Genomic DNA, 138,319 nt, shown 5'->3' with positions numbered 1-138,319 from the left:
AGCCCCAAACTGGTGCATTTGACGTACTCAAGGAGACTTTTCTAGAAGGATGTTGGCGGGGGTGGTGGTAGAAGGGTACAATGAGTAGAGCAATGATGGATGAATGATGGGGGCAATTGGGCAGGTCCCTGCCTGTGCTCATGGCTGCTGTGGCAATGCCAGAGGCCATTCATGTCACTGGGCAAGGGTCACAGGGCAGGAGTGACACTTTTATTCCTCCCCAAAGACCTATGTCCTCCTGTACCAATGGGGTGGGTGGGTTGGTGGGGCATATAGGGATACAGGGACTCCAAGAAGAAGAAGAAGAAGAAGAAGAAGAAGAAGAAGAAGAAGAAGAAGAAGAAGAAGAAGAAGAAGAAGAAGAAGAAGAAGAAGAAGAAGAAGAAGGAGGAGGAGGAGGAGGAGGAGGAGGAGGAGGAGGAGGAGGAGGAGGAGGAGGAGGAGGAGGAGGAGGAGGAGGAGAAGGAGGAGAAGGAGAAGGAGAAGGAGAAGGAGAAGGAGAAGGAGAAGGAGAAGGAGAAGAAGAAGGAGAAGGAGAAGAAGAAGAAGAAGAAGAAGAAGAAGAAGAAGAAGAAGAAGAAGAAGAAGAAGAAGAAGAAGAAGAAGAAGAAGAAGAAGAAGAAGAAGAAGAAGAAGAAGAAGAAGAAGAAGAAGAAGCAGCAGCAGCTGTGGAACTAGCAACATAACTGGAACCACCCATGGGGGCACAAATCCCACCTTGGAGGTGCCAGGTAAATAAGGATACTATGAGATAGATGGGGCAGGATACAGGCTGACTCCTTTCTGCTGCTGGGTGGGTCGGGGTCTATGGGGGCAGTTGGGTGTCCTCCAGGGCCACTGTGGTGTTGGAGACACAGGAAGGGCAGCTCCCACAGTGCCTCAGGCTGGGAAATGGGGGCCTGCAAGCTGTCTGGCCAGGCAAAGTGCTGAGCCTTGAACTGCAACCCAGGTGACACCACATCTCTGAACGGGAGTGGGAGGGACCAACAAGGCATCTTGCACCCCTTCTCCACAAGTGGGACCCCAACTCTGACCCCTCCTTCTCTGTGTGCAAGACCCCTCCCCTATCCCTTCTATAGCCAGGTCCTCATTTCTGCCTCTACTGCAGCCTTTGAAGACACCTTGACTCCTAGGTCCTGGACCCCTTATACAAACAGGATCCAAGCATGCTTTCATGGGATGGAATAGCTTGGGGTGACTCCAAGACTCCATACAAGAGACCCCACCCCTAGATCTCTGAAATCGGTAAGAATTTGGGGTGCAGGGGTGACAAGATGAGAAGCAGGAGCTGGGGGGTGGTCGGGGTCCAGCCTGAAGCACTCACAGGGCAGCACAGATCCAGTCCGTCCCCCTGACCCACCTCTAAACCCAGGGACCCCCTTGGGCTGCACAGACCCCACACAGCCCCCCCAAGCCTGCAAAGCACCCCCATAGCCCCCCATAGTCCCTACAGCCCCTAGCATAGGTTCCAAACCTGGAACCTGGAGACACTGGCCAGCCCTCCTGGCTTCAGTGAGCTCTCAGCGCTCTCTGGTGGACACTCGAGGGATGGCCACCACTGTCCAGAGACCAAGGCTGAGCTGAGTCCCTAGTCTAATGGGACAAACGAGGTGCCCACTAAAAAGGTGGCAGGAAGTGAGGGTCGGGGAATCCCCAAAGGATCTGACCTCTGATGGCCCCATCCTGACCTCCAGGGTGGACCCTAAAACCTTGGTCACCTTTTTTCCACCAGATTTTTCTGAGCACTCAATGGTGGGTCAGCAAGGGCACTGGGATGCCAAGAGGTCACCCCAACAGAGATGCACACGCAGGGAGGGGCCGGGTGCATGGGGGAGGGAAGAGGTCAGAGCAGGCAACAAAACCAGGTCAGAGTGCCTGGGCAGGGCATCCCACGTTCACAGCCAGGAGTGGAATCTCTGAGCTCAGAATCAGGAGAAAACTCAGATCACCTCCTGGGTGTGACCCCAAAACCAACAACAATAAAAAAAAATTCTGGATCTGGCCCCTGCTCCCTCCCCATCCCCTTCATTCCTGAGGACACCCTCCCTGTCTGAGGCTCTCTGCAGGGAGGGACTAGCCCACAGCCCACCTTGGGGGCTCCCTGGTGGGGGTGGAGCTACATTAGTACCTCTGATGAGCTGCACCTCATTTGTTTGTGGAGGGGGATTTGAGGGAGTGTTTTTATTTGGAGACCACTTCTGGCAGTGTTCGGGGGGATTACTCTTAGCTGGATGCTTAGGGACCACTCCTAGCAGTGCTCAGAGGTATGGGGTAGGGAGGATTGAACTCACTACATGCAAGGGAAGTGCCCTCCCCACTCTATTGTCTCTCTAGCTCCTGGTGGGGGTCTTGTGTGGGATCTTGTTGTTTTGGGTTTGAGCCCACCCATATACCTAACAGTGCTTGAGGTTATTTCTGACTCTGCACTGAGGAATCACTCCTAACATGGCTCTTGGGATTAATATGGGAGGCTGGGGGTTGAAGCTGATGGGCTACATGCAAGGTAAATGGCCTACCTGCTGCATGTCTCACTGCCTTGCCTCTCAGTGTCTGAAGTACTTTGTGATTGTGGGGGGCTACTCTATGCCCAACTGTGAAGTTCAGGGACCCTTAGCTGAGGTCAGGGTTTATGGGATGGCAGTTCTGGTCCTGTCTTGACCCAGAATAAAAAGTAGAGTTATTTCCTCTATTAGGGACTTTGGTGAGAAGTGGAGTCTAGGCTTGGTGACTCCAGTGCAGCAGTTGGGGGGGTGGGGGGGAGACAAAGCCCTGTCTAGTACCAGCCTATGGGGGCTCTCTCCCATCTCTTATCTCTCCTAGGAGATCGCAGGTCATGGGGAGTGGAAACAGAACAACCTCCTGCCCCCCCAGCAGAAGAGCAACAGCAAAAGAAGCCTGTGGGCTCCCCACCCCTCCTCTGCTTCTGCAACTGTGCCACATGGGCCCTGGGGTGTCCCTAGGCCCAAATGCAAACAGCAGGTTGCTGTGAGCCAAATTTTGTTTGCAGTCTTCAGCACCTGCAAACAAGTCCTTCGTGGAGTTCGGGAAAAATTCCACGGGGAGAAGGTGGGCACGCGGAATGGCGAATGACGGAAATATATTGTAGAAATGAATGAAACCACGCAGATTGCATGGGGACTCGCGTTTACAAGGAACGAAACGGAGACAAATTTATTTTTTGAGCTGGCTGACTTTTAAAGGTTAGAGGCTAGGAAAGGCAGGTGCAAATTCTTGGCATCAAAGAGACTGGGGAAAGAAAGAAGAGACCCTGGCTTAAATTAGCATTTAAAAGAGCTGATACTGAAGGTGAAAAGACAGTTGTTTAGGATTCACTTTGTTTTGGGTAAAAACAGAAAAAACCAGGTAATTATCAGGGAAGTTGGGAGAGTAAGGAATGTTTCAGAGTTTTGGGGGAAAAGTGAAAATTACTTTGTTTTGAGCTAAGTTTATGGAAAAACCTAATCTTGGCGCCAAGGTAGCAAAAATTACAGGGAGCTGTTAAGTGGGAGATTTTTGGCGGGATTAGTACTGTCCTAGAAAGAATTTACTAAGGCCTGATTTCTAATAATGGTTAAAAATAAAGAGAGAGATAGTTACAGCCACATATTTAGAATTATGGCCAAACCATCCACGCAAATGGTCAAGTGATTTTGACTGCTCTAAGCGGGCCTTTTTGGCAAATAATTCCTTTTCAGGAGAACACTACACTTATTGGTGTGTGTCCTTCCTGAGTGAGATGTGGCAGCAGGTGACAGACATGGTACTATGTTTCCAACAGCTTCGCCTGTCCACAGAGAGATGTGCCCAGAAGGCGGCTCTCTGCAGGACACACCTGCTCAGTCCATAAGAACACACATGACCATGTACGTGCACATGAACTCAATGCATGTCATACACATATGTGAATACAGTGGCTACATCTCTGCATGTGCAAACACAGAGACATTTAATTCTGCACATGTACAGACTCAAGAAGGCATCTCTGCTTCCCCCCTCCAGGAGGGCTGGGGGGAACACGATCTGCTTTCCAGAACTGATCCTCCAGCTCTGCCAGGTACTCAGGCAGATACAACCCACCCACCTGCCTCCCACTGATGATGGGGAGCCCAGGCTGGGTCCCTCTTCAGCCCCGCCCACCAATGCCCCCCCTTCTCCTATGCACAAACATTGACTGAGCGTCTGCACATGTCCGACATGTGTCTGTCAAGTGAAGCCTTCGGGTTAGAGCATTTAAACCAATCCATTCTCCTGTCACCCTAAATCAATCTGGTTAAAACAGCAACTCAGAATTTCTGAGCTACAAGCTTCAATGTGGACTGAGGGCCTGTGTGTGTGTGTATGTGTGTATGTGTGTGTGTGTGTGTGTCTTGTTTCTCTTTATAAACAACACACTTGTCCTAATGCCACTATTTTTGCCAGACCCCATACCCAGTCCCCACCTTCACTAGATGTAGGGTAGTCTTATTCCCCAGAACATGAGCCATCTATGTATATCTTTGCCCTGCCAGGAAGTGAGGGGCACTCCATGGAGAAGCCATAAGGGCAGGCTTCGCAGCACCCCTATGCACCCACATGTAATCAGGCGCTATTCGACATGGCAGACCCTCATAGTTCCCAACAGCCTCTCCAGGAAGCATAGTCTGGTGGTCTGCTGTGAGGAAATTCCTAGGGGGCCTTGGGTCCCTGCAGTGCAGCAAAGGCCCCCCTCCAGAGACCCCAGTCCACTCCTCATATATGGAAATGCAAACAACTCCTCCTCCCAGCAGCAAAGGACTGAACAAATTGGGAACTGCAGGGCCAGGATCTCAAGTGTATCGCTATAGGGGTCCCCTGTCTCCCTCTTCCTGTACCAGGGGGAAGGAACTGTCTACATCAGTCTCCTGGGGTTTGGGAGATACGTTCCAGGGCCGAACCAACTCCTTCTCCCTTCCCCTCTGGGCCATGTGGGAAATGTTGGGGGCTGTGAGACAAACGCACCCCCTCCACAATGAACCTGGGCCCCTACCAGGACCCAGAGGCGAGTTCCCACCTTCTCTGTCTCAATTGCAGCTGAGGGGCCAGAGTTTGATCCTTGGCTTCGCTTGCTCCCCCAAGCACTGCTGGGTATGGCCCCAAAACAAAATAAAGAACACAAAATAAAAATCTCAACAGGGGTGGAGTGAGGTACTGTGGCGCCTGCTCCCTGGGGAGGGGTAGTTACTTCCAGATGTAGCCCAAACTCTCCCCTCCCAAAAAAATAAGTCACATTTATTCTCTGGGACAGCTTACCTAAACTATTCAAATATATCTTTAGTCTATGTGCTTTTTATTGAAAGCTAAATGCTGTAGAGTGATATTGAACAGAGGGGAGGGCGTTTGCTTTGCATGTGGCCAATTCAGGTTGGATCCCCGGCATCCCATATGGTCCCTGAACTTGCCACGAGTAATTTCTGAGTGTACAGCCGGGAGTCACAACTAAGAGCCACAGGCTGTGGCCCCAAAACTCAAAAACAAAACAAAACAGAAAAGAAAATAAATGCTGTCATGATAAAACCTAAAACCAAGGTGACCCCTGAAGTCACTGTGTGGAGTCAAGTTCTCTAGGAGACTGGTTGAGGTTTGATTCCCACCGAGCTCCCAGTCAGGAAAGGCAGTTCCCATTCCCCTGTCTGATTAGGACTTGGGGAACAGCTCCAGTTGTAGAGATCTGCAGGAAATAATTCACACAGTGAAGAGATACAAGAATGGGTTCAGGAAATCCAGTGCTCTAGCAAGGAATTCAAACCACCCAAGCTTTCTGCTCCTAGGATAGAGCGCAGCTCAATGGAAGACCGAAAAGAATAAGCCCCAGCCTTCCTCAGATCTCTGCTCAGATCCCTAGGGTGGGAGAAGAATGCCAAGTAAAGAATAATACAATATACTATCACCAGATCACATCCTAGGGTAGAGTACAATTATTGATTAGGGTGGGATCAGTAACCCCACAACTGTGGGTGGTGGGTAAGTGTCATCTGGAACCACACCCTCACATCCTATCCTGAGAAGGAAATTCAGTCTGTTCTCTTGTTCCCTCACCCCCAATCCTCCCCCCAGGTGGTTCTAAGAGACTCAGGTCCACTGGGGAAGTGCCTATGGCACACCTGGAAATCCCCTGATGCCCCCACAGCCTACATGAGGGGCTGGGCACAGAACCAGAGAAAGTCACCTGGAGCACCTCACACAGGGACCTGCTTGGAGAGCTCCATTCCTGGGACCCACAATGAGGGGCCATCCCCAGCCTGTTGGGTCTAGGAGTCCCTAGAAATTAGTCTCTCTTGTCTTGCTGTGAAGAGGGACCCACACATGGGGAAGGTGAGAAGTGGCTCCTGGGATGTACAGTTCCTAGAGATAGTTCTCTACGAGTCACAGAAATGATGAAAATGGGGTCAGGGTGATAGCACAATAGAGGGGGTGTTTGCCTTGCACATAGTCAACCCAAATTTAAGCACTGTCATCCCATAGGGTCCTGAGCCTGCCGTGAGTGATTTCTGAGCATAAAGCCAGGAGTAAGTCCTGAGCACCACTGGGTGAGGCAAAAAAAAAAAAGAGGGGAAAAAAAAAAGAGGGGAGCAGGGACCAGAGAGATAGATGTAGGTAGGGTGTTTGCCTTGCATGCAGAAGGATGGTAGCTAGAATCCCGGCATCCCATATGGTCCCTTGAGCCTGCCAGGAGTGATTTCTTTTCTTTTCTTTTCTTTTTTTTTTATTACCACTCAGACTGCATCCTCTCCCTCTACCCCTTCCAAAGGAAGGGAAGAATGATCATCAATGGCAAAGGCAGTCGCAGAAAAGACACCTAAAGCCGGCTTCACGCTCAGGAGAGGACGCTCTGACTCCTCCTCGTGGCTTCAGGTGCTCTACACGATCAGAGAAACTTCTCTAGTCACATACTATAGAAATGATCCCTGAAAGTATAGTCTTTCCAGGAGTGATTTCTGAGCATACAGCCAGGAATAACCCCTGAGTACTGCCGGTTATGACCCCCCCCTAAAAAGGGGGGAGCAGAGGGACAGCAGGAGGGTACTTACCTGCACACAATCAACCTGGATTAAATCCCAAGAACCATATATGGTCCTCTAAGCCCACCAAGAGTGATGCTTGAGCACAGAGCCAGGAGTAAACCCTGAGCACTGCTGGGTGTAGCAAAAAAGAAATAAAAGAGGGGCCAGAGAGATAGCATGGAGGTAAGGCATTTGCCTTGCATGCAGAAGGTCAGTGGTTCAAATCCCAGCATCCCATATGGTCCCCCGAGCCTGCCAGAAGCGATTTCTGAGTGTAGAGCCCCTGAGTGCTGTCAGGTGTGACCCAAAAACCAAAAGAAAAGAAAAGAAAAGAAAAGAAAAGAAAAGAAAAGAAAAGAAAAGAAAAGAAAAGAAAAGAAAAGAAAAGAAGGGCCTGGAGAGATAGCAGCACAGCGGTGTTTGCCTTGCAAGCAGCCGATCCAGGACCAAAGGTGGTTGGTTTGAATCCCGGTGTCCCACATTGTTCCCTGTGCCTGCCAGGAGCTATTTCTGAGCAGACAGCCAGGAATAACCCCTGAGCACCGCCGGGTGTTGCCCAAAAACCAGAAAAAAAAAGAAAAGAAGGAAGGAAGGAAGGAAGGAAGGAAGGAAGGAAGGAAGGAAGGAAGGAAGGAAGGAAGGAAGGAAGGAAGGAAGGAAGGAAGGAAGGAAGGAAGGAAGGAAGGAAGGAAGGAAGGAAGGAAGAAAGAAAGGGGGCCCGGAGAGATAGCACAGCGGCGTTTGCCTTGCAAGCAGTCAATCCAAGACCAAAGGTGGTTGGTTCGAATCCCCGGTGTCCCATATGGTCCCCCGTGCCTGCCAGGAGCTATTTCTGAGCAGACAGCCAGGAGTAACCCCTGAGCAACGCCGGATGTCGCCCCAAAAAAAAACAAGAAAGAAAGAAAGAAAGAAAGAAAGAAAGAAAGAAAGAAAGAAAGAAAGAAAGAAAGAAAGAAAGAAAGAAAGAAAGAAAGAAAGAAAGAAAGAAAGAAAGAAAGAAAGAAAGAAAGAAAGAAAGAAAGAAAGAAAGAAAGAAAGAAAGAAAGAAAGAAAAGAAAGAAATGACAGTGATAAAACGTCAGTGGAGGGGTCGGGAAGGTGGCGCTAGAGGTAAGGTGTCTACCTTGCAAGCACCAGCCAAGGAAAGACCGCAGTTCAATCCCCCGGCGTCCCATATGGTCCCCCCAAGCCAGGGGCAATTTCTGAGGGCTTAGCCAGGAGTAACCCCTGAGCATCAAATGGGTGTGGCCCAAAAAACAAACAAAAAAAAAAAAAAAAAGAAAAGAAAAGAGTCACTGCATTGCTAACCTAGCTCCAGTGCAGGCCAATGATACCTGACAGCCATGAGCCACAAAATAAGCCACAGCAAGAGCATGAGTAGATGGGCTGGAAGAGAAAAATAATGACCTGACTCTTCCCAGGTTGTCAATCTGGGTCATCCTTCTGGGCCTTTTCAGAAAGGGAGGAAGGATCCCTCCCACCCCCCACCCCCGTTTCAGCATGAGCTACAGCAGCACAGTACCACCCTCCTTCACCCTCTTGTAGAAGTAGCCCAGCTCCAAGACTGACCCTTATCAAACTTTATCAAACTGTCAAGTCCCAAGTATGTTTCAGACTTACAGAATCCCTGGATATCTCAAAATTTCATAATAGTGTCAGGAAACCTTATGGGAAAATTCCATAGAAATATTCCATTCTCAAGAAGGATTACAGGATCACAGAAGCTCAGCTAGCACCAACCAGAGCCCAGTAAATCCTCAGACACTGACTTAATGTCACCATGGAGTGAGAGAACGATTACTACAAACTGACCCATGTTGATTTAAGTTTTGATAAATCTATTTGCCTTTGTATTGGAACAAACACCGTAAAGTAAATTTATTTGTGCCTGCATGGAGGCAGGCTGGGGTGGTGAGTGGGAGATTCAGACACTGGTGGTGGGTTTGGGGTTGGAACATCTCATGCCTGAAACGACTGTTATGAACAACTTAGCAAGTCATGGTGTTATAATAATAATAAAAAAAATTAAGGGGCCGAAGCACTAGCATAGTACTAGGGCGTTTGCCTTGCACACGGCAGACCCAGGACAGACCCAGGTTCGATCCCTGGCATCCATATGGTCCCCCAAACCTGCCAGGAGCAATTTCTTCTTTTTGGGGTCGCACCCAACAGCGCTCAGAGGTTCCTCCTGGCTCTATGTTCAGAAATTGCTCCTGGCAGACTCGGGGGACTATATGAGATGCCCAGATTCGAACCACCATTCTTCTGCATGCAAGGCAAACACCTTACCTCCATGCTAGCTCTCCGGCCCTGCCAGGAGCGATTTCTGAGTGCAATCAGGAGTAACCCCTGAATGCCACCAGGTGTGCCCCTCCAAAAAAAAAAAATTAAGTGGATGGAGCAGCATATTTTTTTAAAGTGGGTGTTTTTAGATACAGCACTGCCACCCTCATCTGCCAGCACTCAGCTTCCAGGAAGCCCCTCACGCCAGCCGAAACCAGGGCCCTCTGACTGCTCAGGCAATGACCAGAGTTTCCAGCAATTTCTCATGAAGGTGGTATATATTTTAGGCATTGTTGGGACCTGAATTCTGAATAAGGAGGGATGCCATTTTGTAAAAGCCACAGGGCAGGCTTCTTCTTAGGTTCTGAGCAGGGAGAAACCCCTTTTTGTAAGGACCACATGATGTGAGCCTATTTCCATAGAGCCCGCCTCAGTCTACCTGGCCATATAGGTAGCCTATCAGGGAAGGACAAGGGAGCAATAGGAATGTACCCCTAGACAAGAGCCAATTATTTTAAAGATCATCAGAAAGCTAGAACCTCCCTATATCTCTATCCTATATAATCCCATTCACGACCTTGGGCAGGGTTCTTTCATCCCTCGTGGGAGAGAACCCTGACCAGTCAGTTAGGAGCTGTTGGCAGGCAGAATAAAGCTTAAACTTTACTCCAGTTTGTGTGGTCTCCTCCTTTGATTTCTCAACCCTAACAGCCATAACATGACTACATACTTGGTAGGCCATGAAACAGACACCAGCACTGGAAACCAGGAGCAGAAATGGGACTTGATTCATGGGGACAGTGGCCCATGTCTAGGCTGAAGAATGGCAGGAACACATCTGCCAGAAGAGAGACCGACCACAGTGAATGTCACAGTGTGCAGCAGTGGGGAGGGTGCCCTCTCTTCTCTCTTAGTGGAAGTCAGTATGCAGCAGTGGGCAGGGTGCTCTCTCCTCCCCTCCCCTCCCCTCCCCTCTCCTCTCCCCTCCCCTCTCTTCTCTATCCCTCTCTCTCCCTCTCTCTCTCCTCTCCTCTCCCCACTACTCTTCTTTCCTCTCCCTTGTCCTCTCTCCTCTTTTCTCTTTCCCTCTCTCCTCTATTTTCCTCTCCCCTCTCCTCTCCTTCCCTCTCTCTCACTCTCTCCTCTCCTCTCTCCTCTCCCCTTACCTCTCCTCTCTCCTCTATTTTCTCTCCCCTCTCCTCTCTCTCCTCTCTCCCCTCCCCCTCCTCTTCTCTCCCCTCCCCCTCCTCTTCTCTTCTCTTCTCCTCTCTCTCTCTCTCTCTCTCTCTCTCTCTCTCTCTCTCTCTCTCTCTCTCTCTCTCTCTCTCTCTCTCTCATTGATCACATTAATCTGATTCCACCTATCACCTGTGGGCTGGGCAGGAAGAACAAGAAGAAATGAAATGCTCCTGGAGGCCAGTGTCCTCAGCGCCCCCTTCTCCCACTCTGCAGCAGTGACCCCCCTAGCGCATGGTAGGCAGTATAGGTGAACCCTTCCCACTTCCTTTTCCCCTAACCTCTTCTTTTTTATGTAAAAGCCCACCTGGTTTACAGGGCCTTCTTCCTGGTGGGGTTCTGGGTATTAAACAAAGGGTCTGGTTTTGGGGTTCAAAGGAAGAGCACAAGGCAGATAGTCAGCACATAGCAGAGAGAGGTTATGATTTAAAAAAAGCAGGCTGACTCCGGTTAATCTTTTCCTCACTGCTTGGTTTATTATTTCTTCGCCTCTATCCTGCTTCATGAGACCCACCCGCCTAAGGGGTTAGAAACACGGTGCCTGGGGCGGTCTCACCAACTCGTGGATATTTTTATTTCTATTTTACAGTGCGGGATTTGGCCGTTGGCTGAGATGAGCACTGTCTGTCCCACGCGGGTGTGGGAGAATCTCTGAAGCTTGAGAAACTAGAATCGTTTCACCACAAAAGGGCAATTGACCCTTTGCTGCTTTGGGGCAAAACAGAGGGCGAGAATGATAAAAACAAATGTCAGAGTTCACAGCGGGAGCCTGGGCTAATGAAGGGTTTCAGGCATGGCTGCGCGCAGCAGTGCTTATATTTCTCCCGGAAAAAATCCTGAAATGAAATGAAGGTGTCTCCCTGGAGGTGACTCGGGGGTTGGGGCGCCAACAACCTGAACTTGGCTATTTTCTGAGCACAGCCACCTCCTCCTCCTCCCTGTTTCCTACATCCAGACCCCCTTGGCCTCCTGTCCAATTTCTGCACACACACACACACACACACACACACACACACACACACACACACACACACACACACCACACACTGAAGGGAACCCCCAAATCACTCCTCTTACAGACTCCTGGGTGCCTCAGCAGCGCCTGGATGCCCTGGAACCCCAACCCTGGCCTGCTGACATTCACAGACCTTTCTCCTCCAAGACTCATGTGCCTTTGTTTCTTTCTGCTCGGCCACACCCCAATGCTGTCGCCGCCCCCAACCCACTGGGCCTCCGGCTCAGTGGCCTTGTGCATTATCTACCCCCAAGGCTGTCCAGGAAAGACAGGACCGGAAACCACACCGCAGGGAAGCCACGCCCACCTGGGGGTCATACCCCCAATAAGCCACGCCCCATAAGCCTCTCCCACATCCACAAATCGCAGGCCACGCCCACACAGAACCCGTGAGGCCACGCCCATGTAGATTACATCAATAAACCAAGAGTCAAGCCCAGGAAGTCACATCCTCAAAACTCTTTGTTCCTGGGCCGGCCTGGATGTACTAGTGGTAAGGCGTCTGCGACAGCAGTTCGATCCCCAGCGTCCCATATGGTTCCCCAAGCCAGGAGAGATTTCTGAGCACATAGACAGAAGTAACCCCTGAGCGTCAACGGCTGTGGCCCCCCAAAAAACTAAAAACAAAACAAAAAAATTATTTGAAAAAAAGAAAAAAATTTGTTCCCACCTGCCCTAGTCACCTACTGCACCCTTTGTTCTTGCTATTTTCTTTTTTTTAATTGGGGGGGGGGGTTGGGTCTCACCCGGCTGCGCTCAGGGTTACTCCTGGCTCTGAGCTTAGAAATCACTTCAGGCAGGCTGGGGGGAACCACATGGAATGCAGGGATTCGAACCATCATCCTTCTGCATGCAAGGTAAACACGCCTTACCTCCATGCTATCTCTCCGGCCCATTTTTTTTTTTTATATTTTAACCATTCTTTTTTTTTGGGGGGGGGGTCACACCCAGCAGCACTCAAGGGTTACTTCTGGCTCTACACTCAGAAATTGCTCCTGGCAGGCACGGGGGACCATATGGGATGCCGGGATTCAAACCACCAGCCTTCTGCATGCAAGGCAAACACCCTACCTCCAAACTATCTCTCTGGCCCCCAATTTTAACCATAGTTTTTTTAAGCTCTTTTTTTTTTTTCCAGGTATCCCATATGGTCCCCTGTGCCTGCCAGGGGCAATTTCTGAGCATGGAGCCAGGAGTAATCCCTGAGCGCTGCTGAGTGTGACCCAAAAACAAAACAAAAAAAAAGAATAAGAATTTAAAATAATACAGTAATAATGGTATGAGAATGGTCATTGTTGTTTGTATAGGCCCAGCAAAATATGGGGAGAAATGGATGGAAAGGAAAGGCCTTGGCCTAAATACAAGGAGACCTTACCCCTGAAGTTTTCTGGCATAATACCGACACTGGAAGCCGGAGAGATTGCATGGAGGTAGGCCGTTTGCCTTTCAGGCAGAAGGACGGTGGTTCGAATTCCAGCATCCCATATGGTGCCTTGAGCCTGCCAGGAGCGATTTCTGAGTGTGGAGCCAGGAGTAAGCCCTGAACACAGCTGGGTGTGACCCAACCCCCCCCCCCAAAAAAAAAAAAAGAAAAATCAGAAAAAGTTCTGTCATAGAAGCAGGCATGGAGGAGGTTGGGAGGGAAACTGGGAACACTGGTGGTGGGAAATGTGCACTGGTGAAGGTATTGGACATTAACTGACTGAAACTCAATCATAATAACTTTGTAATTATACCCCATGGTGATTCAATCAAAGATTTTATTTTATTTAAAGAAAGAAATTGCCTCAAGATAACTAGTGCAGGGGCTGGAGTGATAGCATGGAGGTAAGGCGTTTGCCTTTCATGCAGAGGGTCATTGGTTCGAATCCCAGCATCCCATATGGTCCCCCGAGCCTGCCAGGAGCGATTTCTGAGCATGGAGCCAAGAGTAAACCCTGAGTACTGCCAGGTGTGACCCCAAAACCAAAAAAATAATAATAATAATAAAATAACTAGTGCAAAGACAAAGTTCCCCATGGAGAAAGGTCAGGTTCTGGAGTTGTGAGGCTCCCAGGCCCTGGGGTGATGCTGCCCTGTGGCTCTAACAATTCTCTACTTTCTCTACCTTCTCTCTTTTTTAAAAATTTTTTTTATTTTTTTCTTTTTTGGGCCATACCCTGTTGTTGGGTTCCTGATCCTACCCTAATCAATAATTGTACTCCACCCTAGGGTGTGATCTGGTGATAGTATACTGGATCATCCCTTACTTGTATTCTTCCACTCTAGAGTGGGACCTGATTTTTGTCAATAAAAGCAAGGGTCTGAGAAAGGTGGGGACTCATTCTTCAGTCTTCTTCCACTGGGCTGCGCTCCATCTTAGGAACAGAAAGCTTGGGTGTTTTGAATTCCTTGCTTGAGCACTGGATTTTCTGAACCCATTCTTGTACCTCTTCACTGTGTGAATTATTTCCTGTGGATCTCTACAACTGGAACTGTTCCCCCTGTCCTCATTTTACAGGGGAGTAGGAACTGCCTTTCCTGCCTGGGAGCACTGTGGGAACTAAACCTCAACCAATCTCCTAGAAAACATGACTTTTCAACTTTTCAACTTGAATAGACTGCACCCCAACCCTCATCAACAGTAAGTGAAATGCTTTCTTGGAAATCTCTTGGAAATTTTAAGATGGCTTATGTGGTTAATTGTATGGATTATGCCGCCAGGTTTAATACAGATTGGTTCAGTGTTGTATAAAGTTTTTGCCAACACTCAAAACAAAGATTTAGAAACACACAGCCCTACTCCTTTACCAACCACTAGTGAACAACTGCTTGTACTAACTCCAAGGCGAACCTTGATTCTATGGATATAATTGACGGGCATATTGGTGCTGAATCTGAGAATGAATCACCACAGAGCCCTGTTCAGAGTAATTTTGCCAATACGGGCTCAGCCCCTCTACCTGGAGTAAATGTCTCATTATACGAACCCCTTGAGATGGAAGACATAGATCTGTTTAGAAAGTCATGTAAAGATTTCGGTCCTACATCACCATATTGTGTGGAGATGCTAGAAATTTGTTGTCAAAGATCAGTTTGGATTCTGCATGATTTTAAAAAACTAGTAAAAATGTGTTTAACTTCAACCTCAGCAGGTTCAATGGAACATGTTTTACACGGAAGGAGTTAAAGCCAAGCTCTTTAGCCCAGACGGAACTAAAAAAATGGGTGACAGGGTGACCCTATCTTATGAACTTTTGATAGGTGACAATTAATATTCAAATGTTCAAGTTCAGGGCCGAAGAGATAGCATGGAGATAAGGCGGTTTGCCTTTCATGCAGGAGGTCATCGGTTCGAATCCCGGCGTCCCATATGGTCCCCATGCCTGCCAGGAACAATTTCTGAGCCTGGAGCCAGGAATAATCCCTGAGCACTGCCGGGTGTGACCCAAACACCACAAAACAAATAAACAAATAAAAACAAAAACAAAAAAACAAAAAACAAACAAACAAAAAAAAAAGAACAAACAAATGTTCAAGTTCAAGCTCCTTTACCAAAGGAAGTTTTGGATATAGTTAAGAAAATCGCGTTATCCTCATGGGAAAAGATTGATTCCACAGGAATAAATTCAGGGAGTTTTCTTAAAATTACACAGGGCAGTCTTGAACCATATGTAGAGTTTGTGGGAAGGCTCCAGGATGCACTTAAATTGCAAATGAAAAACGAGGATGTGAGAAAATTTCTTGAAAAGGCTTTGGCTTGTTACAATACTAATACAGCTTGCAGATCAGTATTATTTCCTCTGTTTGATAAAGCTGATCTGAACGATTTTCTCATAGCCTGTCGGAATGTGCAAGATATAAATCAACTCCCATCTCACACAAACCTTGTACAGACTTTTACAGCAATTCAGGGCTTTACAGCTTCTCCCCGGAGGGGACAAAACACATTCAGGAATCCAGGACTTTGCCCAAAATTCGGTAAAGGGCGTCACTGGGCACGAGACTGCTGGTCCAGAAACTACCAGAGGAGAGGTTTGAATACAAACCTCAGGAGGCAAAGTAACTGCTTCCATTGTGGGAAGCCTGGGCATTTCAAAAGAGATTGCCAACTCCTTTTAAATTCAGTTCCTCAGAGACACAAATACACTATGCAGGGAAATTTTTGCGTATGGGACTAGCCTCCTTGAAATCAAAATCTGGGGCAAAACCCCTCCACCATAATTCTCTCCCACCCAGCCCAAGGAAATGATTGAATCCCAGGGCTGGAGAGATAGTATGGAGGCAAAGCATTTGGCTTTCGTGCACAAGGTCATTGGTTCAAATCCCAGCATCCCATATGGTCCCCCGAGCCTGCCAGGAGCGACTTCTGAGCGTGGAGCCAGGAGTAACCCCTGAGCGCTGCCGGGTGTGACCCCCCCCCCAAAAAAAAAATAACTGATCTGAATCCCACAATCACAGGAAGCAGTGGTCTGGACATAATATGTCCAGAAGACATTACTATCTACTCAGGACAATGTCCTTATATGTTGAAAACAGGTATTATGGGCCAACACCCCCAAATACAGTCGATTTGATTTTTGGCAGGAGCAGCCTCCGTATAAAGGGAATTTCAGTTGTTAATGGTGTCATTGATTCAGACTCAATGGAAGAAATAATTGTGATTATTAGTGTACCGGTTACTTAGACTTTTAAGAAAGGTGAAGGAATAGGTCAGCTCATGATGGTTCCATATATGAAGACTAGAAACTAGATAAGAAAAGAATCAGGGGCCGGGCGGTGGCGCTAAAGGTAAGGTGCCTGCCTTGCCTGCGCTAGCCTTGGACGGACCGCGGTTAGATCCCCGGTGTCCCATATGGTCCCCCAAGCCAGGAGCACCTTCTGAGCACATAGCCAGGAGTAACCCCTGAGCGTTACCGAGTGTGGCCCAAAAAAAACAAAAAAAAAAAAAAAAAGAATCAGAGGGCAGGAATGGTGGCACAAGCGGTAGGGCATTTGCCTTGCACAAGCTAACCTAAGACAGACCGTGGTTCCATCCCCTGGCGTCCCATATGGTCCCCTAAGCCAGGAGAGATTTTTTTTGTTTGTTTGTTTTTTTGTATTTGGGTCACACACGGCAGCGCTCAGGGACTACTCCTGGCGATGCACTCAGAAGTGGCTCCTGGCAGGCTCAGGGGAGCACATGGGATGCCAGGATTTGGTATTTGGGTCACACTCGGCAGCACTCAGGGGTTACTCCTGGCTTTATGCTCAAAAATCGCTCCTGGCAGGTTCTGGGGACCATATAGGATGCCGGGATTCGAGCCATCATCCTTCTGCATGCAAGGCAAATGTCCTACTTCTATGCTATCTCTCTGGCCCCCAGGAGAGATTTCTGAGCACATTGTCAGGAGTTGTGGAGAGAGAGGCCAGGAAATAAGATTTCTGCAAGCTGGACTTGAATATAAAAGAAAGTCTCTGTTTAGAGACATGTGTCCCTGCTGTTATAAGCGCAGGAGAAAGTCATCCAGGTCAAACAACCTGTCTAGGCTAAAAGTGTCACAAACATTGCAACCACTATCTTTACATGCTTCCTGATTGAATGATGCCATGGGCATTGTAACCGCTATCTCTACATACCATCCAAATCAATAATGCCATGTACTTTGTGACTGTTGTCTCTGTATACCATCTTGTTGCTGTAATGTTTAAACTGTATTACCCACATTCTGTTTCCCGCCTAAAGTTTACCCTTAAAAGCCTTGTTCCTACCTTCAATAAACAAAGCGGATTGCTCTGACAATGCTTCCCTGTGAGAAATCTGTGGCTCACAGTCTTCCCTCTCTTTCCCGAGTCCGGCCTAGAGGCAATGGGCTGAAAGAGACCCTTACTCACCCTTGTATCGGCTTTGTCGGGGGGCCTGGCGCCAGAACCCTATATCTGGCGCCCAACATGGCTTTCTCAGGACCCTCAAATGCTTCCAGCTGCCACTAACTCATTGTAGATCAAGCTAAATTATATATATATATATTTTTTTTCCCTTTCAGGGCTTGGGTAATCGTTTTTTCAGGGGAGAGATAGAACCCTATGTCTCATGCAGTTCAGAGTGAGTGAGTGAGTGAGTGTGTGTGTGTGTGTGTGTGTGTGTGTGTGTGTGTGTGTGTGTGTGTGTGTAGTCAAATTTATGGCCGTTGCTTTTCTTTTCTTTTTCTTTCTCTTTGCCTATTTGCTTTATTTTTTGCCTCTCCTTTTCTGGCTCTCTGTTCATCAATTTCTCCTGTGCTATTGTGCCTCTAATCCTAGAAACCTCTTTCCTCTCATCCTGTAACATTCCTCTTCACTGAAGCAGTCTGAATATCTCCTCGGGCACAGCTCCTCCAAATCAGAATAGTAAGGACCAGAGCGCTCAAGATGTTTTTTTTGAGTGTGAGTATGACCCCACGACTGTAATTTCAGTCAAGAGTGGCCCTCTAGTAGTATCTCAAGTGGCCACAGCCCCCCCGCCCAAGGGAATCTGTCAACATAGGAGGCAAATCAGTTTCTTTGCTTTTGGATTCTGGGGCAGATAATACCATTATTCGAATTGAGGAAACCTCAAGTGAATGGAACCTCTCTGCAGGACCCAAAGTGCAAGGTGTGGGAAACTTTCCACTAGAAACTTTTTTTCTTTTTTCTTTTTTTTTTTTTTTTTTTTTTTTTTGGTTTTTGGGCCACACCCGGTAACGCTCAGGGGTTACTCCTGGCTATGCGCTCAGAAGTTGCTCCTGGCTTGGGGGACTATATGGGACACTGGGGGATCGAACCGAGGTCTGTCCAAGGCTAGCGCAGGCAAGGCAGGCACCTTACCTTTAGCGCCACCGCCCGGCCCCACTTTTTTTCTTTTTTCAAGCAGGTCAAATTGAGAAGTCACTAGAAACTTTTGAAACAAGGATTTTTATTACATGAGTTAATTCAAATGGAGATTCTGATTTTTTATTAAGCCTCTAGTAGCCAAAAGTTTAAGAAATAACTTGTTAGGTTTGGATATACAGGGCAGGCAAGAGCATATATTTCTAAACAAACAAACAAAAAAAGGATGTGCCACCCCACCCCAATAGTTCATGGGCCCCCAAAATTAAAATGGAAGGAAGACCCAGTCTGGGTGGAACAGTGGCCTCTATCCTCAATTAAATTGGACACTTTAAACCATATAATCAAATAACATCTAACATTTGGCTACATTAGACCATCAACTAGCCCAGAAAGACCTCTGGGAAGTAGCATATCTTGCAAGTTTAATAACAAAATCATAATTCAGGAGGCCCCCCCCCCAAGGGATATTTTTTCCCAAGAAATCATGGATTCTTAGTAACTTGTATTTGGCAATTATTGACATCAAGGATTTTTTTCTATACTCCTAAGGGATGAGGATTGTGAAAAAATTTGCTTTTTATTCGTTTCCTTTGTCAATTTGTGTTTTGTGTTAATTTGTAACTTCGTTTAAATTGTGTGTTAAAATTGTGTTGAGTTTTTGTTATATTTATGATTGAGTATCGTTACATTTTAGGTTGTTTCTTAAGTCAGTTTTGGTCACCTTTAATAGTTTGTGTTCAATAATTAGAAATTTAAGAAATTATTACAGCTGGGGGCCGGGCGGTGGCGCTGGAGGTAAGGTGCCTGCCTTACCTGCGCTAGCCTAGGAGACGGACCGCGGTTCGATCCCCCGGCGTCCCATATGGTCCCCCAAGCCAGGAGCGACTTCTGAGCACATAGCCAGGAGTAACCCCTGAGCGTTACCGGGTGTGGCCCAAAAACCAAAAAAAAAAAAAAAAAAAAAAAAAAAAATTATTACAGCTGTTTTACTGTTTATGTTAATCTGATAGAAGCTAAATCCTTTAATAAAGTGCCCTCGGAGGAGGAAACTGGAAAAGAAGGTTAAGAAAAAGGAAATGAAGGTGTGTGATTTATGCAAGAAAGATAAGGTGTGAATTTATGAATGCTGGAAAAAGGAAGGAAATTCTGTGAAAGAGTAACCAGCTTGGGGGCTGGCAAGGTGGCGCTAGAGGTAAGGTGTCTGCCTTGCAAGTACTAGCCAAGGAAAAGACCACGGTTTGATCCCCCCCATATGATCCCCCCAAGCCAGAGGCAATTTCTGAGCGCTTAGCCTGGAGTAACCCCTGAGCATCAAATGGGTGTGGCCCGAAAAAACAAAAACAAAAACAAAAAGAGTAACCAGTTTGTGCAAATAGGACTGCAGGAAATTTGTAGAGTGAATTTAAAAGGAATGTGCAGAAAAATATGAGGATGTGTTCTAAGAGAAGAAACTATAAGCATAATTGTTGGATGTAATTAGACATGTTTTTGTCTAATTAGCTTTTGTATTTGCTGCCATCCAACTGAAAGATTTTCATTACCTTTTGCTAAGGATATAGATAGATGTATCACAAAGAGCTTCTCTCCTCGAGGTGCAGAATGATAAGGAGCCCCTGTACATTTAGCTGACTCAATTTCCAGTAAGGAGAATGGGTTGTCGGCCTTTGCTCAGTTTTGTAAAAAGCAAGCAGCCAAACCCCCAAGTAATAGCCTGTTGGAGGGACCCAGAATTAGGGGAATGGAAGGATCCAGATTCTCTGTTGTCAGCAGGCCATGGCTTTGGCTGTGTGTTCCCACAGGAAAAACCTAAACCCATCTGAGTCTCAGCCAGAAATACCAAACATGTACCTAGTAAATACTGATAACGATAACTTGACCCAGGTTGATCCAGCCTAAGATTAGTTTTTCTTTTCTTTTGCAGGATGAAAATTTTTTTGTTTTTTGTTTTTGTTTTGCGGCCACACCCGGCAGTGCTCAGGGGTCACTCTTGGCTGTCTGCTCAGAAATAGCTCCTGGCAAGCACGGGGGACCATATGGGACACCGGGATTCTAACCAACCACCTTTGGTCCTGGATTGGCTGCTTGCAAGGCAAACGCCGCTGTGCTATCTCTCCGGGCCCTGCAGGATGAAAATTTGCTGGATTTTTTATTTTTTACCCAGCTGCTGCCTAGCGCCACCCCCTCCCAATCCCCCATAGTACCAACCAGTTAAACAGCGATGGCAAGTTATTCGAGCCGCAGTCGATCTTGATGCCCTTACGGTTGAGTCCTCTGCCTACCCAGCCAGAGCCTGGTTTCCAGACTTGCAACTTGAAGTTGTGACCTTGTGGACCCTTTCTGGTCCAGTATTAAAATACCTTGGATAAGCTCTGGGTATCATGGCCCACGTGATTCATCTTATGGTTGCTCCATGTTAAATGCAAAAAATAATTTTGCGCAATTTATAATTTTATATATGCCCTGGTCATGGCCTTTTTTCTGCAACTAAATGTGGAACCGGAAGGGATTATGATTATGTCACATGAGGGTGTGAATCTACAGGTTCAGGCAGCTGGATAAAGCATAACACTGAAGTTTTTTTTTTAAGTTGAATATTATAGTTTTGGCATTTCTTTTTTTTTTTTTTAATTATGAGAACAAAGATGCAAAGAAAGAGGACAAGGTAAAGTTACAGTGTAAGGACAATCAATCACCCATAACATAATTCTCAGAAGTCCCCTTGCTGATATCTTAACTTTGAACTTTCACCCAAAGAACATTAAGATAAATAAAACAGAATCCATGTACAATTACTTTGTTCCTCAAGTCCCCAGATTGTAACACATTATAATATTTCTTAACAGCACACAAGGCAATCTAAAGCCATCAAACTTACGTAACTCCTTAAACATTAGAGGCATAGTATTTTTTACATTTCCATGTACATGTATATTAGCTTAAGTTAACCTCAAATTTTTTTTTTTTTTTTTTGGTTTTTGGGCCACACCCGGTAACGCTCAGGGGTTACTCCTGGCTATGCGCTCAGAAGTCGCTCCTGGCTTTGGGGGACCATATGGGACGCCGGGGGATCGAACCGCGGTCCGTCTCCTAGGCTAGCGCAGGTAAGGCAGGCACCTTACCTCCAGCGCCACCGCCCGGCCCTAACCTCAAATTTTAAGTTTTTTTTTTTTTTTTTTTTTTTTTTAAGGATTAGAGTCAAAGGAGCACAGTAAAAACGGTGTTAGAGTGGCAATTGTTTGCATAGGCCCACCAAAATATGAGGAGAATGGAAAGGAATAACCTTGGCCTAAATACAAAGTGATCCTACCCCTGAGGTTTCCTGGCATAAGACCAACTCTAGGCTCCAGGCAAGCTAGATCGTCCAATCCAAGACATTGTCTGTAGTGCCAACACACTTTTATTTTTCACACAGTCTCTGTTGAACACAGAAGATTTTATTTTTTTTTTTTTTTTTTGTTTTTTTTTTTTTTTTTTGTTTTTGGGCCACACCCGGTGACGCTCAGGGGTTACTCCTGGCTATGTGCTCAGAAGTCGCTCCTGGCTTGGGGGACCATATGGGACGCCGGGGGATCGAACCGCGGTCCGTCCTAGGCTAGCGCAGGCAAGGCAGGCACCTTACCTCCAGCGCCACCGCCCGGCCCCAGAAGATTTTATTAATATTACCAAAACACCATTAGCTGTGTGCTCACCCAGGGTTACACAATGTAACCCTGTGCTTTTACAATTTACAGAAACTGGAAAGAAAAATGTAGAAAAATTTAAAAGAGGAATGATGTGGGGTTTAAGATTTTATGAATCTGGCCATGATTCTGGATTACTTATTAAAATCCAGCTAAGCATCACTTATTCTACCTTTTTACAATAGGGCCTGAGCTATGGCACCTTGTCCCCACACCACCTCCTACTCTCCCTGTAACATCTCTCAGCCTTTCATCACTTAGTTCAACTGCTCTGACTTCCGGGTCACCAATGTTTAAATCCCAATTTATCATGACCCCTAGTGGGCCACTGCCTATTCACTTCTCTTAGGTTTAACACCTGCTGTGCATGCCCTTTGGCAGCTCATGAATTCCACCTATGCTATGCTTAACTCTACCAGGACTAATTTAACTAAGGCTTGCTGGCTTTGTTTTGATGCGCCCCCCCTCCTTTATTATGAAGCCATTGCCCTTAATCATTTTTTTTTAATATAAATGCAACTGAAACTCAATGGTGCTCCACCCCTGACACCCTGGGTCTGACATTTGGACAGGTCCAGGGTCAAGGCTCCTGCCTATATAGTGGACAAGGGAGACAGTACAATCGTCCCCCTTATTGCCTCAATTTTACCAATTAAACATCTCCTTTTTCTTTTTCTTTCTTTCTTTCTTTCTTTTTTTTTTTTTTTTTTGCCTTTTGGTTTTTGGGTCACATCTGGCAGTGCTCAGGGGTTACTCCTGGCTCTATGCTCAGAAATCGCTCCTGGCAGGCTCAGGGAGACCATATGGGATGCCTGGATTTGAACCACCGTCCTTCTGTATGCAAGGCAAACACCCTACCTCCATGCTATCTCTCCGGCTCCCTTCTTTTTCTGATTGGACAGTTTCAATCACCGGACAAGGGTTATGTAGAATATAGGCCTTACCAAGAGCCTATATCAATCAGCATTTTTTAAGCAATGACCCAGTTGTATGTGTCATTGCCCAGTTATTTCCCACAGTTACCTGCCGTTTTGCTCCAGATATGTACCCCTCTGCCACCATGATTCGCTTTAAGCGGGACTTAAGCACTATGGCCGCTATTATTGTGGCCGCCCTTTCAAGCCTTGCAGGAGTAGCCACCGGAACAGCAACCCTTTGAACCCAGTGCACAGCCACGGCAGCAATGAGACAACAAATTGAAGATTTGGCTGAGATTGGCAACTCTGTCACATACCTGCAGACTTCCCTATGCTCCCTGGCCAAGGTGGTATTGCAAAATCAACGAGGCCTGGACAGACTGTTCCTGAAAGAAGGTGGCCTCTGTGATGCCCTACGTGAAGAGTGCTGCATCTATACTGACCACACTGAACTGGCTGAGAAATCTTATTAATAAATTGCAAGCGGGGGCCCGGAGAGATAGCACAGTGGTGTTTGCCTTGCAATCAGCCGATCCATGAACCAAAGGTGGTTGGTTCGAATCCCGGTGTCCCATATGGTCCCCTGTGCCTGCCAGGAGCTATTTCTGAGCAGACAGCCAGGAGTAGCCCCTGAGCACAGCCGGGTGTGGCCCAAAAACCAAAAACCAAAAAAAAAAAAAAAAAAATTGCAAGCGGGAATTGAACAAAGAAAAAGTGGGAGGCGGGATCGTCTTGGTATCAAAATTGGTTTAATTGGTCCCCCTGGCTTACTACCCTTTTATCTGCATTGGCAGAATTGTTAATTTTTTTTATTATTATCATTACTTTTGGACTTTGCATTTTAAATCATCTGGTGGCCATGATTAAGTGCCGTTTTCATATGGTTGCAATGCTTACTAATGTAGTAATTGAGTTAACAGTACAAACTGGAAAAGAGAGGCTGCAGCGTATGTTATGTTAGCAGAAACCCATGACCTATAGGCTGGTGTGGAAGTCAATGACGGGTAAGATTCTGGGACATCTTTTAGGTGTCGCCAGGACAACCTAAGACAGACACAAACCCCATAGGCCCCAGCCCCTCCTGCATAACTCACTCAGTTCTTAAAAAGTAAAAAGATGGAGATGTGGGGAGAGAGGCCGGGAAATAAGATTTCTGCAAGCTGGCCTTGATTATAAAAGAAAGTCTCAGTTTAGAGACTTGTGTCCCTGCTGTTATGAGTGCAGGAGAAAGTCATCAGGTCAAACAACCTGTCTAGGCTAATAGTGTCACTAGCATTGCAACTGCTATGTTTCCTGATTTAATGATGCCATAAGCATTGCAACTGCTATCTTTACATACTTCCTGATTTAATGGTGCCATGGGCATTGCTATACTATCTTTACATGCTTTCTGATTTAATGATACCATGGGCATTGTATAATCGCTATCTTTGTATACCATTCAAATCAATGCTGCCATGTACCTTGTGATTGTTGTCTCTGCATACCATCTTGTTGCTGTACTGTCTAAACTGTATTATTCACATTCTGTTTTCCGCCTAAAGTTTACCCTTAAAAGCCTTGTCCCTATCTTCAATAAATGAAGCCTATTGCTTTGACAATACTTCCTTGTGAGTGGTCTGTGGCTTACAGTCTTCTCTCTCTTTCCTGACTTGGGCCTCAAGGCCATAGGCTGGAAGAGACCCTTACCCACCCTTACATCAGCCTCATGGGGGTGGGGGGGCCTGGCGCCAGAACTCTACAAGGAGTAACCCCTGAGTGTCACCGGATGTGGCCCAAAAACAAAAAAAGAAAAGCATTGGAGGTTTTGGAAGCACCAATCCAGGTGCCATCTACAACCCACTTGTGGCTATGGTTGCTAAAATGAGGGATGAAAATCCAATGTTGAAACTTCAGTTGCAAGACCAAATTTTTGAAGAGCTTCTAGATTCCGGAGCACAGATTACCGTAATCTCTCAAAACAACTGGCCTGAAAATTGGCCCAGGAAATCCCATATTCTTTGGAGGGAATGGGTGGATTAGCTCCTGTCTGCTGAGTACAAAAGTTAGGTGTGCACAGGCCCAGAAAATGAGAAATCCATAATTAGACCACATGTGGGCCCTTTTTCACCATCTTTGTTTAGTCATGGCCTACAAAAATAGTGCAAAGCAAAATTTCATAACCCACTAGCTCAAGAACCTGAATCATCCTTTGATTCAAAAACTCAAAATTTTTTTTTTTTTTTTTTTTTAAAACTCAAAATTTTTACTAAGGGCCACTGCCATTAAAGATATGGCACTGAGCCAGAGAGATAGCATGGAGGTAGGACATTTGCCTTGCATGCAGAACGATGGTGGTTCAAATCCCAGCATCCCATATGGTCCCCCGAACCTGCCAGGAGCGATTTCTGAGCATAGAGCCAGGAGTAGCCCCTGAGTGCTACTGGGTGTGACCAAAAACAAAAAACAAAAAACAAAAAACAAAAAAAAAAAAAAAAAGAAAGAAAGAAAAAAGAAAAGAAAAAGAAATTGGAAGAGATGAAAAAATAAAGATGCAGCATCGATAAAAATAGATTGGAAGTCTGATGAACCAATATGGGCAGGTCAGTGGCCCCTTAAAGCTGATAAATCAAAGGTGCTGAAGGAATTAGTGGTTGAACAATTGAAATTGGGACATATTGAGACTTTCTTTTCTCAGTGGAATTCACCCATGTTTACTATTCAAAAAAATCTGGGAAATGGAGACTTTGGATGGATCTTTGTTGTTGTTGTTTTTTTTTTTTTTGGTTTTTGGGCCACACCCGTTTGACGCTCAGGGGTTACTCCTGGCTATGTGCTCAGAAATCGCCCCTGGCTTGGGGGGACCATATGGGACGCCGGGGGATCGAACCGCGGTCCTTCCTTGGCTAGCGCTTGCAAGGCAGACACCTTACCTCCAGCGCCACCTACCCGGCCCCGGATCTTTGTTGTTTTAATATAAATGAAAGAGTCCTAGTGTTGGTGTGGGTTGGTGAGGCCTTTCTGGGCTCGACCCAGCTCCTGCAGCCCCGATGGCCTGGCAGGTCTGAAGGTTGCAGGATGAGGGTGGAGAGATTCACAAAGCAGTCAGATGAAGTTCCAGGAGTCAACCAGCTTTATTTCACGGTCCTAACCTAACATATACATTTCCTCACATGGCTTCTATGCTAAGCCTTTTCCTAGCAGCTACTTCTCTACTCCTTCTAGCTCTCTGGGCTTCTGTCTCCCTTTCAGCTGCTTTTTCCAGGCTTTCTTGCTGACTAACTCCCTTTGCTGATGCTACTGCTGCTGCTGCTGCTGAGTTGCTGATACTGAATCTCTGTTGATTCTCACTGTTGATTCACACTTCTCTAACTCTCCTGCCCTCTCTCCTTCCAAGAAGACTCCTCTACCTGCCCATTGCAGGTGTGGGTGGTTCTGATCATTCAGGGGTTATAAACAGAGGATATACTCACAGATCTTAGAGCTGTGAATTTATCCGTGATACCCATGGGCAAACTGCAGACTGGTTTATCTTCACCTATTGTTATTCCAAAGGACTGAACCTTGATGATAATAATAGGTTTAAGGGCCCGGAGAGATAGCACAGTGGTGTTTGCCTTGCAAACAGCAGATCCAGGACCAAAGGTGGTTGGTTCGAATCCCGGTGTCCCATATGGTCCCCCGTGCCTGCCAAGAGCTATTTCTGAGCAGACAGCCAGGAGTAACCCCTGAGCATCGCTGGGTGTGGCCCAAAAACAAACAAAAAAAAAACAAAAACAAAAACAAAATAATAATAGATTTAAAAGACTGCTTTTACCATATCCCCAGATGATAGAAAGTGTTTTGCATTTTCTGTTTCCTCACAGAACAATATGCAACCAAATAGGCGTTTTCATCCCTCAGGGAATGGCTAATTTCCCAACAATGCCAGTTTTTTGTGGATAAGAGTTTGAGTCCTGCTCATGAAAAGGCTATCATCTGTCATTACACTGATGATATATATTTGGTTTTTGGGACCACACCCGGTGGCACTCAGGGTTTACTCCTGGCTATGGGCTCAGAAATTGATCCTGGCTTGGGGGAACCATTGGGCAGTTTTTTCTCCACTCGTTGGATCCAAGGGAATGTAAGGGGTGCTGCTGTCCCTCGGCTGCCCTGTCCACCCTGAGTGGGGATGTACTGATGGAGACATGAGCCTCCTGCACTGTGGGTGCCAGCTTGAGTCCCATAGGAGTGACTGGGACACAGGACATGGGACACAAGTGCTGGAGCACTGCCCTGGGGCCAGGTGCATGGAGTTTGGGTCTGCTCCCCAACACTGCTCTGACCACCCAGATGAATTAACCCTGGTGAATCTCAGCCAATCAACTGGTGGCTTTATCCTGTCTGTTTGTTTGTTTGTTTTGGGGCCACACCTGGCAGTGCTCAAATTACTCCTGACTCTGCTCTCAGAAATCACTCCTGGCAGGTTTAAGGGGGAGTATATGGGATGCTAGGGATCAAATCTAGTTCCATTCTGGGTCTGCTGGGTGTAAGGCAAATGGCCTACCACTGTACTATCACTCTGGCCCCTGGTGGCTTTATCCTGACGCTGCATAGGGGGCAGGTTTTGTGGCACAGACAGTAGACACACAGTTGGCATGAGTGAGATCTGAGGTTAGATCCTTGGCATTGTCAGGCCCATAAACACTATAGGACCCAAAACTGACTCATCTGACCTTGTGTCCAAGAGTCACCTGGAGGGCCCCAACTCTGTCATCATGGACTTGACCAGGGGTGGCGAACAAGTTCGACACAAAAAGCCAAAATTTTAAACTGTGAGTCAGAGAGCCACACCACGCAGTGACCTGCCAAAACAGACAAAACACTCACACAAAAGCATATAATTTTAACAATAATCTATTAAACACATATTGCATTTTGCCATTTTGAGTGAGGGTCAAAATCCTGTTCGCCACTCCTGGACTTGACCCTTCTGTGCTCGGGTCTGGAAGACTGCATCCTTCAGTGGGACAGGCCATGTCCCCATCCCCACTTCCACATGGACGGACCCTTCAAGGTTGTTCAGAGGCCTTATGATGAGGGGGTTGTACTTGAAGAGATGTTCAGGTGTTCAGGATGTCTCCCCTGAGTGATAGAGACAGCTGGACTTCCTGCACAAAGCCAGGAGTGCACTGGCTACTAAGGGGCCCAAGGCCTGAATCACAGTGGGACTCTCCAGACTAATGCATGCAAGTGTGGCCTACAAAGGAGAGGAAAGGAGTGAGCTTCATTGGCTTAAAACAGCAAGGCAAGGTAGAGTCACAGGACAGCGGGATGACGTGTTCCTTGCACACAGTCAGCTTGTATTCCACCCCTGGCTTCCCTATGGTCCCTTGAGCCCACCAGAAGTGATTACTAAGTGCAGAGCTAGGACTAATCCCTGAGCACTGCCAGGGGTGGCCCAAAAACAAAAGAACAATTTTAATTGATAAAATTTAAAAGAAGGGGGGCCGGAGAGAGAGCATGGAGGTAAGGCATTTGCCTTTCATGCAGAAGGTCATCAGTTCAAATCCCGGCACCCATATGGTCCTCCAAGCCTGCCAGGAGTGATTTCTGAGTATAGAGAGCCAGGAGTAACCCCTGAGTGCTGCCGGGTGTGACCCAAAAACCAAATAAATAAATAAATAAATAAAATTTAAAAGGAGGGAAGGAGGGTAGGAAGGAAGGAAAGAGTAGAGAGGGAAGGAGGAAGGAAAGGAGGGGAGGAAGGGAGAAGAAAAAAGAAGGAATGAAGAGGAAAGGAGAGGGAAGGAGGAAGAAAGGGGAGGAAGGAATGAAGGAGGAGGGAGCAGGAAGGGAAATAAGAGAGGAGAGAGGAGGAAAGGAACAAATGAGGAGGGATGGAGGGAGGGACCCTGATCTGTCGATAAAGGCCTCATACATGGTTATCCTGCCCATTTGGGGTCTTTTGCCCTTTGTTTTATTTTTGCTTTGGGGGGGGCACACTAAGCTCTGCTCAGGGCTGACTCTTGGCTCTGCACTCAGGGCTGACTCCTGGCCTTGTTTGGAGGACCAGATTGGATGCAGGGATCAAACCTGGGTCAACTGCAAGGCCAATGCCCTCTCCACTATCCTGCCACTCCATCCCTTTTGGTCCTTTTCATCCACACAGGTTGAGTCTGAAGGGGGTCTCTCTGTCTAAGCCTGTCCCTACAGCCCAGGATTGTTAGGACTTCAGAGCCGGACAGTGTCAGATCTGCTTGCTGCTGCCCAGTCCCTGGACTCGGATCCAGGCCTTTGCTGAGGGCAACATCAGTCTCTCTGCCTCGATTCCCCCCTGCTCTATGCCTTCCAACAAGGACCCACCACTGTCCTTGAAGTCTGATCTCCAGCCCTGCCAGCACTTGGAGAACTCCAACTCCAGCTCCACCCCTCAGGGCAGTGGAGCCATCTAAGCTGAGAGCTGCAGAGCACCTCTGTCTCTTGCTATATTCTTGGTGACAGGCTGTAGGCTGGGATTATGCTGGGGGGCCCTACCATCCCAACTCTCCTCCAGGGGGCATACATGGCCACTAATCACTTCATCTGAAGCTGAGCTAAAGTAAGAACTTGCCATATGCCGTATACTCCAAGACCCGGGTTTACTCCTGGCACTGAGTGGTCCTTCCCAAGCACAGACAGACACTGAGGAATCCCAGAGCACATGAGAAATGGCCCCAAACAAATGAAAAGGGCAGATTGGAGCCCAGTGTGCCACTTACCCCTGCACCTTTTCTGTATAAAAAAAATTGAGGGGTGTTGTGTATGTAAATATTTTAGGGGATTACTATGTTACTCACCCTAAATTGATTGGTGATTGTGCCCTACCCTAGGGTGTGACCTGGCATTCTGCCCCCACCCTAGGGTAGTACCTGATTCTGCTTCCACCATTGGTTGGTATCTGATCCCACCATTGGGTGGTACCTGATTCTGGAGGATAAAAACAAGGGTCTGTGGAAGGCCAGGGTTTTTGGCTGGAACTGAAACTGAGTCTTTGGACTTCAGTCTTGTCCACCGAATAAAGCAAAGATTTCCACGAGCCTGACTGTCTGCGAGCTGTTTACCCGCCGTTTCACCTCAGAACCGAACCGTGGGCTAGACAGGGTGGCAGACGCATGCTCCGAGCTGGAAGAGAAAGGCCTCATCCTCCATCCCACCACCATCAGTCAACCTCTTCAGGGGCTGACTTGCTACAGAGGGGAGTTACATAAATCATGTTCTATTGTTCTTTGCAAGAAATGGGAACCCCACATCAAAACTTATAAAAGTGGGGGCCAGAGAGATAGCATGAAGGTATTTTTTTCTTTTTTTTTGGGGGGGGATAGCATGAAGATAAAGTGTTTGCCTTGCATGCAGAAGGTCGGTGGTTCGAATCCTGGCATCCCATATGGTTGCCTGAACACGGCGGGTGTGACTCAAACCCCCCCCCAAAAAAAAACTTATAAAAGTGGTTGTTATTTTTGCATAGGCAGTAAAAGCTGGGAAAATAATAAAAGAAAAGAAAGAAACCTTTGGGCCCGGAGAGATAGCACAGCGGCGTTTGCCTTGCAAGCAGCCGATCCAGGACCAAAGGTGGTTGGTTCGAATCCCAGTGTCCCATATGGTCCCCCATGCCTGCCAGGAGCTATTTCTGAGCAGACAGCCAGAAGTAACCCCTGAGCACTGCCGGGTGTGGCCCAAAAACCAAAAAAAAAAAAAACGAAAGAAACCTTTAGCATCAAATAAGGTGGTGAGGAAATTTTAAGCCAGTAACTGTTGCAGCTAATTCCTAGTAATCACTGCTAGTGAGGATAGACTCAGCTGTAAAAGCATCATAGGTTAGATTATGTATATACGTCATTCTCAAAACAATCAGCTTTTTCCATATCCTTGTCTTATACATATCGCAATTTTTCATAGACTTCTCTGAACATAACATTAGAGCCTTTCTGCATATATACTTAATTTAAAAAAAATTCCTAAACATTCTTTTTTTGTTTGTTTTTATTTTTGTTTTGTTTTGTTTTGTTTTTGGGTCACACCTGGCAGTGCTCAGGGGTTACTACTGGCTCCTGGCAGACACGGGGGACCATATGGGACACCGGGATTCGAACCAACCACCTTTGGTCCTGGATCGGTTGCTTGCAAGGCAAACGCCGCTGTGCTATCTCTCAGGGCCCTCCTAAACATTCTTACACCAAGAACTGCAATACAAGACTGGAGCATCTAAGTTCCTTTTCCATAGATATCTGTAATCAGAATTATTAGAACATTTCTACAATACATATAATTTAAAAATAAGTTTGCTAAAACAGTTTTATTTATTTATTTTGGTTTTGGGGCCACACCCGGCTTTGCTCAGGGGTTACTCCTGGCTATCTGCTCAGAAATAGCTTCTGGCAGGCACGGGGGAACCATATGGGACACCAGGATTTGAACCAACCACCTTTGGTCCTGGATCGGCTGCTTGCAAGGCAAACACCGCTGCGCTATCTCTCCGGGCCCCAGTTTTATTTTTTTTAGCAGTTTACTTATTGATTGGTTTGTTGGTTGGTTGGTTGATTGGTTGGTTGGTTGAGCCACTCCCAGCAATGCTCAGGGGTTACTCCTGGCTCTGCACTCAAAAATCACACCTGGTAAACTTGGCGGACCAAATGAATTGCCAGGAATCAAACCGGGTCTGTCCCAGGTCAGCCGCATGCAAGGCAAATGCCTTACAGCTGTGCTATTTCTCCAGCCCCTAAAACAATCTTATTATGAGCACTGTAATGAGAGTTTATAGTATCCAAGTTCCTTTTCCATAGACTTCTGTGAACAAAGACATTATTGCATACTTAATTTGAGAATGAGTTGCTAAATTATATACATCACTAAACATAGCAATTGGGAAACATTCACCCCTGCTGCCCTTAGAAACCTCAGCCAGCAGAGAGGGGGATTTCTTCTTCCAGAGGGGACTAGAGACACTCTCTTCCCTGGTTGGGTCCACTCATTAACAGGCCAAGCAGCACAGCAACTCAGGACCTAAGGGTTGGTATCAGGTTCCTGGGTGAGGAGGTTGGACAGAGGAAACTTCCAGAACCTGACCCTAGGCTGAAGCCTCAATAAACAGGCAGCACTTCCTGTTCCCACCAGGCACTATGGACAGGAATTTGAGGAGTCCACAGACCTGTGGATGCACATGTATGCATATATATATGATGTGTGTTCACACATATCCTTGTATCTGCACCCTGTGTGTGTACATCTGAAAGTGGTGTTAGGGTCCAGAGTCAAAGGACAAGGCTCCACAAGTAGAACAAAGCAAAGCAGGACTTTATTCCATCCACCAACAAGCTCCTGTACTGACCAGACAGGGCCACCGTCCTTCTGCATGCAAGGCAAACGCCTTACCTCGATGCTATCTCTTCAGCCCGCAAAAAAAAAATGTCTTTTATTCTTCTTAAAACCCATAGATGAGTGAGACTATTCTGTGTCTATCTCTCTAAGAGAGTTTAGGGGTCCAACATATCCTGAGAAATGAGGACCCTGAGAATGGCTCGCAGGCAATTTTTATGGGGGTACCTAGGACTTTAGGGATTCCCACCTCTGGGTAGTTGATCTTTAAAACTATTGGTCTCTTGGAGCCAGAGCGATTGCACAGCAGTAGGGCATTTGCCTTGCATGTGGCCAATCCTGGAAGGACCCGGGTGCAATTTCCCAGCATCCCCACATGGTCCTCCGAGCCTGCCAGGAACAATTTCTGAGTGTAGAGCCAGGAGGAACTCCTGAGCACCGCTGGGTGTGGCCCAAAAACCAATCAATCAATCAATCAAGCTTATAAAAATAAGTGCTGAGACTGGTTGGTCCCAAGGAGTCACAACTCCAGGGGAGCAGGCCAAAGTGTGAGAGCCTGGGGCAAGGCTATGGTGAGATTCACACCCCTCAACTCTGGGAGTGAGCGTATTCACTCATCATGAAAAAAATAAATGCTTGCTGGGGCCAGAGAGATAGTACAGTGTGGGAAGGGCAGAGTAATAGTATGGTGGAAAGGACATATATATGCCTTGCGCACAGCAGACCTGGGTTTGATCCATGACATCCCATATGGTCCCCGGAGCCCCACCAGTAGTAATCTCTGAGCATTTCTAAGTATGACCCAAACTAAAACAACTGGAGCAATAGCACAGTGGGTAGGGCATTTTTGTTGCACACAACCAACCTGGGTTCGATTCCTGGCATCCCATATGACCCCTGCTAGGTGTGATTCCTGAGCACAGAACCAGGAATAACCCCTGAGCACCATCAGGTGTGGTCCCAAAACTAAACAAACAAAAAAACCAACAACAGAGAAATAGTGTTGTAGTGGTTTCAGTGCTTGCCTTGCACACAGTCAGGGTTCAATCCCCGACATCTCCCATGGTCCAGAGCCCCACCACAGTTATTCCTGAGTGCAAGACCAAAAGCAACCCTCTGAGTTGTATTTGTTCAAATAAAAAAACAACAGATAGTACAGCAAGAAGGGCATTTGCCTTCCCTGTGGTTGACCAGGTGTTCAATCCCCAGCATCCCATAGAGTGCCCTGAGCACTGCCAGGAGTGATCCCTGAGTGCAGAGCCAAGAGTAACCAGTGAGCATTGACCATTGTGGCCAGAGAGAGAGAGAGAGAGAGAGAGAGAGAGAGAGAGAGAGAGAGAGAGAGAGATGCTTGCTAGGCACATTCTTTGAAGCTCAGGATGCTTGTTTTTTGTTTGTTTGTTTGTTTGTTTTTACAAAAAGGCCTCACCCCAGAAGTTTATTGGCATAAGACAGACTCTGGGTTCCAGGCATACCAGTCTATCCAACTCCAGCCATTCTCAAGGTCCCGGTGAAACTTTTTCACACTTTAGCGATAGCTGGTATCAGACTTTTATATTTAAAGATTCTGGATTCTGTGCATTTCTTTTGTCGATGTCAGGCTGATGTGGAGCATCCTCTAGTTTCAGCATATCATTAAATGCAGAGCGATCTGCCCTGCATGCAGACTGTTGCTGAGTCGCCTGGGTGTTGGGAGTACTTTTTGGAGTAAGTCAATGCCAAAGCAGTGGTAGGTCTTCTCTAGTAGAGGCTTGGATCCAGAAAAAAAGAGGGATGGCTTTCCTGACATGTGCACTCTGCTGGGTCCAACTGCGAGCTCCCTCTCCAGTTTGAAAATTGAAAGGGAGGGGTTTCCCTCCTCCACCGGCCCCCCCAGGGCCCAAGTTGCCAGGGCCGGCCATGAAGACCTGCCTGACGTGGGGGGTCCCAGTCTCCTGGACCAAGTGTTCAGTCCAGGAGATCTGTGGCCCACTGTCCGACCAGCGACCCTAACATACCAGAAAAAAAGAGGGACAGCTTTCCTGGCATGTGTGCTCTGCTGGGTCCAACTGCGAGCTCCCTCCAGGATGCTTATTTTAGGGGTTTCCAGACACTCAGTCCTTGGGTTCCAGGTGCAGGGCAGAGGTTTTGATTCCGTCCTCCTCTAGAAGCTTCATTCCTTTCCCCACTGTCCCATCAATAGCCCTGTCCTACCCAACAGTCCCCAGTCTCAAGAAGGGGGGCTCTCACTCTATTTCCAACTGTGGCCCCTTGGAACATCGTGGGGGACTCAGATTAAGAATCACTGGTGGGGCCGGGCGGTGGCGCTGGAGGTAAGGTGCCTGCCTTGCCTGCGCTAGCCTAGGACGGACCTCGGTTCGATCCCCCGGCGTCCCATATGGTCCCCCAAGAAGCCAGGAGCAACTTCTGAGCGCATAGCCAGGAGTAACCCCTGAGTGTCACAGGGTGTGGCCCAAAAAAAAACAAAACAAAACAAAAAAAGAATCACTGGTGCCTCCCAATTCTTACCACAGGCTGTGATCTTTACTCTGACTGTATAGAAAGAGGAGGTACGGGCTGGGCGGTGGCGCTCTAGGTAAGGTGCCTGCCTTACCTGCGCTAGCCTAGGAGACGGACCGCGGTTCGATCCCCCGGCGTCCCATATGGTCCCCCAAGCCAGGAGCGACTTCTGAGCGCAAAGCCAGGAGTAACCCCTGAGCGTCACCGGGTGTGGCCCAAAAACCAAAAAAAAAAAAAAAAAAAAAAAGAAAGAGGAGGTACAGTAAATGCACCCCATATACACCTCAACACAGGCCCTTTGCCTGGTCTGTATTGTGAATTGGGGGACAAAAAAAAAAAAAAGAATCACTGGTATAGGGGCAGAGAGATAGCATGGAGGTAAGGCGTTTGCCATTCACGCAGAAGGACGGTAGTTTGAATCCCGGCATCCCATATGGTCCCCCGTGCCTGCCAGGAGCGATTTCTGAGCATGGAGCCAGGAGTGACCCTTGAGCGCTGCCAGGTGTGACCCAAAAACCAAACCAAACCAAAACAAAACAAAACAAAAAACACCAAAGCATCACTGGTATAGGGGGCTGGAGAGATAGCATGGAGGTAGGGCGTTTGTCTTGCATGCAGAAGAACTTGGTTCGAATCCTGGCATCCCATATGGTTCCCTGAGACTGCCAGGAGGAGCGATTTATGAGCCTAGAACCAGGAGAAACCCAAATCCAAAAAAATAAAAATAAAATAAAATAATCACTGGTAGATATGCGTGGTACTTTCCAGTACAGAACCCCCATCCCAAACACAACCCAGGTGGGCCCAGCTGGCCTCTCACCCCTGCCCCTCTGCAGTGGGCCAGGCACTCCACTGGGGCGCAGTACCTTCCCCTGGGTACTGGACCTCCACTGGACCTGCTGGGAGGTGTCCAGAAGCCATCTCATTGGGGGTCCCACCTCCAGCTGGCGTGAGAGTGGGCTGCGGGAGTGGGCTGGAGCGCGCGCCACGCAAAGCGCAGGGACCCGCGGCGCGGGTGGGCGAGCGGGCGGGGGTCCGGCGGCCGCGCCTCCCCCGGAACTCGGCCGTGCCATTCCCATGATGCCCAGCCTCGGGCACGGCTTCCGGAGCGCGGCGGCTGCCAGCGCCGGGTAGGTAGGTCGGAGGGGGCGGCCCCTCCTGCGCCCCTCCTGCGCCCCGCCCCGGGACCCCGCGCCCCTGGCCGGCCGGCCGGCCCGCGCGCGCGCCTCCCTTGATGGGGACCCTCGGTGCCGGGGTCGGGCGCTCGGGGTGGAGGTGAGCGCGCCGGGCGGTGGCGCAGGGCCGGGGGTCGGCGGCGGCCGCACAGGCCTCGACCCATCGCGGCGATTGCGGGGCGCAAGGCCGGGCTTGGGGGGGCGCGCGGGGTGGTGGGGTGCGGTGGGTCCAGGTGAGGCCCTGCTTGCTTCCTTGGCCTCCTGCCCTGCCCCGCCGCTGGACGCGGTCACCCTCCAGCTTCCAAGGCCGGGTCCAGGAGATGGGGGTGTCCCTGGGAGAATGGGGGTCCCAGCAGACCCCCGCACTGCGCAAGGGAGCGAAGGCCCCACTTGGTCTCCGACTCTTGGGTGATGCTTGCCTTGGGGTATGTCAAGGGGTGAAAGATCAAGGCCAGATCAAGGTGAAAGTGCTCTTCCCTGGAGATGGGGACCCCCCCCCCGTGGTAAAATATTGCCCCCTCCCTGGAATAGGACTAAGAGACTTGTCAAGTAGGGTTCCCAGCTCTGCCTGGAGTGACCCCTGAACACCCCTAAAAAACAAACAAGGGGGCCGGGGAGATAGCATGGAGGTAGGGCATTTGCCTTGTATGCAGAAGGACGGTGGTTCGAATCCCGTCATCCCATATGGTCCCCTGAGCCTGCCAAGTGCGATTTCTGAGTGTAGAGCCAGGAGGAACCTGAGCACTTCTGGGTGTGACCCAAAAACAAACAAACAAAAAATAAAACAAGGGGCCGAAGCTATAGCACTGCAGGTAGGGCGTTTGCCTAGGGTCGATTACCCTAGCAGCCAACCCGGGTTCGATCCCTGGCATCCCATGGGGTATCCCCAAGTCAGTAGTAATATCTGAGCGCAGAGCCAGGAGTAACCCCTGAACAATGCTGGGTGTGGTCCAAAAACATCAACAAAAACAAATCAAAAGACATTCGAAGGTGGGTGTTTAGGGCATCTGGCAAGGCCGAGAGAGAGATAATCCAGGTGCCCACCACAGGGCATGGAGACCAGCTCAGCTCTGAGCTCCCAGGATATGAGTGGCTGCGAAAAACCAGAGACGGTTTTCTCCTGGTTGTTTCGGGCTATTCTCTGCCTCATTCATAGTTGACTCAGAGCTTCCTGACTCAAGAGCTGCTCTTGTTTCTGGATGGGGTCTCAGCCCCAACTCTCTGCCACCCGCTGCCTGTTTATTTTCAGTCTGCCATGTTTATTTCCAGGTTGCTTCTTTTTTTCCCTTGGCTCCACTCTGGAGGCGCCACCTGCGTCCCTCCTGGACCAGGTTAAGTTCAGAGTAGCTGATGCAAATACACGGGACCACGGAGAAATCTCTTCATTTCAGCCACATCCAAGTGTGAGGCTTGCTGGTTTCACAGCATTGCCTTACTTTGAGGCTAAGACTCTTCTTTTTTTGTTGTTGTTTTTGTTTGTTTGGGGGAAAACCCGCACCCTGCAGTGTTCAGGGATCACTCCTGGAGGCTTGGGAAAATGCCTCTCTGTGGCACCAGGGATTGAACCCGAGTCAGCCGCGTGCCCAGCGAGTGTGTTTCCTGCTGTTCTAGAGCTCAGACCCAGGAGCTCAGTGTGTTCAGTTGTTCCAGCCTCTGCTCTGCTGAAATCTCTGCATTCACCTAGACAGCTGGGGGGTGGGGGGGGTCAGAGGGTAGAGATCCTTTAGGCAGGAAGGGGACCCCCATACCCTGCCCACCCTCTCTGGGCAAAGGAGGTGGTGCTGGAGAGTTACTGGAACAACCTTCCACAATGCCCTTTATGTCACTAGTGGGACTATCCTAGCGACGAGCCTGGCTAGATCTCAGGGAAAAGTCTCCCTGAATTTCCACGAGTCCCCAAACCATGCCTTTTCTTTTTTTTTTTTTTTTTTTTTTTTTTTTTTTGTTTTTTGGGCCACACTCAGCGGTGCTCAGGGGTTACTCCTGGCTGTCTACTCAGAAATAGCTCCTGGCAGGCACGGGGGACCATGTGGGACACCGGGATTCGAACCAACCACCTTTGGTCCTGAATCGGCTGCTTGCAAGGCAAACGCCGCTGTGCTATCTCTCCGGGCCCACCATGCCTTTTCTTTCCCTCAAATTCCTCAGCAGCCAGGGGCACAACCCCTGATCAAAGGGACCAATGGGGCTGCAGACCAGCAAGACAGAAGGCCAAACACTGTGGACTCTGGGTGTCCTGCCACCGGACTGCAGAGATGTCCAGGTAAGTTCACTCACTCTGGGTGGGGGTGTCTGGGGCAGTTTGTCAGACCTGCCTGGCCTGAGCATTGCACAGTGCAAGACCGTGGGGTGATGTGCTGTGGGAAGTTAGGCTCCTGGGGTGAAAATGCTGTGTGGAGGGATTTGCCCCTGACTCAGGCTTTCATAGAAACAACTGGGCTTTGGGGCCGGAGAGATAGCATGGAGATAGGGTGTTTGCCTTGCATGCAAAAAGATGGTGGTTCGAATCCCAGTATCCCATATGGTCCCCCAAGCCTGCCAGGAGCGATTTCTGAGCTCAGGAGTAATCCCTGAGCGCTGCTGTGTGTGACCCACCCCCCCCCCAAAAAAAAAAAGAAAAGAAACAACTGGGTTTTGTTTTCGGGGTGGATTCCTGGGGCCCCCTGTTTACTCACAAATGGCCCAGTTTGTCTTGCCTCTTAGCCGCTTGGTGTGAGGGCTGGTCAGAAGTCCAGTGTGGGGCCAGAGCACTAGTACAGCAAGTAGGGCACTTGACTTGCATGTGGCTGAGTCGGGTTCTATTCTCAGAGCCCCATATGGTCCCCTAAGCCTGCCAGGTGTGGTCCAAAATTAAAAAAAATAAAAAAGAAGAAGCCCAGTGGGTTCCCATCTTGGGTCTCTCTGACTGGTTCTGCATTTGGGATAGCCTCTGCCTGCTCCAGGACTGTGTGGAAGAGGCAGATTGGCCTTCCCAGGGTTGTCCCAGGGTCACCTAAAACAGATCGGCCACACTTGGCCAGACTCTGGGAGGATGGAGCAGAGAGGACGTCCCACCAAGGGACCTCTGACCATTTTATTAAGTAAAATAGTTTGGGGGCCAGAGTGATAGCACAGTGGGACAGGTGTTTGTTTTGCACATGGCTGACCCAGGTTCCATCCCCAGCATTCCATATAGTCTCCCAAACATCGCCAGGAGTACCTCCTGAGCACAGAGCCAAGAGTAAGCCCTAAGCACAGCTTGGTATGACACCCCCCCCAATTTTTTTGGTCTTTTTGGGTCACACTCGGCAGCGCTCAGGGGTTACTCCTGGCTCTACGCTCAGAGATCATTCCTGTCAGGCATGGGGGACATTATGGGATGCCAGATTTGAACCACTGTCCTTCTGCATGCCTTACCTCCATGCTATCACTCTGGCCCCTCAAAAAAATTTTTTTTGTTTTTTTTTGGGGCCACACTCGTTTGATGCTCAGGGGTTACTCCTGGCTAAGTGCTCAGAAATTGCCTCTGGCTTGGGGGGACCATATGTGATGCTGGGGGATCGAACTGCGGTCCTTCCTTGGCTAGCGCTTACAAGGCAGACAACTTACCTCTAGTGCCACCTCACTGGCCCCCCAAAAATTTATTTTTGTTTTGTTTTGTTTTGTTTTTGGGTCACACCTGGCAGTGCTCAGGGGTTACTCCTGGCTGTCTGCTCAGAAATAGCTCCTGGCAGGCACGGGGGGACCATATGGAACACCGGGATTTGAACCAACCACCTTTGGTCCTGGATCAGCTGCTTGCAAGGCAAATGCCACTGTGCTATCTCTCCGGGCCCCCAAAAATTTATTTTTAAATAAAGGGATTTAAGCTAAGTGAATCTTAAAATTGTCTGGGTGGGTTGGGCTCTGGGGGAGCACAAGTCCCTGAGTATGATCCCCCTCTACTTGATATGGTCCCTTCAGGACTCTCAAAGGTGGCCCTGGTGGCTGCAACAATAAAAACAGTGAGCCAGAGACATAGCACAACCATAGGGCATTTGCCTTGCATGCAGCCAATCCAGGACAGATTGCAGTTCAAATTCCAGCATCCCATATGGTCCCCCAAGCCTGCCAGGAGTAACCCCTGAGCACTGCCACTGGGTGTGACCCAAAAACAAACAAACAAAAAACAATGGCCAGAGCGATAGTTCAGCGGGTAGGGCATTTGGCTTGCATGTGGCTGATCCAAGACGGACCTGCATTTGATCCCCAGAGTTTCATATGGTCCCTCAAAGCCAGAAGCAATTTCTGAGCGCATAGCCAGGATTAACCCCTGATCATCACCAGGTGTGGCCCAAAAACATACAAAATAAAAACAAAGAGCAAATCTCTTACCCTTATTCCTGCCACCAGCGGTTCATTTCAGGAGCTGTGTGCTCATGACCGGGACAGGAGACCTGGTACTCCTAGTGGGCCCCGGAGCCAGGACGCTCAGCAGCCGAACAGAGCTGGCAATGGGGCAGCTGCGGACCAGACTTTACTGGCACATCAGGGCTCCCTACTGAGGTAAGTGAGCCCTCTGCCCCCTCCACAGCTCCGGGAACACCCAGAATGAGGGACCGGGACACTGGCCTGTTTCCATAAGCACCAGGTGGGTTCAGAGAATTGAACCTGCCTTTAGCTAACAAGAAAATTGGGGCCAGGGCCGAAGTAGTGGCACTAGAGGTAAGGTGTCTGCCTTGCAAGCACTAGCCTAGGACGGACCATGGTTTGATCCCCCAAGCCAGGAGAGATTTCTGAGCCCATAGCCAAGAGTAATCCCTGAGTGTCAACGGGTGCAGCCCAAAAAAAAAAAAAAACAAAGAAAATTGGGGTCCAGGAAACTCATAAGAGCTGCCAGGACTACTGGCCTACAAGCCATGCATCTAGAGAAGTGAGGAGTCCGAGCAATAGTGCAGCAGGGAGGATGTTTGACTTGCAAATGGCTGGTCCAGGTTTGATCTCTGGCATCCCATATGGTTCTCTGAGCACCACCAGGTGTAATTCCTGAGCACAGACCCAGGAGTAAGCCCTGAGCACCACAGGGTGTGGCCCAACAGAACAGACTCTGGGCCTGGTAGAGAGAGCAAGTCTGCATTGTGCTCTCTCTCCCTGCAGGATGTGAAGCAGCAGAACACGCCAGAACTGCTTTGCCGGCTGCCAGTCCCACTCCACCTGCTAGAATGTTCCTCATGAACGCACCTCCTGTGCTTGCTCTCCAGTCGACATGGGAGCCCTTTTGCCCGCCGGGGACCTTTAGGTTCCCAGGGTGCCTGTCGGAGCCTGCGGAGGGTGTGGGGGGCGCCTCGGTGCACATGCTTATCCGTTCGCTGCGCCGAGGCCACCCGGCGGCGGTGGCACTGGCACTGGGCTCGAGCCCTGAGCGTGGCCTGCAGAGACGCCTGCCCAGCACCAACCCCGCTGAGCCCAGGGTGTCCTGCAGTCCTGCCGCTGTGCACCCTGATCCAGTTCAGGAAGAGGAGGAAGAGGATGCAGCCCCTGACCCCCCTGCACCTGACTCCGACAGCGATGACTCAGTGGACCGCGCCATTGAAGAAGCCATCCAGGAGTACCTAAAGGCCAAGGGCAGCAGTACCCAGAACCCCAGTGCCACACACACTGACCGCCGGTGCACCCCACAACCACTGCGTGCTGCTCCAACTCCCTCCAGGCCAGCCCATGGTCCTGGATGGGGCTGCAATCCCCCAGGATCAGCCTCTCCAGGCAGTGCCAGTAGCGAGGATTCCTTTGAGCAGAGCATTCGGGCCGAGATCGAGCAGTTTCTGAGTGAGAAGAAGCAGCTCGAGGTCCCCAAAGGACCCATCAGTGCAGACAAGAAGACAGAGCCTACAGGAGGGCTGGTGGCCCGCCCAGTACTCAGGGCCAGGAAGGAGCCAGAGCTGACCATGGCCACAAAGGAGTTTGTCTTCCGGAAGTCCCCCAGGCTGGCAAGGATTCCCCCCCAACCCAGAAACCTCCGATCCAAGGCCACCCCTGAATTGGAGCCAGGTGGCGCCAAGCCGACCACCACCTGCAGCCCTTCTGAGCCAGCCCAAACCAAAGGCGGGCTCAGGAGGGGTGCTGGGCGAAGAAGCAAGCGGGGCCCAATCTCAGTCCTGGTTCCTGAGGCGCCCGATTCCAGCAGTGATGATGGCATTGAGGAAGCCATTCAACTCTACCAGCTGGAGAAGCAAAGGGAGGCAGGCGGGTCCCCCGCGGGCACAGGCCCCACCACCCGGAGCACCTTCCCTGAAAGCCACAAGAAGGCCGCCACAAGCACAAGGAAGCCACCAGCTGGGAAGGTCATGGATGTGGGCCCTGCAGCCTCAGAGCCTGGCTTGCCCACACAGCTGGCCCAGGAGGGAAGGTGCGGCCCATGCTGTGCAGACCCATCCACAGAGCTGCTGTGTGCTGAGGCTATCCTGGACATCTCCAAAGCCATCCTGCCTGCCGCACCTGACAACAGGGAGCGAATTGTGGCTGCTGGCCCGCCCTCCCCTCAGCCACCTGTGCCTTGCGGCTCGGACAGTGGCGGGGGCAGCTCGGTAGACAGCGATGATAGCATCGAGCAGGAGATCCAGGCCTTCCTGGCCCTGAAGGCGCAGGCAGGCGAGTCGCCAGCCCTGACAGAAAGTGGCTCAGCATCTGGCCAGGCTGAAGACCTCCAGGCCCCACTCCCACAATCTCTGGCCCTTTCGCTAAGCCGCAAGAGGAGACGTGGAGCCGGCAGCCACGTACCAACACTGACCTCCCCCAAGGAGAGTGCCCAGGAGGCTGGTTTACAGCTGGCAAAAATGACTGAAAATCCCGTGAGGGAAAGCACAAGCAGGGGCCACCCCACATTCCCCAGGACAGTGGGGCCCATGGACGAGACTGCAGTCCCAAAGACCACAGCCACTGGCCTGTCACTGGGACCCCGAAGGATGGTCAAGACCAGAGGTGCAGAAGAGAAGGAGAGCTCGGGTGATAAGAGCAGTTCACTGGACAGCGACGAGGACCTGGACACAGCCATCAAGGACTTGCTACGTTCCAAGCGGAAGCGCCAGAAGCGGTGGAGGAACCTCCGGGCTGCACCCCGCATGAAGGCCCAACTTGGCACTGCCCCCAAGCTCTTGCACAGGCTGGGGGGTCTGCGGGGAGCCTGGAAGCACAGAGGCTCTGTACTTTGGAGAAGCTGCTTCCCTAAGTCCAGAAGGGGCCGCGGGACCCTCAGCAGTGTGCCCCTTCGAGGCCAGACCCAGGAGATGCTGCCAGCCCCAAGAGCCCAGGTAGGGGCCTTTTTTGCAGGTTCCCAGGAGCCGAGGTGCCCGGCTCCCAGCCCCAGCTCAGCGTCTGATGACAGTTCTGTGGACAGTGATGACAGCATCGAGCTGGAGATCAGGAAGTTCCTGTCTGAAAAGGCTAAGGAAGCCCTGCCAGAGCCAGGCAGTCACCCCTGTCCTGAGCTGTTGTGCCCAAAGGTGCTGGCACTGCCCACCAAGGTATGCACACGGAGCCAGAGGGGCCGAGGGACTGCCCAGCCAATAGAGGCAGTGAAGAGCACAGGGTGGGCCAGAGCCACTAGCCCTGCCTGCGCCTTTGCTCTGGCTGGGCAGAGCAACCCCCGAATAGATCCTACCTGCCTACCCTCTACACCCACCTGGCACGAGCTGGCACCACCCAGGAGCACAAAGGCCTCACTGAGCAACCGCCGGCACCTCTATGTTCATAGAGACCAGAGCCCCCGAGTGGCTGAGCCTGTGGCTGGCGACAGCACTTTGGGGCCACTCCTGGGTTGTGCCGCAGGTGAGAGTCTGGGCCGAGGTCTGGCTGCAGAGAAGGAGCGGGGACCCCCTGGTGGCCTGGCCCTTCCTTGGGCTGACTTCACCCAACAGAGCCGGCTGCAGAGCACATGGGGTCTGAACCTGGAAGGCAGAGGTGGGGTCTGGAGGGGGACCCTGGGCAGCCAGTGGGAGAAGGGGGTTTTGCCTAGTCCAGTGGCTCTGGACCCCAAGAAAGGCCTGCCCTTTGCCGGCTTCTCCCCTCTGCTCCCCACACAGCTTTTTCACTTTGGGAAGAGTGTTTCCTGGGGAGCCAAGCAAACTGGCCTCTTCAGCAGCCCCCTGAGCATGCCCTTGCAAGGTCCCTCCTTCTCGGCCTTCCAGGGAGCTCAGGCCGCCCATGGGCCCATATTTGGGACCTCATCTCTGCTCCTGAAGAAGGAAGGGGGATGCTGGCCACCCGCAAGGGCTCAGGTTGAGTGTGGCGTGTCCCACAGGAGGCACATCGGGAGCCTGGAGGAGGGCACCGTGGGCCTGCAGTGTCGGCAGAGGCCAGTGCAGAGGGATGAGAAGGAACAGGAGGCCCTGGGCAGTGGCGCTAGTGAGCTCAGTGATAGCTCTGTAGAGGAAGGTGCCAGCCACTTGCTGGCCAGGGGCAAAGAGTTAGAGCTCTGAGGCCAATATACCTTGGCCCAGGCACCTCTCCAGAACATAATCTCTGTTCCCGTACACAGGACCAGAAGCATTTTTATTTAACATGTGTGTTGGTAAATAGGATTTTTTTTTTGGATAGCATTTTTGTAAATTATTTAAAGTGATGTACAAAAGTATTTTTGGGAGATAGTCGTAGGCTTTTGTAGGGCATTTCCTGAAGGACCTTGTCTGCTCTGTGCCAGTCTTAGAGTGGCAGACCCAGTGCCCGCCCACACAGTGTCTGACAGGGCTGCCCCATGGCACACAGAGAACCAGCCTGTAGGGCCTTCTTCCACCTTTACCCCTATCCCAAATGCCTCTTTGGGCAGGGAGGCCGGTGTTTCTTCTCGGAGCAGCTTTCTAATGACACAGCCACAGCCTCCCGGGAAACATTCCAAAGCACAATGGCCACAGCAGCCCCAACAGAGGGCAGCGTACCTCGGGGGCCCCTGTGCTGGGCTACACTGCACTAATATCCCCATAAATCTCGTCTCACAGAGATGCCACACTCGATGGCCCCTACGAGCCAAGTCTTCACATCTGGTTCCTTGGGTGGGTTGGGTGCCGGGTTCTGGGGTCACCTGGACAGACAGGAGTCTCTGGGGAGGCCTGGCCTCCTGGAAGCCCATATGGAAGGGCAGCATGTAAGTCCTGGGGCCTCTGCCCATGTGCCCAGGCACATTAGGCCAGCAGTTTGGCAGAAAAGTTCGCTGAGGCCCCACCACATCACTGTCGGCTTCCCTAAGGGGTCTCCAGTGATGGTGCCTGAGCTAGGCCATCATCAGCACTGAACAGAGGGGTCACTTCCAAGCCAGTGTGTCTCTATACTCTGGACCCCAGACAGCAGCCCCTGAAGCGTGTCTGTAACCCCCATGGACGCCTCGGTATAGGATCCTAGCCCTCCAAAAGCGCGTCCAACCCGCACATACCAGACACCAGCTTGTTTTGTAGACAAGAAGCAGTCTTCAAGGCTAATAAATCATGTTCTGCTCACAACCTTGGGGTGTGATCTGGCCTCTCTGTGGGGAGGAATGGGGGTATTGTCCTGCAAGGTCCCACTTGCTCCCCGCTACCCTTCGCAGTCCCCCTGGCCCGTCACCCTTCACATCACCCTGCAGGCAGCCAGGATGCCCAGTAGGGCCCTCCTTGGGCTGGAGTTAGGGTTGCTTGGGGCTCCCCACTTTCTGTACAAGCTCAGCACCTCACACTCTGTCCGTCAGGGGGAGCCCAAGAATCTGGGGTCCTCTGTGAAGCTGCTGGGAAGTGGCTCATCAGAAGGAAGTATGGAGGGGCTCAGACACTCAGGTCAGGGTGCAGCCTTGGGAGTCAGAAGTCACCTCCAACGGTACTGTGGGGCCCAATATGGCTCTGTGGACTTGTGTCCCCTAGGTCCTGTGCAGCTGGTGCCCAGACACATTCTTGGGGTGGATGTACCCCTAATCTAGCTAGTGACCTTTACCATCTCCTCTCCTCTTCCACGACTCTGGCTTCTCAGGGTCAGCTGTTTCCTCTGATAGAATAGGGGCTACAACAGGGGCCCAGAGACACCACCTAGGGGAGCTACTCCACACCCACACCTGCATGGGTGGCTTCCCAGGAATGGGTGTTGCTGACCACAGGGCCACTTTGAAGGCTTTGTGGACCATGTGGCTCAGGCCCAATGCAGTTCTTATTAGTAGGGGCTCAGGACCACACCTGACTCTGCTCAGGAATTCCCTTCTCACTCCCACAGCATTCAGGGGACTACAAGGTACTAGGGATAGAACCAAGTGGTTTCTAAAGGCCAACAGACAACGTGGGGCCAAAGCAGTACATAGCAGAGAAGGCATTTGCCTGGAGGCCAACCTGGATTCCATCCCCAGAATCCCATAAGATCCCCCAAGCCTGCCAGGAGTAATTTCTGAGCACAGAGCCAGGAGTGACCCAAAAACAAACCAAAAAAAAAAAAAAGTCAACAAATGAGCCATCACCCCATTATCTCCCCAGGAAGCTGGGGTGTTTGTCCATGTTCTCCTGGCTCTGGGATCCCTCCCAATAGGGATTGGGAACTATCTGGAGAGCTGGGGATCGAACCCAGGTCAGGTGTATACAAGGCAAGTACTTTGCCTGCTGTTGTATCTTGCTGGCAGCAGAATTGGGGCTTTTGTCTTATTTGGTTTGGGGGCTACACCCAGCAAAACTTAGCTCATGGCTAATTCCCCACAGTGCTCAGGGGGACCAGTCAGGGTCCAGGACAGGATGGGATGGGAGAGTCTGTGTATGAAGCCCGTGTTCAGCCCTTAAAGCCTCTCTCAGTTCTGCTGGGGCATTTTCCATGCAGTGTTATAAAAAAAACTTTCTGCCTGACCCCTCACTCTCTGCGGCTTGCCAGCTAAAGGGAGATACACAGAGAACAGTATTCCCCAAATGGGAGGTGCCACCTAGCGGGCACTAGAGCCAGAAGGTACAATGGAGGGTAGAGGGTAAAAGTTTGTTCTTTTAAAGGAGGTCTATTTTGGAGGATGGGGACTGAATTTTTTTTTTTTTTCTGAAAATGGGACATTCCCAAACATGTTTGGAATCTCTGACATAAACCAGGCTTTTTAATTTATTTTGTTTTAGGGCCACACTCGTTGGTACTCAGGGGTCATCCCCAGCTCTGTGCTTAGGAATCATTCCTGGCGGTGCTTGGGAGACCCTATGGGATGACAGGAATTGAACCCAGGTCGGCCATGTACAAGGCAATCGCCCTCCCCACTGTACTGTCACTACGGCCCCAATGTCCATCTTTTTATGAACTCTATTGATTTTCTCTGGAAATTACTTTCAAACTGGATACTCAGCTGTTGCCATAAATGTTTCCTTTTGTGACTTACTAATTTTTCTAAGGAAGCAAAGAGAGTCAGGGGTCTAATTCTGCCCCTATGCTCAGCCATGAGGGAAGCCTTTCAGGTAAGAATCTTGGTAAACTGGGTTGGAGCCATAGGACAGTTGGGAGAGCACTTGCCCTGCACATAGTCCACTTTGGTTCAATCCCCAGTATCTCATATGCTACACACGAATCCTGAGTACAGGGCCAGGAGTAAGCCCTGAGAGCATCTCTTTGTATGGTCCCCCCCAAAAAAACTTATTTCATCAAAAACAAGTCATTTTTATAGGTGGCCACCTGCTTGCAGTGTTTGGGGGCCCAGGACCCTCCCAGTTATGCTTGGCCACATTATGCTGGCCAGGGGCTGGAAGAGAAACAGTTCAGCCATAAGGCATTTGCCTTGAATGCAGCTGAATGCAGACCTGGGCTCAATTCCTGGCACCCCATATGGTTCCCCAAGGCCTACCAGAAGTGATCTTTGAGTACAGAATTAGGAGGAAGCCCTGAGCACAGCTGGGATGCCCTTCTCACACACACACACACACACACACACACACACACACACACACACACACACACACACACACACACACAGATGGTGCTGGCCAGACAGACCTTGGGGGGTCACAGCCACACCTAGAGGTAATGAGGGAGCAGATGGATATAGTACTGGGGGTTCAACTTGGAGAGGGGACACAAGCTACAAGGAAGTAAGTTCCACAGCAGAAATCAGTCTGGTTGGGGTCAGAGAGATTGTACAATGAGTAGGGTACTTGCTTTGCCTGTAGTTGACCCAGGTTTGATCCCCAGCATCCCATAGGGTTCCCCATCCCGAGCTTGCCAGGAGTAACTCCTGAGTAATAAAGTAACTCCTGAGTGCCATGTATAACCCCTGAGTAACGCCACGTGGACCCCACAAACAAACAACAAGGATCAAAGAAAAATCTCAGTTGGAGAAAGGTCATCAGTAGAAAGGGTTAGCAAAGCCTTGTTCCAAAAATTTCCCTCATCGGGCTAACAGAAAGGCTCATAAAAACAAAATAGGTGGACATTCCTAGGCCTAGGACAAAATGTTGGGTCCCGCAGACCCATGACCCTGTTCCACTAATGAGTCAGGTATTCAGGGCATGGAACTTTTTAATGGAAATACAAGTCAGGAGCATCTTTTCCACATCAGAGATGGGACGTTAGAGAGACAGACGGGTGTCAGGCCCCAGGAATAGAAGCTAAGTCTACAGCTCAGCTGCAGCAGGATGGCTTGTTGCCATTGTAACTGGGGTGGAAATTGAGCCTGTCATCGAAGGTAACAAAGTTGTCGGGACCTGTCACAAAGCTCTTCTCCATGAAGACGTTCAAAGCATTGTTCCGGAACATTCCACCAATCGTGAGCTGTGAAGAAAATTTTCTCGTACTTGGATAAAACACTTGCTGGAAGAGAAAAAAGATCATCGAATGAAGGGATTGCGAGAACATTTCTTTTTTATATTTTGGGGGACTTGCATGAATGGTGCTCAGGAGTACTCATGGTTTGAGCTCTGAGAGTCATACCCTTCCATGGCAGTGCTCAGGGCACTGTGCAGTGCTGGATGTGTGTGTGTGTGTGTGTGTGTGTGAAACCTGAATCCCCTGTATGCCAAGTTTGAGCTTCAACCTCAAGAGCCAGTGACCAGTGGGCAAGCATTTTGGACAAGAAGGATCTACTAAGTAATATTTCTAGCCCCTGCTCTGAACCTTCCCAAAAATGACTTGCTGAGGAGTCAGGAGTGATAGCACAGTAGGGAGGGTGCTTGCCTTGCATGTGGCCAACCCAGGTTTGATCCCGAGCATCCCATAAGTCCCCTGAGTATGCCAGGAGTGATTTCTGAGCACAGAGCCAGGAGGAACACTTGTGTACTGACAGGTGTATCCCAAAACAAACAAACAAACAAAACCCTCTAAATCTCTCCCAGGCAAACAGTGTTTGCAGAAAGACTCATAGAAGGGTTTTCTGGAAAGTTCTGAGCTTCCCTATCACCCCTCCCCTCATCTAAACCACAGCCTCCCTTCCTTGTAACATTTGGGGGTTGTTGAGATAATTACTAATACTCAAGGACTCTGTGCTCAGTTATCACCCCTGGCAGGACTGGGGGACCCTGTGCAATAATGGGTTGGTTATGTGCAAGGCCAGTGCCCTAACCTCTGTGCTATCTCTCTGGCCCTTCCCAGCAATGTGAAGGTACAAAAGCTTTTCTTCTCCATCCCCATCTGCAAGTGAAGGGGTGGCTATAATACATCTGGGCAACAGGCTCAGGAAAATGGGGGGCAGAGGATTAGAAATGTCTCACCACTTCACCTGTCCCCCACCCCCAGGGCTGGTGAGGGGTAAATCAACCAGACAAACTCTGGGAATCTGGGAGTAAAACGAAAACCTGAGCATTCAGGTTTGAGTGCCAGTCTCCCCACAGACAGGCCTAGTCCCCAATGGGGAAGACAAGGACTCAGGCTTCAGGGAAGATGAGCATCAAATGTTCTAGAAACTTCCTAAGTCAGTATTCCCTTCTCATGAACCCAATTCCCCCCATGCAAAGGTCACAATTATCCAGGTCTTTAAAGGGATCAGTATTTTTGGGGGAAAACCCACATCCTCTCCTCCAAATGAGGGGCACAGATATCAGGGGGCTGATCTCCCCACCCTTCCTAGGGCTTTTAGCAGGAGTCTCCTGGTATATGTAGTATGTGTGTGTGAGTGAATGTATGAGAATATGTGAAGATATAAAAGTGAGTGAGATCATGTGAGTGTATGGGTGAATATATGGGTGTGTGAATTGTGAGGGTGTCTGTCGCTGAGCATGAGTCTATGAGCATGATGTGTGGGAGAAGGAGAGTGCATAAATGTGTGTGCAGGTGTGAGAACGTGTGTGAGGGTGGTGTGTGAATGTGTGAGTTGAAGGGGGGAGTACATAAGTGTGACGATGTATGGTGAGTGGGATGTGTGGGGTGTAATGTGTGTATGAGTGCGTGTAAGTATGTGTGGGAGTGGGATGTGTGCACAGGCATGTGCACAGGCAACCCTGTAGATGGGCCCACTTACCGGCATCTCATGCACCGTGGGGGCCTGGCCTCCATAGGTCTGGTTACTGGTACTGTACAGGGACACGGGCTTCTTGCTCCTGTAGACAAGAAACATGCTCTGTGGCCCCACTGACCCGCCAGTCCTGCAGCATCTGGGCACTGCTATGCTGGAGATGCCTGGTGGCTCACTGGTTCTGCCTGTTCTCCTCAGCCTCTTGGCCTTTCCAATGTCACCAGAGCACTGTGGTCCCCTCCCCAGCTGAGTAGGGTATAGATGGGCAGCCCTGTCCTCACCCCTCCCTGGACAAGGCAGCTGGGTACACAGGAACCTTTCTGGGCCTCTGTCTAAGCCCATAGTCACAGTGCCCTCACCTCCGTGTGTAAAGTGCTAAGGTGTTCCTAGGTGGTTGGCAACTCACAGGCAGGGCCAAGGGCATTTCACTTGGGCATCACAACAAGTTGGACTCTTTTTTTTTTTTTGTTGTTTTGTTTTTGGGCCACACCTGGCGGTGCTCAGGGGTTACTCCTGGCTGTCTGCTCAGAATCGGGATTCGAACCAACCACCTTAGGTCCTGGATTGACTGCTTGCAAGGCAAACGCCGCTGTGCTTTCTCTCCGGGCCCAACAAGTTGGACTCTTGTCTGGTGTTCAAAGTTTGTGCCAGTCTGTGCCAGGGTCAGGCCCCACCACAAGTGTTTAGACCCAAGTCTGAAAGCTGTTCTTAGACATGATTCAGACAAGCAAGTTCAGACAAGTTTAGAAAATGTTTGTGGCACAAATTCTGAAATTTCTTGGAACTGGAGAGATTGTACAGCAGGGGAGGGCACTTGCCTTGCATGCAGTAGACCTGGATTCGATCCTGATCTCAGGGCCAGGAGTAACCCCTGAGCATCGCCAAGTGTAGACCCCATGAAATTAAACTTTATGGTTTGAAGGGGAGCTATCCAAAAAAAGCTAAGGAAAGGCTGGTGGGCTGGGGGACCACCCCCCCAAAGCTATACAACCCATTAGGCCAAGCAGGTCAGTGCTCGCATCTGGCAGTGCTCAGATCAGGATCAGGATTCTGTAGTGCCACTGAGCAACTCTGTTCACAGGGCTGTCCTCTGGTCACCACAATTGGAGAAACCAGAGTGTCATCACGGGCAGCCTCAAGTGTGTGTGAGGCCCAGAACAATCTGAGCTGGTCATACCAATTCAGAAATGCCTGCTGGGGACACTTGCTACTACCTTGGAGAAACACCCCCAGGAGGGCCAGGGACGCTGGTGTCCTGCCCAGCTCTTTGCAGAGCCTCAAGCAGCAGAAATAAGGGGGGGGGGGGGCTGCAGCCCAGAACCAGGGGTGTTCTCCAGGTGGTACTAAACCCACAGCTGGGGCCAGCATGGGTTTCCGTGCAGACCCAGTGGCAGGATCCCTGCATACATGAGCCCGCATGATTTATAGATCACCTGTGAACTCTAGATCTTCTGTGAATTATAGATCAGCTATGAATTATAGATCTTTGCGAATTCTAGATCCGCTGTGAACCAACTCAATAAAACACCTTCAGAGATGATCACAGACTGGGGCCAAGGTATTTGCTCCCCCTGCAAGCTTGGAGCCCCCTTGGTGGGGAGCTCCCCTTCCCTCCTTACCTGTAGCCCCGGAAACAGGAGGGATCATTGAACCTGGCAGGCAGGTTCTGGGCCACGCGGTAGTAGTCGCTTGTTTTTCCCTGGGGGTTGGTGATTTCAGACATGGCTGGTACTTGGGGGTTCAGACTGGCCTCTGGTTCCAATTCCAGGCGGTTTCCCCTAGTGTTTGCTTCCACCAGTTTCACACATTCCTGGGGCCCCTCCTCTGACATTCTGCCAGCATCCAGGGGGAGAAAAAGGGTCCGAGGCAGAGGGTCCACCTGGGTCAGGTTAGTTTTGGGTCCTGTTGCTAAGCAACCTGCCGGAGTGGGGGTGGGGGCCCTTAAAGGCGCAGTGTCCCCAAGGCCCTGCCCTCCCCTCTGCTGAGAGATGGGCTTTGAGGACAAGTCAGAGCAGTGGGCTTCAACTTTATACACCTGCCGACCACAAACGACCAGGGCCAGGGCGGTGATTAGAGGGTCGCATCCCCCCAATCCCAGTGTCGTGGGGGAAACAAAATCATGTTTTTCCAAAACCTCTAACCGACTGTCTCAAGAATCTTCAGTGGACCATTGAGCAGAAGGTGGGAAGCACGAAGAGGAGAATAAGCAGGGTGGAGGGGGTGGTGGTGGTCTGGATATATTCCTTCCTGGGGGGGGGGGTGCAAAGAAAAGGGGGCACTCAGCTTCCCTCCCCCCAAACTCAAAAAGTAGTTTCTGGGGGCCAGAGAGATAGCACAGCGGCCTTTGCCTTGCAAGCAGCAGATCCAGGACCTAAGGTGGTTGGTTCGAATCCCGGTGTCCCATATGGTCCCCCGTGCCTGTCAGGAGCTATTTCTGAGCGGATAGCCAGGAGTAACCCCTGAGCACCTGATGTGGCCCAAAAACCAAAAAAAAAAAAAAAAAAAAAAAAAGGAGTTTCTGAACAAATCAAACGCCATATCCTGGAATTTCCCTCAGCCAACGGATGCTTTCCAGTTCTGCAAGCATTGCTTTAAAGCCTACCAAATCCCTGGGTACCCCTGGCCACACACACATCCCAAAGTAGTCACCCCACCCCAATAAAATTCTGAAGGGAGGGTCGATTTGGATTCCGGGTGTGTGAAATCCTAACGCCAATACCGGCTGGAAAACACACACACACACACACACACACACACACACACACACACACACACACACACACACACACACACACACACACACACACACACTCTGGTTGCAGATGCAGAGGGTGGCAGAGACAGGGATCGAACCTCTGAATCTCTGGGGCCTGGCTGTGGGTTCCCATTGTGGGGGAGACCCACCAGACGTCCACCGCCAGTTCCGGAATGCAACTCGGGGTCTGGGGACTTCAGAGGGGGCATCTGGAGCTCAAGACCCGTTTCCAGATCCTTGGTGGCAGCGATTCCAAAAATAGGGGTGCAGGGAGCAAAAGGGGCCTCAATCCAAGGACCTCGGGTCACTTTCAGGGTGCAGTACCTCCTCCTGGCCTGCAGGTGGCATGCGACGGCGAAAAAGACGGTCGGGCCTAGCGCGGCCCTGCCTTGGACCTTCCGGGTCAACCATGGCGCCGGGCTCGGCCTTGCAGCGGCTGCTTTGCACGGGTGAGGCCCGGCGGGCACGGTGCATTCGGGCGGGTGCATGCGGGGGGTTTCAGGGTGCGTGCAATGACTCCCCCATCTCTCTACAGGTCTCCGACCCGCGGCGCTGCGTCTGCGCCCCCTCCCGAGCCTGGCCCAGGGTCCGAGCCGCGGGACGCATGCTTCCCCGGCGTCCAGCGACCCCCAGAACGATGGTGGTAAGGTGGGGCTGGAGGGGATCCCAGGGGCGACCGAGGCCGGTAGCACAAAGCTTGGCTCCGCAGGTAGGTGGACCAGGAGGACCCCCCACCCCCGAGCACCCCGAGGCGCCCTGGAAGGACTGAGTACTCCCCCTCTCGCTCCAGATTTCAGCCGCCTGGTTCTCAGCGAGCCCCTCAAGCACGCAGATTTCTTCAATGTGAAGGAACTGTTTTCCCTGCGCAGCCTCTTCGATGCCCGTGTGCACCTAGGCCACAAAGCCGGCTGCAGACACAGGTAAAAGGGACTCAACACCCCTGGGCTGGTTAATGAGGGTCTGGGTGATCCAGCCCCAGCCCACCACATGTGGACAGACCCCAAGCTCCTGGAGACAGGGATCACTACTAGGAACCAGGCCTGCCGTGCCTGGAACTGAGCAACTGAACACGACAATCTGCAAGAGCAGATTGAGGAGCATTCTAGCATTCTAGGGACTATCAGAGGGGTAGGGGACCCAGGAAAGGCCTGGGACCCAGGAAAGGCCTGCGCCCCAGGGAAGAGGTGGCATGTGCCTGCCCCAGGTCAGGTTGGATGTGGGAACGCAGCAGGAGTGGACACAGTGCTACCCAGCTACGGTGACCAGCACCTAGATGATGGTAACACCCTGTTCCAGTTTGCAGTTAGGAGCAGAAAGGAAGACCGGAGCAATAACACAGCAGGGAATGTGTATTTGCCTTGCATGCGGTTGATCACAGTTCGATCCCTAGCATCCTATATGGTCCCTAGATCACCACCAGGAATGACCCCTGAGTTCAGAGCCAGTAACCCTTGAGCATCACTGGGTGTGGACTCTCCACAAAATTGGCCAGAAAGGATGGCCTTGAAGGGAGCTCTGAGCACCCCCAGATTCCATGATCTAGAAGAGGTGTTGTGGGGATGAGCTGGGCAGAGGGAATGGGGATGCTTTAGACAAGTTTTTCACAAAAGACTAGCCTGAAGGCAGAGAGATAGTATAATAGGCTTGCACACTGCCAACCTGGATTCCATCCCCAGGATGCCATAGTGCCCTCCTAAACTGTCCAGGACTAATCCTGGAGTATCACTGGTGTGGACCCCTCAGAAAACCTAGAAAAATTAAATTTAAAATGACCAGAGAAGGGGCCGGCAAAGTGGCGCTAGAGGTAAGGTATCTGCCTTGCAAGCGCTAGCCAAGGAAAGGACCGCTGTTCGATGCCCCGGAGTCCCATATGGTCCCCCCAAGCCAGGGGCAATTTCTGAGCGATTAGCCAGGAGTAACCCCTGAGCATCAAATGGGTGTGACCCGAAAAAACAAAAATAAAATGACCAGAGAAGTGCCAGAGAAGAGCAAAAGAGTAAACTGGGGTTATAGCCGGGAACCCCAGAGTATCCCACCCACTTGAATTGTAGGAGCCTCTCTAACCCAAGATCTTTGGGACTCCCACCCCAAAAGAACCCAAAGCCTCAAAGATGGTGGTAGTGGGGCCAGAGCACTAGCACAGTGGGAGATTTGTCTTCCACATGACCAGCCTAGGTTTGAGCCCTGATTTTCTTTAGAGTCCCTCAAACACTGCCAGGAGTAAACCCCGAGCACTGCTGAGTGTGACCCTAAGAAAACAAACAAACCAAAAGATAGTGGCAAGGTTGTAAACAGACTGTCACAGACTTTATACTCAGTGACTTCTGGTTGCCCCAAATCCAAGTAGGGTGCCCCAAGAAGGAATGGGCAGCCCAAAAGGCCAACACCTCTGCTCCTTGCACGCAGGTTTATGGAGCCATACATCTTCGGAAGCCGCCTGGACCAGGACATCATAGACCTGGACCAGACAGTTGAACACCTGCAGCTGGCCTTGAACTTCATAGCACATGTGGCCTACCGCGGCGGCATCATCCTATTTGTGAGCCGCAACCGGCAGTTCTGCCACTTGATCGAGAAGACAGCCCAGGCCTGTGGGGAGTACGCTCACACCCGATACTTCAAGGGGGGCCTGCTGACCAACGCCCCACTCCTCCTAGGCCCTGGGGTGCGCCTGCCAGACCTCCTCATCTTCTTGCACACACTTAACAATGTCTTTGAATCACACGTGGCTGTGCGGGACGCAGCCAAGATGAGCATCCCTACCGTGGGCATTGTGGATACCAACTGCAACCCCTCCCTGCTCACCTACCCTGTGCCTGGGAACGACGACTCACCATCTGCAGTCCACCTCTACTGCAGGCTCTTCAGCACGGTCATCAACCGTGCCAAGGAGAAGCGGAAGCAGATGGAGGCGCTCTACAGGCTGCAGGGCCAGGGGCCCCCAGAGCCTCCACCAGCAGCCCCAGTCAGCCCGGACTCTACCCTTCCTCTGGGCTCTTCCCGTGCTCCCCAATAAACCTCCTAAGTTTGGTTTACGCTGGGACCTTTCTTCCCAAAACATGGGCGTTCAAGCACCTGTTAGGGCTGGGCCTTGGGGCACATGCTAGGTGCTGGGCAGCCTGAGGGGCTCAAGAATTACCCCCAGACTGAGAGGCAAGCAGCCTTGTATCCCAGGAGATCTTGGGCCAGATAGAGCTATTCCCCACTTGCTGGTTTCCAGAGCCCTTTGGAGGATAAAGGCATTGGTCAGAGCAGAGCCAGCTGGTAGTAGGGGTCAGTGGAGGCCAATGCCTGTGTGGGGCTCACGTATGCGGGACACATTGTGACCCATCTGGTGCTGGCACTTTACTCTTGGGGATCATGGCCAGTTTGCAAGTTTAGGTGGGGATGGGGGAAAATTTACCCTTACCACCCTTTTAGGCTTTGTTCTGACTCCAGAAACAGGGCTAGTGTTCATTTGAGGGTTCTTCCCGGGAAGAAGGCATTGGACCCATCTTCATGTCTGTCTTACAAGCCTGCAGCCCACGGGAGATGCTGTAGGGTCTAGGACTGGCTGATTTCCTGGACATTAGCACCTGTAGCCTGGGTTCTGGGTTGCCTTAGGACCTTGAGGGATATGGGACCATTGAGGGGGACCTCAGCATAGTTTTTCAGACCTTACAACTATGGGATCAAGCTGGATTTTAGATGTCGGCTCCTGCACCCTTGGAGGAGCTGATCTCACTGTGGAAGCTGCAGCAGAATGGGGTGGAGCAGGGCTCAGAACTCAGGGGATCCAGACTGTTTCTTCAAGTCCCACAGCAAGTTTCAGCTCTGATCCATTTCCTGGGATGCCCCATTTGTCTGCAAGAGGGAGGAAGGAAAAGGAAAAGGAAGGTGTGGGGCTGCTGGGAAAACCTGTGGTCGGTGAGGAAAAGCACCGGACAGTCCACATCCTCTCAGGGCCATCCATTCCATCCATTCTCTCATCCATTCTTGTCCATCCATTCATTCTCCATTCTTTCATCCATTCTCCCATCCACTTGTCCATCCGATCTCAAACCCTCTCTCCATACTCTCCCATCTGTCCACTCTCATCCACTCATCTATCCATTCTCACCTAGGCAACTTGCACAGGCAGGTGGAGCTGAGTCTAAAAGGTGCAAAAGTGATAGAAAAGGTTGGTGAATTGAAGGGTATAAAGTCTGACACCCTGTGTTTTCAATCATGGCCAAGAACACAGGAATTAGGAGACATCAGTGACCCTTGGGAGCCAGAGATAGTACAGTGGGGGTGGATGCTTGACTTGTATGAATCTGACACAGGTTTGACCCCCACATCCAGTATCCCCTGAGCACCACCAGGAGTGATCCTGAGTGCAGAGCCAGGAGTGGCCCCAAAACAAAATACTAGCACCTTGTTGACTTAATTTAGTAAGATCTTAGATACAGGGGCCGGAGAGATAGCGTGGAGGTAAGGCATTTGCCTTGAATGCAGAAGGACCATGGTTCAAAATCCGGAATCCCATATGGTCCCCCGTGCCTGCCAGGAGCAATTTCTGAGCGTGGAGACAGGAGTGACTCCTGAGCGCTGCCAGGTGTGACCCAAAAACAAACAAACACACACAAAAAAAGATCTTGGTGCCAGAGAGATAGCGTTTGCCTTTCATGTAGAAGGATGGTGGTTCAAATCCCGGCATCCCATATGGCCCCCTGTTCCTGCCAGGGGAAATTTCTGAGCATAGAGCCAGGAGTAAACCCTGAGCGCTGCCGCGTAAACAAACAAACAAACAAAAAAGATCTCAGATACAGATTTATACAAAAGCTTCAGTCCTAGGGCCAAAGTGATATAGAGAGGGTGTTCGCCTGGCTTTGATCTTGGGCATCCTATAGGTTCCCCTGAGGTACTCAAGAGTGAACCCTGAACAATGTCAGGAATGTCTCCCCCAAAATATAAAAAACGACTGGGGGGGGGGAAGGCTAGAATTAACTATGTCAGTATTGGAAAAGAAAAAGAATTTGTGTAAAGTTCAAAATTTCAAAACTGCATTACTTTAGATTGCAGACAGTGGACCAGCACCAAACACACAGATGGACAGAAGTAACAGGAATGCAGCAAAGACAAGAGGAAGGGAATTGAACAGAAACCAGCAAGACATACTGAAAATGACTGGAATAAGCAATAGGCTCAGGTCAATGGAACTGATAAGAAACCAGCAACATAGAAATAAATGAAGCTGGGCCGGGAGAGATAGCACAGCGGTGTTTGCCTTGCAAGCAGCCGATCCAGGACCAAAGGTGGTTGGTTCGAATCCCGGTGTTCCATATGGTCCCCCGTGCCTGCCAGGAGCTATTTCTGAGCAGACAGCCAGGAGTAACCCCTGAGCAACGCCGGGTGTGGTCCAAAAATTAAAAAAAAAAGAAAAGAAAAGAAAAGAAAGAAATGAAACTCAGATCAGTGGAAATGACAGGAAATTGTGTGAAGGATAGACATCCACAAGCATGGAATGTTCAGGTGTCCCCCTTGTGATGATAGGTGTCTCCTGTGCAGGTGATGAAGTGAGACACCAGCTCCAGGTCCTTCCCATAGGAGCACTGTGGTGGGTTCCCTGGGAAGACATGAGTCTGCACACATCTGTTCTTCCAGGAGGTGTCGTCAGTGTCTCAGACTTCAGGGTTCCTACAGTGCAGCCCAAGGGGACAGGGAGCACCCTCCTAGCACTAGAACCTCTGATGGGGAAGCTGCTAGTCTTTTGGGGACAAAGAGTCCCCACTCTGGATGCCTTGAATGCAACCCCATGAGACCCCCAAGTCCTCAGGTATCTCCAGATACCCAGCCCCTCACCAGCTGGTCACCCTTGCAAAGCCCTAGACCCCAGCCTGGTTCCCGCCTTGGTAGCAGTGGAGGGGAATTGCCCTCTGTAGGGGACCTGAGGAGAGGGGGAGTCCAAAACCTCTCCTCCTGTTCCCCCCAGGAATCCCTGAGCTGAGGTCACCTGGGCCAGGTTTGCAAGCTGATCTGTACAGGTCTAGGCCTTCTTTGATGGGGAGGCCTCACCCAGGAGCTGGGGCTTTACTCTGTGAACCCAGATCTCTGTGCACATGTAGAGCAGAGCAGCACCCACCTGTCTAGGTGGGGTACCCTGAGATTCAGAGTACAGTTGATACAAAACTGGGGAGGTGGGACATACACCCTGAGAATCAGAGATGCAGTAGCACAGAACGGGGGGGGGGGGGGAGGGGGCTGGGATACACACATGAACAGCTACTCTGCAATTTTATGTTGCACATATTTGCACATACATGTAACAATACACACATTCACTTAAACTTGCACATAGAACAACACATTCACACACAACACGCATACCACACTCACTTTTTTGTTGTTGTTTGTTTTGGTGCCACACCTGGAAGCAGCTAGCTCTCCTGGCTCTGCACTCAGTAATCGATTCTGGCAAGCTCAGGGAACCATATGGGAACCTAAGGATAGAACCCGAGCTCATCCTGGGTCAGTTGCATACAAGGCAAATGCTCTACCACTGTGCTATCGCTCCAGCCCCACACACATTTTAATGCACACACATGCTCACACTATACTCATACACACATACTTCATACAAGCACACAAACAAACTGCACACATATATACTCACACATGCACACACACTCTCAGGCATACTCATGGGAAAGGAGGTGCGTGCAGGCCTAGGCCAGCCGGATGTCCTATCATCTCCTGTGCCAGAGTCCACAGCCTGGGAAGTCAGGAGATGTTGGGGAGAGGGGCTGAGAGGCCGGTCCTCAAAGTTCCCAGGCAGCCTGGAAAGGATAGGCTCTGGGCTTCAGCACCCCTACTCTGGGCACCTGGACACACAGATTATGTCTCCTGATCCCCACAAACCAGGGTGCATAATGGCATGACACGTGGGACCCTTTAGCAGGGAGTGGGAGGGAAGTCATTCAATGGCTGGGAATTCTTGGTGTGCTCTGACAATGGAGGGCCCCAAGCAAAGGATACTGGTGTCTGCTCCTGGAACCAGGTCTTCTGCAGTGGACAGCAGCATGCTGGGTAGCTTTGTGATTCCAGATGTCACAGGAAAAGCCTCTGTCTCCCACAAGTTCCAGGAACCTCATCCAAGTTCAGGAGTCCCCAGTACCACTTATCTCCCCAGACCTCCATACCCAATCCCAAGAAAGGTGGTGGTCCACTGAGCTCAGAAAGAGTCTGAGGACACCTTTGAGGCTATTTGTATCTTTACCATCAGGAAACCAGAACTCCTAAGCCCCCAGAGACAGGGTGTGGCACATGATCAGAAAAGGCACTGTCTGGGGCTAGAGCCATGCTTCTCAAATAGTGGGGCGCCCGCAAGGCTCCATAAAGGGGGGCGCGTTTGACCTCGGCAAACACTGTCATAACAAGCTAAGCCCCGTGTTTATGTCTCTGGATGTCTTTGGAGCTGAGAGTTGCTATGTCCTGCTTCAAACCCCCCTTCGAAAAGCTATGCATTGCAAACGTGCTCATTGTAGCCATTAATCCAGACATCACCTCTGATTTAAAAAATCAGCTCAAATTATTTTATATATTTTTGTTTTGTAGGTTCAAGTGTTTTTTCTATTTTACATAATATGTTTATTTAAACACCATGATCACAAACATGCTTGTAGTTTGATTTCAGTTTATGAAAAGAACACCTCTCTTCCCCAGTGCAACATTTTTTTCCACGAATGTCCCCAATATCCCTCCTCCCCCACATGCCACATGCATGTATTTGAGACAGGCATTCTACTTCTCTCACTCATTACCACTGTCATGATAGTTGTTAGCAAAGTTATTTCTCTAACTGCACTCACCACACTTTGTGGTAAGCTTTATATAGTGGGGCAGTTCTTCCAGCTCTCATCTCTATTGTCTCTGGGCATTATTACAATAATGTCTTTTATTTATCTTAAATCCACAAATTAGTGAGATTATTTTATATCTATCTCTCTCTCCCTCTGACATATTTCACTGAGCATAATAGTTCCCATCCATGTATAGAAAAATTTCATGACTTCATATCAAGTGTTTTTTATTTTATTTATTTATTTATTTATTTATTTATTTATTTTGGTGTTTGGGCCACACCCGGCATTGCTCAGAGGTTACTCCTGGCTGTCTGCTCAGAAATAGTTCCTGGCAGGTACGGGGGACCATATGGGACACCGGGATTCGAACCAACCACCTTTGGTCCTGGATTGGCTGCTTGCAAGGCAAACGCCGCTGTGCTATCTCTCCGGGCCCTCAAGTGTTTTTTTAATAAAGATACTATTTACAGTTGTGCGGGGGGCACAAATTTTTTTTTCTTCCTCCTAGGGGTGCTTGACAGAAAATAATTGAAAAGCACTGGGCTAGAGCAGTAGTACAGTGGGGAAGACGCTGCCGGGCACAGAGGTGGCCCAGGGTTCAATCAGTGGCATCCCATAGGGTCCCCTGAATCTATAGAAGTGATTCTTGAGTCCTGAGCACTAGTGAGTGTGGCCCCAAAACAAAACAAAACAACCCCCCCCAAAAAAAAACAAAAAGCAAGATGCTGTGAGAGGTGGGGGTTGGGAGATCCCTGTGGGGCCTCATATTAGCTGGTGACTCAGAGCCAGGCTCTGAGCCTCAGTTTCCCCATCTGTAAAGTAGAGAAATGCTTTCTGGGTTGTGGGCTGTTGTATGGCATTCTGACCTAAATTCCACTTTGTTTTTTTAATTTATTGATTGATTGATTTGGGGGCCACAACCAGCATCGCTCATGGGTTACTTCTAGGTTTGCACTCAGAAATTGCCCCTGGCTGGCTCGGGGGACCATCTGGAATGCTGGGAATTCAACCAGATCCCTCCCAGTTTGGTCACATGCAAGGCAAACAAACGCCTCACCGCTGTGCTATCTCTCCGGCCCCCTAAGTTCCACTTTTTGGGGTACGCTACAGTGGTGCTGAGTGCAATAGTGATACCTGGACAGTACCCCAGAGGAAATGTGAGCCCACATAGGCAGCTGAAGGTGGGGGTGGTCGCTGATGTGGGTGTGGTTTTACTGGTGGGCATGATTTGCTATCGGCTTGTTAATGGTCATATTTGTTTGGGGGGGGACGGTTTATTTGATGGGCGGGGCGCGTGGAAAGGGCGGTTACGGTGGGCGTGGCTTGTGAGTGGGCGTGGCGGCGCGTGGCCGGCAGATAACGGTAATAGGTAACTGGCAACTGGCCAATCCTCCATGATATTCCTGCATATTGCATCTCATCCCTGTATCTTGGAGTCTGTGGTGAGCTTAACCCCAACTTTTCCTAGAGCCTGCCCTGTCCTTCATGTGCAGGGGTGAATCTATACTGGGTGGGGGACAGTCACACACACCCTACACCTCACCGATGGCCTTCTGGGGGGAAGCACTCCAAGAAGGAAAAGTCCTGGTCCTGTTGGGCTGCCTGAGCCCTAAGCCAGGGCTTCCCCGCGTCTAGTGGACACAGCAGAACCAGGCCCAAATGCTGTCTGCCCCAGTGCTTTGCCACAGTGGGCTCAGGTTGGCTGGGGGGCCTGGGTTTTTGCGTGCTGGTGGGCACCATGGCGGGGGCAGTATAGTGAACATGCCTTAGGGATCCCTCCCCACCGCTACACATTCAAGCAGCTCTCTCCCTGCAAATCCTAAACCTGCCAAGACCCCTAAATTCCTCCCTCCTCTTGAGGTGTCCCCTGTTCCCAGTTCTTAGTAGCCAACTCTGCTTCTTTTTATTTTTATTTTTATTTTTTTTTGGGGGGGGGCACAACTGGTGGCTCTCAGGTGTTACTCCTGGCTATGCGCTCAGAAATCACTCCTGACTCAGGGATATGGGATACCAGGGATCAAACCTGCAAACGTCCTGGGTCAGCCAGGTGCAAGGCAAACACCTTACCACTGTGCTATCACTCCGGCCCCCTAAACTCTGCTTCTCTTTCTTTTTGCCTGATACTTGTTTTTTCTCTCTCTCTCTAGCCTTTCCCAGGAGTTCCACTTGACCTCACCTCACCCCCCTCTCGTTGCTGAAGCCCTCCCTTCCCCCCTTCTCCCAGGCCCTGATATTACTGATATTACGGGTGAGTATATAAAAGACCTGGAAGTGAGAGGACCACCCCCCCCCCAATCTAGGGCGTGTTCACTGTTTCTACAGCTGCCACTCCTCACAGGCTAGGCCTTGACAGCTGGCTGCCTGTGTCCTACACACCCTCTGCTGCCCCTTGCCCAGGAATCTTGGCAGAAATGGGGGCCCCAGGAGGTGGGGAGATGGAACTATGTTTAAAGGCACTTTGTCAGCAGAACCTTGGCTCTTGGTGTCCAATTCGTATAACATGTATGATTTCAAAGTTGCAACACATGGGGTGCAAAATATCCATCTAGGACTTCAGGGTCTGGGCTGGGCGCAGGGGGAGTTAGAGCAAGCTGCTCAGCCCTGAATCTCTCTAGCTCTCAGGACTCTGGTTCTCCAACTGGTTCTCTAACCCCAACTCAGAGAATAACACACACACACACACACACACACACACACACACACACGAACACACGCACCACATTGGGCAGCCAGTGGGGATTTCACAGCTGGACATTTATTCAAAACAATCTCTCTCCTCCACTTAGAATCCCAATCTGTGAGCTACTATCTCAGTTAACAGAGACATTAGGACAGTGAATCACCGTTAGGCATTCGCTGGTTACAGGCAGAGCAGAGACTGGGGGATTTTAAAGTGCCCAGTTGTACCAGTTTCCAATTCCACTTTTATCCATATTGCCCTCGGTATGGCATAGACCCTAACCAGGGGTCTCAAACTCAATTTACCTGGGGGCCGCAGGAGGCAAAGTTGGGGTGATACTTGACTGCAAAGTCAGTAGTAAGCCTTGAACATTGGGGTGTGTGACCCAAACAACTAAAACAAAAACAAAACAAAACAAAACAAAAGATTCCTCTAGGGCAGGGCCACAAAATGTTGTACAGAGGGCCGTTTATGGCCTGTGGGCCTCGAGTTTGAGACCCCTGCAACTGTTGAGTTCTATTTTTTCCCATGGTATTGGGTGCGCTGTAATCCTGCAGCAGAGTGTGCCCTGAGAGGAGATGTCCATGGCAGATGGGCCTCCTTAGCCATCACCAGCACCACCACTGAGATGGAGACATGACCTTTTTTTTTTTTTAATTTTTTAGTTTTAATTATGAAAACAATGATGCAAAGAGGACAAAGTAAAGTTACAGTGAAAGGACAATCGCACATAAAAGAATTCTCAGAAGAAATCCCCTTGCTGATGCCTAAATATTGAACTTATAGTCAAAAACATTAAGAAAAATAAGGTAGAACCCATGTACAATTACTTTGTCCACAAGTCCCCAGATTGTAGTACATTATAACATTTCTTAGCAGTACACAAAGCAACCTAAAGCCATGAGATTCATGTGACTCCTTAAACATTGAAGGCATAGTATTTTTTAATATTTTTATGCACATGCATATTTTTTTTTTTTTTTTTTTTGGTTTTTGGGCCATACCCTGTGACGCTCAGGGGTTACTCCTGGCTATGCGCTCAGAAGTTGCTCCTGGCTTCTTGGGGGACCATATGGGACGCCGGGGGATCGAACCGCGGTCTGTCCTAGGCTAGCGCAGGCAAGGCAGGCACCTTACCTCCAGCGCCACCGCCCGGCCCCGCACATGCATATTAGTTTAAGTTAACATCAAAAATTTAAGAGGTTTTGTTTTTTGTTTTTTTTTTGGGGGGGGGCCACGAGTCCTGGGCATTTCCTTTGTCCACAGTTCATGGGCAGTGTCCAGTCTTGCCCTCCCTGTTTAGAGGGTTCAGGGCAATTTCTTTTTCTTTTCTTAGCTTTTTGGGCCACACCTGGTGACACTCAGGGGTTACTCCTGACTATGAGCTCAGTAATCGCTCCTGGCCTGGGGGACTGTACTACCCTGGGCACCTTGCACCTGTCACAGTCCACCACCAGCACTTAGCCAAGGGCCTGGGCCAGCAAATTTCCGCTTATGCCCTGCTGCCTACCTTGAAATCAGGCTTCCCTGTCCCATTACCCAGGACAATTCCTGGGGACTTATTCCTGACTACCTCCTCCAGGCAGCCCTCCTTGATGGGGCCCCCTTCACCATTCAGTGACCCCATACATTCTCAGTCCCAGGCCCTTGCTCTCCTGCTGCCTCTTTTTGTAGTTGTCCAGCCCCATGAGAGTGCGTGTTGACAATTATTGGACATGTTTCTTGTGGAGACTGAACCCCAAGAGACTTCCAATTTGTGGAATGACCTATGAAAGTGTTGAAGGTAGAGGAATCAAGGCTTAACACATCTGGGGGTGGGATGGGCCAAAGGGGAACTGGATCGGGGCACAGTGACTGGGTCAGAACCCCCGGAAGCATGTCAGGGTGGGTGGAAGCAAACACCAGCACAGCCCCTCACTATACACTGGGTCCACTGAAGCCCTGGATGGATCTCACACAGGAAAAGGTAATGAAACATTTGCACCTTACTACTTTAACTTGCTGAGAACCCCCCTCGCTCAGTGCATTCTGGGGCAATTCAGAATCCCCCTCCTCGGTGCCCAGAACCAAGACAGACTGGAGCTGTTGTAACCAGCATTCAGACCACAGCATGGCGGGTCACACACTGACCATGGCTCAGAGTCTGTCTCCTGCATGGAAAATGGGGGTTCATGACCCTGACCTGGGGGTCGTGTGAGAGTTACGGTAAGAGAAACAAGGTCTCAGAGGATGAGCAAGCCTGAGGTTGGACAGGCCACCTAACAGAGAACATCAAACAGAGAAAACTGTCACCAGGTAAAATGGTGGAGGAAGGCGTGCAGGAGGAAGAGGCAACTGGGCAACCGCATGTCCCATTGTCCTTGGCTCCAGCTGAAGATCCTCCTCCAGCAGTGGCAGTGTCCAGGGTGTATATTTGAATTGAGGAGTCACTCAGGGCTTACTCCCTTCTCTGGCTCAGGAATACTCATAGGGGACCATATGAGATTCTGGGGATGGGGATCAAACCTGTGCAAAGACAATGCCCTCCCTCTGAGCTATTACTCTGGCCCCCGGGGTGTATATTTGAGGTTCCAATGTCCCCAGGTCTTCCCAGACACCCTTCCCCCAGATCCCCTAGGTGGAAGTGGGCTTAGGAGGCCCAGGAAAATGTCTGGAGACATTGGCAACTGGAAGCAAAGCAGGAGAGCACGGGGTGATCAACGTGAAGGCTGGGGCTGACTTAGGGAGAGCTCCCCCAATATGGTCTGCGCCCCTAGCTCGTTCCACACTTGCTGGCATTTGGCGAGACCGGGGCGGAGGAGGCCTGGCACAAACGGGAGCAGAGCGTAGCTGGAGCCCAGCAGTCTAGCTGGGACGGGGCGGGACCAGACACGACAGGGGCGTGACCAAGAGTTGGTGGGCGTGGCCTGGAATCAAGCAGGGCGTGGCCTGGAGCGACAGTCTAGCACTGGGCGGGCCCAGACACGAGCGGAGGGGCGTGGCCAGGAGAAGGAGCGGGACCTGTCAGATCAGAGGGCGTGGCCAGGATGACAGGTTGGGCGTGGCCTCCGCTGTCCCCGCCCCCGGCCGGGCTGAGCCCCCGGAGCCCGGGCTGCACGGAGACGCGGGGCCCGAGCGGCCGGCAGCGCGGCGCGGCACGGCGCAGACAATGGGCACGCTGGAGCGGGCGACGGAGCCGCGGGCCCGGCGGGGACGGGAGGAGGCCGCGCCATGAGCCCCGCCGCCGGCCGAGGCCTCCCTGCGCCGCGTGTGGCCCGAGGCCAAGGGCCTCCGCGAGCCCCGGGCCCCGCCCTGCGGCCGGCGATGCACTGCCAGGGCTGAGGATGATGGTTGATTGCCAGGTGAGTGCCCGGCCCGCCCGGCCCTGCCCTTGCTGGGCAGTGAGGAACGACCACAAGCACCCCATCCAACGCCCATCGCCCGCGGGGGTCCGCTTATGCAAGTTCCCGCTTACCAGCCCGGCCTTGCACAAAGGGGAAACTGAGGCAGGGAGAGGCGGGGGGGGCCTCCTGCGGGACCCCAGGAGAGGTGGGCGATGGAGGAGATGATTTCGGCCGCAGGCCTGGGCTTCCTTGGGAAAGGAGGCTCTCACCTCCTGGGGAGCTCGCCCGACCCTGGGATTTTGAGATTTGGGGGGACCCTCTCCCCATTGGCCCACACCGGGTTCACAGGTGGGACGGCTCAGAGCGGGTTGACTAGAGGAAGGGAGGACCTGGAGGCAGTCCTGGGCCAGCCTGGATGTCCTGTTCTCGCCAGAGCCCACAGCCCTGGGTGGGGGGAGTCAGGAGATGCCAGGGGTTGGGTGGTGGTGGTGAGTGGCTGGTCCCCAAAGTTCCTGGACACACCTCAGGTGGGTGGCCTGGAAAGGACAAGCTCTAGGCTTCTGTACCCCATACTCTGAGCACCTGGACACGGGCTGTTTCTCCTTTACCCCCCCCCCACACACACAAATCAGGGTGCTAATGGCATGACACCTGGGGCCCCCTAATGTGGGGGGGGGGGAGTCTTGCAGGCTGAGAGAGCTGCCTGGCTTGTACACTTATCCTTGGATATGCTCCAGCAAGGGGGTGGGGGAAGCCGAGGTCACTGGGACCAGGTCTGCAGGGGCGTGGGGCAGCATGCTGGGCAGCTCCTCCGTCACAGGGTCAAAAGCACCCCTGTGGATACCGCTGGGTCCTCTTTGCAACCAAAGAGGTCCTGGCCCTGCCCTGGCTGGGAGATGAGACCTCCAGAGAAAATTGAAGCCCAGAGCGCGGGAGGGAGATGAGGGATGAGGAAGTCTCCGCTCCCCCGGGCCCACTGCCCGCAGGCCCTGCCTCTTTGCCTTCTGGGGGCCCCGGGGAGCTGCTACCTTGACTACCCCCCAAACAAAGGGGTGTGTTTTGTTTTCTGGTTCCTGCGGGAGGCTGCAATGCCAGCGCTGGCCACCTGGAGGCGAGCAGCGCCCACTGTGCTCTCCACCTGCCTCGGAACACCTGCAGCAGAAAGTGGCCCAGGGCTCACCCGGGCGCCCCCACCTATGGCCACACACACCCTTACCCTTGGCCTTCCAGACCAGAGATGGACTCTGTCCCTTCAGCTCCGTGGACCCTGCACCTGCATCAAACTGGGAGGACAGGACCCACCTGGGCACGTGCACATGCACACCCTTGCCAACTTGTGACCTGAGAGGACGGGGGCAAGGGGAGGAGAACACAGAACTAGTGCTGAGCAGGTGTTCTGGAGGCCAGGCCCTGGGGGTGTCCCAATCCTGCAGACAACAACATTCACTGTGACCAGAAAGACAGGAGGAGCTGTTGTGCATGTCTATAGGCTTATGCGGGGGACCCACTACAGTTTTGGGGGGCAGAAGGGACAGTGTCCAGAAAGGAGGGGAGAAAAGGGAAGGGGGCAGGGCCAGACCCATCTGTGCCTTCAGGCTGCATGGCAACCCCTATCCCTGGGTCAGCTTCTCCAGGGAGCTGGGTGGATGTTGGTAGGTGCAGGTAAGACATAGTTTGCAGCACTCAGGCCCCCCCCACGCACATTCCCAGATCAACATGTTCCCTAAGCCATGTGGCCTTGTTTGGGGCAGATCCTGGCTTCCAGGGCTGTTAGTCAAGGAGGGCCTGTGGGTGATCACTCTCAGAAGCAGCTGGGCAACACAGTGCCCTTTGCCTCTGCTGGTTCTGTGGGTAGGACTCATCCATGCCACTGTTCCACCTTCTCCCTGCTGACTCTAGATTCTAAGTACCAAGGGGTCCCCACTAGGGTTTGTGCCATCTGCCTTTCACTTAACCCCCCACCCCCACTCTGGGTGCTGGGTGTGACTCTATCTTGAGCACAGATCCTGCGTGGATCCGGGCTCCAGCCTCACCAGTCTGTGCGTCACCGTCTGTGCGCCCTCCCACAGGGCCACACCCCTGGGTGCCAGGTGGCAGCTTTGAGACACCTGATGGCATCTCTGGATTGGAGATGCCAGAACAGCCCAAAGGGCAGGGGGACTCTGGGAAAACACATTAGATGTCCAGGAAGAATGTGACCTAAATGGCAGGAGCCCCCCCCCCCCCCCCGTGGCAGTGGGTGAGGACATGGATGCTTCCAAATGGCCATCCTATGGCCACCATGCTCCACTGTTCCCTCACGCCAAACAGCACCCCCCAACATTGCTGTGCCCCACAGCTGAGGTCTGTCTCTGAATCAGTGAATACTTGGGGTTCCCTCAGAGAGCCCCATGGGCATGCAGGGCAGGCACAGAAGGACATTCTAGTAGGAGACACCTCTGTCCAAAACCCTGACTTCCAACCTTATGGCAGGCCAGTGGCTGGAGTTCTGTGAGGCATATGGAGTACAGTGGATTGCTGGTTTAGCTTCCTGGGCTGCTAGAACAGTCCATGAACTGGGTCTTACCTGCTAAAGAACTCCCCCTTCTCCAAAGCTGACCCTGGGTGGGCCAGAGCAATAGTACAGTGAAGAGGCTGTTTGTCTTGTACGAGCTGACTCGAGTTTGAGTCTCGACATCTCATGTGGTCCCCTGAGCCTAACAGAAGTAACTCCTGAGCACAGAGCCAGGAGTAACCCTGAGGACTGTTGGGTGTGGTGCAAAAACCAAAACCAAAACAAATGGAAAAAAAAAAGCTGATCTGGTGGGGGTAGGTCTGGACAGCAGGGGTCGCTGTGTCCTCCTTGGAGCTGCTAGGGGTCCCTAGGTCTGAGACACTGAGCAATGCCCAGGCTGAGCCAGGCATCTTAGTTTCAAGGGCAAAGATCAATGCTGGGCATCGTGCAAAATAGAGACCAGGAAAGTGTCCCATGCCCAGTTGGGGTTGATGGACAGCCCATCGTGGGCACACTGCCTGCACATACTTGCCTGCAGGAAGGCTCTGGGTGGATGGCAGGGGCTTTTCTATGGCCAGGCTGTGTTCTGTGGTGGGAACCAGCATTATGCACTGCTGCCCGCCAGCCGGACCTTCTCTGCAACTCTGGGGCATCAGCACATGGACCAAAGTGTTAGGTTGAGGGCTGAGTGGGGATCGCAGCCTGGAGTGACCTGGGCCCTGGGCTGCAGTGGATTCCCACCAGTCTTTCTTGGGAACCTCTGGGGCACTGGGGCTGCTGGGTGAAGGGTGTGGGGGTCACCAAGTCCTGCAGGGTCCAGGTCTGGAGCAGGTGGGGCCCCTGTTTGGATCTGGGAGCTGGGGACGTGAGCAGGTCCACATAACCATGTTTGTGTTAGGGCAGGGGCACCAAGGACTGGGACGATCCCGTTGGGTTAGAGGATGTGGGGGGGGCGGGCAGGGCTGGGCAGGTAGGAGCAGGTGGCGGTTAGGGGTGCAGACGTAAACAGTGCTGCCACCCTTCCCTCCACCCCTACTAATCATAGCCCTGGGCTCTTCCCCCTGTTCTTGGGGTCTTGAGTCTGAGGCTCAGTCTGGTCCCTGCAGAGTAGGGCCCCAACCAGGGGGTGAGGGTGGGGCAAGCAGCTGGGCCCTAGGTCTGCTCCCAGCCAAGGTGAGGGCAGGAGTAGGGAGGAGCCCAGGCCCCCTAAAACTGCTCAGCAGAAGGGAGGGTTCCCATGGCAACCGGATGTTGCTTGGCAACCACAGGCCCCCAAAATACTTGCCTGCAGGAAGGCTCTGGTGGATGGCAGGGGCTTTTCTATGGCCAGTGTGTGACCCTCACTGCCTGACGCTGCAGTTCCTCTACTGGTTTTCCCCTCAGTTACACCCACTGCCACCTTCCTGGGCACCCACCTGGTGGTGGCTGTTGGGCTGGCACAGTGCCAGGAGGCAGAGGGCATCATGGGCGGGTTTCCAGGGACTGGTTTTAGTGGGGGCTGGGGGCATCCTGTGTGTGTCACTTCTGGCCCTCACCCTACCACCAGGAACCCCGAAGGACAAGAAAAGGGGGTGTCCCACTGGGTGACCCCATGGGTTAGCTCTTCCTGATTCCCCACCTGAGGTCCCTTTGCCCTGCACTTGTGTGTTCCCTGTTCAGGACACATAAACACCCCATAATGGGCACAGACGCCCATGTTCCCTGATGTGGCTATGGACAAGGTGTTTATTGCAGGTGTCCACACGGGTGCTGAGTCCAAACTGGGCACGGCTGACCTATCCAGGGTTTTGTCCTAGATGGGGGTGTCTAGCAGGCAGGAGGTGCCTGAAGGTCTGGGATGGATAGTCCCTGTGTCCTCCCCACACCCCCTTGTCTTTCGGACAGAATTTTCCTCCATGCTGCCTGTGCTGGGCCTCCGTGGGGGGGCTTTAGATTGTTCTGGGGCCCCACTCTCATCTGGTTCGGGACGAAGAGGTTGGGGAGAGCAAAGATAATTGTAGAAAAGTGCAATGAGCTTTCAGGTGCCCCCCCCCCCACAAGACTCCAATGTTCATGTCAATACAGGTGTTCGAGGTGAACCACAGCCCTACTGGCCAAGACAGCCAGGGTGCGGGAGAGAGCCCCCGCACCCTTGGCTCCAGCATGGGTATATATGAGGATCTGAGGTGCTGTTTACCTTGTATAGCCCCAAGACAGGTTAGGAGCCACGCCTCTGGGCAGAGTCTGGGCTGAGCCCCATCCCATGTTCACCCAGAGGGGTAGGTGGGAGGTTGGGGGGATGAAGCCCCTGGGGCCACCGGGTGATGGGAATCAGTCCTGCACCTGCTCCTGCCCCACCCCTGGACTGACCTCTCTTGCCCTCTCCCCAGGGACTGGTTTGCTAGAGGTCAGGACTGGCTGGAGGTCAGCAGGAGGGGAAGGGGGCAGGGGAGTCAGTCCAGCGGGTACTCCCACCTGCACGGGGATCTCAACTGTGGCTCAGGCTGAGGGCGGGCAAAGAAAGCACCTGGACAGGCTGCCAGAAAGGCCAGGTGACCCCACAGTGGCGCAGACTGGAGGCTTGACTGCTTCAACCCTTCCCAGGCACATGCTGGGGACCCTCGGTTATTGTGGGTGGGAAACAAGGATCATGACCTGGGGAACACCCCTACACTCCCTTCTGGAGACCTAGACCCTGCCTGTGTGGTCAGTGGCCCCAGGACCCCCTGGCTCCTGGGGTTTGAATGGCCTTGGGGAAACAGGGGAAGCAGGCTTTGGGGGCTGGGTGAGGGCTGAGTGCCAGGCCCCAGCATCAGTGCTCTCACACTACAGTGCTCGGGGCTCCAACAGCTCTGCAGCTCACCCCTGCCAGCCCACTGTGACCTGGGTGCCCCCTAACTGTCCTATTTGGGCACTTCCCACCTGCAAGGAACCTGGGGTGCAGGCTATGCATCCAAGCTCCTGGGCTGTGAGGTGTGGTGTGTGGTGTGGGCAGACTGAGGTCTCAGTGCCTTGAAGGAAACGGTGCCCTGATGCATTGGCAGTGGTGGGCAGATACCTGGGTAGGACTGGGGTGCTGGTGGGGGTCTGTGTGTGGGATGGGGCATCCTGAGTGGGGTGGGGGTCCTGCATGGATTTGGGACACATGTATGGAATGAGGTTCCCCGAGTGGAGTGGGGTACCCTTGCATCTCTGCGCACTCAGACAAAGTGGGAAGGTGTCCCTTCATGTTAAACTTAATGTAAACTTAAGGTGTCCCTTAAGTTTAATGGTTGATAAGGCTGCCAGCTTCCAGATGAGGGGTTTTTGGGGTGCTACTCCATTCCATTCCCCACTCCATGGGGGACAGGCCAGACTGGGAGAAGCAGACACACTGCAGGAATCCCCAAAAGAGTGGAGATGGTGAAAGGAGATCCATGCTGGGGGTACATGCATGGGAGTTGGGGAGTCCCGACCCTGTGTGGGGAGGCACCAAGGAAGGAGCAAAGTCCAGGTGACTGTTGGTGAGGGCAGGAGGATGGCTCTTGGCACCATCACTCACTCCACTCACTCGGGGCACCGAGGCGGGCATTGGCCTGGCCCCGCCTGGCACTTCCTTGCAGAAGCAGAGCTGTGGGAATGGGGGCAGCAGGCACCAGCCCCACCGTCTCCAGGCAGCCTGCTGGAGACCCAGAGCTTGCCAGGGGCCAGGCCAAGTCAGGAGGTGCCTCTGAAAGGGCAGCCGGGCTTCCCAGGCCCCGCAGCGGGCCCCGGCGGGTGGTGGCACCGGGCACCAAGTGTCCCTGGCACTCTCGGCACTCTCCTCACCACAAGGGCCTGTTTGTCCCTGTGCCCCTGGGCCTGAAGCCCCAGGTGCTGGGCCCTGCTGGAAACTCACAGGGGCCTGACTGAGATGGGGAGGGGGTGTCCCAAGGATATACCCACCCATTCAGGGGCAGACCCTCTTCCAGAGCTGATCACAAGTTTTATGGTTTTGTTTTTGTGTTGGGGCCACACCCTACGGCACTCTGGAGTTACTCCTGGCTCTGCACTTAGGAATTATTCCTGGTGGGCTTGGGGAACCATATGGGATGTTAGGGATCAAACCTGGGTTGGCTACATGCAATACAAATGTCCTCCCTGTTGGGCTAATCATTCTGGCCCCAGTTTTGTTTTGTATTGTTTTGTTGTTTGCTTGGGGGCTTTTTTGGTCTTTAGTTTTGGTATTGGTTTTTGGGTCCCACCCAGCAATGCTTAGGGTTTACTTCTGACTAGGGGCTGACTCCCAGCTCTGTGCTCAGGGATCACCCCTGGCAAACTTTGGGAATCATATAGGATGCCAGGGACCAAACTTGAGTCAGACATGTGCAGTGCCTTCCCTGCTGTCCTTTCAGGCCTGGTTGTAGGAAGTTTCGAGAGAGGAAAACCCTCTCTCGACATGGGGGGAAATCCCATCTGCCAAGTCCCACATCCAAGTCCGCTCTCCAGTTTCTGGGAACCCCACCCCCACCCCAACTCGCTGATCACTTTCAGTTAAGAGGGTTGACTGCCCTGCTCCTGCCCACATTCTGGCCCGCCTGGTTTGGCCTGCCTGTATTCCCCACAGCTCCTTGTTCCTCCTGGCTGCATCTTCCAGGAAGCTTTCTGGGTGATTTCTTGGAAGGGTGAGGATTTCGGGTCAGGAATTGTGAGGCTGGAGGGCATCCCTTCAGCTGTGGGGTGTTGAGTACCTGCTCTGTGCCAGTTGTGGTGTGTTGTGTGACATCGCTTTGTGTCGGGGCCTGTTCCTGGAGCAGAACTGCCTTGCAGCACCTGCTTTCACGCCTGAGGCAAAGCCTGCCTGCCCGCCTGCCAGCGGCAGCATCTACACTACAGAATCCTGACTGAGGTACCGGAGTGATAGCACAGCAGAAAGTCTTTTGCCCCTTGCGCTCGGACAACAAACCCGGGTTTGATCCCGGCATCCCATCTGGTCCCCTGAGCCTGCCAGGAGCAATTTCTGATCACAGAGCCAGTAGAAACCCCTGAACACTGCTGGGTGTGCCACAAAAACATAAAAACAAAAACAGAGGCCCAGAGAGATAGCACAGCCGATCCAGGACCAAAGGTGGTTGGTTCGAATCCCGGTGTCCCCTATGGTCCCAATCCCGGTGTCCCATATGGACCCCGTGCCTGCCAGGAGCTATTTCTGAGCAGACAGCCAGGAGTAACCCCTGAACACCACCGGTTGTGACCCAAAAACAAACAAACAAACAAACCAAAAAACAGAATCCTGACCCAGTCTGTCTGTTCCTTCCCTGAAAAGTAAACACCACTCATACCCCCGCCCCAGGAAATCTGCTAAAAGCAAACATTGGAGTCCTCATTGCATTTGAGGCAGGCCACTGTGTTCCCCAATCATTCCAGCCCCTCAGGTGGACAGTGTCATCCACCTCGTCCATATGTACATAATTGCGTGTACCCACACAGATGTACTCCTGGTACCTACAAGTGTCCTTGTATGCGCAGCCCTAGGACAGCATTTCCCGCAGGAGTCCAGGGCTGCCTAACGGGGTGTTTGGTGAACTGTGACCTCACCCAGCAGTGACCCAGCCAGATCCCCACTTGGCTTCTGCCGTGATATCCCAGCACTGCCCGATTTGGCTGGGCACAAGGCCACGGGAGCTCCGTGCCAGGACCCGCTTCTTGGTTGCGAGCATATCAGATTGGTGTGTGGAGGAGGTAGCGGCCAGCGGGGAGTCCCCTCCCAGGTCCCCAGGTTTGCTCAGCCTGGAGCAGGCAAAGGGCTTCCCCATGTGAGCTTGTGGTTTCTGAATCACTGTAAGACGCCCCCATAAAACAGGGGCCTGCCCACAGTCAACCACAGAGAAGAAGGGTTTGACCTCCACTTGGGAATGTCAGTGAGGGGCCACACACAGTAGCCCCAGGGCTGGCTCCCTAAATCCGTCTACACACCAGTCACACAAGGTGTAACATCCACACAATGGCCAATGTTGGAAATCCTGGGGGTCCTTACTCTAGCTTCAGTCGGGGGTTGACCAGCCAGGGTCACCAGAGCTGGTCGCACAAGAGAGACAGACTCCCCTCCTCCTCTCCACACACTCGTGACCTTGACTTCAGGCTGCCCTGGGGGGCCAGACAATGGCTGGCTGTGAACTTGACCTTCCCATCAAGGTACTGTGAAGCTTCAGGCAGGTTGCTTGCCCGTTCTGGGCCCAGACTGCATTTGCACAACAGAGCTCACTATCCCAGGGCTTCTCATTTCCTAGTTCTGTTTCCCCAAGTGGCTGGGGCACTTGCTTCTTCCCTACCAAGAGAGGTGGGCTGAGCTGACTGTGGAGTATTCACCTGCTTCTTATGGGGAGGAGGGGCTTTGCCTGGGAAACCAGCCAGGAGCTGTTCCCTGAGGGTTGGGGGACAACATCAGAGGATTGAAGATGGGAGTTGAAGGTCAGAGGTCAGGGGTCACAGGCCCCCCCATGAACTCTGAGAAAGCACAAAGCCACTTCCCGGAGCGGGGGGTTGGTTCCCAGAAACTGAGGCAGGGGCAGCTGGGGTGCTGTCACCCTACAGTCGGGTAGCAGGAAAGTGGGGTGCAAGGTCCCCGCCTGCTTCCTGAGCAGGATGTCGGCTAGTAAACAGTGGTGACAGGAGTCCCCGCTTCTCTGAGTCATGGCCCTAGCGACAGCCACACATCTTCACTGTTTACAAAAACAGCGGCACCCTGGGCTCTAACCAGGGCCCCACATAAAGGGTGGTCATGTGTGTGGGACCTAGAGCTCCATGTCCAGGTGGGGGCCCAGAGACAACCCCTAACCGTCAGCCCACTGCTATCTGGGTTCCTACTAGTGCTACTAAGAGCCTCCAGCCTTCCCTGGGCCAGGCCCCCCAACCCCTTCACCTCATGGTGCCTACATTTCTGGCCACAGCTGGCCACATCCACCCTGCCCTGTGACTCAAGTCCTTGGTGCTCCCAGAGCTCAGAGCCACTGCCCAGGGGGGAAAGGGGGTGCCCTCCGGGATACAATTCAGAGGGCTGGCATGGGGCCTGGCATGTGTGAGACCCTAAGTCTGACCCCTCACACAGATGCTCCCCAGCACTGAACCCTGAGACCCACACAGCCAGTCTGCTTCTTTCCCTGAGTTTGGGAAAGCCACACCTTCCTGCTTCCCCCCAAAAAAGGAAGAGCCAGTTCTTGGGACCTGGGTCAGACTGAACAGCACTAGAGGCTGGGATGGGAAGGGGCCTTTGCCCACTTTTGCCCACTATGTTCCTGCTTCTACTGGCTCCCTGCTGGCATCTGGAGGTGCTCCACCTAGCCTACCCCAAACTGCCAAGTGCCGTCTAAGGCCAGTTGTCTGCCCCCAGTTTGCAGGGGGAAGCAAACCCTGGGGTCCTAGGGCCAGTGGGTGGATCCAGTCCAACACCTCAGCTGTGTCCCAGTTCTAGGCGGGGGCTGTGTCCCAGAGAAGGGGGTTAAGGGGTCTCTTTGGGCAGGGTTCCTTGGGTGATGCTAGGGAAGGAAAAGCATGGTGAGGTGCTCTGTCAGGATCCTTTTCTCTCCTGGGCTCTTCCCTGTGTCTGTGCTGGGTCTGTGCTGCGGGGGGGGGGGGGGGGGGAGGAGAAGCCAGCCCCAACACCATGAGGCGGGACCCTGGGCTCTTGAGAACTGGCTCCGTGCCTATCACCAGGCTGCCTGCCCTGCCCACATGTCCCCGCACCCCACAAAGCCACCGGAAGAGGATGTGAGGTGCTCAGAGCCACAGGGGATGGGGATTGGGCTGCATATGCCCTGCTTGCTCACAGCCACCCCCGCAGCCACCTGGGGACCCCATGTGCCTGCTGGCCAGCTCCAGGGTCCCTGCCTGGCCCCCCAGGCCTCCAGCCTTTGAAGTCCTGCTCAGCCAACTTGGAGCCTACCAAGTGCCCAGAAAAGTAAGAAACAGAGGCCTTTCCGGGTCCAGCTGGCCTTTCCGGGTCTGAGGACACCCCCAGGCTCTGAACGAAGTCAGGGGAGGTCTCTGGGTCTCAGCAAGGCGGTGGACTCAGGGACCCCAGGTTTCTTGGGACTCGTCTGTCATTTCTGTGTGTCTCTGGTAAAATGAAAGCTTTGGGGTAAGGGGGGCTGGAGACCAGAAAGATTCTCCCCGGCCGTGTGCTTTGGGGTACATTGGAGTATCATTTGTGAGATGAGGGTGAAGTGGGTAGGATGAAAGTTCTGGAGAGAATCTGGGATGAAGTAGCGTCCCTCCCCCCATCCTCCCCCAGCCATGTCCTGCTCTGTCCTCGTGTTTCTCATCCTTGCTGACACTAGGAGCCTCCGGGAACCCTCAATGAAGGCTGGGCACACCGTCCACATGACCGAGCACGTCCCACGGATGTGGCTGACGTGTGTCCCGGCTGAACGGGCATTCCTGGATTGCCCTGTCAGTGGAGCAAATATGACAGCCATGCAGGTGACACCAGGCCTCAGCACTCAGGGCCTAGCACTGGCTGGCCACAGGGACGCGGCACACAGGCAGACCGGCCCGGCTACCACCCGCCATGGCCCGGGATGTCCGGCCCGTGGGGTCCCGTGAGCGCAGGGTCCGGCTGCTCCTTGCCTGCATGTCCGTGGTGACCGCCCGGCGCTGGGCTGGTGCTCGACGTGCCCCCACCCACAGGCCCCCGCCCCTGCCAGCTGCGGCGGCCTCAGCCCCTGAGGTGAGTTCCAGCCCCGTCGGAACTGGTTAAGGGAGTTTGGAGTGAGGCAGGTTTGCAGGTGCTGACATGCCGCCTGCCCCCCCTCCACCTACAGGTGGGGGCTGTGGGCTCTGTGCGCTCTGGCTCTGTCCACGTGGATTCCCTAGGGGGGTCAGGCTGTAGGGGGCTGTTCTGTGCTCATGGCTCTGTCCACAGGGATTTTCCACATAGAGGATAGGGATCAGGTTGGGAGACTGTGCTTAAGGCTCTGTTTACTGATTTCTGTTGTTTTGGGGGCGGGAGTTGTTTTAGTTTGGTTTTAGGTCATACCTGGCAGTGCTCATTGGTTACTTCTGGCTCTGTACTTAGGAATCACTCCTGGCAGGATCAGGGGAACTAAATGGAATACTGGGTATTGAACCCAGTCACCTTGTGGAAGGCAAATGCCCTTCACACTGTACTGTCACTGAGCTCTGATCCCTGGTTTCGGGTCCCCAAGGGGTGCTCAGGGCAGGCAGCACCCCTCAGCTCCATCTATTCGGTTCCCCTTTCAGATATAGGCACGACCCCCAGCTCCAGGCCTGGGAGGTATTTCCAGCCTATATTGCCACCTCTATGCTATCTCTGCTCTCTCCCTAGCCCATTTGTCTCCATCCCTGTCCCGGTCAGTCTCTGTCCTATCTCTGTCCTGTCCCTGTCCTGTTCCTGTCTTGACTCTGTCCATCTTTTTTTTTTTTGGTTTTTAGGGCCACACCCTTTTGATGCTCAGGGGTTACTCCTGGCTAAGCGCTTAGAAATTGCCCCTGGCTTGGGGAGACCATATGGGACACTGGGGGATCAAACTGTGGACCTTTCTTGGCTAGCACTTGCAAGGCAGACAGCTTACCTCTAGCGCCACCTCGACAGCCCCAACTCTGTCCTTCTTTCACAGTCACCCCCCTTTGGGTGGGACCCTGCAATCTGGGAGCAGGAAGGCAGAGTGACCCCTCAGAGGGGCAGGTTGGTCAAGGTGACCTGGTGTCCCCGGACACCCCAAGGTGGGGGGTAGGAGGAGACCCCGCATACAGGGGTTCTAGTGAGGGAGGCCCCACCACCACCATTCCTGGGTCCCATGTGCATCCCACATCCTCACTGCCTGGAGAGACACAGCGTTGAGTTGGCGGGCTTTGGAGACTGTTGCCTGGATTGTCCCTGATACCCTGACTCGGGTCCACCCAGGAGGGCAAAGGGGGACCCGGGGATTCCCAGGACATGTTGTCACGGGGATGGGTCTCGGACAGGTGAGTCAGCGCCATAGGGGTGTGTCCACCTGCCTACACAGGGCTGCCCCAGGATGCAGGTGGGTGGTGTCCTCCTAGGCTCTAAATATAGATCACAGAGACAGATGGACAGACAGACAGGAAGTGAGGTGAAGGCCACTGGAGTCCAGGGAGAGGACCCAGACCGGGGGCTTAACTGCTCCCTCTTGGCTGCCATTCTCCAAGGCCAAGACAGAGAGTTCAGCCCTGGTCACAGGGGCCTGGCAGGGTTAAGATGGAGGGTCCGCCTCAGTGTCTGAGCAGCACTGTGGGCTCACCTTGCTCTGTTCTGGGCATGTGTGTGCTGTACCCTGACTGACTGGTCCTTTGGGTCAACATCTGTGAACAGCTTGTGAGGGGCAGGGGGAGAAGCTGTGTGAATCGACTGGTGTCTGTGAAACTGGTGTCTGGTGTCAGCAGGAAGTGTGTGCATACATGTGTGTGAGTGTATGTGAGTGTATATGTCATTGGGAGTGTAAGTGTATGTATATACGTGTGCATGTGAGTATGAGTGCGTGTGTGTGTGTATGAGTATATCAGTATGTATATATGAATAGTATATGTGTGAAGGTGTGAATATATGTGTGTGTCTCTGTGAATGGGATAGTGTGTGTATTAGTGTGTGTGTGTTTGTGTGAATGAGTAAGTGTGAATGTGTGTGTGTGTGTGACCCAGACCCCTCTGACTGTTGTTGTTCTAGTTGTCTAGAAGGGCAGCAGGAAGAAAGAGAACCCTGAGATTTGGTCTGAGACCCCTTTACCCTAGACTGTGGGCCTGGAACCAGAGCCTAGCCGGAAGGGCTCTGGTCTTGTTACTGCAGACCTGGGCTAATTTCCTGCCACCATGTTTGGTCCCCTGAGCACAGGCAGGTGGGATCCCTGAGCTCATTGCCAGGTGTGACCCCCAAAATAAACATATCAACAGCAGGGAGCTACTCAGGACACTGGGGTGCAGGGCAGGGGTTTAGACAGAGGAAGGGGACAACATTTGATGCACCCATATCCAGAGGAAGCTGGGAGTTTGGATTTTCCTGTGGACCCACCTGACCTTTCATTGTTGGCTCCCAAATCATTTCCAGCCAAGTCAAATATGCGTGTGGGCTGGACCTGGCCTGGCCCCTTGCTGGGGTCAGCCCGCAGTCTGCTTCCTTTGCCCACACTAGGCAGGGCCAGCCTGGTTCTGCTCAGCAGCCCTGCTGATGATCCCCCCTAGGGAAAGGGCTGGGAAATGGGGCAACTGGGCTTGGACAAGACTGGAGAGCCTCACTGAGACCTTCTTCTGAAGAAGCACCTAAGGGCTAGATCTATCTCTTTTCCTATTTGACCTCTGAAGCATAGCCCCAGCCCCTTAGCACAGCCTAGGAGGCTACAGCCCAACCCTAGCAAAACATGTGACCCTGGCCGAGCCTTGCTGTGCCCTCCACTGAGGCTGTGGGGATGGCAGAGAGCAGCCCGTGTCCTCACTTTTGGAATGGAGAGTGGCGGGAAGCGGTGTGGGTCATGCTGAATCTCCCAGCATCCTTAGGCTCACTCTTGCTTGTTTTCCTGGTTTATTTTTTCAGTTTGGTTTTTGGTCTTCACAAGACACTGCTCAGGGTTTATTCCTGATTCTTTCTGCTTTTGTTGTTTCTGGGCCATACCCAGGGGGTGCTCAGGAGGCATTCTGCGCTCAGAAATCATTCCTGGCAGGCTTGGGGGACCATGTGGGATGCTGGGGATCAAACCTAGGTCTGTCTCGGGTTGGTCGCATGCAAGGCAAATGCCCTACCACTGTGATATCACTCAGGTCCCTTATTCCTGATTCTGTGCTAGGAATCACTTACAGTGGAATACCAGGGATCAACCCCATGTCGGCTGCATGCAAGGCAAGTGGCCTCCAAGCTGTTCTAGCTTTCTTCTCTCCCCTTTGATTGTCCTCATGTAGATCAGGGCCACATGCTGTATGGCCTACACACCAGCCAGAGGTGCTTGAATACCCTCTGCATGAGTTAGGATATCCCAGTTAAAGCTGGATTTATGGAAGCCCCAGTCCCAACCATTGACTGCCTACCTGTGGCTCAATGACTCTCACACTTTTGGGGGCCACACTCCGCAGCACTCAGGGTGATTCCTGGTTCTGCATTCAGGAATCACTCCTACCAGGCTCAGAGAACCCTATTGGAAGCTGGAGATCAAACCTGGGTCAGCCACGTGCAAGGCAAACACCTTCCTTGCTATGCTATGGCTCCAATCTGGGGTCCCACATTTTTCACATTGGAGGCCAGAGCAATAGCACAGTGGCAGGGCCTTTCAAGCAGCCAACTTGGGACAGTCCTGGGCATCCCATATGGTCCCCTGAGCCTGTCAGGAGCTATTTCTGAGCACAGAGCCAGGAATAATCCCTGAGCACTGCTGGGTGTGGCCCAAAAAACAAACAAAAAAACCAACTAAAACATTTTTTTTTTACAGTCGTTCCTCTTCTCCCCGCGCCCCAATGTCTCTGCTCAGAACCCTCATGCTCTGGTGTCTGCAGCATCTGAGCCAAGCATTTTCCAATCAGTCTCCCAGTTCTCTAGCTCTGCATCCTCCTGGGTGTACCACGGTTCATAGGTGGTGGGGGAAGAATAGTGTGGGGGTCCTGTACCCGCTGTCAGGCAAGCTTACTCTGTGATGCTTGGGCTTATCCTCCAATCTAGGAAGTTTCCAGGAACCAGGCAGCATGGGCAGTTACTGGGGGGCGGGGGGAGGTTATGCCCCTTTTGCTGCTTCATGAATCCAGTACCCTGCTGTGGAGACGAGGTGAAGAGGATTGGTTATGCAGTGACAAAGAGCTGGAGGGGTACCTCAGACCCGGCATGTCAGCAGACCTGTCCTAGATGAGATACTTGTGTGTGTGCATATGTTTGTTGGTGTGTACTTGTGTCTTATACGCGTGCATTCTCATGTGTACGTGCCTATATGCATGTGTATCTGCCTTGCCGCCCATTCGTGCCTGTGGCATATATGTATACAAGTGCCTGCAAGCTGAGATCCTGGAGCAATGAGCAACCTGTTGCAAGGGGAACCCTGGGGGGGGGGGGGAGAACAGGAAGAGCAGGAAGCTTTGGGCTGTTAGGAAGGCAGATAAAGCCAGAGGGATTTGTAGGGAAAGGGATCTGGCCAGACCTCAACACAGTGCAGGGTCACTTGAGAGGCTGCTGGGGGGATGTTTAATTATGGAAGAGTCTTCCCCCTATTTGCTCTTCCCTCCCCCAGCACCTTCAAGGTCAGGGCAATGGTGCCCTCGGAGGCACACACACCCTCACTTGGCCTCTGGGCCTGTTTCCCTGCAATAAATGAGAGGTAGGGCCATTCTCTAGAGCAATAAAGGGGCTGGGTAGGAGCTGTGAGACCTCTAGCCCGAGGGCAGCGTCCAAGCTAACCCTTGGTTGGCACGTTCAGGATCTGTCTTGGAGCTTCACCACACCCACCTGGCCACCAGGCCTGGAAGCTTTCGGAAGTAGATCCTGGGGTTTTTCCAGGGAAGCTTCTGAATCTTTTGATTCAGACAAACAAACAAACAAGCCACTCCTACATTTATAACATTTGCATGGTTATAAAAATATTTTAGAAGCATCAGAAAATTCCAGGAGTGGCCGGAGTGATAGCACAGCAGTAGGTCGTTTGCCTTGCTTGAGGCTAACCCAGATGGACCCCAGTTCAATTCCTGGCATCCCATAAGTTCCCCCCACCCCAGCCTGCCAGGAGCAATTTTTGAGCACAGAGTCAAGAGTAACCCTTGATAGCCTCCAGGTGTGACCTAAATACCCCCTCCCCAAAGAAAGAAAATTTTAGGAAAAGGATGAAAATGCCTACCAGGGGTCTCAAACTCAATTTACCTGGGGGCCTCAGGAGGCAAAGTAGGGGTGATCCTCAAGTGCAAAGTCAGTAGTAAGCCTTGAACATTGGGGGGTGTGATCCAAACAACTAAAAACAAAACTAAACAAAAAAAGATTCCTCTAGGGCAGGGCCACAAAATGTTTGGAGGGCCGTTTGCGGCCCATAGGCCTCGAGTTTGAAACCCCTGGAAACACTGTCAGAAAGGACCCATGGCTTGGTGGAGCAGGCACCTTTGTTCTGTGCATGGACACACGCCCCTATTCTTTATTGGGGTGTTCTCACTGTGCACCCTGCTCTTTGACTCTGCTGGGGTTTGCTGGAGACAGCCCAGGACCAGGCTGGTATGGTTTGGTTTGGGGGTAGAAGATGGTGGCGTCATCCATGGGAACCCATGCCCACATCTCCATGGCTTCAGTGGGGTGGGATTTACCAAGGCCACGACTGCTTTCTAGCCTGTGTGTTTCCCAGCACTGTTGGCAAGCTTCGCCTGGTATCCAGAAGGAAGGGGCACAGGGGGGCAAGCCACAAAGGAATCTCCTATCTGTGGCCCTCCAGGGTATGCTCACTGGACAGCCCTGCCCTCATGGGCCAGGAACCAGTTTTTGTCTCTTGAGTGTCTGGGTCCCCCTCGTGACCCCAAACTGTTATTTCTTCACTGTCTCAGAGCACTGAAGATTGAAATCAGATGGTACCTACAAAAGGGCGACTACATCAGCTACACCCTACAACCATGATCCCCAACGTTCTGACTTTCATCCAGGGCTCCCTGCTCTGAGCCCTCCTGGGAAAGGCCCTGGGAAAGAACTAACAGCCTGCTTAACTGGCGACCTTAAGCAACAGCGCCCGGGGCTGCAGGGTAGGGAGGGGCTGCACAAGAATCCCGGAGATGACCTGTCTGACCCGCCGCTAGTAGTAGATCACCCCGGCAACCCTAGCACGGGGCACTAGCTCCCACTCGCTTTAAAGGACAGCCGGAGGAAAAAAAAATGACAGCCGGAGGGAGGGCCAGAGAGATAGCCTGGAGGCAGGGCGTTTGCCTGGGGTTCGAATCCCGGCATTCCGTAGGGTCCCCCCGAGCCTGCCAGGACCGATTTCTGAGCGTGGAATCAGGAGGAATCAATAAACCAAACAAACAAAAAATAAAATAAAATAAATGACAGCCAGAGCCCGCAGGGGACCCGTGCGCACCGGGCTGGCGACTCCCGGGCCCCGCCCCCTCGTGGCCCCGCCTTCGGGTTGACAGTAGGACAGAGGCTCCGCCCACCCAGATAGCCACGCCCCTTGCTTTGGTCCTGGTCACGCCCCTGTCCCTGGATTGATTGCGGGGCCGAGGCTCCGCCCCGGCCTGGCCACGCCCCCGGCCTGCCACAGGGCCCAAGCCCCGCCCACCGTCGGCCACGCCCACCACCAGGGCACGCCCCCGGGCTGACACCGCAGGGCCCGGCCGCGAGCCCGCAGTGTCGGCCGCCGCCGCCGCCCCGGCAATCGCGGCCCGGCCGGCCGCCCGCACCGCCGGCAGCCCGCCCATGGTGCAGCGCATGTGGGCCGAGGCGGCCGGGCCTGCGGGTGGCCCCGAGCAGCCGCTGTTCCCGGGCTCCCGGCGGTGCCGCAGCGTGTGGGACGCCGTGCGCTTGGAGGTGGGCGTCCCCGATCCCTGCTGCCCCGTGGTGCTGCACAGCTTCACGCAGCTGGACCCCGACCTGCCGCGCCTGGAGGTGTCACCGGTGAGCCCTGGAGGCTGCGGGGTGGCTCAGCGGGGGCAGGGTCCCTCGCTCGCTCGCTGACAGCTAGTGTGGTGGGAACGGGACCTGGGGTGTGAGTCACCCCAGCTTGATGAGTAAATGTGCTGACACCTGCTTTCGGAGGGATCCCCGAGGATTCCTGGGGTGTGTGGCAAGAGGGGGTTCTCGTTGCCTGGTGCGTGGGGGTGGGAGACTGGAGAGAGTAGGGTGCAGGCTGAACCCCTCTTACACACACACACACACACACACACACACACACACACACACACACACACACACACTGTGCATCCCCAACAGCCAGGCTTAGGAGTAAAGTTCTGGTGCTCAGGAGCATCGAGCCCCTTTGGTGTGTCCCCCATGACTTTATGCCGTGAGGTTTTCTGCTGCTGTGTGTTACTTCAGAGCTATCCATTGGGGTCATTGACCTGGGATAAAGAAGGCTTCATTCCCCCGGCCCAGCATGTTTGGGGTCCACAGGTTCTGGGGTTGGGCAGGTCAGACATACTCCCCAACCCTCCTCCACCCGGAGCTCCACCAGGAGCAGGACCCCCAGGAAGGAATGGGGTGCCTGGCCAAGGCCAGCCAGCTCCAGCTCTCATCTGCCTTTCATTATGTCTGGCAGCAGCTGGGCTTTGTGTTCTGGGAAGGCCCAGCCTGTGGATGAGGGCAGTTTCTCTCACTGCTCTGGCTCGTGTTCTCTCTCTCTCTCTCTCTCTCTCTCTCTCTCTCTCTCTCTCTCTCTCTCTCTCTCTCTCTCTCTCTGTCTCTCTCTCCCTCTGTCTCTTCCTCTCTGTTTCTCTCTCCCTCTTTCTCTCCTCTATCTCTCTGTCTCTCTCTCCCTCTGTCTCTTCCTCTCTGGTTCTCTCTCCCTCTTTCTCTCTTTCTCCTTCCCTCTCTCTTCTCTGTCTCTCTCTCCTCTCTCTCTGTCTCTCCCTCTCTCCCTCTCTCTCTCTCCCTCTCTCTCTCTCTGTGTCTCTCTCTCCCTCTGTCTCTTCCTCTCTGTTTCTCTCTCCCTCTTTCTCTCTCTCTGTCTCTCTCTCCCTCTGTCTCTTCCTCTCTGGTTCTCTCTCCCTCTTTCTCTCTTTCTCCTTCCCTCTCTCTTCTCTGTCTCTCTCTCCTCTCTCTCTGTCTCTCCCTCTTTCTCCTCTCTCTCTCTCTCTCTCTCTGTGTCTCTCTCTCCCTCTGTCTTCCTCTCTGTTTCTCTCTCCCTCTTTCTCTCCTCTATCTCTCTGTCTCTCTCTCCCTCTGTCTCTTCCTCTCTGGTTCTCTCTCCCTCTTTCTCTCTTTCTCCTTCCCTCTCTCTTCTCTGTCTCTCTCTCCTCTCTCTCTGTCTCTCCCTCTCTCCCTCTCTCTCTCTCCCTCTCTCTCTCTCTCTGTGTCTCTCTCTCCCTCTGTCTCTTCCTCTCTGTTTCTCTCTCCCTCTTTCTCTCTCTGTCTCTCTCTCCCTCTGTCTCTTCCTCTCTGGTTCTCTCTCCCTCTTTCTCTCTTTCTCCTTCCCTCTCTCTTCTCTGTCTCTCTCTCCTCTCTCTCTGTCTCTCCCTCTCTCCCTCTCTCTCTCTCTCTCTCTCTCTCTCTGTGTGTCTCTCTCTCCCTCTGTCTCTTCCTCTCTGTTTCTCTCTCCCTCTTTCTCTCCTCTATCTCTCTGTCTCTCTCTCCCTCTGTCTCTTCCTCTCTGGTTCTCTCCCTCTTTCTCTCTTTCTCCTTCCCTCTCTCTTCTCTGTCTCTCTCTCCTCTCTCTCTGTCTCTCTGTCTCTCCCTCTCTCCCTCTCTCCCTCTCTCTCTCTGTCTCTCCCTCTCTCTCTCTCTCTCTCTCTCTCTCTCTCTCTCTCTCTCTCTCTCTCTCTCTCTCTCTCTCCTTTCCATCTGCATCCCTGAGGACTGGGAGAGGCAGACCAGCACACCCCCCCCCACTCCCCCATTCTGAGTCTTGGCCTCCTGCAGCCTCAGCCCCAAGCCCAGACCCCGGGTGTGCTGGGGAAACTGGCCGCAGGAAAGCCGGGTCCTGGCAGGAGCAGAGAGGAGGCCACTGCCGGAAACCAAACACAATGACCATTTCCCAGGGGCCCTGAGGGGGCGGGGCCGCCGCTGTCCCTCCTGGCTGCTTCCTGCTCACTGCCTCTGCCAGAGCCGATCTGGTCCCTGTCTGCTTTGGAAAGCCCCAGAGACTGGCCTCCCCATGACCCCCCGCATCCCACCCTCCGCCCACATGGCCCTGTGCTTCTGGCTCGGGCTTTGCTTTGGGGTTGCTCGCTTGGCCCCTGCTGGCCCGGCTCGGCCTGTGTTATCATCACTCACTCGGGGACTAGCTCAGAGAGGGGAGGCTGGGCCTTAGCTACCCACAGGGCCTGTTCCCAGGGGATGCCTGGAGTGTGAGACTGTCGGGGGTTAGGAAGGGAGAATGCTCTTTTCTGGGTCCTGGGGAGCTTCAGTGGCACAGCTGAGCTGGGGTGGCCCCACGGGCAGCACCTGGGTTTGGGTGGAACCAGCAAGGGCCCATTGATCAGATGAAGCAAGCAAGGAACTGGCAACAACATTAGCTTAGTCTGTGCCCGAAGCTGGGGTGTGGCGGGTTGGGCCATGACCAGCTGTGCACCCGAGGGTGGCTGTGGATGGGTTGGAACAAGAGGGGTGTCTCTGACCCTCACGGAGATGGGAGAAACTGAGGGCCCCAGGGCTCCATGGCTTCTCCTGCCTTCATTCTGAGGACCCAGGAGATGGGGAGCAGGACCTAACTACCTGGCTAGAGGGATGGGGTGCAGGAGCAGGTGAGGGCTCCTGAGAAGAGATCAGAGATCCAGGGGTCCCTAAATGAGCTGGCTGCCGCCTCTGTCTTCTGTAGAGCATCAGACTGTGCCCTCCAATCTTTTTGTTCATTTTAGGGTCTCACCAGGCAGGGCTCAGTGCCTACTTCTGGCTCTGCACTCAGAAATTATTCCTGGAGGTACTTGGAGTAACCTATGGGACTCCACTGTTGAGCATCAGTGCAGACCCCACACCCTGTCTGGTGGGGGCTGCTGGAGTGAATCCCACAAGCATCCGAGCTGCTCTGACCTCATCCCTGGCCCGAGAGGCCTGTCCACGCCACTTAGGACGAGAGTGTCCTGGCCAGGCCACGCAGTCAGAGCTGGGCCCAGGCCCAAGTCCCGGCGGTTAACGTAGGAAGCCCCAGCTCCATCTGCACCACTTCCAAGAATGGTCCAGAGCCCCTAAAAAGAACATTCAGCTCTATGGGGCTGCTGCACCAACTCAGGATTCCCTGGCTTTCTTGCTGAGGAAGGAGGTGGAGGTGTGGGCCTGGCCTAGGGCCGAGCCTGTCACCCCAATGGTCCTGGGCATCCTCGCCCATCTGTGTCTGGTCCTGCTTGCCCAGGGCTGGACTCTGCGGGGTGTCTCAGGCCCAGTCAGGGTTTACATGTGGGCACCAGTGTGGTGAGTTTTGGGGGGGTGTCAGAAAAGTCTTGGGAGTGCTGTGTTTGGGGTAGTGCTGCTACTATCCTGTGTGGTCCCCACACTGACCCCACAAACCAGAAGGTACCTGGGTCCCTCAACTTCAGTTTCTGGAATGCTGGGACCTCAGGCTCCTGGGCGAGTTCTGCCCCCTTGCAGGCTGCCCCAGGCAGTGGCCCGTGGGTTCCAGGAGGCCCCCTGTCCAGTGGCAGAGCTCAGCATGCTCCTATGAAAGTGACAGAACCGCACTTTGGTCAAGAGATGAGCCAGGGCCAGTGAGATAGCACAGCAATAGAGCGTTTACCTTGCACGCGGCCGACCTGGGATGGATCCAGGTTTGATCCCTGGCATCCCATATTGTCCCCTGAGTCTGCCAGGAATGATTTCTGAGCACAGAGCCAGGAGTAACCTCGGAGCATGCCGGGTGTGGCCATAAAACAAAACAAAAAATAAAAGAGAGATGAGTCAGGACTGGACGGACAGAGTCTATCAGTCCCTGGTCCCCAGCTCCCTGCCAGCCCCTGGGTCACCTCAGCTGTGCTTCCTCATTTCCAGATCCTTACTGGGGGGTCCTGGGCTCTTGGAGGCCATTGGACCCAGGGATGAGTTCTGTGGCTCAGTAGACCCCCACCCCAACCTGCAGCTCCTACCCTCTGCCTTGCTGGGCCAGTGTGTGTTTCAGGGCATCTGGAGGGGTGGTGGTACTTCATTCCCCCACCCAACTTGCTTTCCCATGTAAGAAGGCCTTGGGCAGGGAGGGTACATCCATATGCCCAGTGCCTTCCTAGAGGACTTGGACCTCTGCGCTTCAAGGGGTGGGTCAGTCCCTGAGCCCCCATTATGGGACAGTTGGGGGACAAAGCATCCCTCCCATCAGGATGATCCTGGAGTAGACACAAACCACCTACACCACATGAGATAACAAGTGAGCAGCCTGGAGCTTGGGGGTCTGTGGGGAGGGAGTCAGGCCTCAGGACACTGTGTCCCCAGGGACCTGACCCCTCACAGAACAGCGCCTGAGGGTTCCAGGCACCACGCAGCCCCCTTGTACCATCCCCAAGAGCACCTTAGGAGCAGCCAGACACAAACACAAACACCTTGGCCTTAGTCAGATCAGGGGCTACTGTCTGTGAATTCCCACCATTGGCCCATTGGCCCCCCCCCCCATCTCTGCGTGGGTGCTGACGGCCCCTTCTGGCCCATGTGGCTCTGAGCCTCCTGCCCTCCCCCTTGCCTGGCTGGCAGAAGGGGCCCCTTGGGGGTGGGGGCAGGGCTGGGGATCACATGACGGCCAGGCGGGCAGGCCAGCTGCTGGCTGCCAGTGAGGCCCGCTTGCTCTCATTCTCTCTCGTGCGCGCACTCTCTCTCTCTCTCTCTCTCTGTGTTCAGAGCCGCTATTCACGCCAGCTTGGGGGGAGGAGCACAGGGTGGTGTGTCCCGGCGACCTCCCTTGAGACCCCACTGGGACCAGGGGAGGAGTGGACTTGGGGGGGTTCATATCCAGGACCCCCAGCCTGATGGTCCTTTTGGAACCCTTGAGCTAAGCGGTCACCCTAGGTCTGGGTCTGGCACAAGGTGAGATGTGAGCTCCACAGGCCCCACCATCTCCATGGCTGCCTGGTCCCTTGGATATCTGTTAGACATCTTGCGAGGGGGGCTGTGCTCCCTCAGTGCAGGCTCTGCAGAGCCCTGGCCGTGTCCCCACTCACTCCCTGCATTTCTGAGAAAACTGTTGGCTGATTCCCGGGTCAGCTGCAGGGATTTCCATGGCTCCTGCTGTGGGGAGAGGAAGCCACCTTCCGGAGGACACCCCCTTCCCAGAGTCTGGAGTGGCAAAACGCTCTCCCACACTGTAGTCCGCCTGATCCCAGGCACTTTGTCTTGGCCTTCCCTTGGCAGGGCCACAAGGTCCCTGCCCCTTGGGCTGACAGTGCAGTGGCAGCTACTTTCTCACACATGCAGGGGCAGCTACCTGGAACCAGGCCTGGCCTTTGTGCCAGGAGGGGTTGCGGGAAACGGGGGGGGGGGGGGCTTTCCGGGTCAGAACCCCTGGCTGCACCGACACTGGGTACAGGGGAGGCCTTGGGCTGCCTGAGCCACACAGGGACCCCTGTCATATGCAATGACTGAGTCACAGAATCCGATTTGACAGGGTTCCCACTCAATTCTACCTTTGTCTAGGTCCACTTCTCCTGCCTGAAGCTGGGTGGCCAGCAGGCAATGGAAGGGGAAATTTTGGGGAATAGACTCTGACTCCTGGCCTCTGCCCCCCACTGTCTTAGCAGAGTTCGACGCAGGAGATCAGCGAGGAGCTGGTGAATGGGGTCATATACTCCATCTCCGTACGCAGGGTCCAGGCGCACCACGGCACCCCCCGGGGTCAGCGTTGGCTAGGGGTGAGTGTGGCCAGGCACACACTTAAGGGCAGACCCCCTTAAGACCTCCCACCTCAAGACCCTGCATTCCTCTCCCCACCCCCAGACAGGCTTAGCTCACCCTACTATGTCCCAGCTGCATTTGTTCCCATAACTGTAGTTGGGTTTCAAATCAATCCAGAACATTTGTCAGAGGGTCAAGGGGCAGTTCTGGTGGGCACCCCCTCCCCATCTCTGCAGTGACTATCTCCTGTGTCTGGCACCTCCTCACCCCCACATCCTCCATACCTCCCTCAACCCAGCTAGCCAGGAGATGGGGCCTGGCTGGGATGGAACATTCTAGAAGGCAGAGTGCTGCCCACAGTCATCCAGCCAGTTCTTTGCTGCTGTGGGCTGCTTCTCTGTGGTCTTCTCAATCCCCACCATCCCAGCTTCCCATTCTGCTAAGCTGAAGGGTCACACCCCGTGCAGAGAAAGGCTTGTTCCTAGTCTCCCTCAGTTCCCCAAAGGCCCTATGGTAGGTCCTCCCCATACTCCTTGGAGACCCCAGACGGTCTCTGTTCATGTGGGAATGGGTGGGGGGGTCTCTCTGCATCCGGGACTGCTGCTGACCTGCCTACTGGCTGTGCCGCTTCCCTGTCCTCATAGTGTGAGAACGAATCACCTGTCAGCCTGTTGGAGACATGCCAGGTGCGCACAGTAAAGGCAGGCACACTAGAGCGGCTGGTGGAGCACCTGGTGCCCGCCTTCCAGGGCAGCGACCTGTCTTATGTCACCATCTTCCTCTGCACCTACCGAACCTTCACCACCACCCAACAGGTCCTCGACCTGCTCTTCAAAAGGTGAGTCCTGCATGTGTTCCCCACTTCTAGAGTCAGAACTGCCCTGGGGTGGAAGGAAGGAAGGAAGGCTGGGGCCAAGGAGTCTGTGGCTGCTGCCGTGTAGGATTCAAGGAAGAAGACTACTGGCTCCTTGGCTGGGTCAAGGATCAGCAGGGCTCAGTGTGGCCATGGTGCATTACACTAGGTCTGGGAACACATAGGCAGACAGGTATCCCCAAACCTTCTGGTCGGTAATGCATGGCTCCTAGCAGGTACCGAACCTGTGATGCCCTCACGGCCCCCTCTAGATATGGCTGCATCCTGCCCTACTCTGGCCAGGACGGAGGTTCCCAGGACCAACTCAAAAAGTGAGTGGATAAAGGGGTTCCACCTATGCTCTGCCTTTTCCCCAGGCTGCAATAGGGGGTGGTGGCTGTGGACAGGAGAGGTCCCTTGGCCTTTTTTTTTTTTTGACAATGTTTTACCACCTCCAGTGCCATCTCCTCCATCCTGGGCACCTGGCTGGACCAGTACTCTGAGGACTTCTGCCAGCCCCCTGACTTTCCCTGCCTCAAGCAGCTGGTGGCTTATGTACAGCTCAATATGCCCGGCTCAGACCTGGAACGCCGTGCCCATCTCCTTCTAGCCCAGTTGGAAAATGCGGAACTCACTGAGGCTGACCCCGAGGGTGAGGAGGGTGCCCAAATCTGGTCCCCAAATCAGATCCCTCTTGCCAAAAACTGTGGGCAAGGGCTTCCTGCTTTTGCTGATTGGCAAGGGCAGATTTTTGAGTTATGGTTTCCTTATCTCACAGCTCTGGTACCTGCTCCAGTGCCAGCTATAAAGCCAACTCCAGATCTTGAACCAGCTCGAGTATCCAGGCCTGCTCCAGAACTGGAGCCCACCCAGGTCCTGTCTTTAGCGCCCAGCCCATCTCCAGAGCACGCATCAGCCTTGGCACCGGTTCTTGCACCCAGCCCAGCTTCAGAGCTGGAGTCGGAAGTGAGACTGGCTCGAGTGTCCAGTCCCACGTTGGAGCTAGAGTCGGCATTAAGACCAGCTCAGGTGCCCAGCCCTGCTCCGGACCTTGAGTTCTCTCAGTTACCAGCACAAGTGCTCAGCCCAGCTCTGGAGCCCGAGTCAGCAGCTTCACTGAGCAGTGGAGATGAACCAGTAGCAACCTCAACACCGGCATTGGAGCTAGAGGCGGCTCTGTTGCAGACCTTCGAACTGGAAGCGGCTAGCTCAGTGGCCGAGCTTGCCTGGCCTTCTCCCGGGGCTGTGGAGAATGGGCTGCCTGAGCAGCCGCACATCTTGACTTTTTCTGCTGACCTGGTGGCTGAGCAATTCACATTGATGGATGCGGTGAGAGCCCTGCACGGCCATGCCCAGCCTCACCCCCCCAGCCTAGCACCCCTACTGCTCCTGGGCTCTGGGCTCTAGGCTTAGTGTCTACACTGGCTATCTGTCCCTGTGGCCATGTCCCAAGATGCAGCTGACTCCAACTGTGGTGGCACTCTGGCCTCTACCCTTAGATATATCCACAGTGGGAGAATCCAAGGCAGGATTGCCTGGGCCACACTGTGTCACTTCCTCCTGGCCTATGTGTATAGAAGGAAAATGGGGTGGAGTGGGGTGGGGTGGGCACCTCTATGGGCTTAGGCAGTGTCCCTGGGATGAGCTGAGATGACTGACACAGTTCTCTCCAGGAGCTGTTCAAGAAGGTAGTCCCATACCACTGCCTGGGCTCCATCTGGTCGCAGCGGGACAAGAAGGGCAAAGAACACCTGGCCCCAACAGTGCGGGCCACCGTGGCCCAGTTCAACAGCGTCGCCAACTGTGTCATCACCACGTGCCTGTGCGCCCGTAGCGTGTCGCCACGGGATAGAGCGAGGGTCCTGGAGCACTGGATTGAGGTGGCTCGGGTATGCCAGAGGCGAGGCCTGGCTGGCTGGGGCTCAGATTCCCTTCAGGGGGGCTTCCCTCCCCTCTGCGACTCCTTCTCAATCCCTCGCTCCCTCACCAGGAATGTCGGGCCCTTAAGAACTTCTCGTCCCTCTATGCCATCCTGTCTGCCCTGAAAAGCAACTCTATCCACCGATTGAAGAAGACATGGGAGGAGGTGCCTCGGTAAGGCTGCAGCTGGAAGCCAACAGGCTGTTGGGGGATAGTGAGGGCTGTCAGGTGCTGGACCCCAGTTTCCCCAATCCACCAGGACAGCTTTAGGGGGTGTTTATTTCCCCGTCTTGCCACTCTGTCTGCCTGAGATCAAACTGGCCAAGATAGAAATACTACTGGGGTCATGGGCACGGTCTCTTCCACTGTATCTGCAAACCACCCCTCTAAGCCTCAACTCCCTGTGCACAGGGACAGCCAGCGCGTGTTCCAGAAGCTGTCTGAGATCTTCTCAGATGACAACAATTACTCCTTGAGTAGGGAGCTGCTCATCAAGGTGAGAGGCCTGCAGGGGTAAGGTGGGGTGGGGTGGGGACCAAGGGGCTTAGGTCTAGCTGCTCCCTCTGGTAGCACACGGGGTCCCCACGAAACTCAGCTCATGCTTCCATGTGAGGGTTCCCCTGCCCTGCATCAGGGGCTCCTCACTGCCCCTCAGCAAACACTACAGCTGAGTCCTGCCTGTCCCCCTGTGCTTCAGGGGACCTGACTTGACTGTGGGACATACATGAGCTGTTAAGATGGTTGGTGTCATTTCCCTGAAGGGGACAGGGGGGCCTGTCCAGGTAAAGGTCATACCATGAGCTTGTGGGGAGAAGAGGCCTTTTTTTTGTTTGGATTGGTTTTTTGTTTTGTTTTATGGATCATACCTAGCGGTGCTCAGAGGTTACTCCTGGATCTGCACTCAGGAATTACTTCTGGCAGACTCAGGGAACCATATGGGATACCAGGGATCAAACCTGGGTCAACTTCATGCTAGGCAAACACCCTCCTCACTGTGCTCTGGTCCCAGGATGGGAAGCCTTTGATGGGCTTCAGAGGGGGTACCCCAGAGTGCTGGGGAGGCAGGACCATTCAACCAGGCCCCAGCATCCCTGACTTTCTCTTGGCTGCCCCTACTTTTATCCAGATGCTGACCTTTAAGTCTTCTTGCTGTCCAGGTGGGGAAATGGAGGGGCTAGAGAGGTAGTACAGGGGTCACAGTGCTGGCCTTGCACACAGCACTGTGTGTGGTCCCCCAAGCCCAGTGGGGGTGATCCTAGAGTAGAGCCAGGTGTGGCCCTAAAGTTACCACCCCATATTTAAAAAGTATGAGATGGGCCCGGAGAGATAGCACAGCGGCATTTGCCTTGCAAGCAGCCGATCCAGGACCAAAGGTGGTTGGATCGAATCCCGGTGTCCCATATGGTCCCCCGTGCCTGCCAGGACCTATTTCTGAGCAGATAGCCAGGAGTAACCCTTGAGCACTGCTGGGTGTGGCTTAAAAAAAAAAAAACAAAAAAAAAAAAACTAAACAAACAAAAAAAAAAGTATGAGATAACTGGCTCCTTGGGGTTCTCTGGGGGGAGCCCCACTGAACTGAATGATCCATCCTGCAGGAGGGCACCTCTAAATTTGCCACCCTAGAGATGAATCCCAAGAGAGCCCAGAAGCGGCCAAAGGAGACTGTGAGTACCCTCTGTGCCCTTCTCACCACCCTGGGCTGGGGGCCAGGCTTTGGGCCTGCAGCAGTGAAAAGCTCTGGAGAGCATAATTTGGGAAGCTGCCAGCTAGCAGCCTGGGGGTGGGGGGGGGTGACCAGAGGAAAAGGGAGAGCCATAGACGTGGGAGTTGTGGGTTCAAGGTCCCCACCTCTGCCAGGCAGAGTTTGGGGGGGCTCTTTCTTACCTGCCATGTGCATCTTCACAGGGCGTTATCCAGGGCACCATCCCCTACCTGGGCACCTTCCTCACAGACCTGGTGATGCTTGACACAGCTATGAAGGACTATTTATATGTAAGTGAGCCCCAACCCCCACCCACTTCACGGAGAGGACATGGACCAGCGTTCATTTAGCGTGCGCCCCCCCCCCCCACACACACACGCTCGCCCTCTTGACCCTGCAGAGAGGGAGCCCATGAGGTCATAGGCTTGTGAGGCCAGGCTCTATGGTCCCTGAGGGGTGGGTGGGAGCCTCTGCTGCTGCCCCCTGCTGTCCACTCCGGGTAGTGCATCGGTAGACCTAAGGGGGTGAGATCTACGGTGTGGGCCCCCTTCTGATTGGCCATCTGGTCCTCCTTCCAGGGAAGACTGATCAACTTCGAGAAGAGAAGGAAGGTGAGTAGTGAATGGCGACAGGGGAGCACTCAAAGGAGCGGGGAGGACGAAACTGCCCTCCTCTTCTCCCTCTTACATTTATGGAGGCTGCACAGAATCAGGGCTGCATCCCCTTCCCAGGGAGAGGTGCTGTGAACCAGCCAGGGCAGAGGTGGGAGCAGGAAAAGATTCAGAGAGATACCTGATCTCCATCACCCCAGAAAACCCGCCAGCACCCTCACACCCTTCTTAGTGCCCCAGGGACCCCTGAGGCCGTGCCTAGTTACCCCCACACTGTCCCAAGCAACCCCAGGGACCTCAGAAACCTCACCCTGCATCCCCGGGGACCCCTGAAAAGCCCCAGAACTCCTCACCTCACTGTTACATCCCACCACCACCACCACCACCACCACAGGAATTTGAAGTAATCGCCCAAATCAAGCTGCTGCAGTCAGCCTGTAACAACTACAGCATTGAGCCTGAGGAGGCTTTTGGCACCTGGTTCCGGACCATGGAGTGGCTCACTGAGGCAGAAAGGTGAGGACAGGCTTCTGGGCTGCTTTGGCCAGAAGGGCTCAGGTGGAGGGCCCCCCATGGCTCATGACCAGCTTCTGTCCCCACAGCTACAACCTGTCCTGTGAGCTGGAACCCCCCTCGGAGCTGGCCAGCACCACACTGAAGGCAAAGAAGAGCACAGCCATCGTGAAGCGCTGGAGCGAGTACGTGTAGGGTATTGGTGGGGTGACTCGTCCATTCCCATCTATGCAGTGGAGGGGGAGATTCGCACTCCCCTGAAGCCCCAGATCACCTGTTCATCCTCCCTCAGCCGCCAAGCCCCCAGCACTGAGCTCAGCACGGCCGGCAGCTCCCATTCCAAGTCCTGCGATCAGCTACGCTGCGGCCCCTACCTGGGCGGCGGGGATGTATCCGACGTGCTGAGCGTGCACTCAGCCGGGTCCTCCAGCTCTGATGTGGATGAGATCAACCTGAGCTTCGTGCCTGAGTCCCCAGACGTGCAGGAGAAGAAGGTGATGCCCCCCCACCCTTGTGTTTGCACTTCCCCTGGCCCCCCATCCCTGGGCCGCCTCTGATGCTGTTGTCCCTATAGTTCTGGGAGGCCGCTTCCCAGTCGTCCCCGGAGACATCCGGTGTGAGCTCAGCCTCAAGCAGCGCTTCCTCATCCTCCGCTTCGACCACCCCCGTGGCCTCCACACGTTCCCACAAGCGATCGGTGTCCGGGGTCTGCAGCTCGGCCCCTTCACTGCCGCTCTACAACCAGCAGGTGGGCGACCACTGCATCATCCGGGTCAGCCTTGACGTGGACAACGGCAACATGTACAAGAGTTTGCTGGTGAGGGACTAGGTAGCACAGTGGGAGGGTGTTTGCCTTGCACGCTGCTGACCCGGGTTCGATCCCCAGCATCCCGTAGGGTCCTGAGGCTGCCAGGAGTGATTTTTGAGTGCAGAGCCAGGACTGTGGCTTTGTGTGGCCCCCAAACAAAAACAACAAAGAGTTTGCTTGTGAGCGGGGGTAGGCAGGAATGCGGAGGGCCACTGAGCCCTGGGGACTGAGCAAGGCTGGGCTGGGCTGGGGGGAGGCTCAGGTTGGGGAAATGTCTGCATCTGGTAGCCTTGAGGTGGGGAGGCGCATCCTGGCTCGTGCATCTCCCCAGACTAGCCGGCACTGGCAAGGTAGCTGAGATAGCCCAGCCTCTGGCAGCCATGGAGGCAAATGGCAGTGTCAGACACTGAGGGATTTGGAATTTACACTAGTGGGATATGTCCCACTTCTCTGGGGGATGGGTCCTTGTTCTACCATTCCACAGGTGTGCACCACTGTCCACACCAGGCCAGGCACCCCTCCTTATGTCTGCCCCATGCACAGTGCTCTGGTAGCAGCCCTGAGCTAAATACCCTGGTCCCTGAGAAATCATGTGTGGCTCATACCAGCTGGCACTGCCGACTCCTGTGGCAGCTTTGAGCATTGGGGCTGTCCAGGGCTGGGAGAACCGGCAGAATGTGCCTGTTTGGAGCCAGCTGGTAGGAAGCCTCCCCAAGGCTCTGAGTCTCTCTGAGGGTCTCCCATTGCTACATTCAGAGGTGACTTCTGCTCTTACCCTGATGGCCTTGCTATCCCTGCCCTTAGGTGACTAGCCAAGACAAGGCCCCAACTGTCATCCGCAAGGCCATGGACAAACACAACTTGGATGAGGAGGAGCCTGATGATTATGAGTTGGTGCAAGTCATTTCGGAAGACAGAAGTGAGTGTGGGGCAAGCTGGGCACCCCAGAGCCATGAGGGTAGCTGATGCAGAGGGGTAAGGCAGGGGGAGGGGGGTGTGTGTACCCAGGGAAAAAAGTCCCAGTTCAGGGGCCAGAGAGATAGCACAGAGGTGAGGCGTTTGCCTTGCATACAGAAGGACAGTGGTTCAAATCCTGGCATCCATATGGTTCCCTGAGCCTGCCAGGAGCGATTTCTGAGCATAGAGCCAGGAGTGGCCCCTGAGTGCTGCCAGGTGTGACCCAAAAACCAAAACAAACACAAAAAGTCCCAGTTCAGTGGGATGTGGCCCTCTGTAACTTTCAGCAACAGTGCTGGGAATGCTCTTTGGAGCAGGCTCTGTCCTCCAAGGGGTGCATGCAGGGGGAGACCTGGCTGCTCAGCCCCCATTCGGGGCAGAGGAATTGAGGACACACACAAATCTCACAGAAGACCTCAGTCACCTGTCATGACCCCTTCCTCCATTGTCCTCTGACAACCCCAAACCCTAGGAACTCTATCCTGAACCAACTTTGAAGCAGGCCCCCATTTTACAGACCAGGGAAGCTGAGCTTCCCCAGAATGAGGAACCCTGACTGGCATGCAGAGTGATAGGATCTGCTCAGAGCAAAGTTGGCCTGGGTTCTGTGATGGGGAGCAGGGAGGACAGCAGATGTCAAAACCCCATGCGGGGTCTCAGTCTCTTGGGGGTGAATCTCCAGGGTGGAGTGCCCTCACTTATATACCCTCCTTGTTCCCTCAGAGCTGAAGATCCCTGACAATGCCAATGTGTTCTATGCCATGAATTCGACAGCAAACTATGACTTCGTGCTGCGGAAGCGGACCAGCGCCAAGGGCGCAAAAGTGCCACATGGCGCCAGCTCCACGCTCCCTCGTGTTCGGCAGAAGGGGCTCCGGATGGCCAAGGGCATCTTCTAGAGGGGCGTGCCACACAGTGACATTGGGGTATCCCAGCACCTGCCCCAGCACCATAAACGCTCCGGCGCCCCATAACCGGGATTGACGCCCTTACCGGGCCGACCTGGTCTCCCTCCCTGCCTTAGGTGCCTTCTGCTCTCCAGAACCAGGGGACCAACCCAGCGCTGCCAGGGAAGCTGGGATACCCCACTCCCTTCACACCTGCCTTGGTGTGCTTACTGCCACCTGTGCCCAGGGCACCCTCTAGCACCCTCATCCACCGGGGCTGCCTGGGCAGCTCTCCTCGTGCCTGGCCCCGGTGGCTCGGCCTTTCAACGGCCACTACACCAAAGATCCCGCCATCTGGGGACCCCTGAGATGGGAGTAGCTCATCCTGTGCTCCAGCCTGCCCTCCCTGGCCACTCAGGGAGCCCCAAGGCTCAGCCAAGCTGGAGCCTATAAGTAACAAGGATGCTGCCACTTTGGCCCCAGTGCTGGCCTGGGCTCCACGTACTGAGATTATGGGAGAACTTGGGGACCTCGCAAGACCAACCGCACGAGACTTCGGGAAACCTCGCAGGATCAACCACACGAGACTTGGGGAGATAACTTGAGATCATGCTAGATGGGAGTGGGGAAATGAGAGACTTAAGCGGAGGGATGATGGGGCTGGATATTTGTATAAAAGGCAAACAAAATGTTTACCACTTGGGGAGGGGCAATATTTATTTGTTGTAAATAGCAAACGCTAGACTTGAAGATTCTATTAAAGTTCAGTTTCTACCAGAGCCTGGCAGTGCTGCTCACTCAGTACCCTGGGAGGAGAGGGCGTGCCTGGCAGGACATCAGTCAGTCATGCTAAAGCAGCGCCAAGGAGTCTTGTGGGGGGGTGTGTGTGTGAGGGAAACTCCTTCAGGCTCAGTGCAAGAACCTGGACCATGACCCAAAGCCACAAGGAAAAAAATCTAATAACCCCCATGAGGTAACCAGTAGGTACCCTAACGGCAGCACGTAGCATTCCTCCTGGCCTTATAATTTTCTCCTTCCTTTTCCCTTCCCCTTCCCCACCCCTATGATTGAAAAGGAAAATTTATAAGATAATAATTACAAGGCTGGAGCAATAGCATATTGGGAAGGCGTGCTTTGCTTGCAGCCGACCTGGGTTTGGTCCTCGACCTCCCATGTGATTCCTCCCAGGAGTCATTTCTGAGTGCAGAGCTGGGGGTAATCCTTGAGGGCCTCCAGTTGTGGCCCAAAAACAAAGAGAAAAAAAGTACAGATCTGTTGGTGGGAATTGGGATGTGGCCCAGTTTAGAGCACTTTAATCTGGTATGTAAGGCCCATGGTTTGATTCCCAACAACACCAAAAATAAGTAAGATCAGGTAAGAGAGGAGACTCAGGGGCCGGGCGGTGGCGCTGGAGGTAAGGTGCCTGCCTTGCCTGCGCTAGCCTAGGACGGACCGCGGTTCGATCCCCCGGCGTCCCATATGGTCCCCCAAGAAGCCAGGAGCAACTTCTGAGCGCATAGCCAGGAGTAACCCCTGAGCGTCATAGGGTGTGGCCCAAAAACCAAAAAAAAAAAAAAAAAAAAAAGAGAGAGGAGACTCAGTGATAGAAAAGAAAGAAAGAAATCACTCCTGGCAGGCTTGGGAGACCATATGGGATGCCAGGATTCAAACCACCGTCCTTTTGCATGCAAGGCAATCGCCTTACCTCCATGCTATCTCTCCGGCCCCAATATAAGGCATCTTGTCTCTTATGCGACTGGCTCAGGTTTGATCCCCAGCTTCCTATATGGTCCCCTCTAGCCTCATCAGAAGTGATTCCTGAGTGAAGAGCCAGGAGAAAGCTCTAAGCACCACTGGTGTGCACCTCCCCACCCAAAGAAAATAATAAGGGCTGGAGTGAAGAGTTAGGAATAAGTCCTGAACTTTGCCAGGTGTGGTCAAAAACAAATTAAGATCCTTACTGATGGGAAGAGAATTGGTAAAGATGTGTTACTCCTGAACATAGAGCCAGAAATAACCCCCAAACACTATCAAGTGTGGCTTAGCACCCCACCCTTCCACTCCTCCACAATCAAAATACTGATGGAACAGTGGTACTCTAGGAACAGGATCGAGAGTCCGGGGGCTTTATCCTGAGCCAAGGAGGCACCTAGTGTTGGTATGGTGATGATGAGGCCTTTCTCGGCTTGGCCTGGCAAATCTGCAGGTTGCAGGGTGACAGTGGAGAAATTCACAAAACAGTCAATGAAGTTTCAGGAGAAATCCAGCTTTATTACAAGGCCCTAACTACCATGTGCCACATGGCTTCTAAACAGCCTCTTTCCTGTTGCTCTATGATCCTCCTGCTTCTGCTCTCTTTCAGCTGCTCTCCAGGCTTCCTTGTTGCCTCTCTCTCTCTCTCTCTCTCTCTCTCTCTCTCTCTCTCTCTCTCTCTCTCTCTCTCTCTCTCTCTCTCCTCTCTCCTCTCTCTCTCCCCCCTCTCTCCTCTCTCTCTCCTCTCTCTCTCTCTCCCCCTCTCCTCTCTCTCTCCTCTCTCATCTCTCTCTCCCCCCTCTCTCCTCTCTCTCCTCTCTCTCTCCCCCCCTCTCTCCCTCCTCTCTCCTCTCTCTCTCCTCTCTCTCTCCCCCCTCTCTCCTCTCTCTCTCCTCTCTCTCTCCCCCTCTCTCCTCTCTCTCTCCTCTCTCTCTCTCCCCCCTCTCTCCTCTCTCTCCTCTCTCTCCCCCCTCTCTCCTCTCTCTCTCCCCCCTCTCCTCTCTCTCCTCTCTCTCTCCCCTCTCTCTCTCTCCTCTCTCTCTCTCCCCCCCTCCTCTCCCTCCTCTCTCCTCTCTCTCTCTCCTCTCTCTCTCTCTCTCTCTCTCTCTCTCCCCCCTCTCTCCTCTCTCTCTCTCCCCACCCCCTCTTTTGGGTCACACCAGGGGTTACTCCTGACTCTGCACTCAGAAGTTGCTCCTGGCAGGCACGGGGATCATATAGGATGCAGGGATTCGAATCACCATCTGTCAGAATCAGCTGCGTGCAAGGCAAACGCCCTACTGCTATGCTGTGCTATCTCTCCAGCTCCTAACTCCTTATCCCCTCTTTCTCCCCCCTCTACTTGCCCTTTCCAGATGTGAGTGGTTCTGATCATTCAGGTGGGATAAACAAGAAGTTGTGGGGGGGGGGGAATACCCACAATGCCACGTTCAAGACAGAGCAGGTACAGGGCCATGGGGACATAAGAGTTCCTATTCCTCCCTCCTGTCCTTCCCTTATCCCTTCCCTCATCTCTGACCTTTTTCCTCTCCTGCCTTCTTCCCCCTCCCTCCTGCCCTCCCTTCTTTCCTGCTCCCCTCCCTCCTTCCTTTCCCTCTCTTTTCTTTTTTCTCTTCCCTCCTGCCCTTCCCTCCCTTTTTGTTTTTTGTTTTTGTTTTTGTTTTTGGATCACACCCGGCAGTGCTCAGGGATTACTCCTGGCTCTACACTCAGAAATTGCCCCTGGCAGGCACAGGGAACCATATGGGATGCCGGCATTCGAACCACCGTCCTTCTGCATGAAAGGCAAACATCTTACCTCCATGCTATCTCTCCGGCCCCTCTTTTCTTACCTCTTTATTTCCCTTTCTCCTTCCCCTTCTTTTCTTCCCTCTTTCCACCTTTCCTTTTCCTCCTTCTCTGTTCTCCCCCCCCCCCTTTTTTTCCGTTTCCCTTTCCACCCAGCCTAGGTCTTAGGAGTTTGATGTATTTTGGTTTAGGGGACACACCTGGCAGTGCTCAGAGCTTACTTATCAGTGCTCTGGCTGTGTAATCATGGATCACTTCTGACTGACTCAGGGGACCATCGTGGATGACTGGAATCAAGCCCTGGCAGTGATATTCAGACAAGCACCCTACTCTTAGTTCTGAGTTATTTCTAGACGATCAAAGCTTCTACTTAGGGTGATGGAAGTGTTTGAGAAATAGTGACAAGACAGTGACAAGGATGAATGGCACTGAACTGTCATTAAATCAGCACATATTTTATATATTTGCTTTGGATTTTGTGAGCTCACTCCTGGCAGTTCTCAGGACCATATAGGGTGTCAGGGATCAAATACAGGTCAGCTGTGTGTAAGGCCAGTGCCCTCCTCACTATGTTATCCCTCTGCCCCTTCCATCCATCATGATCGGGGTCATGAAGAGACAGGAGGGAATGGCCAGAAGCCTGAATGCGGAACTCCAGCCTTAGCTCCCAAATCCTCTCAGGTGCCCTGCTCACCCTCTTCTCCCAAGGTTGGAATCTAGTAGACCCGGACAGGACCTTGGAACTCCCTTTCCTACTTGTTTTGCATCTAGGGGAAGGATTTGTGTAATCCCAGTTCAGACTTTAGTAGGGCCTCATCTTGTGAAAACTTGCTCCTCATAAACAAGCCCAGCCCCCCTTATTGGTTGGTTTCCCCCAGAAGCACCAGCCAGTTTCCCTCCACTGAGCACAGTAGGCCCCAAATCCTGGCTAGCTAACAGGGGGAGGGCACTGCTTCTGGACACACTGGGAGCCCCACAGGGGATGTCCAGGGTCCTTGTGGCTCCGGGCACCACCTCATTCAATGGAGCCTCTGGACCTGAACTGGGAGCTCTCTTCTGAGGTCTCTTGTTTGCATCTGTCATGTGGTGAGTCTGCCTCCTAGGCAGGGCTGAGAGATGTCACAGGTTATACAGGGACATCCCCTCCCCTCCAGGGTAGACTCCAGCATCCTCACTTTCCCTCTTTCTTGGTATCTTGGCTCAGTGGATATACCTGCCAGGAGGTGGCCGCCAGGATCCTAAAGAACAGGCAGGAGAGTCTATACTGGGGGGGGTGTGTGGGGGCTTGCTCCATCATGTCAGGGGAATCCTCTGAGAGAAACTTGCCTCTTCGAGGACAGCAGGACTTGGCGCATCATTCTGCTCTGTGTTTGTCATAGGAACCTAGCCTCAGAGAGTGAACCCATGATCCAAGATTCCAGAACCTTCTCTGAGTTCACCTCATCCTCAACCTAACATTGTTGGCACCTAAGTCATTCATGAGCCCGGTTCGAATCCTTCTCACATGGCCTGTTTCACTGCCTCCACACTCATTGTTTAAAATGGGGGCAAAGAGTTGGAGCCGTAGCATCAAAGTGAGGGTGTTTGCCTTGTACTTGGCCGACCCAAGTTTGATCCTTCCATATGATCCCTCAAGCCTACCAGGAGTAATTTCTAAGCAGAGCCAGAAATAACCCCTGAGTGCTACTGGGTATGGCCCAAAACCAAAAATAAAATGTGGGGCAGGGTGTACAATGCCCCCATGAAGCCAGGCTAGGGAAGTACCAACTGTGTCTATGTCACAGACCGGGGCTTCTGCCGGAGTCCTGGGACTCCAGTGTGAACAGTACCCCACCTTCTGTTCCTTTGTCCTTGACCTTCCCCTGGGACATTTTTTCCTCCCTGCCGGGTAGAACCCGGCTTTCTGTAGTTTGGACTGAAACATGAGGGACCCCCCCAGACAACCTACACTAAGATCCTATGATAATGAGCCTTCCTGGCACCACAGAACCACCCCCAGGCCTCTCTGGCTGGGACACAGGAGCTGAGTTGTCAGACAAAGATGAGCTTTATTTGGGGGAGCTCAGAAGAGCGTGTGGCGGGGGCCCAGACCTTAGAACCCAATGGCCAGAGGCACCTGGGTCTCCTCGGGAGTTTCTGAAGGGGGCAGGGGTGCAGCCTCAGAGTCGTCAGTGGGGGGCTCAGGGGCAGCCTCAGAGTCGTCGGTGGGGGGCACAGGGGCGGTTTCAGAGTCGTCGGTGGGTGGCAGGGTGGCATCGTCACTCACAGTGGGCAGAGCCTGGTATGTCTGCATCCAGAACTGCAGGAAATTGATTCTCAGGTCCCGCTTCATGGAGTTGCTGTTGATCTTATTGTTGATCTCCAGGTATTCCCTGTTCTGCAGAGTGTAGGGCTCCCATCGAGCTGGTACGGACGAGGGGCCCATGTTGGGGTCCCTGTGGATAATGAGATGGGGGCTCAGGGACAGATGGAGACCTGTCCCAGGTGCAGCCCGATTTCCTGCACACAGAACTCCCACATCCACCTCAGTGAGGGCCCCAGGGTGGGGGGCTGGTAGCCTGGCTCCACCCACCAGCCTTACCCAGTCTTGGCAAAGTTGGTCCAGTAGGCAATGAGATTCTTAGATACAGTCCTGTCCTGGGTCCGGTACCCCAGAGGTGTGGCGAAGGGTTTCCCGAAGACATACTGGAGGTCATCAGCATGGTCGGCGCCAACCCATTTGGGGTAGATGGGCATCCGGGTAGGGTGGGAGAACAGGTAGGAATAGGTTCTTCCAGTCCTGTTGGGAGGGGGCAGACACTCCAGTCAGTGGGGCTTGGCCAGGCCTCCAACACTTACAGAGTCTGGGCAAGAGGGGCTGGAAGATAGGATAGCAAGGAGGGCACCTGCCTTGCAAACGGCTAACTGAGATTCAATCCCCGACATTGCATAGGGCAGGGTGATCCCAGAGCTTAGACCAGGAGTAAGCCCTGAGCACAGCCAGATGTGATCCAAAAAAGAAATTCCAGCAGGAATGTGTGTGTGTGGGGGGGGGGGTAGATAGCTGTGGGTCGGGCTCCTGAATTCTGCCATTTTAGTTGTGTTTGGGCCACACACACACACACACACACACACACACACACACACACACACACACACACACACGCTTTGTCTGCCCTCCTCAGAGTCAGATGTGGGAATGTGTGCCCCAGACCAGCAGGAACACAGCAGCCCTGGCCTGTTTCCCTTTTCTCCTGCCAACAGGGAGCTCTGAGCTCCTTCCATTGCATAGATGCTGCAAGCATTTCATTCTTGACTGGAATATGACTTATTTCCTCCTCTATTTCTTTCATTCTTCCTTAATTTTTTTTACAAGGGTCTTTTTACTTTGGGACCACATCTAGCAGTGCTCAGAGGCTACTCCTGGCTCTACACTCAGGAATCACTCCTGGCAATGCTCTGAGAACCATATGGGATCCAGGAAATGGAACCCAGATCAGCCTCTTACTTGCAGTGCAAGTAAGCTCCCTGCTGTGCTATGGCTCACTCTTGCTCACTATGAGGGAAGGAAATAATGGAGAGGCAAGAACTTTCTGAAAGGCACTACCTGGGGGTAGAGGAAAATCATGTGGTCCCTCTTGGGGTCCCACCTGGCAGGCTCTAGAGGTGTTTCCCAACCACACATTACTCCCCCTCCCCCCCCCTTAGGCTCCCTGAAGCCTCCTGTCTGGCTCTCTTACTTGGCCTTGGCTTTGTGCTGGGCCAGGGTGAGTGCTGTGGGCATCAAGAAGAGAACATCTGTCTCGAAGTTCACCACTGTCTTCTTCTTGTTCTCCTGGGACCCATCCTGGCTCCAGGACTCTGTGTAGAAGTTGTAGGCGGCCTGGGCACCTTTCAGCCCCTTGGCCACAGTGAGCCCGCTGACCAGATTATAAAAGTCCTCTCTGCAGAGACAAGGCCATGATTGGGTAGAAGCCAGTCGCTCCCTCCTCTCCGGGAGTCCCCACATCCAGCCCCTCACCCATACCCTGCAGTCCCCCCCACCACCACCACTTACTCAGTGACGACTTTCTTGTCCTTGTCAACAGCAGGCATGTCAATGGTGGCAAAGAAGTGGCCATCCATGTCATTGGTGCCCGCGATGTAGTCAATGTCAGCTGCGTTGTGGAAGAGGTTGGCGGGCTCCTCGGGCAGGAAGTCTTGGTCCACCACGGGCAGGAAGCCCAGGTAGTGCATCATGGGGTCTGTGGGCACAATGTGGCCATTGCTTCTTGAGGTATCCACTGCTTAACATCCCCTAAAGTGCTGGACCTAGGTCCCCCTGTCTGTGCAGGGCTGGGTTTGGGTCTCCCTGACTGTTGGCAGGTGGGCCTGGCTCGTCCTGATTGTTTGAGCTGGGCCTGGGCACCCCTGACTGTGGAAGCTGAACCTGGGTCAGTCCCCCTGACTATGTGGGCCTGGACCTGGCTCCCCCTAACTTTGTGTGTGTGGACACCTGCCCACTTAGAACCATGCCAGGCTCTCCTTTGCAAGGTGCCAGGAACCCTTCCAAGTACAGCAGCCCTGTGAGCACTGGCTCTGCTCCATATCCCCAAGGTCACCAAAACACCTGCCCAACACCCTCCCCCAGAGGCTGAGCTCTCTTTCCCCCATCTCTATAGCCTGCAAGGACTGATGGGACCTGGGATCCCTCTGGTTGGGGACTCAAATCTGTTGCCAGAAAAGGCATCAGGTGTCCTAAACAGCTCCCCCCAAATGTGGGTCAGACAGTCCTGCAGCAGGAGCCCCATATGACTATGGATTTGCTCTCAACTGTCCTTCCAGGAAGTACCTTTCAGCTTTAGGCTCTATCCCCAGCACCTAACCAATCTGCCTTCACCACCATGAAGTCCCTCCAGCATCACCAAGGGTAGCCATGGAGGCATTGACATTAATTAGGCTTCATGCTACAGCAATATCCCACAAGGCCAGGTTGTGCCAAAGGGGCCCCAGGGCCTCCGTGCACTGACTGGGAAACCCCAAAAACAGCAGATGCAGGGACAGGCGAGATTTTCCTCTACAGAACCATTTTGGTGGGTCCTAGCCCTCATCCTTAGGGAGTGACCCCCATATGCTGTGCAGCTGGCCTGGTATCAAGTCCCTGGCTGGGATGCCCGAACCTCCCAACTGTGAGCAAATAGCATCATGTGCACATGGCTGGGGTTGTACACATGGCCCAGACCCACCAGCATCTCTAGTGAGCAGGACCTCTTACAGGAGGCGGGGCTGGTGTGATCGAGGTGCCCTGAGCCTAGAGCAGGGTCTGCCCCCTCCCATTGCCCCCACTCATGCATGACCCCCACTCACACTCCATGCCAGCCAGAGGCATCTTGTAAGCCAAAGTCAGTGCCTTGGGGTCGGTGACCTTGAAGCACTTGGCCATCCGAGCTGTGTCATCCAAGGGGCACCCCACTTTCTTGGCGATCTGGGGACATCCAGTGGTCAGATGGGTTAGGAGGTCCAAAACCATGAGGGGAAGATCCCCCCTTCCCTCCTCTTCCTCCCCAAGCCTCCTCTCCCCTTACACTTTTGGCCCAGAAGAGAGGGTTCCTCTGTATGGCCCAGGGGGTCAGGGACACTCCACTCTGGCTGATGGCTCTGCGGATGAGGCCCTTGTTGTAAGGAGACAGGATCTACAATAGGAGACAGTCAATTCAGGATCCTTGCCTCCCCCACCCCCCAGCTTTCCAAATACCCCACCCGGAGGTCCCAGACCTGCAGAGAAACGCTGGCAGCACCGGCTGACTCCCCAAAGATAGTGATGTTATTGGGGTCACCACCGAAGGCGGCAATGTTCCTCTTCACCCAGGCGATGGCCATGTGCTGGTCCAGAAGCCCATAGTTTCCTGGTGCCAGGAGGGAGCTGGTTAGGATTCTCAGACCCAACTGGTGTGCTCAGGGCCTGGCCATGGAGTCCAGCTGGCCTGGGGTGCTAGTGGTCCCATAAACTTTCACAACTGGTGATGAGCAGGCCCAGCAGCTGGCCCAGTACACTGGCCTGTTCACATTTCTAGCTTTTGGGTTGTTTTGCTTCACACATAGTGGTGCTCAGGGCTTACTCCTGGCTTTGCGCTCAAGAATCACTCCTGGTAGTGCTCAGGGGACCCTGTGAGATTCCTGGAATCAAATCCTGGTCAGTCATGTGTAAGGCTAATGCCCTTCCTGCTGTGCTTTCGCTTTGGCCCCTGAGACTCATTTTTGTTTTTGTTTTTGGGTTGGGTCACACCCAGCAGTGCTCAGGGGTTCCTCCTGACTCTACGCTCAGAAATCGCTCCTGGCAGGCTCGGGGGACCATATGGAATGCCGGGATTCAAATCACTGTCCTTCTGCATGTAAGGCAAATGCCCTACCTCCATGCTATCTCTACGCCCACCCCCTGAGATTCATTTTGGTCTGTCTCACTACCCTTGGGTTTTACTTTGTCTACTGGTCTCTGTCTCTTGTCCATCCATCTGTCTGTCCACTCATCCAGCCATCTGTGCATTGTCTATCTACCTGTTTGTCTGTCCATCTCTCTGCCTGTCTATCTCTTCTTCTGACTTGACTGCCCAGGGCACCTCCCATGGTTCCCAATCCCAACTCTGGGCCTTTGCAGGGGCACAGGATCCATGGTTGGGTACTTGCCCACCTGGCAGGTTGGGGTCGCCGGTGCTGAGGAATCCCAGAGGCCCCACACGGTAGTTGAAGGTGACCACAATGACGTTGCCTCGGGTGGCAATCTCCTCCCCGTCATACAGATAGTTCTTGAGCACATTGGGGCCATGGCCAGACCCAATGAGGAAGGCGCCACCGTAGATCCAGACCATGACGGGCAGGTTTCGGGAAACTGTGGGGGTGGGGTGGGGTCAGGGAGGAAGAGCAGGTTGGTGGTCCCTATGGTCCCATTCAAGGACAGGCCCCTAGAACCCCTCTGTGCTGACTTCAGGGGTGTTCAATACGGTCTCTAGCTACTGGGGCTGCAGTGTGGCTGGGTAGGGAACCAGAGGGATGGGGGGGACCCATACCTTCTCTCTTGCCCTGTGGCACCCAGATGTTGAGGTAGAGACAGTCCTCAGAGCCATAGCTGTTGTCCTGGGTGATAGTGGCCTGCAGGCAGCGCTTCTTAAATTCCTTGGCCTTCAGGGTCCCTGGGGAGAGCCAGATGGCAGAAGTCAGAGCCCATGCCCACCCAGACTTGTTGCCTCCCTTATCATGCCCAGTGTCACTGTTTCCACCTTGCCAGCCTGGGTGTCGCTGAGGCTTCTCCAGGACCTTGGGAGTAGCTGCATAGGGGATCCCCTTAAAGACATCCACGTAGTCGCCGAAGAGCCCAAGTTTCTTGTTGACACCTTCCACGAAGCCACCTTCTGTGTACACCGCTCCCAGCTGTGAGGAGAGGGGGCAGGAGCCTCGTCAAATAGTCTGGGAGCCAGGGTTTCCAGGTTCCCAGGAAGTCCTGTGTGGGGCCTTGCACACCTGATCAGGTGTTGGGGCATCTGGTCAACCAAACCTCCCTCAGGAACAGGCCAGGAGAGGCCACTAGGTCTAGCTGTGGCCTCTGACCCTCAACATCCCCGTGCTTGTTCAAAGGATCACAGGGACTCCCCAATCTTGACAAACCCCCAACCTAGCACCTGCAGACCCTGCATGGCCTGAGATGGCTTATCCTAACCTTCCTCCTTTCATGCCCCGCATGGCTAGCACAGAGAGTGGCCCAATGCCCTGGGCCTGCCTGCAAGGACCATCCTGGTTCCTAGACATCCTCAGCTCTCAGAGGGGTTTTCCTCAGAGAAGTAACTTATAACCTATCTGTCTACCAGGCACCCTGCAGCCCTGCCCAGCCTCCCTACTCTAACACTACACTGGGTTTGATGTCTATAGAGTCTGATGTCTCACTGGGTCTCATATCTACATTCTGTGGGTAACCTCTTCTCAGACTGGTCTCGGGGCTATCTTGCTCTGTCTCTGCCTTCCCCAACTTCCAGGCCCAGATAAACTTTTTCCTGCTCCCAGTGCTCGAGGCACTGGGACATGGGTCCAGGTTGGGTCTCTTGGATCGCAGCTGGCCTGCGTGTGCCTGGTGGGGATCCAGGAAGGAAGCACCAGTAAACCTTTCAGCCCCCTAGAACTCTGTAACACAGTGAGGACCATAGGCCGAGGCTCAGGGGCTGCTGTTGGGGTCTTGCTGGGCAGAGACAGGCAAGAGCCTCCTGTCTGTGTATGACTGTGAGCTTCTGACCTGGAACAACTTCATCTAACCAACCTATCCTTGCCTCCAGAGGCCGGGATGTGGACAGATTTATGGGTGCCAGCAGCCCCTCTGTGCAGAGGGGAGGGAAAAAAAAACCAAAGGTGTCTGTGGTGTGAGGGCACATCTAGTCTGCTCTGCACCCTGTCTCCACACCTGCCAAGATGGACCACGGGCCCTATGTAGGATGAGGCCACTGTGACAAGAGTCAGAGCAGTTGTGAATGGTTCATCATTTGCATTTATCCATCAATCACTCCCAAATATTGCACTGCCCATTTAGACCAGCCATACAGCCAGGTCTCTGCCTGGCATAGGTAACTGGCTCCGTTGTCTGACTGGTCTGTCACCTCTTGGGCTCAGCTCCTTCTGTGTCTCCTGATGTAGCCCCCTCCAGCTCTTTCACTCACCTTTGCGGCACTCACGGCCGCCAGGCAGTAGGCCAGGCCCACAACGATCAGCTCCAAGCGCCCCATGGTGCTCACTGACCCTCTGCTGGCCCATGGGGATTTATAGAGCACCCAGAGCCAGCCCCCCGGAGGGTCCCTGACCCTATCACCCCGCACCCCCACTTCCTTTTCCTCCAGGCTTAGCCAAGGACGCACAGGCTGGGGCACCCACTTTCCCATGTACTCACACAGGTGGGCAGTGTCACCATTTTCACACGGCCCAGGGACAGCCGCCTGGGAGCAGAGGCAGATGGCAAGGGGCAAGCTCAGGAGTACTGGGGGAGGGTAGCCCACCCCAAGGGAAAGTGGGCTGCTTATGCCCCAGATGCCCAGGCCCCCCAGCTCAGCAGTGGGAAGGGAAGGACTTTCTGGGGGCTACTGTGTGAGGCTGTGGGGGCCTCCCCCAATCATCTGTCCTCTGCCTCTTCCTTTTTTTCTCCTCAAAGTGGAGACCAGCTCCAGGTTAAGGGGCTTCAGACTTGAGGGAAGGCAATACCCTTCCCTCCTAATTTTATTCTGGTGCTCCCCAAAAGCTCACTCTGTACTGATAAAGGCCCCAGAGACTCCTTGGCTGGACAGAAGCACCCTGGAGCCTGAGCCAAGGACCCTCATAACCAACCCCCCAGTTTTGTCCTTCTCCACATTGCCTCCCTGGCACCCTAATTCTTAGCCCCTTTCTGTTCCCTGTGCCAACAGCACTTGCCTATGGGTGCCTCCACTGTCCACACTCGCTTTGCCCCTGTGAAAAGGAAGATTCCAGAATGTGCTCAGGGACACCCGGTGCATGACCGGACCCTAGCATATGCTGCTCTTTTGACCTGCCCATGGGCCAGGCTGGCCTCCGGCGAACCTCAAGCCTCAGTGCTGGAGGAGAGGTTGTGGTGATGCGTTCGAACAGGAAAGTCTTCCAGTCAACACCCCACGAGCCGGCTGGGTGCAGGATTCACCCGCCTCACCCAAAACTTGGGGCAAGTCTGTGCTCTCAGCCCTGCACCCAGGTGAGTCAACTGGGGCCTTCCTGGCTTCAGGGCCGGAGAGATGGGACAGTGCGGAGAGTCCTGGCCTGGCCTTGCACGCAGCCAGCCCAGCTTTGATCTCCACCAACACAGATGGTCTGGTCCCTTGAGCCCTATCAGGAGTGATTCCTGAGCAAAAGCCAGGAGTAAATCCTGAAAACTGCCAGGGATGACCCAAAAACTTTGAGAAAAAAAAAATACAGGCTGGTTAGAGTTTGAACCAGCTAATTAGCACCCAGACTTGGAGACTTTCATGCATGAATTAAAAAGATGGCAGGGGCCGGAGCAGGGAGGCCATTTGCCTTGTACATGGTAGACTCAGGTTCAACCCCCACATTACTTATCTGGTCGCCTGAGTCTCACTAGGAGAAATTCCTGAGTACAGAGTCTGGAATAAGTGTGGTCCTAATACTAAAATCTAGAAAGAGTAGAGATTAAATTGATGTTTCTGTTAGCATGTTGTACTGAGGCATGACTGGGCATTTAGAGAAATCACTGTCTCTATTTGTGCCTCTGTATTTATATTTGTAGTGGGTATGATCTTTGTGTGTGTGTGTGTGTGTGTGTGTGTGTGTGTGTGTGTGTATACATGTGTTGTATATGTGTGATTTAGGGGTCACACCACATAGTGCTTGGGGGCTACTCCTGGCAGTGCTTGGAGACCCAGGAGACCCCAGGGATAAACCTCTTGCATGCAAAATCTGCTCTCAGCCTGAGCTAGACCCCAGCTGTGTGCTTGATCTGTTTTGGCTCCTGACAATGTCACTGATTTTATTTCCAGGACTCCTTCCTGGGGTTCATTCAGATGAATTTGGATTTAGAGGTCAATAAACCAACACTGATATCCCTTTAGAATTCCTTAAACTCTTTCAAGCAGACACGCTCTGCACTTGCTTGGCATGGGCAAATCTTTAATAAATAAGGTTATTTCAATATTAGCCCGATCTTGTTGAGACAGCTGGAACTTGGCGTCATCAGCACAGACTAGGAATGCGCATTAAAAAAACTGGAAAAAAAAACTGGGGGGCCACAGCTGAGATGCTCAAGGTTTACTCCAGTTTTGCTCAGGGAGTACTCTTGGTGGTGCAAATGTACATTTTTCACTCTGCCTGAGTTTACTCGCAAAAATGTTAATGGAAATTATGGGTGAGAATGAAAGGGTGTTTTTTTTTTTCTTTTTTGGGCCACATCTGGTGATGCTCAGGGGTTACTCCTGTCTATGTGCTCAGAAATCGCTTCTGGCTTGTGAGACCATATAGAATGCTGGGATATCTAACCATGGTCTGTCCTAAGTTAGCAGTACAAGGCAAACACCCTACCACTTGCACCACCGCTCTGGCCTCGGGATGAAAGTTTTCTTTTTTTCTTTTGTTTTATTTTATTTTGTTTTTGGTTCACACTAGGCAGTGTTCAGGGCTTACTCCTGGCTCTGCGCTCAGAAATCACTCTGGCAGGCTCGGGGGTGTAGAATTAATTAAATAATGAGTCCCGACTAGTTGTGAATAATGGTGGATAGATGGTGAGGCCTTTCTCTTCCAGCCAGGTGCCTGCACCCCTTTCCATCCGCGGTTCTGAGGGCAGCAGCGAGGAAATGACCCACCAGCAGTCAGTAGAAGTTAGGGAACATGCAGCTTTATTAAAGGCCCTAGCCACCATGTGTGGCTTCTAAGCTAACTTTTCAAGCAATCTCTCTGCAGCTGCCCTGCATCTAAACCTGTCTCTTTTTGTTTTGTTTTGTTTTGTTTTTGGGTCACACCCGGCGGTGCTCAGGGGTCACTCCTGGCTGTCTGCTCAGACATAGCTCCTGGCAGGCACGGGGGACCATATGGGACACCGGGATTCAAACCAACCACCTTTGGTCCTGGATCGGCCGCTGTGCTATCTCTCCGGGCCCCTAAACCTGTCTCTATCCCTCCATGCTGCTTCCTCCAGCTGAGGCTTCTTGCTGAATTTCCCACTGAATCCCTTTCTCTGTCCCTGAGGCAACCCCTTTGTTATCTTCCATAGACCCCTCCCAGAAGTGGGCTGGTCTGACCATCAGGTAAGATTACAATTTAGCCTAGGGAGGGGTGACAGGGGGCACCCTATGGGATGCTGGGGATCAAACTTGTTTGTGTGCAAGGCAAATGCCCTCCCTGCGTTGCTATTCCTCCAGTCCCAAAGAAGATGAAAGTTTTGAACTTTGGTGCGTAGATCTATTTGGAAGCTTAAAGGCAAATCCTGGAGGCCTGGGATAACCCAGCAAAAGGACACAGATTAGGGGGAATACTATTGGGGGGACACATATTGGAGGAATATCACCAAGCAGTGCTCAGAGAGCCTGGGGGAATCACTCCCAAAGGTGCTTAGGGACCATTAGGAACCCAAAGGGGTCCAATCACTGTAGGGGTCAAACCTGGATCAGGTTTTGTCCCCTTCCCCACCTCGAAATTTTGTAGGAGCTTCAGGGCTCTCCCCAACTTGCAGAAACTGTGGTCTCCCTTCATTTGGGCGGGAAGGCTCAGGAAGACTCAGCCTTTCTAGCATTCTGAGCTTAGGCAAACACTGACAAGTTGGGGTTTTCTCCCCAGACTGAAACATGTTCTGTGAGAATATACACACCTGCATTGACTTCATTGGAGCCAGTCAGTCAGGCTCAGGGACTATATGGGATGCTGGGATTGAACCGGGGTCAGCCGTGTGCAAGGCAAATGCCCTTCCCACTAAACTATTGTTCCTGTCCCTCACCCTGAGTTTTCTGAACCTCCCGTTCCTACCTCTGCTTAGGGGGATCATGGAGGAGGAGCTCAGGGTCTGACAGATGAGATAATCAGTCTGACAAAGGTGTTCCCTGATATACCAGAAACACAGGAGGAACAGGGCAACAGTCCTAGTGGTCGGGCCGGGCTTTACCTGTGCCAAGACCCCAGTTCCAAGCCTAGAACCTCCTGGTCTCTAAACACCACCAGTCCTGGAAGCTCTTGGCTGCTTCCAGGTGCCTCTGGAGGCCTCTCAGCATAGCATGGGGGCCTCTTCCCCATAGAACTGTTACAAGATGTAAAGCCAGAGACTAAGATATGGAAAGATACCCCATGCTTGTCATTAAGGAAATTAATATGGTCCAAATGTACATGTTAGGGGTCTGGTCTGAGAGATCATCCCCAGGTTAAAGTGCTGAGGCCAGAGAGAGCAGGAGGCCAGGCCAGCCTAGGCTCAACATAGATACTGGGATGGACACGCTCAGTGTACACCAGGGGGCAGACTCAGCAATTTACTTTTTTTTGTTCGTTTGTTTTTGGCCACACTGGGCGGCACACAGGGGTTACTTCTGGATCTGTGTTTAGAAATCACTCCTGAAAGGCTCAGGGGACCATATGGGATGCCAGGGATTGAACCAGGGTCAGCCCCGTGCAAGTCAAACGCCCTCCCCACTGTGCTATTGCTCTGGCCCCAGACACAGCCATTTAAAAGAAAAATTGACCTAGGGCCAGGGCAATAGCACTGCAGGGTGTTTGCCTTGCATGTAAGCAAACCAAATTCAGTTCCCGGCATCTAGTATGGTTACCCAAGCCTGCCAGGAAGGAGTACTCTCCCTTAGCTTCCCCTCCCCAAAAAGATCATACAATGCACCCAAATATTTCCCATCTTGAAAATATCCAGAGTATGGCCAATGGAACAGTGTGGCGGGGAGGATGTGTGAGTAATTAGGATGGAGCAAGGCACCATCGGGACAACTCTACTGGGTTGGCTCTGGGGGTGAATGAGAGGAATGTTCCCCACTTGCTGCACAGGGATGAGAGGCTATTGGGAGACAGACAAGCAAGGGAGACCTTACGGGGGGATGGAGTAGACCCCTGAGTTTCCCACTGACTCCCTCTTCACCCATGTACACACAGGACCTGCTGACTGAATTTGTTACCCAGCCTGTGACAGGCGACACAAACCCCAGCACCCCTGGGGCTAGGGTCACTCCTACCACTCTTCCTGCCCTCCCCCTTGGCCTTTCATGGGGTCATTTTTTTGGTTTTTGGGCCACACCTGTTTGACGCTCAGGGGTTACTCCTGGCTATGTGCTCAGAAATCGCCCCTGGCTTGGGGGGACCATATGGGACGCCGGTGATCGAATCGTGGTCCGTCCTACGCTAGCACTTGCAAGGCAGACACCTTACCTCTAGCGCCACCTTCCCGGCCCCTCATGGGGTCATTTTTTGTTTTAGAACCATAACTGGTGGTGCTCAGAGGTTACTGTTGGCTCTGTACTTAGAAATCACGCCTCCTGGCCCAGCTCGTCAACTTCACCTTATCAAATTTCTTTCTTTCTTTTTTTTTTTTGGGCCACACCCGGTGGTGCTCAGGGGTTACTCCTGGCTGTCTGCTCAGAAATAGCTCCTGGCAGGCACAGGGGACCATGTGGGACACCGAGATTCGAACCAACCACCTTTGGTCCTGGATCGGCTGCTTGCAAGTCAAACGCCGCTGTGCTATCTCTCCGGGCCCATCAAATTTCTTTCTATGTCGCCAAATCTGTTTCATATATATAGATCCTGGACATCTCAATATCTTATAAAAGTGTCAGTCCTGTAGGATCCCAGAAAATCTTATGGGAAAGTTCCAGAGAAATCTCCAAAGCTCAGGGAGCCTAAACAGGAACATAGAAACTCAGCTAGCACCAACCATAGCCCAGGAAATGCTCAGACACTGACTTGAGTAATGCCATGGAGAGAGAGAGAACAATTACTACAATCCTGGTTGATCTAAGTTTTGATCATTTCATTTGCCTTGATGTTGGAAAAAACAATATGAAGTCAGTTTGTTTGGGTTTGCCTGGAGGCAGGCTGGGGTGTTGGGTGGGAGACTGGGGACACTGGTGAAGGGAAGGTCACACACTGGTGCTTTGATTGGGGTTGGAACACGAAATGCCTGAAATGACTGTATTATGAAAAACTTTTATTATAAAAACTAAGGAAAAAAAAAAAAAACACCCTCACCCTGGGCCAGCACCGCTTTGTGACCAGGCCCGGCTCCCGACTGTCCAGGTTCTCAGTCATGGGGAGGCCTGGGTGTGCCCTGGGGGTACCCTGGAGGCCTGACCTCTTGAGGCCATGAGTCAGATGACACTTCAGGGACAGACTGTGGGGAGCTGTCCCATGTCACCCTGAGCACATGCACAAGTCACACGTAGTCCAGCAGCTCTGTCACCATCTCGTTGTCACTCGCATCCTCCTTGTCGCTCCCATCTTCCTTGTCACTCCCGTCCTCCTCCTCTTCGTCCTCCTCGTCCTCCCGGTCCTGGTCCTCCCCACACTCATAGGTCAGCTGCTCACTGCTGTCCTCAGCTTTGGTGGAGCTGGAGAAGAGGGCTGAGGGGAGAGGCACTGTGAGGGGCAATGGGGACAGGTCTGCTCTGGGGTGTGGGGGCAGAACCCCAGATACACGAGCTGTAGGTGTTATTTATAGGGAGGGTCCCAGCTTGATCAGAACGGGGTCTGGGAGACCCCAAGGGGATTGTGATGCTCCCTATGATAGCCATCAAAGGCCAGACAAAGGAGCAGGCCATGTCCTGCCCCCATGTCATAGCCATACCTTCCCCTCTGTCCCTCTCCCTCCCTCCCCCATCTCCACCCCTCTATCCTTGCCCTCCTGCTGTCCCTCACCTGGCCTCTGGGACCGGATGGTGTGGCGGATCATGAGAGACATGGCATCCCGCAGGTCATCGCCCGTCTTGGGGAGGCACCAGCCGTCCCGCTCGGTGCAGAGGGTCTCCGTGCCGTCATTGCGGCGGATGATTCTCTGTAGCCTGGACACGAGGGACACATGTAAGGCACAGTCTGTGTCATTCAAGTCTCTCTCGACCGGGGTTCCTGAACCTCATGTCCCACTCCTTGTGCTGAGGGCCAGCCATGCACTGAGCAGCGCACGGACCTCGGGCCATACTGGCAGTGGCCACAGGGCACAGGCATCATTACAGCTGGTGTTCAGGAGAGTGGTCAGAGCCCTGAGAACAAATGATGCTCCCCAGGGTTGGGGGGTCTATGCTCACTGGGACACAAGGACAGCACCATGGCGGGGAGAAGCCAAGGCTGGCGGGACCAAGACTGCCAGGCACGAATCATGGACCCACCCCTGCGACCCCACGTCCCACCCGTGCCCCCATGCCCCCAGGTGCCACGCACTCTTCCACGTTAAGGTCACACAGCTGGTAGAACATCTGTCGATAGGGTGGCAGGGCCCCATCCCGGAAGATGTAGACTGAGTCCTATAGGGGACAGGAAGGTCAGCAGCACATCTCAGGGGTCCCCAGCACCCCACTGTGCATCAGGAGGGGGAGCCGTGGAGCCAGAGCTAGCTTAGCCTGCTGAGGCCCCAGACCCCCATCTCCCCAACAGCCCATGCCCACCTTGAGCTTGTACTTGGTGGAGGCAGGTTTTTGGGCTCCGGAAGTCCCTGAGGTGCCCAGGCCGTGCTTCAGGTCCTGCACAGTGATCAACTGGCTGGCTGTGGTGGGAGAGTGGGCGCTCACGAGGTGCCCACATCCTGCCCTGCTGCCCCGTGTGTATGTGGGGGTCACTCACCAGGTTTCTTCACCGTGATGGGGAGGCTGTAGTTGCACGTGCTGCGCTTGGCCTTCACCGGCAGCTCACTGGGGGTGTAGCCTGGGGGTGGAGGTGAGTGGGGGTGTAACCTGAGAGTGATGGGTGAATGGGGGTAGAGCCTGTGGGTGGGGGCCAGTGGGGGTGGAGCCTCAGACAAGGGAGACCCCTCAGGACCCTTTTCTGGCGCATAGGCCAGTACTCAAGACCAGGTTCTGGGTGTGTCCAGACCCTTAGCACAGGCTCCTGAGGGTGTCTGGGCCCTGTGGGTATCACAGCTATCACCCTTCATGGGTATCAGAGCCTGAAAAGGCCTGGTGTTCCCTCACCCCCATTCTCCTGTACAGAAGATGCAGGAAAGTGAGAGCGGAGCTGGTGAAACATTTCATCCCACCAGTCTGGGCCAACGCTTTACCGTATTTCATCCCACACCGGATCCGGAAGTCCAGGACCTGGTACATCTTGGCAGCGGGGTCCTTCCGGGGGTCGTACCCGAAGCGGATCCACAGGCTCCTCCAGGGACCCGTTATCTGGGGAGGTACCCGTGGAGTGTGAGGTGAGGTCAAAACGGGTCCTGGCCCCCTGGGGGTTCAGGCCAAGATGGGCATAGTCCAGGGGCTCTGGGTGTGGGTCCTACCCAGTCATGCCTTGGTGCTGAACAAGGGGTGTCCCTGAGACATCAGCTGAAAGCATGTGATACTGTCCTCTGGGCCGAGATGTGGTGTGGGAGGCCCACAATGGGGGCTGTGTGAGTGCAGGATGGGGAGGGGCATATACTCACCATGTAATAGGCCACGTAGGGCAACAGAACCTTGAGCTTGTCTGGGTGGATGTTAAGGTTGGCTTTGACGGCATTTCGGGACCAGACGGGGCGAATGTCAAAGAGCTGGAGACACAGAGGCTGATGAAGTCCCGTGTCGGCCCCCTGTAGACTGAACCCTGATGGACCCTCCCTCCAGAAGGGTCCACCCTTCCCCGCAGAGTCTCCTGGGGACATTTGGGCTACAAGGGGTGAGGGCTATGCCCTGGCAGGTGGGGAAGGGGTGCCAAGGCACACCCACTGGGTCTCACCTTCCGCAGCTCTTCCTCTGTCTGGCGGTCCACCGGGTTGGCACACACCCGCCTCCACGTGTTTTCGGCGGCCTCCAGTGGCTGCGCCGGCACCTCTTCATCCTCGAAGTTGACGAAGATGGCATTATGGGGGCGACGGGCCCTGCTCAGGCCGATCAGGTTCTCACCCGACACAGTGGGGTTGTTGTAGCCTTCCCTGGGGGGACCGGTGGGGTGGGATGAGCAGGCAAGGGGACCCTGTGGTGGCCCTGGGATTTGAGGGCTGCTCCCTGGAGTTGAGGATCATAAGGTTCTTGGCTGATGCAAAAGCTGGCCCAGGGTCTGAGGTCCCACCCTGCAAATGGGGGTATCAGGAAGGTACCCAGGGGGTGGCTGATAACCTCCCAGGCTTTCCCGGAGGGGATTTGGAGCTCTGAAGGTCACTGACTGAATGTGGGTGTGTAGGGAGCCCCTAAAGCCCCTGAGAGTCTGGTGGGATGTACAGGGCTTGGGGCTGCCTAAAGACAAATCAGAAACCTCCCTTGAATTGGGGGTTCAGGTGAGGGTGAGTAAAGGCCCCACAGCCTCTGCAGCTGTTCTCACCCTCCCTGACCGGCATGGAGCAATGTTGTGTCCCGAGTACCAGTGCTAAACTCTTTCTGGGGGCGCTGCCCACACCTGCCCATGGCTCTGATGCCACCCAGGGCACTGACCCAGCTGGGGACTCCATAGGCAACCTTCAGGGTCCCCTATGGCTCCCCCCCCCCCCACCCCGGGCTAGTAAACTTGTAGCTCACGGGACCAGGCAGAGCCCGGGGAGGGGATGACAAGGCCATGCACAGGAAGGCCACTGGTGAATGGGAATCCCTAGGACCTGGACAAAGGGCAGCTTCTCTGTGTGCAGGGGGGTGCATGCAGGGTGTATGTATATTCGGGGCATATAGTTGGGAGTGTGGGATATGTATGTGTGTAGTATATATGTGTTGGGTGTGTGGGTGTGTGAGTGCATGGGCATGTCTGTGAGTGTGTGTGAATATATATATGCATGAGTGAGTGAGTGAGTGTGAGATGTGAGTGAATGAGGTGTGTGAGTGTATAGTGTGTGTTTACATGTAAGTTTATGTGTGATGTGAGTGTATATTGTGCATGTGTTTATGTGCAAGTGAGATATATATTAGTGTGAGGGTATATGTGTTTATGTATGTACACAAGCATGAGATGTTTGATTGTGAGGTGTGTGCAGGTGACATGTGTGAGGGTATGTATGTGGGTGTGGGTTTGTGTCTGAGTGTGAGGTGTGTGTGTGAGGGCACGCATTTATCTTTGGGCGCTCACTCACCGGTGGTGCGTCTCAGGCCGGTAAAAGTAATCCACGGGGGTGTCGAGGCGGGAGAAGATGGGGGGCGGGATGAAGAGCGGCAGGTCCTGGTGGAAAAACTCCTCCTGCTCTGGCTTCTCCAGCAGGATCTTGTTGTACAGCGACATCAGGGTGCCGTCTGGCTGAGTATGCACGGCCAGGTACTGGAAATCAGACATGCCTGGGGGACAGGGACAGAAGCAGGGCACTGGAAATCAGATATGCCCGCCCACTCCAGGAAAACCCCAGAACAACCCCTCCACAGCAGATCCAGGAGCACACCCCCTTGACAGGAGCAGACCTGGGAGCACCACAGCCAAGTGTGAGAGATCTGGAAGCTGATATGCAATCTCCAACCCTAGCATGGCACCTGATTTGGGGCCCCAAAGCCAGGTCACACCTGACCCTCCCACGCTTTCTCTGGAATCAGGGCTGATTTAGCTCCAGGTTTTGGCAGCCCCAGAACTGGCTCTGTGTCCCCCCACACACACAAATTGCCCCTTCTTGGCTGTTCCCACAGCTGCCAGCCTGCTCCAGGCTGGTTGTGTACATGCATGCCCCAGCTGGTACCTTGGAACTTGTAGATGGTGGAGACAATGCCAAGTATCTCCATGTCAAATGCCACCTCGGGCTGGGTGCCAGGGCCGGGCGCTGCCCTCTGCTGCCGGACCTTCTTACGGACACGGAGCAGGAGGCTGCTGGTGCTAAAGCGGTTGGCACATAAGGGGTGGCAGTAGGGGTCTTGGGGCCGGAAATACAGCTCCAGCCTCTTTGAGGGGTCTGCGTAGATCTGGTTAGGGAGAGTGGAGACCAATAAGCAGCCTGGCCAGCATGGGGCTGCTCTGCTGTCTGAGCACCCCCACCAAAGTGGGACCCTGAAAGACAGGAGGCTTCTCCTGCTGGTCTAAGCTCCCCCATCAAATGCTGAACACTTTGATACGACCCCTTCACTTTACCCCCGAGAACTTAGAAGATATCTGGGGTTAAGGAAGGCTGGACCACAAAGGCTGAAGCCTGTGGTTTGGCAGGGTGAACAGCTGCTGTGAGAGCTGGTCCCATGACCCCCATTTCCACCCTGCATAGTGGTGGTCTCCTTCAGCTTTCTTCTATGCAGGGGCACACTCAGGGATGCTCAGGGGTTACTCATGGCTCTGAGCCACGAGTCAGAAATCATTCCTAGCAGGGATTGGGGGACCCTATGGGATGCCGGGGATTGAACCCAGGTCAGCCATGTGCAAGGTAAGAACCTTCCCAGCTGTGCTATTGCTCTGGCCACAATCTGGAGTTTTTGAGGATCCACTGTTCGACCTCCAACTTCCCCACTCACCTTCCCTTGGTGCATACACTAAGTGTTAGAGAAAGAACTAGACTTTGGGGGCCGGAGAGATAGCATGGAGGTAAGGCGTTTGCCTTTCATGCAGAAGGTCATTAGTTCGAATCCCGGTGTCCCATATGGTCCCCTGTGCCTGCCAGGAGCGATTTCTGAGCATGGAGCCAGGAATAACCCCTGAGCACTGCCAGGTGTGACCCAAAAACCACAAAAAAAAAAAAAAAAAAAAAAAAAAAAGAACTAGACTTGAATATTTGCCCTGTCCTGGGACCCCTGTGAACCCCACCTCACCTCTCTCCCCAGCCATCCTCCGGGCCCCACAGGAGGGGCAGAGCCGCCTAGATTCAGTGGATTTCATGCCCATAAAGTTCCTCTTTTCTAGTCTATTTGAAGTCACACACTCAGGTATCTTGGTTCTGACCCAGCTGAGAGGCTGTGGCATGGAAGGCAGAGGTCGTGGCATGGCCAGGATGACATAACTGTACATGTGGGAGTCACAGACCTCTGGTCATGTTTGGTGGAGATGATCACCCCATCTCCCATGGTCACCCCGAATCTCCCATAGAGAAGATAGGGCAGGCCCAGGGGATCAAAGGCCAGTGAGGCACCGGGGCCGACCAGGACTCCAAACCCTCCCAGTGTGGCCCCTGCTGCTAAGGACAGATGGAGACAACCACAAATAATTCACTAAATTGGGAAAACACTTAGCTCAACACCTACCTGGCATCCACATTGGACACCCACCCCATGTACTCAGCTGTCCCCTGTAGGCAGGCCGCCCATGGGGTATCTGAAAGAGGGCAAGGGGTCAAGGTAACCCCAAAATCTTTTCCTAAAGGCGTCCCTCTGTGGTAGAGGGCAGCTGCCCTCAAACAATGAGGGTCTAGACCTGAGAGAACAAGCCAGAATGAATGGTGATGACGGGGCTTCCTGGTACTGTGTGCCAGCCCCCAGGATCAGAAATGGGAGGAGGAACAAGTGACAGTTGAGAGCACTTCAGAAAGGAGTCTGTACAGGAGCCCTTCCCTCCAGGTATGCATCACTCTCTCAGTTCTGTACTTCTCTAAAATCTAGAGCAAGTGCTAGGTAGGGCATTTGCCTTGCACATGGCTGACCAGGGTTTAATCCTCAGTATCCCTGAGTCCACCTGGAGTAATTTCTGAGCACAGAGCCAGGAGTAACCCACAACGCAGCTGGGTGTGGTTCAAAAAACCCAAATCAAAACAAAACAAGATAAAGTCTATAATCATGAGGGCTGATCATTGGCTTTGGGGACAATCCTGGGCAATACGAGCACGTCAGAACTATGGGAGAGAATGCAAAACAAAGTTTAGCTCTCCAGAAAGTTCCTAAGCAAGTCAGAAGACAAACTTAATTTTGGGGTGGGGGGCAAGAGGGATAATACAGGGATTTGTTTGCCTTGCACCCAGCCAACCCCAGTTTTAATTCCTGCCAAATCCTCTCCCAAGTGATAATGGGGTCCAACTGGGGTCCCTGAGCACAGAGACAGGAATGAGCCCTGTCTGGGTTTGATTCCTATTACTACATGGTCCACTGAGCAATAAGTCAGGCATAGCAAGATGCTTACTTTGCACACAGCTGACAGGCGCTGGATCCACAACCTTGCATATAGTCCCATCCCCATCCCCAGAGCACCATCAGGAGTGATGCATGAATGCGAAGAAAAAATTTTTTTTCTTTTTTTGGTTTTTTGGGTCACACCTGGCAGTGCTCAGGGGTTATTCCTGGCTCCAGGCTCAGAAATTGCTCCTGGCAGGCACAGGGGACCATATGGGGCGCCGGGATTCGAACCGATGACCTCCTGCATGAAAGGCAAACGCCTTACCTCCATGCTATCTCTCCGGCCCCTGCGAAGAAAATTTTAGTGCACACACACACACACACACACACACACCGTTACCTGACAGGCGCTGGATCCCCAACTTTGCATCTAGTCACACACACACACACACACACACACACACACACACACACACACACACACACACACACACACACCGTTACCTGACAGGCGCTGGATCCCCAACTTTGCATCTAGTCACACACACACACACACACACACACACACACACACACACACACACACCCCGTTACCTGACAGGCGCTGGATCCCCAACTTTGCATCTAGTCACACACACACACACACACACACACACACACACACACACACACACACACCCCGTTACCTGACAGGCGCTGGATCCCCAACTTTGCATCTAGTCCTGTCCCCAGAGCACCGTCAGGAGTGATGCACAAATGCAAAGAAAATTTTAGTACATACAAACATACACACACACACTAAAACTGGTCGAGTTCACTTGGTCAAGTTCACACCCGGTGGTGCTCAGCTTTTGGGCGCCTGGCTCTGTGCTCATGGATCAGCCCTTGCAAGGCAGGGCAGGGCAGGGCAGGGCGCTGGGGCTGAATCGCAGATGCAGAGGTGATGGTTCCCGTCGGGATGGGGTGCAAACAGGGCTCCCCTCCCCACTTACGCAGCAAACCGCCCACTCCGGCTAGGCAGAAACGGTCCCTGTCCCCGCCCACCCCCGAAGCAAAAGCGGCCCCCGGGCGGCGGCCTACCCGGGACACGGCGCCCTCGCCGCCCAGCGTGCACAGCATCTTGGCCGCATCGCGCACCCGGCCCGGGTACTCCACGCACACCAGGCGCCGCTCGCGCCGCAGCTCCACGGGCACGGCCTTGCGCCCCGCCGCGCCCGCCATCCCGGGACGATCGGATCTCGGGGCTCCGGGGACTGACAGTCCGGGCCCGCGATGGAGGCAAGAACCCGGGGCCGAGGCAAGGGCCCGTGGCTCCCACCCATCCGATTGGGCGCTCGACGGTTGCTGAGGCGGGGTCAGGAGGCATTGACCAATAGAAAATCAAAATGAACCGTGTTTTCCGCCCCCCCCGGGAATTCTAGCCAATGATGACAGCCGAGGGGCGGGCCAAAAGTGCTTCCGGCTTGGCTTGTAGAGGCGGAAGCAGAATTCGACCCAATGATGGCATTTTGGGGCGGGTCAAGATTGACTTCCGGTCCGCCCTTTGGAGGCGTCGCTGCGGAAGTGACTTCTGGGCCCATATTTATCTGGAGTTGTCAGGTCCTGAGGAAAAAAAGAAAGAAAAGAAAAGGAAGAAAAGAAGGAAAGAAGGAAAGAAGGAAGGAGAGAAAGAAAGAGAAGGAAGGAGAAAAAGAAAGAATAAAAAAGAAAGAAGAGAGAGAAAGAAGAAAGAGAAAGAAAGGGAGGAAGGAAGGGAAAGAAAGGAGGAAAGAAAGAAAAAGAAGAGAGAAGGAAGGGAGAAAGGAAGAAGGAAAGAAAGAAAGAAGAGAAAGAAAAGAAAGGAAGGATAGAAAGAAAGAGAAGGAAGGAGAAAAAGAAAGAATAAAAAAGAAAGAAGAGAGAGAAAGAAGGAGGGAGGAAGGAAGGGAAAGAAAGGAGGAAAGAGAAAGAAGGGAGAAAGAAGAGAAAGAAAAGAGAGAAAGGAGAGAGGAAGGGAAAGAAAGAAAAAGAAGAAAGAGAGAGGAGAAAGAAGGAAATAAAAGAAGGGAGGAGGGAAGGAAAGAAAGAAGAAAGAGAAAGAAAAAGAAAGAGAAAGAAAAAAAAGTAGAAACTAGAAATCTCTAAAAGGATTCTTTTATTGGCGGTCTCCACTGAGGATTCTCAACCAACATCACAGTTGGTTCAGCACAAGGCCCAGCAGGGTGATTGCTGGTGCCCTGCAGTGCTGGGGTTCCAGGGCATCCTGAGTACTGGAGCCCTCCAGGGCTGCACGGGCTGCTGGAATCCCAGGGCCCCCTGGAATCAGGGCCCAGCTAAAGACTCCCTAGCCGCTGTACTATCTCCTGGCTCTGGAATGATTTTTTTTTTGTATGTTTGTTGTTTTTGGTGCTCAGGGGTTGCTCCTGGCTTTGCACTCAGGGGTCATTTCTGGCGGTGTTCAGGGGACCATATGGGATGATGGGCATATAAGGCTAACATCCTGCTTGTTGTGCTATTGCTTTTGCCCCTGCAGTGATTTCTGAGTCAGATAATGATGGTGGTTCTAGAAGTTCTCAACATGCCTTTGAAAACAGTGTGAAGTGGAATGAGAAATATATGTCACTAATATCAACCAGGACCTGGCAGATGAAACCCAGGAGCCAACTAGCAACTGAGAATGGGGATGGGCCAGAAACGTCCCTATCTGCCATCCCGTTGAGACCTGTGTAGCAGCCACCAAAGAAGGGTCTTGGGGCCTGGAGCAGTCTCTAAAATTTTCTTTTTTGGGGGGAGGTCACATCTGGCAGCGCTCAGGGGTTACTCCTAACTCTGCGCTCAGAAATTGCCCCTGGTAGGCATGGAGGACCATATGGGATGCCGGGATTTGAACCACTGTCCTTCTGCAAGCAAGGCAAATGCCCTACCTCCATGCTATCTCTCCAGCCCCCTCTAGAATTTTCCATGCTTTGAGAGGACATTCCTTTTTTTTGGGGGGGGGTCACACCCAGCAGCGTGCAGGGGTTCCTCCTGTCTCTACACACAGAAATCGCTCCTGGCATGCTCGGGGGACCATATCGGATGCCGGGATTTGAACCACCGTCCTTCTGCATGCAAGGCCAATGCCTTACCTCCATGCTATCTCTCTGGACTAAGAGGACATTCCTTTACAGAAGTCTCTGTTCTTCAGTATTGCTTGAATTTTCCAGAAAGAAGAATCTAGGGGGCTGAGGCAATAGTACAGTGGTTAGGGAATTTGCCTTGAGCATCCTTCAAGCTTGTCAGGAACAATTTCTGAGCACTGGGTCAGAAGTGACCTTTGAGCACTGCAAGGTGTGACTGTATTGCTCCACTTGTTTTCTTTGTTGGAAGGCTCTTACATCTGGAAGTGATCAGGAGCCATTCCTGGTGGTACTTGGGGAACATGTATAGTGTTGGAATTTGAGCCAGAGTCCACCTTAACCACAAGGTGCCTTGTTTTTGTATCTTGTTTGGGGGAGAACCACACCTGGTGGTTCTCAGGGCTCACTCCTGGTTGCGGACAGGGGATCAGGAGGTCATAAATTGTACTGGAGATTGAGTGCAGTCAGCTGTATGCAAGGCAAGCACCCTACTCACTGTACTGTTGCTTCAGCCTCCGAACAAAGGTACTTCTCTCGCTCCAGTCCCTGGAGGAGAATGTCAGCAAGAGTTAGACTGAACATTAGTCACTCCCCCTGTTCATCTGTACACATTCTTCATGCTTGATCTGACCTTCAATCCTAGTGGACATGTTTTCATTAGCTAAATGTGCCCCCTGCCCCCCCAGTATTGAGGGAATGATGAAGTCTTCAAAACCCACAAAGCTGGTCCTCATCCTCTGGCAACTTCAGCCAGGTCAACAGGTGACATTCCCATCTCCCAATCTCCCATCTGTGCTCTCTAGTTTTTTGAGTGCTATTGTCTTTTTATTTTATTTTTATTTTTGTTTGCGAGGGGGGGCACACCTGGCAGTACTTGGGTTACTACTGGCTCTACACTCAGTGTACACTCTACACTCCTGGAAGATTTGGGGAACCATATGGGATGCCAGGAATCAAACCCGGTTTAGCTGTATGCAAGGCAAATGCCCTCCCCACTGTGCTATTACTCTGGCCCCAGCTGTTGTCTTCTTTTGAAGTAAGAGTGAGCTTTCTAGAATGAATGCTCCCTCTAGTTCTCTGCCAAGGTTCTCCACCTCCCCTCTCCCAGCCACCCCCATACCCCTCTACCACAGGCTAAATCATTTTGAAGGGTTTCAGTTTAAAGTGCCCTTTGCCTGGGAGGCCTCATGTGCTCCTGGGGTCCCCAAGCTTATTCCCACACAATCTTTTACTTTTACTTCTTGCTCTTTGCTCCTGCCTCCAGCAGCAAGGTTGAACCACATCTAGCTCCCTATTGAGGTGTTGGCACAGGGCTTGAGAGCACAAGTTCCAGGGCCAATGAGTCCACTGACCAGGGGCCTTGTCACATGACCAGGGCAGCTGAGCCAACACCCATGCTGCCGCCAGTGGGAAAAGCTGGCCAGAAGCACTTCTGGGGTTTTAGCACCCTGATTTCTCCTTTCACCTCCAAGCTCAGGAGGGGATGAATCCTCTAGGAGGCCCAGACTTGGCACTTTCAGATAATCTACAGACCCTTTTTTATTTTCTTTTTTGGTTTTTGGGTCACATCCGGCAGTGCTCAGGGATCACTCCTAATTCTACGCTCAGAAATCACTCCTGGCAAGCTCAGGGGACCATATGGGATGCTGGGATTCAAATCACCGTCCTTCTGCATGCAAGACAAACGCCCTATCTCCATGCTATCTCTCTGGCCCCACAAATCCTTCTTATTTAGGTGTATTTAGTTCTAGTTTAGTTTAGGGGCCACACTCAGCAGTGCTCAGAGCTCACTCCTGGCTCTGCATTCTGGAATCACTCCTAGTGGTGCTCAGAGGGACCACATGAGGTGCTGGGATCAAAACTAAATCGACCTTGGGAAAGGCCAGCTCCAGGCCGCTCCACAAATTTCTTTCGGACCCAGGACATTTCTGGCCATGAGCAGATCGGTCCCTCTCCCCAGTTCCTGTCAATCATTTCTGCTCTCTCTGCTCCTTTCCAGGTGCGAGTCGCTCTCCAAGGTGCTGACTCTGTCCTGGGCAATGTCAAAGATGAACACTTCCCTCCTCCAGGGCTAACTAGTTGTGTTAGAAATGCCCCAGCTTGGTAGGGAGAAGACTCTGCTTGGTTAGGTCATGCAGATAGGTTTTTAGTAGAGACAGCTCATGCCTCAGGAAGCAGGTTGGGAGGAAAAATAGCCCCCCCCCCACTAGCTGCTGCCACTGCCAGCTGCACTCCAAACTCACTTTTCCACTGGCTCCCACAGCAACACCCAGTGTGGAACTGAAAGGGAGATGACAGGCACCTTCATCCTCTGTCCCAGACCCCAAGAATGGAGGATATGGTGCACGGGTATTAGCTAGGCCTTAGCACTGCTCCCTGGTAATAAATCTTGGGAGGTGAGGAGATGCCTGACACTGCAAGCCATCTGCAAGTTCGTGTAGGCTCTGAATACTGAAAGTTTGGGACTGGGTGGGGGTAGTGAGCTACTAGAAACCAAGAAAAGGGACTTTGGAAATTTCCCATAGGCCCCCAAATTTGAATAATCTCAAGCAAAAAAAGCAAAGGTATTTTGTTTATGTTTTATTATTTTGGAGCCACAAAATAAAGTGATGCTTAGAGGCTACTGCTGGAGAGCTTGGGAGACCACATGGGATGCTAGGACTTGAATACTTGTTGGTCTCGTGTAAGGCAAGCGCCCTCCCTGAGTTACTATCACCCAGCTTGCCCTACACCAGTTTTAAAACACCCGCAGTGCACTTAATAAACTGACCCAGGACTGGGTGATGCTACCTTTGGCCACCAGATGGCAACAGATGGTTACTACTGTCACCTGCTGGTCAGAGGCTCTCAGAGAAGTGGGAGGAAGGGCCAAGTGGCCTTCATTGATGAGGGAACCAAGGGGGCTAGAAAAGCCCCATGGGGTCAGGGCCTGCTGTCAGTGAAGGTGAAGCCCACACCTTCCCCCATACAGACACGTGCCTGTCCAGATTCTGGGTCCTCTCCACGGCTGTGCTCTGAAATTGAGGTGAGAATGGGATGGGTTTCTACAGATTCCAAATGAGGGCCCCAAGCAACAGTGGGTGTTGAAAAACATATTTATTATAGAGTCTGGATGGAGGTAGATGATGGTGAGATGGCTAGGTGGTGAGAGGCCTTTCTCTGCGGGCCCGGACCACGTGCCTGCAACTCCCTTCCAGTCTGCGGGTCTCAGGGTGGTAGTGAGGAAATGATCCGCAGGCAGTCAGGTTTCAGGAGACATGAAGCTTTATTAGTAAGACACCCTAGCTACCGAGGCTAATCTTTTAAGCATGCTCTCTTCAGCTGCCCTGCCATCTCAACCTGTCTCTTCTCTCTCCATCCTGCTTCTTCCTCCATTTCCCGCTGAATCTCTCTCAATCCCCATCCTCCATACAGACATGTGCCTGCCCAGATTCTGGGTCCTCTCCACAGCTGTGCTCTGAAATTGAGGTGAGAATGGGCTATTGGATGGGTTTCTACAGATTCCAAATGAGGGCTTCAAGCAACAGTGGGTAGACATTTACCTTGCACATGGCTGTTCCAGGTTCACTCCCTGGCACCTCATAGGGTTCCTTTAACCCCTCCAGGTGTGATCCCTGAATACAGAGCAAAGAGGAATGAGCATAACTGAACATTACTGAGTATGGTCCCCCCAAAACCCACCAAACCAGACATGCTTGTTGCAAAGAATAACACCCCCACCCCTTTCTATTCAGCTAATGGTTCTGAAGCAAAAAGATTATATCCTGGATGACACTGCAGGAGCTGGGGAGAGAGTTATGGCTCTAGTGCTCTGAGCACCCCCCCAAGATTGACTTCCTGGGGCCATAGCGGTGGAACAGTGGTAGGGTGTTTGCCTTGCACGTGGCTGACCTAAGAAGAACCGTGGTTCAATCCCCCAGCATCCCATATGGTCCCCAAGCCAGGTAACCCTGAGTGTCAATAGGTATGGCCCAAAAACAAAAACAAAAACAAAAAATTTGACTTCCTGAGTACAGGGTCAGGAGTAAGCCCAAAGCACCTTTAAGTGCACCCCAAAGCCAAACAAAACTCCAAAATCACTGATAATCAAATTTTTTTTTTTTTGGTTTTTGGGCCACACCAGGCGGTGCTCAGGGGTTACTCCTGGCTGTCTGCTCAGAAATAGCTCCTGGCAGGCACGGGGGACCATATGGGACACCGGGATTGGGACCATATGGGACACTGGGATTCGAACCAACCACCTTTGGTCCTGGATCGGCTGCTTGCAAGGCAAACGCCGCTGTACGATCTCTCCGGGCCCGATAATCAAATTTTTGTGGGATTTTGGACCACAATCTACATACAGTGCTTGGGAACTATTTTTGGTTCTGTGCTCCAGAGTGACCCCTGGCAGTATTTGGGGGACACAATAGGGTATTGAACCCGGGGCAACCACATACATGCAAGGCGAGTACCTTAATCTGTCTTTCCTCTATGGCCCCAGACGACTGGTTTTAGACCACATGTGTTTCACCACAGTCTAAAACTTGACCTGAATTAAAAAAAAAAGCTGGTAGGTGAGACCATGCAGAGTTACTCTGTGTTTCTGTCCTCACACACCAGCAGACTCTGGGATCTGAGGGACCCTCTCTATATGTTGTCAGCATATATCTAGATGCAAAGCCACAGGTTGAGCCCGTAACCAGTGATGTCAGGGGAAAGTCAAGCATTGGATAAAAGTGATTGTAACTGGGGCTGGCGAGGTGGTGCTAGAGGTAAGGTGTCTGCTTTGCAAGCGCTAGCCAAGGAAGGACCACGGTTGGATCCCTTGGCATCCCATATGGTCCCCCCAAGCCAAGAGCAAGTTCTGAGTGCTTAGCCAGGAGTAACCCCTGAGCATCAAATGAGTGTGGCCCAAAAATCCAAAAAACAAAAAATAAATAAATAAGTGACTGTAACCAGAAAATTGGCATGGATTTTGCTAATCATGTTCTTTCCCAGAAGAATGTGATGAGTTCTTCATAGGCACAGACGAGGGAAAGCTGCGTGCCTAAGGGCTGGGAAAGGGAATGCTTAGCAACTAATCAACAGGAATAATTATTCCCAGATTTGAAAAATATTTGTCCTGAGGCTGGGAGATGGCTTATAGGGCTGGTGCTAAGACTTTGCATGCTGGAACCCCATGATCCTGGGCATAGAGCCAGGAACAGCTACCAATCACCACCAGGTATGTACCAAAAACAAAGGAACCCAAACCAAAACAAAACAAAATAGATTCGGGACTATCTCTGCACCCAGGGATCACTTCTGGCAGTGCTCAGGGGACTACACAAGGCACCAGGGATTGAAGCCCACGTTGGCTGCATGCAAGATCAGTGCCCTACCCACTGTACTACCTCTCTGGCCCTGTTATTTTTGTTTGTTTGGTGTTATGGGGTCACTTCCAGCAATGCTCAGGAGTTATTCCTGTCTCTACATTCATGGATAACTTCTGGCAGTGCTCAGGGGACCACATGGGATGCCAGGAATTGAACCCTGGTTGACTGCATGCAAGGCAAGTGCCCAACCCACTGTCCTATCTTTCCAGGCCTTCTCTGGGCCCCCTCTTCTACTTCTCAACTACTTCTCCTTTTTGCTTTTACTTCTCTATTTCTAAATATGAGCATCTATATTACTCAATTGTTTTTAATCTTTGAAAAAAAAATCCTTGGCCGCTCCCACATTTCTGCCTCCACCTCTGTGAGCCTGACTCTTTGGTCTTTCTAGGTACTATGACAACGGGTCACTGAGGTCATTCCATTGTGTCATACATGAGTCCCATTGGTTCCATGAACTTCACTTTTCCTTTCCCTTCTTTCATCACAGCTATTCTAAAGAATCTTTCTCTACAAATGCCAGCACATATCATGATTCAGCCAAGGCAAATAGGACAAGGCGCCACCAGCCCTACTCCCAGAGCCACTGTTATCACACCAGATGTTTCGCATCAGATTATGGAGGGATAATTGATGCAATAAAACACACCCAGCTGATGGGGTCAGAGCCACAAAGCACAGCGGGCAGGGCCTTTGCCTTGCACGCAGTTAACCTGGGTTCGATCCCTAGCATCCCATATGGTCCTCTGAGCAGAGTCAGTAGTAACCTATGAGCACTGCCTGGTGTGGCCTCAAAACAAACAAAACCCACACCTAGTTTGAGGTGTGTGACGGGGTTCTCTGCAAATAGCCTGACAGACTCACGTACTGGATTGTGCTGTCAGAGGTCCAGCACCCTGAATTCCAGCTGCCTCTGCACCACACCCACAGGGCCAGGAACGGGGCAGCTGGGTGGGGGGGCTCCTAAGGCCACCAGGGGGGGACCAGGGTCCACCCTCACTGGAAAAGCTAGTCCAGGATCTGCCTTTCCCCCCACACCCATGCCCATACCCTTACCAGGAGAAGGTCTTCAAGAGGTGGAGGAGAGTAGGACCCTTCTTTACCTCAGCTCACCTGGGGCTTCCCTGCCCCCATAGTGCCATTTCAAGGCAGCACCCCTAGTCCCCACTCACTGCCCTCCACACCCTCTAATACAGGGGCTCTATGTCCCCCAAAACAGACTCCAGTGGAATCCCCCACAGCCACATGCCTTTTTATTTTTAGGGGGCTGGGTACTCAATATGTGACATTCAAACCCAATGACACCCCCAAATTCCTGATGAGAGCACCCCTCCTGCAAGGCTTTCACCCCATCTTTTCTGTCTGGTTTGCTTTGGTAAATGTGGGTGCCATGCCCTGAAGTGCTCAGAGCTTACTTATGGATTGTGCTCAGGGATCACTCCCAACTGGGCTTGGGGGACCATATGGGGTGCTGGGGATGGACATCGGGTAAACCACATGCAAAGCCAGCATCCGCTCTACTGTGGCTTCCATCCCTCTTTGATAGGATTGGATTGTTTGTCTCTCTGGAAACACTCTACATTTATTTTCTCTTCCAAATTATTGTATTGTATTGCACCACTTGGATGATGCTTAGGGCTTGCTGCTGGCTTTGTACTTTGGGACTGCTCTTGGTGGTACCAGGATTTAGGCTGTGTGCTTACCTGTGCTCTCTCTCTTTGGTCCTTCCAATCATTTCAATGACTCAAAACATGGCTCTCGATTCCAACTCACCCTCTCATCCCCTTGGGCACAGCACAAGCAAAGGCCCTAGAGCAAGGACAGAGGGCTCAGCCCCCTTCTCCCCTCAACAGAGCAGCTGGTTCTAGGAAGGGTCCTGCACTAAAAGGTCAGTAAACAGGGGCTGGAGAGATAGCATGGAGGTAAGGCGTTTGCCTTTCATGCAAGAGGTCATCGGTTCGAATCCCAGCGTCCCATATGGTCCCCCGTGCCTGCCAGGAGCAATTTCTGAGCATGGAGCCAGGAGTAACCCCTGAGCACTGCCGGGAGTGACCCAAAAACCACAAAAAAAAAAACAAAACAAAAGGTCAGTAAACAGAGGGATCTTGAAGGATGGAGCATTGGTACTGCCTCTCCAGCCCCCTAATGCTCCTCTTGACATTGGGGTTTCTGGAGTGTTTGTCACTCAGAGAGAGCCAAGCAGGTGTGATGTATATTCCAGGGTCAGCCTTCTTCATCATATGAATTTATTTTTATTTATTTATTTATTTGTTTGTTTGTTTTTGAGCACACCCTACTGCGCTCAGGGATTCTTCCTGACTCTGCACTCAGTAATTATCCTGGCAGGCTCGGGGAACCCTATGGGATTCTGGAGATCGAACCCGTGCAAGACAAAGGCTCTCCCCTATGTTTTGGTTCTGCTCCCCCCAAATTAATTTAAAAAGCAGGTTCTCAGGGTCAGATAGGGTCAGAGTCGCTACAGAGCACAGAGCCAGGAAGGTCCAGGGCCCGCCCCGGTGCAGCCCAGTTAGGGGAACCCCACTTCTCTACCCAGGCCTCCCCCAGCTCCCGGGCTGTGTTGGCCCCAAGCTCCGGACCCTCCTGTCGCTCCTGGGCTCTCGTGCATCTCTGGGTGCCACCCAAGAACCCGCTGACTCTGAGCGACCTTGCAGGGAGCTGTCACGCCTCCGGGAAAGGAACCCCAGCACCCCACTAAGCTTTACTGCCCGGCCCCGCCCGCCCCACTGCTTCCCCTTTCCGTGCCGCTATCTCGTGGGAGACGCCGAACGCTTCCCCTGCCCCGAGAGCCGGGCCGAGTGCGGGGACTGAGGCTCTTCCCAGCCCGGGCCGGGGAGGGGCTGGGTCGGTGCCCCACAGAACCCCTTGGCCCTCCCGATCGCTGCCCCGCAGGCCCCAATATTCTCACAGGACCCCCGAGGTACCCACTACCCCCGCTGTTCCCCCAGATCCCACACACCCCACAGAACCCAGCAGACCCCCACAGTCCCCGCAGGAACCCGCAGATCATGTAAGACCCTCGCAGTCTTCTGCAGACCCCCTAAACTTCTCATAGGACCCTCAAGACCCCACAAGACCCTGTAGAATCCCTCAGACTCCACTGTCCTCACACGCTCTGCAACAACCCTGCTATTCCCCGCAGACACCAGCTGCCCCCAAAAGATCCCGCAGGACCCCCTTCCAGCTGCCCTCGCAGGCCCCACAACTCCCCGAGGCCTCCCATTCCGGACCCCCAAGACCCCCGGCGGTGCCCCCCCTCCTGCAACCCCTCGCAGGGCCTCCTCCCTCTGGCCCCACTCCAGGAGGGGGTCATCGTGCCCGGGGGTGAAGCCAGGGGGCGCTGCTCCCCCTCAGATGCCACCTCAACCCTGCCTGCTCAGGCACTTCTTCGCGGGCTCCCTCCTTCTCAGACATGCCACACACCCCTCAAAAATTAAAAACTCCTAACAGCCTTTCCCTCTTGTCTCGCCTCTCTGGGACACAACCAGCCCTCCCATACACCCCTAGGCTGATTGGGGTGCTCCTCTCTGATGAAACCAACCTCAGACACCCCTCCTGGACCCTCTACAGCCACCTTGTCCCCCCCCTTCGGGGTGCAGAGGGACTGTCTTCTTCATCAACGTGGTGGGACAGTGACTCTCTGCTCTGGGGTCCGGGGGGTTCAGAAGTAGGGCCAGTGACCCAAATACTTATCATTCAGGGGACTGGTCCTCAAGCCAGCCAGGACCACCCTGCACCTGATTGGAAAGAGGGGGAAGTGGAGGGGAGAGAGAGGAGGGAGGGACAGAGGTGGTGATGGAGGGAAGGAAGGAAGAGGGGTGCTAGAGGGAAGGATGCAGGAGGAAGGGTGCAGGGTGTCTTCCCTGAACTGCTGCCTTTTCATTCTTTCTGACCCCTGGTCCTGGACAGCGGCACCTACTTGGTATCCATGGTGGGTTCTAGGGGGCCCTGAGGGCCACGTGGAGGGATACTTCCCCACTTGCCCAGGGTTTGCCATTGGGAGGGGTTGAGATCTCGCAGGCTGACAGTCCCTGAGCACTGTGGGTACTGCCCAGCAAAGCAGCCTCTGTCCAGGGGTCCTGTCAAATCTGTCAGAGCTGTGCCTCAGTTTCCACATATGTCAGGGGAAGGAAAAAAAGGCACACACATGGCTGGGACCTGTCGGAATAAAATGGGCCTTCGGCTCCTCAGACCAGGCTGGGGCTAGTCTTGGGATTGGAGGCTCATATGCCCAACAGGTAGCCCACCTTCTGCTGTCTGCCAGTTACATCTATTCAACTACACATCCATCCATCTATTCATCCATCCATCCATCTGACCATCCACCCAGCATTTATATATCCACTGCCAATCATCCACTCACCACCCAGACTTCCATCCATCCATTCATCCCTCCCTTTCTTTCCTTCCTACCTTCCTTCCTTCTTTCATTCCTTCCCTCCTTCCATTACCCCCACTTCCTCAGACATTGGAAAAATACCACTTTCTGGGGAGCAGAGCTGTGGAGATTTTGTGGGCTGTGTCCCATGACATGCACCCCTATTTGATGACAGTGACAATCCTCATCAGAAGGGAGATTGGGTCTCTGAGTCCTCAGCGGCTGAGGCCTGTTGAATGTGTGAATGAATCTAGAAAGAGGAAGGACCGAGCTTGGTGGAGCATCCAGAACTGCCCTTTGCCCTTCCAGCAGGGGACCAGAGACAGGCAAAACCAGTCAGAGGAAAGGAGTGGGCAGGAAGGTGAGGTGTGCTGGTTCAGGAGTGCTCTGATGCTTCCTTGTAGCTCCCCACCCTGGCTACATGGGGTTCCCAGTCCTTTACAACAAACCAGGAACTTTCATGCCCTTCCTCTGTGCCAACAACCTCTCTGTTGTTATTATACTAAAATACACATGAAGAGAGACCTGAGGCATAGGATGGCAGGAAGGGCACTTGCCTTGCACAGGACCAATCTAAGTTCAATCCCTGAGCCCTGCCATGAGTGATTCCCTGAGTATAGAACCAGGATGACCCCCTGAGCACTGATGGTGTGGCCCCAAAACAAAACAACATAATATCCACACAAGATGTGCCCTGAGAAGCCATGCTTGGCGACTCTGCAATCCAGCCCTTTGTGTGGCCGGACTAGGGAGAGCAAGGAAGATCCTCAGCATCATGGGGACACATGGGAGCCTCAGTCTGTGGAGAAATGAAGGACACCACATAGAAGTGACCTAGAGCAGAGTTGTGACTCCCCAAGGCAGGGACACATTTGGCTGCCTGACCTTGACTTGCTGGCCTTCCAGGGATGGCTGGCTTCTGCCACCTGTCCCCACTGTCCTGTCTTGGGGACCCTGGTGCCCCTCACAAGGGTATGAATTATAGGGGTGAAGCTGACAGAGGTCATGCTCCCAGGGCAGAGGGCATTCGTGGACACCTTCATGGAACTTTCTAAGAAAGCCACCCACACGCTCACTCCCTTGGGTGCTGGGTATTTCCTCTTCACCCAGCTCAGGGCAGTGGCCAGAAGCCACCCCACAGACCCCCTCCAAGCTGGGAGGGGACAGCCATGGTCCCTTATCTCCTCGCAGGCTGCAGGTGGGCCTACAGTTGGGCTTTGTAATCTGACTTTGTGATTTTTTACTCCCCCAGGGCAAGTTTGCTGATTCACCCACACTCAGTGGTTGTGGGGGGCTGGGGGAACAGTGGCGGGCTGGGGAGCAGTGATAAGTCTGCGGTGGGGCTGAGCAACAAGGGGGTGCAGGGTGGAGGAAACCCTGAACTCTGGCAGTTT

The 138,319-nt window shown here is 52.9% G+C and overlaps 6 protein-coding genes, 1 non-coding gene and 1 pseudogene across 15 annotated transcripts; 4 read left to right on the top strand and 4 right to left on the bottom strand.

Annotated features, from left to right (window-relative positions):
• Positions 1 to 6,726: 6,726 nt before the first annotated feature.
• LOC126010371 (small nucleolar RNA U3) lies at positions 6,727 to 6,939 on the bottom strand. Its single transcript, XR_007496418.1, has one exon. It is a non-coding gene; the product is annotated as a small nucleolar RNA U3 (small nucleolar RNA).
• Positions 6,940 to 34,962: 28,023 nt separating this feature from the next.
• On the top strand, positions 34,963 to 35,106 carry LOC126010216 (uncharacterized; annotated as a pseudogene).
• A 787-nt stretch (positions 35,107 to 35,893) lies between these two features.
• Positions 35,894 to 45,395, top strand: PPP1R26 (protein phosphatase 1 regulatory subunit 26). 3 transcript variants are annotated; one of them, XM_049773993.1, is made up of 4 exons: positions 35,894 to 35,904; positions 38,098 to 38,212; positions 40,321 to 40,473; positions 41,065 to 45,395. In XM_049773993.1, the coding sequence occupies exon 4, from the start codon at positions 41,130 to 41,132 to the stop codon at positions 44,379 to 44,381; it is 3,252 nt and encodes a 1,083-aa protein (XP_049629950.1). In that variant the 5' UTR covers positions 35,894 to 35,904; positions 38,098 to 38,212; positions 40,321 to 40,473; positions 41,065 to 41,129; the 3' UTR covers positions 44,382 to 45,395. The 3 variants fall into 3 exon arrangements, with proteins under 3 accessions (XP_049629950.1, XP_049629949.1, XP_049629951.1); XM_049773992.1 differs by lacking the exon at positions 35,894 to 35,904 and having other exon boundaries at positions 38,072 to 38,212; XM_049773994.1 differs by lacking the exons at positions 35,894 to 35,904; positions 38,098 to 38,212 and having other exon boundaries at positions 40,234 to 40,473.
• Positions 45,396 to 48,486: 3,091 nt separating this feature from the next.
• PIERCE1 (piercer of microtubule wall 1) lies at positions 48,487 to 53,477 on the bottom strand. Its single transcript, XM_049772820.1, has 6 exons — positions 53,391 to 53,477; positions 53,216 to 53,302; positions 52,453 to 52,558; positions 51,931 to 52,228; positions 50,318 to 50,396; positions 48,487 to 48,675 (listed from the first exon to the last, which is right to left on the bottom strand). The coding sequence occupies exons 1-6, from the start codon at positions 53,475 to 53,477 to the stop codon at positions 48,487 to 48,489; spliced, it is 846 nt and encodes a 281-aa protein (XP_049628777.1).
• MRPS2 (mitochondrial ribosomal protein S2) lies at positions 53,464 to 56,101 on the top strand. The gene is made up of 4 exons (XM_049774076.1): positions 53,464 to 53,515; positions 53,602 to 53,775; positions 53,857 to 53,986; positions 55,473 to 56,101. The coding sequence occupies exons 1-4, from the start codon at positions 53,476 to 53,478 to the stop codon at positions 56,080 to 56,082; spliced, it is 954 nt and encodes a 317-aa protein (XP_049630033.1). The 5' UTR covers positions 53,464 to 53,475; the 3' UTR covers positions 56,083 to 56,101.
• A 10,689-nt stretch (positions 56,102 to 66,790) lies between these two features.
• On the top strand, positions 66,791 to 99,780 carry RALGDS (ral guanine nucleotide dissociation stimulator). Of its 7 annotated transcripts, none has more exons than XM_049774001.1 (18): positions 66,791 to 66,910; positions 90,657 to 90,767; positions 91,395 to 91,588; positions 91,840 to 91,935; positions 92,062 to 92,255; positions 92,382 to 92,932; positions 93,277 to 93,492; positions 93,594 to 93,697; positions 93,935 to 94,019; positions 95,119 to 95,187; positions 95,429 to 95,515; positions 95,804 to 95,836; positions 96,231 to 96,352; positions 96,439 to 96,534; positions 96,642 to 96,843; positions 96,924 to 97,166; positions 97,962 to 98,076; positions 98,838 to 99,780. In XM_049774001.1, the coding sequence occupies exons 1-18, from the start codon at positions 66,893 to 66,895 to the stop codon at positions 99,011 to 99,013; spliced, it is 2,712 nt and encodes a 903-aa protein (XP_049629958.1). In that variant the 5' UTR covers positions 66,791 to 66,892; the 3' UTR covers positions 99,014 to 99,780. The 7 variants fall into 7 exon arrangements, with proteins under 7 accessions (XP_049629958.1, XP_049629957.1, XP_049629956.1 ...); XM_049774000.1 differs by having other exon boundaries at positions 90,654 to 90,767; XM_049773999.1 differs by lacking the exon at positions 66,791 to 66,910 and adding an exon at positions 77,127 to 77,280.
• Positions 99,781 to 104,633: 4,853 nt separating this feature from the next.
• On the bottom strand, positions 104,634 to 111,264 carry CEL (carboxyl ester lipase). Its single transcript, XM_049774060.1, has 11 exons — positions 111,196 to 111,264; positions 109,774 to 109,924; positions 109,564 to 109,686; positions 109,188 to 109,385; positions 108,275 to 108,405; positions 108,085 to 108,192; positions 107,867 to 107,984; positions 106,578 to 106,764; positions 106,261 to 106,464; positions 105,123 to 105,320; positions 104,634 to 104,976 (listed from the first exon to the last, which is right to left on the bottom strand). Exons 1-11 carry the CDS (start codon positions 111,259 to 111,261, stop codon positions 104,634 to 104,636), a joined length of 1,827 nt encoding a protein of 608 aa, XP_049630017.1. The 5' UTR covers positions 111,262 to 111,264.
• Positions 111,265 to 117,100: 5,836 nt separating this feature from the next.
• Positions 117,101 to 125,352, bottom strand: GTF3C5 (general transcription factor IIIC subunit 5). The gene is made up of 11 exons (XM_049774043.1): positions 125,158 to 125,352; positions 121,797 to 122,016; positions 121,209 to 121,407; positions 119,891 to 120,086; positions 119,601 to 119,705; positions 119,235 to 119,349; positions 118,802 to 118,882; positions 118,627 to 118,724; positions 118,403 to 118,485; positions 117,884 to 118,026; positions 117,101 to 117,589 (listed from the first exon to the last, which is right to left on the bottom strand). The coding sequence occupies exons 1-11, from the start codon at positions 125,296 to 125,298 to the stop codon at positions 117,402 to 117,404; spliced, it is 1,569 nt and encodes a 522-aa protein (XP_049630000.1). The 5' UTR covers positions 125,299 to 125,352; the 3' UTR covers positions 117,101 to 117,401.
• Between the last annotated feature and the right edge of the window lie 12,967 nt (positions 125,353 to 138,319).

Source organism: Suncus etruscus, chromosome 5, assembly GCF_024139225.1.
Source record: "Suncus etruscus isolate mSunEtr1 chromosome 5, mSunEtr1.pri.cur, whole genome shotgun sequence".
NCBI lineage: Eukaryota > Metazoa > Chordata > Mammalia > Eulipotyphla > Soricidae > Suncus > Suncus etruscus.
Note: the sequence above shows the minus strand (reverse complement) of the source record. Positions and strands in the feature narration are given on the sequence as shown.

Coding starts and splice junctions, on each gene's coding strand:
- GTF3C5 (XM_049774043.1), bottom strand. CDS start 125,298: ATGGCGGGCGCGGCGGGGCGCAAGGCCGTGCCCGTGGAGCTGCGGCGC. Junction 121,408..121,796: donor CACCATCTACAAGTTCCAAG/GTACCAGCTGGG, acceptor CCTGTCCCCCAG/GCATGTCTGATTTCCAGTAC. Junction 118,486..118,626: donor CCACCAAGTACAAGCTCAAG/GTGGGCATGGGC, acceptor TGTCCCCTATAG/GACTCAGTCTACATCTTCCG.
- MRPS2 (XM_049774076.1), top strand. CDS start 53,476: ATGGCGCCGGGCTCGGCCTTGCAGCGGCTGCTTTGCACGG. Junction 53,516..53,601: donor GCAGCGGCTGCTTTGCACGG/GTGAGGCCCGGC, acceptor ATCTCTCTACAG/GTCTCCGACCCGCGGCGCTG. Junction 53,776..53,856: donor CACAAAGCTTGGCTCCGCAG/GTAGGTGGACCA, acceptor CTCTCGCTCCAG/ATTTCAGCCGCCTGGTTCTC.
- RALGDS (XM_049773995.1), top strand. CDS start 84,709: ATGGTGCAGCGCATGTGGGCCGAGGCGGCCGGGCCTGCGGGTGGCCCC. Junction 92,933..93,276: donor AATTCACATTGATGGATGCG/GTGAGAGCCCTG, acceptor AGTTCTCTCCAG/GAGCTGTTCAAGAAGGTAGT. Junction 96,844..96,923: donor CAGACGTGCAGGAGAAGAAG/GTGATGCCCCCC, acceptor TTGTCCCTATAG/TTCTGGGAGGCCGCTTCCCA.
- PIERCE1 (XM_049772820.1), bottom strand. CDS start 53,477: ATGGTTGACCCGGAAGGTCCAAGGCAGGGCCGCGCTAGGCCCGACCGT. Junction 50,397..51,930: donor TCCTGTTTCCGGGGCTACAG/GTAAGGAGGGAA, acceptor TCTTGTCTACAG/GAGCAAGAAGCCCGTGTCCC. Junction 48,676..50,317: donor CCACGGTGCATGAGATGCCG/GTAAGTGGGCCC, acceptor TTTCTCTTCCAG/CAAGTGTTTTATCCAAGTAC.
- PPP1R26 (XM_049773993.1), top strand. CDS start 41,130: ATGTTCCTCATGAACGCACCTCCTGTGCTTGCTCTCCAGTCGACATGG.
- CEL (XM_049774060.1), bottom strand. CDS start 111,261: ATGGGGCGCTTGGAGCTGATCGTTGTGGGCCTGGCCTACTGCCTGGCG. Junction 108,406..109,187: donor CGGCGACCCCAACCTGCCAG/GTGGGCAAGTAC, acceptor TCCTGGCACCAG/GAAACTATGGGCTTCTGGAC. Junction 104,977..105,122: donor ACCAACTTTGCCAAGACTGG/GTAAGGCTGGTG, acceptor CATTATCCACAG/GGACCCCAACATGGGCCCCT.